Below are 141,223 nucleotides of genomic sequence, written 5' to 3' on the forward strand. Positions count from 1 at the left end.
TGATCAGGCCTGAGGTGAAAAGATTAACCCCCCACCCCACTCTAAACGCATGTGCTCTCAATCTACAAGACCAGCTGGTGCCACCGATGATCAGGCCTGAGGTGAAAAGTTTAACCCCCCCGCCCCAGTCTAAACACATGTGCTCTCAATGTACAAGACCAGCTGGTGCCACTGATGATCAGGCCTGAGGTGAAAAGATTAACCCCACCCCACTCTAAACGCATGTGCTCTCAATCTACAAGACCAGCTGGTGCCACCGATGAGCAGGCCTGAGGGGAAAAGATTAACCCCCCACCCCACTCTAAACGAATGTGCTCTCAATCTACAAGACCAGCTGGTGCCACCGATGAGCAGGCCTGAGGGGAAAAGATTAACCCCCCCACTCCACTCTAAACACATGTGCTCTCAATCTACAAGACCAGCTGGTGCCACCGATGATCAGGCCTGAGGTGAAAAGATTAACCCCCCCACCCCACTCTAAACGCATGTGCTCTCAATCTACAAGACCAGCTGGTGCCACCGATGATCAGGCCTGAGGTGAAAAGATTAACCCCCCCACCCCACTCTAAACGCATGTGCTCTCAATCTACAAGACCAGCTGGTGCCACCGATGATCAGGCCTGAGGTGAAAAGATTAACCCCCCCACCCCACTCTAAACGCATGTGCTCTCAATCTACAAGACCAGCTGGTGCCAGCGATGATCAGGCCTGGGGTTAAAAGATTAACCCGCGCACCCCACTCTAAACACATGTGCTCTCAATCTACAAGACCAGCTGGTGCCACTGATGATCAGGCCTGAGGTGAAAAGATTAACACCCCACCCCACTCTAAACACATGTGCTCTCAATCTACAAGACCAGCTGGTGCCACCGATGATCAGGCCTGAAGTGAAAAGATTAACCCCCCCACCCCACTCTAAACGCATGTGCTCTCAATCTACAAGACCAGCTGGTGCCACCGATGATTAGGCCTGAGGTGAAAAGATTTACCCCCCACCCTACTCTAACGCATGTGCTCTCAATCTACAAGACCAGCTGGTGCCACCGATGATCAGGCCTGAGGTGAAAAGATTAACCCCCACCCCACTCTAAACACATGTGCTCTCAATCTACAAGACCAGCTGGTGCCACCGATGATCAGGCTTGAGGTGAAAAGATTAACCCCCCACCCCACTCTAAACGCATGTGCTCTCAATCTACAAGACCAGCTGGTGCCACCGATGATCAGGCCTGAGGTGAAAAGATTAACCCCCCACGGCACTCTAAACACATGTGCTCTCAGTCTACAAGACCAGCTGGTGTCACTGATGATCAGGCCTGAGGTGAAAAGATTAACCCCCACCCCACTCTAAACGCAAGTGCTCTCAATCTACAAGACCAGCTGATGCCACCGATGATCAGGCCCGAGGTGAAAAGATTAACTCCCCCACCCCACTCTAAACGCATGTGCTCTCAATCTACAAGACCAGCTGGTGCCACTGATGATCAGGCCTGAGGTGAAAAGATTAACCCCCACCCCACTCTAAACGCATGTGCTCTCAATCTACAAGGTCAGCTGGTGCCACTGGTGATCAGGCCTGAGGCGAAAAGATTAACTCCCCACCCCACTCTAAACGCATGTGCTCTCAATCTACAAGGTCAGCTGGTGCCACCGATGATCAGGCCTGAGGTGAAAAGATTAACTCCCCACCCCACTCTAAACGCATGTGCTCTCAATCTACAAGACCAGCTGGTGCCACCGATGATCAGGCCTGAGGTGAAAAGATTAACCCCCACCCCACTCTAAACGCATGTGCTCTCAATCTACAAGACCAGCTGGTGCCACCGATGATCAGGCCCGAGGTGAAAAGATTAACCCCCCCACCCCACTCTAAACGCATGTGCTCTCAATCTACAAGACCAGCTGGTGCCACTGATGATCAGGCCTGAGGTGAAAAGATTAACCCCCACCCCACTCTAAACGCATGTGCTCTCAATCTACAAGGTCAGCTGGTGCCACCGATGATCAGGCCTGAGGTGAAAAGATTAACTCCCCACCCCACTCTAAACGCATGTGCTCTCAATCTACAAGACCAGCTGGTGGCACCGATGATCAGGTCTGAGGTGAAAAGATTAACCCACACCCCACTCTAAACGCATGTGCTCTCAATCTACAAGACCAGCTGGTGCCACCGATGATCAGGCCTGAGGTGAAAAGATTAACCCCCACCACACTCTAAACGCATGTGCTCTCAATCTACAAGACCAGCTGGTGCCACCGATGATCAGGCCTGAGGTGAAAAGATTAACCCCCCCACCCCACTCTAAACGCATGTGCTCTCAATCTACAAGACCAGCTGGTGCCACTGATGATCAGGCCTGAGGTGAAAAGATTAACCCCCCACCCCACTCTAAACACATGCGCTCTCAATCTACAAGACCAGCTGGTGCCACCGATGATCAGGCCTGAGGTGAAAAGATTAATCCCCCACCCCACTCTAAACGCATGTGCTCTCAATCTACAAGACCAGCTGGTGCCACCGATGATCAGGCCTGGGGTTAAAAGATTAACCCCCGCACCCCACTCTAAACGCATGTGCTCTCAATCTACAAGACCAGCTGGTGCCACCGATGATCAGGCCTGAGGTAAAAAGATTAACCCCCCACCCCACTCTAAACGCATGTGCTCTCAATCTACAAGAGCAGCTGGTGCCACTGATGACCTGGCCTGAGGTGAAAAGATTAACCCCTGCACCCCACTCTAAACGCATGTGCTCTCAATCTACAAGACCAGCTGGTGCCACTGATGATCAGGCCTGAGGTGAAAAGATTAACCCCCCACCCCACTCTAAACGCATGTGCTCTCAATCTACAAGACCAGCTGGTGCCACCGATGATCAGGCCTGAGGTGAAAAGGTTAACCCCCCCGCCCCAGTCTAAACACATGTGCTCTCAATGTACAAGACCAGCTGGTGCCACTGATGATCAGGCCTGAGGTGAAAAGATTAACCCCACCCCACTCTAAACGCATGTGCTCTCAATCTACAAGACCAGCTGGTGCCACCGATGAGCAGGCCTGAGGGGAAAAGATTAACCCCCCACCCCACTCTAAACGAATGTGCTCTCAATCTACAAGACCAGCTGGTGCCACCGATGATCAGGCCCGAGGTGAAAAGATTAACCCCCCCACTCCACTCTAAACACATGTGCTCTCAATCTACAAGACCAGCTGGTGCCACCGATGATCAGGCCTGAGGTGAAAAGATTAACCCCCCCACCCCACTCTAAACGCATGTGCTCTCAATCTACAAGACCAGCTGGTGCCACCGATGATCAGGCCTGAGGTGAAAAGATTAACCCCCCACCCCACTCTAAACGCATGTGCTCTCAATCTACAAGACCAGCTGGTGCCACTGATGATCAGGCCTGAGGTGAAAAGATTAACCCCCACCCCACTCTAAACACATGTGCTCTCAATCTAGAAGACCAGCTGGTGCCACCGATGATCAGGCCTGAGGTGAAAAGATTAACCCCCCCACTCCACTCTAAACACATGTGCTCTCAATCTACAAGACCAGCTGGTGCCACCGATGATCAGGCCTGAGGTGAAAAGATTAACCCCCCCACCCCACTCTAAACGCATGTGCTCTCAATCTACAAGACCAGCTGGTGCCACCGATGATCAGGCCTGAGGTGAAAAGATTAACCCCCCCACCCCACTCTAAACGCATGTGCTCTCAATCTAGAAGACCAGCTGGTGCCAGCGATGATCAGGCCTGGGGTTAAAAGATTAACCCGCGCACCCCACTCTAAACACATGTGCTCTCAATCTACAAGACCAGCTGGTGCCACGGATGATCAGGCCTGAGGTGAAAAGATTAACACCCCACCCCACTCTAAACACATGTGCTCTCAATCTACAAGACCAGCTGGTGCCACCGATGATCAGGCCTGAGGTGAAAAGATTAACCCCCCCACCCCACTCTAAACGCATGTGCTCTCAATCTACAAGACCAGCTGGTGCCACCGATGATTAGGCCTGAGGTGAAAAGATTTACCCCCCACCGTACTCTAACGCATGTGCTCTCAATCTACAAGACCAGCTGGTGCCACCGATGATCAGGCCTGAGGTGAAAAGACTAACCCCCACCCCACTCTAAACACATGTGCTCTCAATCTACAAGACCAGCTGGTGCCACCGATGATCAGGCTTGAGGTGAAAAGATTAACCCCCCACCCCACTCTAAACGCATGTGCTCTCAATCTACAAGACCAGCTGGTGCCACCGATGATCAGGCCTGAGGTGAAAAGATTAACCCCCCACCGCAGTCTAAACACATGTGCTCTCAGTCTACAAGACCAGCTGGTGTCACTGATGATCAGGCCTGAGGTGTAAAGATTAACCCCCCCACCCCAGTCTAAACGCATGTGCTCTCAATCTACAAGACCAGCTGGTGCCACCGATGATCAGGCCTGAGGTAAAAAGATTAACCCCCCACCCCACTCTAAACACATGTGCTCTCAATCTACAAGACCAGCTGGTGCCACTGATGATCAGGCCTGAGGGGAAAAGATTAACCCCCCACCCCATTCTAAACACATGTGCTCTCAATCTACAAGATCAGCTGGTGCCACGGATGATCAGGCCTCAGGTGAAAAGATTAACCCCCCACCCCACTCTAAACGCATGTGCTCTCAATCTACAAGGTCAGCTGGTGCCACTGATGATCAGGCCTGAGGTGAAAAGATTAACTCCCCACCCCACTCTAAACGCATGTGCTCTCAATCTACAAGACCAGCTGGTGCCACCGATGATCAGGCCTGAGGTGAAAAGATTAACCCCCACCCCACTCTAAACGCATGTGCTCTCAATCTACAAGACCAGCTGGTGCCACCGATGATCAGGCCTGAGGTGAAAAGATTAACCCCCACCCCACTCTAAACGCATGTGCTCTCAATCTACAAGACCAGCTGGTGCCACTGATGATCAGGCCTGAGGTGAAAAGATTAACCCCCACCCCACTCTAAACGCATGTGCTCTCAATATACAAGACCAGCTGGTGCCACCGATGATCAGGCCCGAGGTGAAAAGATTAACCCCCCCACCCCACTCTAAACGCATGTGCTCTCAATCTACAAGACCAGCTGGTGCCACTGATGATCAGGCCTGAGGTGAAAAGATTAACCCCCACCCCACTCTAAACGCATGTGCTCTCAATCTACAAGGTCAGCTGGTGCCACCGATGATCAGGCCTGAGGTGAAAAGATTAACTCCCCACCCCACTCTAAACGCATGTGCTCTCAATCTACAAGACCAGCTGTTGGCACCGATGATCAGGTCTGAGGTGAAAAGATTAACCCACACCCCACTCTAAACGCATGTGCTCTCAATCTACAAGACCAGCTGGTGCCACCGATGATCAGGCCTGAGGTGAAAAGATTAACCCCCACCACACTCTAAACGCATGTGCTCTCAATCTACAAGACCAGCTGGTGCCACCGATGATCAGGCCTGAGGTGAAAAGATTAACCCCCCCACCCCACTCTAAACGCATGTGCTCTCAATCTACAACACCAGCTGGTGCCACTGATGATCAGGCCTGAGGTGAAAAGATTAACCCCCCACCCCACTCTAAACACATGCGCTCTCAATCTACAAGACCAGCTGGTGCCACTGATGACCTGGCCTGAGGTGAAAAGATTAACCCCTGCACCCCACTCTAAACGCATGTGCTCTCAATCTACAAGACCAGCTGGTGCCACTGATGATCAGGCCTGAGGTGAAAAGATTAACCCCCCACCCCACTCTAAACGCATGTGCTCTCAATCTACAAGACCAGCTGGTGCCACCGATGATCAGGCCTGAGGTGAAAAGGTTAACCCCCCCGCCCCAGTCTAAACACATGTGCTCTCAATGTACAAGACCAGCTGGTGCCACTGATGATCAGGCCTGAGGTGAAAAGATTAACCCCACCCCACTCTAAACGCATGTGCTCTCAATCTACAAGACCAGCTGGTGCCACCGATGAGCAGGCCTGAGGGGAAAAGATTAACCCCCCACCCCACTCTAAACGAATGTGCTCTCAATCTACAAGACCAGCTGGTGCCACCGATGATCAGGCCTGAGGTGAAAAGATTAACCCCCCCACTCCACTCTAAACACATGTGCTCTCAATCTACAAGACCAGCTGGTGCCACCGATGATCAGGCCTGAGGTGAAAAGATTAACCCCCCCACCCCACTCTAAACGCATGTGCTCTCAATCTACAAGACCAGCTGGTGCCACCGATGATCAGGCCTGAGGTGAAAAGATTAACCCCCCCACCCCACTCTAAACGCATGTGCTCTCAATCTACAAGACCAGCTGGTGCCAGCGATGATCAGGCCTGGGGTTAAAAGATTAACCCGCGCACCCCACTCTAAACACATGTGCTCTCAATCTACAAGACCAGCTGGAGCCACTGATGATCAGGCCTGAGGTGAAAAGATTAACACCCCACCCCACTCTAAACACATGTGCTCTCAATCTACAAGACCAGCTGGTGCCACCGATGATCAGGCCTGAGGTGAAAAGATTAACCCCCACCCCACTCTAAACGCATGTGCTCTCAATCTACAAGGTCAGCTGGTGCCACCGATGATCAGGCCTGAGGTGAAAAGATTAACTCCCCACCCCACTCTAAACGCATGTGCTCTCAATCTACAAGACTAGCTGGTGGCACCGATGATCAGGTCTGAGGTGAAAAGATTAACGCACACCCCACTCTAAACGCATGTGCTCTCAATCTACAAGACCAGCTGGTGCCACCGATGATCAGGCCTGAGGTGAAAAGATTAACCCCCACCACACTCTAAACGCATGTGCTCTCAATCTACAAGACCAGCTGGTGCCACCGATGATCAGGCCTGAGGTGAAAAGATTAACCCCCCCACCCCACTCTAAACGCATGTGCTCTCAATCTACAAGACCAGCTGGTGCCACTGATGATCAGGCCTGAGGTGAAAAGATTAACCCCCCACCCCACTCTAAACACATGCGCTCTCAATCTACAAGACCAGCTGGTGCCACCGATGATCAGGCCTGAGGTGAAAAGATTAATCCCCCACCCCACTCTAAACGCATGTGCTCTCAATCTACAAGACCAGCTGGTGCCACCGATGATCAGGCCTGGGGTTAAATGATTAACCCCCGCACCCCACTCTAAACGCATGTGCTCTCAATCTACAAGACCAGCTGGTGCCACCGATGATCAGGCCTGAGGTAAAAAGATTAACCCCCCACCCCACTCTAAACGCATGTGCTCTCAATCTACAAGACCAGCTGGTGCCACTGATGACCTGGCCTGAGGTGAAAAGATTAACCCCTGCACCCCACTCTAAACGCATGTGCTCTCAATCTACAAGACCAGCTGGTGCCACTGATGATCAGGCCTGAGGTGAAAAGATTAACCCCCCACCCCACTCTAAACGCATGTGCTCTCAATCTACAAGACCAGCTGGTGCCACCGATGATCAGGCCTGAGGTGAAAAGTTTAACCCCCCCGCCCCAGTCTAAACACATGTGCTCTCAATGTACAAGACCAGCTGGTGCCACTGATGATCAGGCCTGAGGTGAAAAGATTAACCCCACCCCACTCTAAACGCATGTGCTCTCAATCTACAAGACCAGCTGGTGCCACCGATGAGCAGGCCTGAGGGGAAAAGATTAACCCCCCACCCCACTCTAAACGAATGTGCTCTCAATCTACAAGACCAGCTGGTGCCACCGATGAGCAGGCCTGAGGGGAAAAGATTAACCCCCCCACTCCACTCTAAACACATGTGCTCTCAATCTACAAGACCAGCTGGTGCCACCGATGATCAGGCCTGAGGTGAAAAGATTAACCCCCCCACCCCACTCTAAACGCATGTGCTCTCAATCTACAAGACCAGCTGGTGCCACCGATGATCAGGCCTGAGGTGAAAAGATTAACCCCCCCACCCCACTCTAAACGCATGTGCTCTCAATCTACAAGACCAGCTGGTGCCACCGATGATCAGGCCTGAGGTGAAAAGATTAACCCCCCCACCCCACTCTAAACGCATGTGCTCTCAATCTACAAGACCAGCTGGTGCCAGCGATGATCAGGCCTGGGGTTAAAAGATTAACCCGCGCACCCCACTCTAAACACATGTGCTCTCAATCTACAAGACCAGCTGGTGCCACTGATGATCAGGCCTGAGGTGAAAAGATTAACACCCCACCCCACTCTAAACACATGTGCTCTCAATCTACAAGACCAGCTGGTGCCACCGATGATCAGGCCTGAAGTGAAAAGATTAACCCCCCCACCCCACTCTAAACGCATGTGCTCTCAATCTACAAGACCAGCTGGTGCCACCGATGATTAGGCCTGAGGTGAAAAGATTTACCCCCCACCCTACTCTAACGCATGTGCTCTCAATCTACAAGACCAGCTGGTGCCACCGATGATCAGGCCTGAGGTGAAAAGATTAACCCCCACCCCACTCTAAACACATGTGCTCTCAATCTACAAGACCAGCTGGTGCCACCGATGATCAGGCTTGAGGTGAAAAGATTAACCCCCCACCCCACTCTAAACGCATGTGCTCTCAATCTACAAGACCAGCTGGTGCCACCGATGATCAGGCCTGAGGTGAAAAGATTAACCCCCCACGGCACTCTAAACACATGTGCTCTCAGTCTACAAGACCAGCTGGTGTCACTGATGATCAGGCCTGAGGTGTAAAGATTAACCCCCCCACCCCACTCTAAACGCATGTGCTCTCAATCTACAAGACCAGCTGGTGCCACCGATGATCAGGCCTGAGGTAAAAAGATTAACCCCCCACCCCACTCTAAACACATGTGCTCTCAATCTACAAGACCAGCTGGTGCCACTGATGATCAGGCCTGAGGGGAAAAGATTAACCCCCCACCCCATTCTAAACACATGTGCTCTCAATCTACAAGATCAGCTGGTGCCACGGATGATCAGGCCTCAGGTGAAAAGATTAACCCCCCACCCCACTCTAAACGCATGTGCTCTCAATCTACAAGGTCAGCTGGTGCCACTGATGATGAGGCCTGAGGTGAAAAGATTAACTCCCCACCCCACTCTAAACGCATGTGCTCTCAATCTACAAGACCAGCTGGTGCCACCGATGATCAGGCCTGAGGTGAAAAGATTAACCCCCACCCCACTCTAAACGCATGTGCTCTCAATCTACAAGACCAGCTGGTGCCACCGATGATCAGGCCTGAGGTGAAAAGATTAACCCCCACCCCACTCTAAACGCATGTGCTCTGAATCTACAAGACCAGCTGATGCCACCGATGATCAGGCCCGAGGTGAAAAGATTAACTCCCCCACCCCACTCTAAACGCATGTGCTCTCAATCTACATGGTCAGCTGGTGCCACTGATGATCAGGCCTGAGATGAAAAGATTAACTCCCCACCCCACTCTAAACGCATGTGCTCTCAATCTACAAGACCAGCTGGTGCCACCGATGATCAGGCCTGAGGTGAAAAGATTAACCCCGACCCCACTCTAAACTCATGTGCTCTCAATCTACAAGACCAGCTGGTGCCACCGATGAGCAGGCCTGAGGTAAAAAGATTAACCCCCCACCCCACTCTAAACGCATGTGCTCTCAATCTACAAGACCAGCTGGTGCCACTGATGACCTGGCCTGAGGTGAAAAGATTAACCCCTGCACCCCACTCTAAACGCATGTGCTCTCAATCTAGAAGACCAGCTGGTGCCACTGATGATCAGGCCTGAGGTTAAAAGATTAACCCCCCACCCCACTCTAAATGCATGTGCTCTCAATCTACAAGACCAGCTGGTGCCACCGATGATCAGGCCTGAGGTCAAAAGATTAACCCCCCCGCCCCACTCTAAACACATGTGCTCTCAATGTACAAGACCAGCTGGTGCCACCGATGATCAGGCCTGAGGTGAAAAGATTAACCCCCACCCCACTCTAAACGCATGTGCTCTCAATCTACAAGACCAGCTGGTGCCACCGATGATCAGGCCCGAGGTGAAAAGATTAACCCCCCCACCCCACTCTAAACACATGTGCTCTCAATCTACAAGACCAGCTGGTGCCACTGATGATCAGGCCTGAGGTGAAAAGATTAACCCCCACCCCACTCTAAACGCATGTGCTCTCAATCTACAAGACCAGCTGGTGCCACCGATGATCATGCCTGAGGTGAAAAGATTAACCCCCACCCCACTCTAAACGCATGTGCTCTCAATCTACAAGACCAGCTGGTGCCACCGATGATCAGGCCCGAGGTGAAAAGATTAACCCCCACCCCACTCTAAACGCATGTGCTCTCAATCTACAAGACCAGCTGGTGCCACCGATGATCAGGCCCGAGGTGAAAAGATTAACCCCCCCACCCCACTCTAAACACATGTGCTCTCAATCTACAAGACCAGCTGTTGCCACCGATGATCAGGCCTGAGGTGAAAAGATTAACCCCCCACCTCACTCTGAACGCATGTGCTCTCAATCTACAAGACCAGCTGTTACCACCGATGATCAGGCCTGAGGTGAAAAGATTAACCCCCCACCCCACTCTAAACGCATGTGCTCTCAATCTACAAGACCAGCTGGTGCCACCGATGATCAGGCCTGAGGTGAAAAGATTAAACCCCACCCCACTCTAAACACATGTGCTCCCAATCTACAAGACCAGCTGGTGCCACCGATGATCAGGCCTTAGGTGAAAAGATTAACCCCCCACCTCACTCTAAACGCATGTGCTCTCAATCTAGAAGACCAGCTGGTACCACCGATGATCAGGCCTGAGGTAAAAAGATTAACCCCCCACCCCACTCTAAACACATGTGCTCTCAATGTACAAGACCAGCTGGTGCCACTGATGATCAGGCCTGAGGTGAAAAGATTAACCCCCACCCCACTCTAAACGCATGTGCTCTCAATCTACAAGGTCAGCTGGTGCCACCGATGATCAGGCCTGAAGTAAAAAGATTAACCCCCCACCCCACTCTAAACGCATGTGCTCTCAATCTACAAGACCAGCTGGTGCCACTGATGACCCGGCATGAGGTGAAAAGATTAACCCCCCCGCCCCACTCTAAACACATGTGCTCTCAATGTACAAGACCAGCTGGTGCCACTGATGATCAGGCCTGAGGTGAAAAGATTAACCCCCCACCCCACTCTAAACGCATGTGCTCTCAATCTACAAGACCAGCTGGTGCCACCGATGATCAGGCCTGAGGTGAAAAGATTAACCCCCCACCCCACTCTAAACCCATGTGCTCTCAATCTACAAGACCAGCTGCTGCCACCGATGATCAGGCCTGAGGTGAAAAGATTAACCCCCCACCCCACTCTAAACGCATGTGCTCTCAATCTACAAGACCAGCTGGTGCCACCGATGATTACGCCTGGGGTTAAAAGATTAACCCCCGCACCCCACTCTAGACACATGTGCTCTCAATCTACAAGACCAGGTGGTGCCACCGATGATCAGGCCTGAGGTGAAAAGATTAACCCCCCCACCCCACTCTAAACGCATGTGCTCTCAATCTACAAGACTAGCTGGTGCCACTGATGATCAGGCCTGAGGTGAAAAGATTAATCCCCCCACCCCAGTCTAAACGCATGTGGTCTCAATCTATCACGACCCTTTCACGTGGAACCCTTTAGAGTTGTAAACCCTTAAAAGGGCCAGGAACTCTGTCTTCAGAGAGTTCGGTTCTTGAGACTTGAGTCCGCGGAAGGTCCTGGCCGAATAAAACCAAATCATTCCTTAACCTGGCGTCTGAGGGGTTTTGTCCATGGCTCATCCTGCTACACCATCGAGAAGTGCCAAGAAGGAAAAGGGCCTCTGGCCCGTGGGTGTTGGGCAGAGTCAGAGAAGATGGGCAGGAGAACCAAAGAGGGCCCATGGCACTGACGTTAGCAGGCACAGGGAGGAGGTCTCGCTCCTGGAGCCTAGAATAGGAAGGATGACTGGGGAGCTGGGAGGGATGGAGGGAGGGCATTTGACGTGGACAGGACTTCTGCCTTCAAAGAAGGGCATGTCTTTAGGTTCCCTGATAAATTCAACTTCTCCTGTGCTCAGCCTACAGCAAAAAGAAGGTGGGGCCAGGTACAGTGGCTCCTGCCTGGAATGCCAGCATTTTGGGAGGCCAAGGCGGGAGGATTGTTTGAGCCCAAGAGTCCAAGACCAGCCTGGGCAACGTAGTGAGACCTTGTTGCTACAAAAAAGTTTAAAAATTAGCTGGGCACAGTGGCGTTTGCCTGTGGTCCCAGCTACTCAGGAAGCTGAGGTGGGAGGATCGCTTGAGCCGCTGGAGGTGGAGGTTGTAGTGAGCCAAGATTGTACCACTGCACTGCAGCCTGGGCGAAGAGCAAGACCCTGTCTCCATAAAAAAAAAAAAAAAAAAAAAAAAAAAAAAAAAAGATGGTAGTGATGATTCTAGCACCTTCCTCAGGTTTCTTTAGCTTCCTGGTTCTACCTGCATGGAGCATTTTGTATGGCAGGAAATTTTTTCTTCTTGTAATAAACAGTACACAGGAAATTGTGGAATGAAATGAAGCCCAAGTTATTCTGTTGACAAAAGCAGCATTTTAGTTAATTTTCAGACAAGATTTCTCAGCCCTCTACTGTGAATTTGCCTTTCTGATTGCTGGAGATAATGAAAGAGGTCATAAAACCTTCTTTATGGGTATTATATCATTTGTCTTCAATGTCATGCAATTCTAGAAATCAAAGCTGAAAAGAAACTAAGACAATTTGTAGACAATTTCATAGGTGTAGTAGAGGTGTGTTTAATAACTCAGGGCTGCAATTCTGAAATGATATTTAGATACTTCCCATGAGAGTCCACATTGTGGAAGGTACGGGGCGAGGGGCACTTGCAGAGGTGTGTTTAATAACTCAGGGCTGCAGTTCTGAAGTGAGATTTAGATACTTCCCATAAGAGTCCACACTGTGGAAGGTATGGGGCGAGGGGCACTTGCAGAGGTGTGTTTAATAACTCAGGGCTGCAATTCTGAAGTGAGATTTAGATACTTCCCATAAGAGTCCACATTGTTGAAGGTACGGGGCGAGGGGCACTGGCAGAGGTGTGTTTAATAACTCAGGGCTGCAGTTCTGAAGTGAGATTTAGATACTTCCCATGAGAGTCCACATTGTGGAAGGTACGGGGCGAGGGGCACTGGCAGAGGTGTGTTTAATAACTCAGGGCTGCAATTATGAAGTGAGATTTAGATACTTCCCATGAGAGTCCACATTGTTGAAGGTACGGGGTAAGGGGCACTGGCAGAAGTGTGTTTAATAACTTAGGGCTGCAATTCTGAAGTGAAATTTAGATACTTCCCATAAGAGTCCACATTGTGGAAGGTACGGGGCAAGGGGCACTTGCAGACACTATTCATGGGTTAATTGATGAAAGCTTCATGGAAATCAATATGTCAATCAAGAGCCGTGATACACATTGACCTTTCGATGTAGGAATTTTAGTTTTTAGGATACTAGACTAAGGAAATAGAAATATAAATATTCTTGTACAAAGATATCATGACAGTATTATTATAATGGAAATTATTGAAAATATGTGAATCCAAAATGATGAAGTAGTTAAATAACAAATGATATATAAATGCAATGAAATGTTATATAGTCATTAAAATTACTGTTTTGAAAAATTTTTACCCACTAGAAAAATGTTTATAAAGAAATATTAAGTGAAATGTTGAGAAATATATAGAACTTTACATAAAATATATTAGCCATGCAAATACATGAGTGTATGCTTTCTGTGGATAGACATAAATATTGCTAGAGAAAAAAAATAGAAAAGAATCCATCAAGGCATTAACTACACATTTTTCTGCGTTACCAGTATCTTAGTGTTCTAGGTGTAGGTTATTAAAATTTCCTTCTCTGTACTTTCTAAAATTTAATAATAAGAATGTGCTTTTTAAATAATTTTTTTAACTTGAATATCTCACATGATCACCTGAAGTTCCCATTTTCTCAACTTAATAGAGAGCTTAACCGACCTCTTCTTATTCCTTTTTTTCTATTCTGGCTCACGCAGTGGATGGAAGATGGCATTGAAGGAGCTCTCAAGTCCTCTCCAAGCCTCGCTGTTTGTGACGTGATCATGGCAGTGAAGGGACACGGCTCTGGAGTGCTGGGCTCCATTTGCTCTGCACTCAGCCACCCATCTGGATGGGGTTTGGAATGCTGCCTAGGCTCTGCCTTCTCTCACACAGGAAGGACGTTTGGCCCCAAACCAGGTGCTGAAGGGTTTGGCAGAAGCACCCGATGCCTGAGCTATAGCACAGCACGGTGCCCTGGGCGGCTCCACACTCACCTGGCTCAACACCACCCTCTTCCTTCCTTCCCGCCGGGCTGCCCTCTCGCCTGCATTTCCTGTGGTCTATGGAACTGAAACGACATGAGCGGCATTTCAGGACGTCCCCCTGAAAACCCGCTCCTCTGTTCTTATCCACATGGCTTATTACTACTTTCCAATCTCATCTCCTGCGGTTCTCCACGTGACCACCTTCCAGGCCAGCAGCCTTGTCGCGTGGCATCCCTAGTCCCACCATTCCCGTCCCCCACCTGGAGCACCCTTCCCCCGGCCACACAGTGAAAGGCTGGGCTGTGAGCGCTTCGGTGGAAACCAGGCCTTCACCACTTCTTCTCCCTTCAAGCCACACACAGCTGTTGCAAGTTCCGGATACCAATCATTTTTTAAAAAATAAATTGCTATTTAAGTCAATATCTGAACAATGTATGAAAACAATCAGATTTTAGGCCCACTTATTTTTAAGCCCAGATGACATCACTCATGCTCGACCACTGTCCTCATTCAGAATACTCAGATTGGAACAGTTCAGCTCCTCAGAAAATAAAACACACTCTTCACTGAGTAAGTTTTACCACGAGAGAGTAGATCGTACACCATTGATTATGGAGGCTGTTTTAAAAAAAGGAGTTCAAAGAAAGCTTAAACAGCGGTCAGATCACTGCCACCAGTAGGTGGCCTCCAAGAAGCTCCGTTTTCAGTTCTCATTTAAAGGCAGATATTTCTATATGTTAAAAAATCAACCTGCGCCATATAGTCATGTTATACACCTATCTCCCAATTCTAAAACTGACCCCTTAAGAAAAAAAAAAAAAAAAAAGGAAAAGGAATTGAATCAGCACAAATCACCAGTGAGACAAACCTAAATTAACATCATATGTGGACATTTTCTCTTTGATATTTAAGTTCCAGAAAATGGCTAAGGTTTTAAAATTAAACTCACATTAGTTTTTATACACTGCCTGTCGCAAGCCATGTACCTGGAGATAGTCACAACTAAAATTTGGGGATGGTGAGGGAGAGAGAGAAAATCAAACCGTGCTTCAAAAACCTTCGCTGGGAAGCTGCTCAGGCCTCTCATTTACCCCCGTGCACCTTTCCTGATCCCCGTGGGTCCTGCCCACTGGGTCACTGCTCCTCATAATGCCTCTCCTCCTTTGGTCATTAGGCCTTTCCAAACGAGCGCAGTCAGCACGTTCTCTGTTCATCTTTGCTTCTTGGGCTTTCCCCTGGTAATTGTTTTCCTCAGCCCATAAATATTCTATTTATTATCTCCCTGTTCTTGACCACTTGTTCTGCATTTTCTCCATCTTCCTTGTGATTAGAAACCTCAAACAGAATGTCGGTCTTTGGACTCCCAGGCATTTACTTTGCCTCTAAAATAGGCAGAGCTCCACTCCCGTGGGTCCTAATTTTAATCAAATCGGTCATTTTTTTCCAAGCCTCATCAGCTTCGTGCCTCCACTAATGGACTTTTAGTTTGCATGTCTCTACGTGGATTATTGTTGCTGCTGGACAGAGCTGATCAGGAAGGAAATTTATTGCACAAGAATGGGAAGAAATTATCAAGTTAACTGATGTGTAAGGGAGGTGTACCTGGAAGATACTCTTTAATAGGCAATGCATGTGTGGGGATATTTTTAAGTTTTATCGGTAGAAATGAAACATATTGAACACAAATCGAGCAAATATGACTTGGTCGTTAACATCCCTCTGATTAAACAGGAGTGCTGCTATGAGAAAGGGCTGTGCCATTCTGCAGGCACACGAGAGTCGCTGGGTTTTAGGGTAGTCTCTGTGGAGAATGGTGACTGGACCACGTGGGAGAGGGGCTTGAGGCAGGAAGGTGAGCAGACTCCAGAGTTCAAGAGATGTTTGCATACAGGGCCCTCTTGTTTCCCCTTACAGTGTGGCTGTGGCCAGTATTGAGAACCAAGTGTTCAGGAACTCATGCTGGCCTGCCGGTCTCACCTGGCCTTACGGGAATGCTCTGACACTTGCTGCGTGAACTGGTGACTGCAGAAAGGAAACAGGCTCACATGGCACACGGGAGGGTTGCTCCAGGCCTTTTTGGCTTTCTCGGCAGCAGGATGCTGATCAAGGTACAGCGAAACACATCAGTTCGAATCCACACTGGCAGAACCACCGCAGCCCATGCAAGGCAAGGGCCTGAAAGGGGCAAGAGTGTGGGAGAACCATCCCCACCCTACTCCCCACAGTCCCAGCTTCCTGCTTGACAAATGTATACAGAGGCTGCTATTTCTCTTTGAAACCTCCCATGTAGATTTCATTAAAAAAAAAAACAAAAAAACCTCAAAACTCACAAGATTCCCACTTACTTAAAGATCACTGTCATAACCTGGTTAGCAATCATCACACACAGCAGGGCTGCAAAGGGACCAACATCTGCTCAGAGTGAGGGAGCCTGGCCTAGATCCACTGGTACAGACACTGAGGGAGCCCTGAACTGCTGAGAGAGGAAAAGTGTTTTAGGGTTCACCTGCTGGGAGGCCCCAGGTTTCCATCTACAGTTAAAGAAACACTTGGAGTTTGCAGAGGGGCCGTGGTGCACTCATCTGCACACACACCTCCAGCACTAGACACCCTGGGGCTGTGGCTGCAGGTGGACGCTGAGCTGTCCCTGTCCTCAGGCTTCACACACCAGCCACCACAGGTGACAGGAGGGCTGGACAGGTGGGATCTCTGGAGGTCACATGCAGCCGGTCTGAAAAACGGGAAACTTTGAAGGCAAAGGAGATGAGGGAGGCCAGGAGAGGGGCAGGTGCTTAGGACAAAGGCAGGAGGTGAGACAAAGCATCTAGGCAATGGGGCCACAGGGCCATGGGGACAGAGAAGGTGGCATTCCCCAGGAACAGGCCCCAGGGAAGCCCACCTACGCTGTGATGGGAGGGAGATACAAGGACACAGTAACCATTGTAGATAGAGAGCAGATTATAAACTTAATGCATAAGGTATACGCTATATATCACATGCAGACAATATCTGAAAATATAAACATAGGTGCTGCATCCTATATTTATACAACCATAAATATACATAGACTGTAAGTAGATAAACAACCAGAGGCTGAAAAGCAGAGAAGTTAACATTTTGTGACATATTTATCTATGTAGGGCTGGACCAACCGCCAGTGGGATTTCAACTCCTGGATGTTAGGACAGTTTTTAGGGTACTTTCTTGGTGGAAGGATCCTAGACTCAGACTGAACCAGTTTAAGTATCATTTTAGATCCCAGGTTAGCTTGCTGGAGCTGCCATAACAAAGCACCATAGACTGCATGGCTTAAACAACAGACATTTCTCTCTCACAACCCTGGAGGCTGGAAGTCCCAGATCAAGGTGTGGGCAGGGCTGGTTCCTCCTGAGGCCTCTCTCCTTGGCATGCAGATGCCATCCTCTCCCTGTGTCTTCACACGATCATCCCTCTGTATGTGTCTGTGTCCTCATGTCCTCTTAGGAGGATGCCAGATTGCATCAGGGCCCACCTGGTGACCTCACTTTACACTAATCACCTCCCTAAAGGCCCTGTCTCCAAATCTAGTCCCATCAGGGGTAAGGACTTCAACATAAGAATTTGGGCAGGAGAAAATTCAACCCATAACAGATCCATACCGAGATGTTCAAATCACCTGGGCAAAATTGGGACATTGTTCTCTCTCACAGCAGGACATCATAGGGTTCATTTGTTCAAATGCTGGAACATTCTTCAAACCCTGTCTTAGAATCTCAGAGTAGGGGCCTCAGAGGGCCCCTCAGTGAAACTGCCTCCATGGTGGCTGCACCTGAGCTGCTGCCTTGGGGGTGACACCCCTGGAACTCGCCCCAGAGTCACCCACTTGTCACTAAATGGTGCCATGAGCACAGCCTCCCCAGGCAGAGCTGATTTGATCACGAGCTTTGACTCCTGTGATTGGCCTTGGACATTTTTCTTACCAGTGTGTTATTTTCCTATTCCTATTTGGTATTCTCTAGTGATTCGAGTGCATAGGTAACTAAGTTTCCTGTTTTAATGATATATTTAGGAAATTCTGATATCATTTCAAGTATCTTTAAAAACAATCTACTTAATTGTCAACAACCAAGTGTATGGAAAGTTACGTAAAATCCTGTTTACAGATGAGAGAAGGCGGCTGCTGTGGTGACAGCACACAGTCAGCAAAGAGGTCCAGAGGAAGACGTGCAGCTTCCCGGCGGCCTGGAGAGCTCCCCAGGTATCACCCCATCTCGCTTCCATCTCAAGGCTCTGGGCACCCCCCTCTTGCAGACCTGCTTCTATTTCTTTGGACAGTTTGGGAAAATCACGCTCTTTAACCCTAAACACTTCGGATCACTTCAAAACAAGATACTCAGAAAAGGGAAACTCTAATACGTCAACCAGGGAAAGATAGTAACTGTCTAATCACACAGCATCCCACAGTGAGCAGCCACCGGGCCGGGACAGAGCAGATGGTGCATCCAGGTGCCTAGACTGCCCCACCTTTGAATTCAGAGGAAAAAAGTCCCAGTTCACTGCAGCAGCATTACTCGGGATAAGGCCATGGTCTCATAACCTCTCAGTAGTGGCTGTGGGGTGGGGCTGGCTTTTGGACACCCAGCTCAGTTGTGTTATCACCTTCTCCCATCCTGTGGGAGGGTGTGTGCGCTGATCACTCCTGGTGTGAGCACAGAGAGGGGTCGACGCGGTCGGTGCTGCTGAAGGCCGCCGTGCATTTGTTCTGTCTAACATACATGCATTGGGCACCCAGGGGGCTGGTAATGGTGAGTGACACAGACACACAGAGGCTGTCGGGTGCTGCTGAGGATGGTGACTGAGCGAATCATGGGCGGTGGGAACAGGCAGCAGGAGGTGTTGCAGGAGAGGCGGAGACCTGTGGCTCTGGGAGCCCTTAGGTGGGAGGAAGGATCAGTGTCTCTTCCAGTTAGGTTTGAAGAATGGTGCAGGACTCCCTGGTGAGCCAGGTGCACATGAGCTCAAGCTCCTGGGCCCGTTGTCTGGGATGCATCCCAAGGCACGCACCAGGACCTAACCAGTGTCTTCAGCCTCTGCTAGGAGCTTCCAGTCAGAGTCCCCCTGCACATTCAAACGTGTGACAAGCATTCTCCATGCTTCACCTATGCCCAGGATTTGACTCCAGCCAGTCTTTGCACAGTTGTCCACCTCCCTGTTCACTTTTCTTTAAGTCATGGATAACAAAGGGTGGAGATTTGATGGTGTTGCTGTCTTCCGCCGAGTGTGGGATAGCCCACAGGGCCTCTGAGCACTTCACCATCCATTCTCTAGCCATCTCTGTCTGTCCCAGACCCCTCACCCTTTGATCTGCTGCCAGGCAGGAAGACGTTTAACTGATTTTGCAGATTGGGACCAAACAACTTCAGTGGGTGGAACGGCTGGTGCGTGCGCTTCCTTTCCCTCCCCCAGTGTCAGGGCACTGAGGCTGGAGATGGTGAAGCACTAGAGCTCGTGCAGCAGGTGAGAGGAGGGAAGCTCCTCCCTGGGAGGGACAGGCACCCCTACTCACCTTCACGGAGCCCTTCTTCAGCTCCCAGTATGTTAGCAGGAGTTTCAGGAAAGAAACGACAGAGGCCATCAAATACACAGATGAAATTTTTAAGTGAAAGGAAATACTGTCCAAAACTTTCATTTTAGAAAGGAAAGAAGCATTTCTAAAGAAGCATTTCTTGTCCCGAGAGACAAGAGGGCCACCCATGGTTGCTCAGCGTGGGCTGCCGACGGCTGCCCGGGTCTGGTGCATGTGGCTTCTTGTCTCCTGTGCACTGAGCACAAACTACATGCCAGGCTCTGCCCTGTGCTTCTAAGACATTATTTTTCAATACTCATGGCAAACTGATGATGTAGATATTGATGCCTCCTTTACAGAGTAGAAAACAGAGGCTCACAATGCTGAGAGCTTTGCCCAAGGTGACACGCTAACCTGTGCTTCCCAGGCCTGTGTGTCACCGAGGGTCTTACCACAATGAAGATTTTGATTCAGTCCGTCTGGGTTGGGGCTTGAGATTCTGAATTTCCAAGAAGTTCCAGGTAATGTGAGTACAGGAGGCCCGAGGACTGCCCCGTGAGTAGCACGTCTCTAAACCAGCATCTCTGCTTATCGTCAGAGAGGTGCACAGGCTGATTCTGCAGGCCTCTCCTGGCTGACGCTGGCCTCGGCACCCAAGAGCAGAGGGAACTGGTCCTGGCTGTGGAGATTCAGGGCCTCACCTGGACTGTGATTCTTGAGGCCATGACCATCACAGGGGCCCATGGGCGGGGCCCTCACACACCTTCCAGGTTACCCTTTCTCTGCCCAGCAGGATCTCGCTTCTGTACCGAGGTTTAACCCTGTGGCACTGAATATTCACAGCTTTTCACAAATGCGTGTCACTGGTGAGATTCCTATAATGTGGACCAAAACAAGAGGCATCCTTTTTCCTGAAACTGACACCATCCCATGATAGACAAAAAAGTAAAAACACTGAGCATTCTGACACTGTCTTGTTGCCTTGTTATTTGAAGAGGCAATAAATGAATCAATAAGATATTTAGGACATTTCAGCTGGCAAACTCAAATATTATTCAGCCGTTGTTATCAAAAGCCAGATTGCACTTAGCCCATAAAATACTGAAGAAAAAAACTGCTATGAATAATATTTTATAATTTCTTGGTGAGCGTTTGATATGTACCTACACAGCACAGCAAAGCATGCCTTTGCCTGTGATTCTACCACACCTCACCAACGCGTTTGTTAAAACAGTCTGCACGGGGCTGTAAATGCTGAGGCCAAGGGAAAAAGTAAAAAGGAAAACTATATTACCTGGGGGAAGTGGTTTTACTTGATATGACTGAAACAGATGCTGAACAAAACACATCATCTAGAATCAAGAGTATTGGGATTCATAAGTAAATTCATCACAGAAATGTTTCAGTCTTTCGAGGTATTGCATCCTTGAGTTATTCAATAATTTGTTGTTAAGGCAGGTGGAGGAAAATAAACTTTAGATTCACACAGACCTGGGTTTGGATTCTGTCTCTGATGAATATTTGCTGCGGATGAATATTTCTGGGGAAGTTATGTAGCTAATTTTGAGTTTCTGGATAACAGAGCTTTCCACTAAAGATTGATTTTACAATTATGTACCCAAAATTCTACTCTTCTTTTCTTTTGTTCTTTTTTTTTTTAATACTACGATGGTTTTTAGTACGTTCATAGAGCTGTGAAATCATCACATTTTTGTCATTCCCTAAGGGAAACATGCTCATTAGTACTCATTTCTTTCTTTCTTGCACCCACATCGCAAGCCCAGGCAACCATGAATCTACTTTCTACTTCTACGGATTTGCCTATTCTGGACATTTCATATAAATGGGATTATACAATATGTGGTCATTTCCTTAATCCAGTACAGTTTTTCCCATTTGCCTCCTTTGTACTGTTATTGTCAAGTATATTACATTTCTGTATGTTATGCGTCCAATAATACAATTCCATACTTATTGTTCTATGCAGTTGCTTTTGAAAACAGGAGAAAATATATGCATTTATACTTTTTTAAAAAAGTACATAATTACCTTTACTACTGCCCTTTTTTTTGTGTGTGGATTTGAAAATCATATGAGTTCACTTGTTTTCAGCCTGAAGAATTCCTTTCATATCTCATAAAGCAGTTCAGCTAGCAAGAAATTCTCTCCGTTTTTGCTTATCTTGAAATTTCTTTATTTCACCTTCATGTCTGACAGATGGCCTTGCTGGATATAGGATTGTGGATTAATAGTTTCTTCCTCTGAGCACTTTGAATATGTTATCCCACTGCCTTCTGGCCTCCATCCTTTTACAGACAGATCAAGTATTAATCCTACTGGGTTCCCTTCTTTGTGGCGAGCCATTTTATTCTGTTCCTTTCAAGGTTTCTCCTTGTCTTTTTCTTGAGCATTTTGATTCTGGTGTGTCTAGGTATGTGTGTCCAGGTGCGTGTGTCTAGGTGTGTGTGTCCAGGTGTGTGTGTCCAGGTGTGTGTGTCCAGGTGTGTGTGTCCAGGTGTGTGTGTCTAGGTGTGTGTGTCTAGGTGTGTGTGTCCAGGTGTGTGTGTCCACGTGTGTGTGTCTAGGTGTGTGTGTCCAGGTGTGTGTGTCCAGGAGTGTGTGTCTAGGTGTGTGTGTCTAGGTGTGTGCGTCCAGGTGTGTGTGTCTAGGTGTGTGTGTCCAGGTGTGTGTGTCCAGGTGTGTGTGTCTAGGTGTTTGTGTCCAGGTGTGTGTGTCTAGGTGTGTCTCTTTGTGTAGAGTTTTTTGGGCTTCTTGAATGTGTAGGTTAACATTTTTCAGCAAATTTGGGAGCTTTTCAGCTATTATTTCTTGGACATTTTTTCTGCTTGGAACTTTTTTCTGCTTCTTTCTCTCTCACATCTCCTCTGGTACTCTCATTAAGGGTGTCCCAAGCTTCTATTCATTTTTCTTAATTATTTTTCCCTCTCTGTTTTTCAGGTTGTATAATCTCTATTGACATAACTTCAAGTCTGCTGGTTCTTTCTTCTGACTGCTCCAATTTACTGCTGGGCCCCTGAGTGAACTTTTCATTTCAGTTATTGTTCTTTTCAACTCCACAATTTTTTTTTAAAAATAATTTTTATTTCTTTATTGATATTCCTTATTAGATGGGACATTGTCATCATAATTTCTTTTAATTCTTTTAACATGGTCTCCTTTAGTAACTTGAATATGTTTCTGTGGCTGTTTTGACACTGGCTGTCTTTGTCTGTTAATCCGATGTCTGGAATTTGTCATAGTTTCTGTTGCCTTCTGTTTTCCTGAGCATGGGTCGCACTTTCCTGTTTTCTTGCATTTTTGTGGAAACTGGCATTTTAGGTAATATATCATAGCAAATCTGGATTCTGACCCCGACCCCCAGGGGCTGCTATTTCTGTTTGATTGCTTGCTTATTTGATTAGGGACGTAGCTCTGATATTGCTCCTCAGAGGGCACAGCCTTGGACTAGCACACAGTCTCTCCGACCACCTGTGGTATCTATGTTTTTTTCTGGGCTCTCTGTTAAGCTTCTGCTGGTCTGTCTCTCTTTGGTGTCACACACAGCTGTTAACATCCACTAAATGCAAGTGCTCTATCATTTTTTATGATGCCTGGGGCACAAATTGCTCCATAGACTCATCCAGTGAACATCAGGCCCTTTTGCAGGGGCAGAGTGTTGCCAGCTTTTCAAGTCTGCTCAGACTCCTGGAGCTCTTCTCAACAATCTCTCTTCCTTGTTCCCTCTGTTTAAGTTCTATCTAGTCTACCATTTCACCCACTCTTAATTGTTCATCAACAAAATCTCCACTATTTTTGCCAACTTCCTTGGGCTTGAACTTCCGCATGCTGTTCTCCAAGTAAAGTCTGTCACCTCAGGGACATGCTCTGCTCTTAGGTCTCCTCTGCTCCTGGGGACCGTGATCCTGTTCCACCAGAGCGACACCCTTGCTGCATGAGCCAGTAGCTGGGTGGGCATGGTAGCCTCTTGTCTTCCTAGCTTGCCCCTCCAGACATGGAACCTCCACACTGTGAGTGACTTGGTGTGGGGCAATCCAGGCAGATGTGCTCAGTCTGCCACACCTGGGATGGGGCTCCCACCCTCTGAGGACAAGCACAGGCTGAAGCAGGGGAGCCCTAGTCCTCTCAGTTGCAACTTCCTGGAATGGTGCTTCTGCAGTGCACACTGAGAGGGATGAGAGATGCTGGTGGCCTGCCTTCCTGGGGTGAAACCCTAGACCAGGAGCCGGGAAGACAGACCACAGCATCTTGTTAGCTGGACCTTCCTGGAGCAGAGCTTTCATCACAATGCGCTTTGAGGGTGGGGAGCGGTGGATTGTGGCTCTGATACCACTGATCCTTACCGTTCTTACTGAGATTTGATTATTTATTTGAGTAAATATTTATCCACGTGCTGTATGCCTTTAGGATAATTTCTAGTTTTAAAAAAATGAATGTTCGGCGGTTAAATGGTTATTTCCTTGGATAGAGGGCCTGCCAAGCTCCTCACACCACCATTCCAGAAGCTCTCCTCTGCTGCTTATTTTTGAAAATAAAATTTTATTGGAACATCCAGACATGCTCATTCCTTTATATATTACCTACCCACGTCTTCACCCTTCAACAGCAGAGTTGGTAATGGCAACAGAAACTGCATGGCCCATAAAGCTTAAAACAGTTATCCGGCCCTTTACAGAATTTTTTTCCACTGCTTGTCCTAGATAATAACTTGATACAAATTTGTGCTCATTTGTTAATTCAAAAATGTGTAACTATTTATATGCTGGGATAAACCAAAGAGACACAAAGTTCCATCCCTCAGGAGATTTCAGGTTAGAAGAAAAGATCATTTTTAGTCAAAGAGACCACAAACATAGGCCAGGCTTGGTGGCTCAAGCCTGTAATCCCAGCAGTTTGGGAGGCTGAGGCAGGAGGATCACTTAGAGTTTGAGACCAGCCTGGGCAACATAGTGAGACCCCGTCTCTACGAAAAATTAAGAAAAAAAAATTGACCACAAATATAAATCAGACCACGACTATAATAGATATGGCCTAAGAGATATTCCCTGACTCAGGAAGACGCGGCAGACATGACGAGGAGACTATACTCAAGAAGACTCCCATGAAGAAGTGAAAATGGAAGCTAAATTCTGAAGGATAAGCCAGCATTAGCAAGGCCAAGAAGATCCCTCAGGAGCTGACCCTGTGACAAGGATTGGAGTGCAGGCTGTTTATTTCCAAGAGCGAGGAAGATGGCCAACAAAGGGTACGCTTAAAACCAGTCACCACTGTGGGCAGCTGGAGCCTTCTGCCACTGTCAGACTCTGGGAGCCAATGCAAACAACAAAAGCAAAAACAAACACCCAAAAGAGTGCACCTGAGATGTATTCACCCCAGAGGGCGAGGAGACGGATAGATGTCCGTAACCAAGGTCTCCTGAGGGCTGTGCCCTGACGCATTTATTCCCCGGAACTTTTGCCTGTGGATGGAGCCGGTGGCAGCAGATTGGGTTTTAGCTGCGGGACAAAGACCTTGGACAAGGAACTGGGGGCACTGGCCCCTGGGAGCTGGCTGGGGGGGCACTGCAGTGCCACGTGTAGAGAATATGGGCAAGGCCCCAGCAGTGGACATTATGGAGGTACTCCAGGCAGAGGGAGTATCACCAGCAAAGGCCCCGTGGCAAGGGAAGGCCACAACCAGGGTCCAAGAGAAGTGGGCAACAGCAGAGCCACGTGGAGCCAGGGACTTAATGGACATAGGCCCCTCGTTTCCTGGCACGTGAGACGGTGTCCTTGGTTATCCTGCCCTAGAACATGCTTAAAGGTGTCCTATAGTCACTTAAGAATTCAGCCAATACTGTAGTGCCTGTGAGCATCAGATGTTTCATTATTTAAACTCCAAGTATTCTTGTATGTATTCATTTCATTAGTAAGAAAAATACTGGTCAAAAGGTGAGAGGAATTGCCCGTATCACACAGCTTATAGAGCTGCAACCACCACAAATGAAGCATCAAAAGGAAAGGAAATCGTGAACAAAAGTCCACGATGCCTCCAGCACACGCACAGGGTCTTTAATTCACACCTTCCCCACGGACTGGGCTGAAAGGATAAGCTCCACATTCGCAGCATATCAGTGTATTTTTTCATTAAAGATGATTCAGTACTTGCAAGGGTCATTTCAGCAGCTGCAGGCCAAAGGATGGAGTCTCTTGTCCCTTCCTAAGAGGAGCACGGTCATGTGGATCCCTGCACCCTGCCTCAGTCTGAGGAATGCATTCTTCATTCTGTGCCAGGCTTCCTAATTAAGGAACAGCTCAGATGCCACCTCCTGCACGGCAGAAGGATGGAGTCTCTTGTCCCTTCCTAAGGATAAGAGGAGCACGGTCATGTGGATCCCTGCACCCTGCCTCAGTCTGAGGAATGCATTCTTCATTCTGTGCCAGGCTTTCTAATTAAGGAACAGCTCAGATGCCACCTCCTGCACGGCAGAAGGATGGAAGTCTCTTGTCCCTTCCTAAGAGGAGCACGGTCATGTGGGTCCCTGTACCCCGACTCAGTCTGAGGAATGCATTCTTCATTCTGTGCCAGGCTTCCTAATTAAGGAACAGCTCAGATGCCACCTCCTGCACGGCAGTCACCCTTGACCGTCCCAGGCTGGGTCAGGTGCCCCGGCTCTCTCTATGCTTCCCCAGCACTCTGCATTGGGCTCTTTTTTTACCCTTCATCAGGCTGCGTGGGACATAGCCTGATCCCGGATCCTGGCTGTGAAGTCAGCCGCGTGGCTTTGGCGGCACACCATCGTGGCCGTGGGCTGGCTGAGCGCTCAGCTCCTCAGCACCTTGGAGACACCTTGGCCCTGCTCGTGGTCCTGCTGTGGGGCACTGGTCAGGTGAGGGTGGGGGGTCTGCAGTGATTAAAATACTCCATTACCTGGGTATGCAATCCGTTCAGATATTGGCAGGTGATCCAAGTCAGGCCAAATAAAATTCGCCCTGAGAGTTTATGAACACTGAGAGATAAATTATGAGTCTTTCTCTAGGGATCTTGCTACAAGGAATAAATGGATGCCGCTTTCAGGAAGCCTTATGAAATAGAGAATAGTGAGAACAAAATACAAAGAGAAGCAGAGACAAGAAGACAGAGAAGTGGACGGAAAGATGCAGGGATGGATGAATGGGTGGGTGAACAGGGGGTGGAGGGATGGGGGAGAGAGGAAAGGAGAGATGAAGAGGTGGATGGAGGGATGGGCAGATGGATGGGGAGGGAAGCAAGGGAGAGGGATGGAGGAAAGTAGAGATGAAAGGATGGATGTGCACATGGATCAATGGATAAAGACATGGGTGAGTGGGTAGGTGGGTGGATGGGTGGATGGAGGGAGGGAGGGAGGGTTGGATAGATAGGTGGGTGGATGGATAGGGGGATGAGCAGCAAAGAAACAGTTTCTGACAAAATTATTTAAACTTGTATATCTAGTTATGACTTCAGCTAGAATCTTTCACTAGATTTTTATGATGTGAGCCAATAAATCCCCTTTGGATTCAGCTAGTTTTGCTAGGTTGCTTGCTACCAAAAAATTTAAAATTTGCGTAATATATGTTCCTCTCTCTCTTGAATTCCCTGCTTTGCCCACTCGGCTCGTATCTGGAACCGTCTCCCTCACTGCTGGCTATCTCTAATCCCCTCCTTTTCCTTGGCCCTCATGCTCTTAACCACGCCTTCTTTCCTGTAGGAACTGTGCTTCTATAGGAAACCGTCATTCCACTCGCTTGAGACTATGCTGGGGAACAACAGCAGTTCCAAACTTGCCCACAGCCCAGGAGCGACGTGCACGGAAGCAGGAACATCCTGCACCTTCATCACAAGGACTGACTAATGGTGGTTCCCTTTAGCTACAGATGACTCCATCCTTCCCACTCTCGCCCTTTAGATGACAGTCTTCCCCCTGATCTCCACACCCAGCTCCCTCACTCCCAGCTCCACACTTGCTTCCTGGTTGGTCCTGGTGGGCCCTGGTGGGTCTATGGGACTCAGCAGGCACCTGTGCTGATGGTTTCTGGGTTCCTGGATGTTTGCTGCTGGTGCCGCTTCTCATCTTTCTCATGAACATTTCCAACTGCACCACGATCCCACTGAGACACCTCTCAGGGAACTCATTGTGTGGAGAACTGAATGCTTCTCCTCCTGCATCCCATAATGCAGACAGTGGCTTCTCCACCCTCCCAGGCCCCAGCCCCCCAGCCCAGAAACCCCTCAGTCCTTTGTCTCCTCTCCTAAATCAACAAGCCCTGTTGGCTCTTGCCAGTGAAGTTCCTCTGACTCTTTGGCGTGCCTGTCACTGTCCAGTCCTCGTTAATTCTTGCCGGATTTCCTGTGACCATCTCTTAGCTCCAGGCATCATCTTGCCTCCAGCTTCACCCCCACACAGCAGGGACCTGTCTCCTGCAAGCCTCGCTGTCACCGCATCCTGGATGTACATGAGGGCCTGTGTCTTTCACAGCAAAGTCCAGACCTCCTGATGGTGAGCGCAGCCCTTCGTGATCTGCCCCCGACACTCAGCCGTCTCATTCTCAGCTCCTCACACATGTCTCACCAGAGCCATATGCTTTGCATCTTGGATATTATTTTCAGGAAATTGCCCCAAACCAAGCAGTGGGACCAGGGACAGTCGGTGACTTCTCTGGTCCTGTCTTTCCTTATCGATAAGATGAAAGGCTTAGACAAGGCCACCTCTATGGAGCCTGGCCAATTTGCCCCACTGGGTTTCCTTTTGATATACTTAATGACACTAAAAAACCTATTTAAAGGTACAAATTCTGGGAGAGGGAAAGAAACAGCAAAATGCAAATTCTACCAGTTCACCAAACCCAACTTAAATCTTCTTCAGGAGCACAATGCAGCTGCTGCCCACCCAGGCCTGCCAGGAGCCTACAATGAAGTTAATTATTAGACCTGAGGGCATTTGAGTGGAGTGGGACTCCCAGCACACTGAGGAGGCAAGAAAAACCTGAAGTAAAAAGACAGCTAAGCTAAGACACCTGATAGATGTTAAGTCAGGAACAATCCCCCGGAAAGTAAGTTAGGAATGTAGAAAATTTTTCCAAGTTGCTCACTTGAATCGTTTCCAAAATGGTTTGACTTTTTCCTTAATGAAATTGTTATGATAGGTGGGACATAACTTTGGATTTGAGTTCATAATATCTCTTAAAATCAATTAGAATAATAAAGTCATATATGTTTCTGGCAAGTTAGTGTGCAAATATCTGGCTCTAAAACCTACTGTCAGCTGAGGCCAGGTGCAGTGGCTCATACCTGTAATCCCGGCACTTTGGGAGGCTGAGGCGGATGGATCACCTGAGGTCAGGAGTTGGAGACCAGCCTGGCCAACATGGTGAAACCGTGTCTCTACTAAAAATACAAAAATTAGCCAGGCATGTGGCGTGCACACGTAGTCCCAACTACCCGGGGGGATGAGGCAAGAGGATTGCTCTAAGGTGGAGGTTGCAGTGAGCCGAGATCACGCCACTGCACTACAGCCTGGGCGACAAAGGAAGACTCCATCTAAAACAAACAAAACAAAACAAAACAAAACAGAACAAAGCAAAACAAAACTTAGTGTGAGCTGAAAGAACTCTGGCCATCGAACCTGCCTATGCCCATGACCATCAAACCTGCTTACGCCCATGTCCATGTGGACCCCACCCCAGGGTCAGCCTCTCCGGAGCCCCAGACACTGCAGGACAGAAACAGGAGAGCAGGAAACAGCAGGAAAGGAAAAGGAGGAGTGAGAGAAGAAAAAAATGAGGGAGGAAGGGAGAGAAAAGAATCAGCCCAAGTCTCCATGCCCTGTCCTGGTGCCGTGACGGACCAGCACTTGGGCAAGGTTGGAGAGTGGAGGGTGTGTGCTGAGGGGGGCGGCGCGGGTTTAGCAGGTGAGGGAGCTGACCATTCTCAGCCCTTCCTGAGTCACCCTGGAGACCAGGCCGTTTAAGGACACCTCACAGCTCCTCTCCACCGCGACTTGGCGGGAGGAGCCCTGCCGCAGCTCTGAGTCTTCTCTGCACTCACCAGCCTTTTTTCCCTCATAGCCAAAGTCACGCAGCTTAATGTTGACACAGCTCTTCCGACTTTACAGGATGCTTGTCGTTTTGGAACCACTTTACCTACCCCGAGGGAGAAAAGCAGCTAAAACCAACAACGGAGGCATTTTATTCTTGAAGACACTGAGAAAGGTGGCGAAGGCCTGGCTGTGGAGAGAAGAAACAAGGGGCGCCCTCTCCTCCCTATTCTGTTTCTCTCCACACTGTGGCTCCCACTAAAACACATTTAAAGCCAGTTCTTGAAGGGGTTTCTCCATAACTGATGTGTCAGTTTTGTCTGACAATTCATTTTTCAAATAATCATCCATTTGGGAAGTCCTTTTTTGTAAAATTCACATTCTAAGAGAAATTTTAAAAAACGAAATCCTCTAAAACACGGATATATCTACAAGAAGACAGCACCACAAGACGCTATCAGGTCCCATGACTCAGCCCTAGATAAGCTCTTCGAAATAGGAGGGAGCTCATCTGCCCAACATCTCATCAGTTTCAGTAACGACTCCCAATCCAAGCCTGTCAATTAATGATAAACCGCTGTTTATGTAATGAAACACACAGATTTTTCTGACTTACCGCTTCTACATAGATTCATCGTGTTTATTTATGACTTCTTCAAGAAAGACAGAGATTGAGGTATTGCAGTCACTGCTGCAGAAATAATCAGTATTTAGCATTTGGACGGCACTTTCCTTGACAAACACCTCACTACCCGTCACTTAATTTAAATTTATCACTAAAGTGCCAGCGGCTTTTAGAAGCTAGCCATTGCCCTGCCCCCAAGTCTGTCATCACACTTCACTGTCAGAGAGAAGCCTCTGAAAATGGAAAGATCCCGGTATGGCCCCCTGTAGGATGGAGCTCAGGTGCTCTGGTTTCTAGGCCCCATCACCATTGCTGAAGCAGGGAGTTACAACTTAAAATCTAATTTAGAATTACATTCACTATGAAGAACCGAATTATTTTAATTACTGAGCTGATAGCCTGCTTGTGACCTGCAATGACTGAAGGACATTTTAAAACATAAGACAAAGCAGAAAAGTCATAGGCATGTCCGCGTGTACCCTAGGAAAGAGAAACTCCTCCTCCAATGAATAAATGTAAGTGAATAGAAATAAGGTTGCTTTCTAATTACATCCCACAGACCCAGCCTGCAAGAGAGAGGTCCAAAACCAGTTGCCACTCACCATATAAAGAGCCAACCCAGGGAGGGAGCACATGTGTCCCTGACCTCTGTCCCAGGCTGGAGAACGGACTGTCCCCTCTGGGAAAACCTGACCAGACCAAGAGAAAATGCTGACGGATACAGAGAGCTGAGAGCTGCCAAGGGAGACTGCGCGGCCCGGTCACCCCACAGCAGCCCCATGTGAACAGATGGTCAGGAGTCAACAGGAGGATGAACCATGAAGGACAGAGATCAAAACAGGAAAAGGAAAACAGACCAAAGACAGGTGGAGAGCAGGAAGGAATTCCAGTAACTGTAAATACTGTCTTCAGAGAGAAAAGATACGTCACCACTAAAGAACTGGAAGTCATGAAAAATAAACAGTTAAAAAAAGAGGATCTGGGAACTTAAACTCTGAAACAATTTTTAAATTCCATAATACTTGTACTAGATAAAGTTGGTAAACCTCACAGAAAGTAAATCAACAACAAAAAGAGATCTAAAAGGTGAAAAATAGGAGAAAAAAGTATAAGAAAATTGGAGAAGTGGTCTGGAACGTTCAACACCAGAAATAATGTGTTCAAGGAAGAGACAAGATAAAAGACTGAGAAGAAAAAATTATCAATCAAATAATTCCAGAAAATGTCTTAGTGTTTTACTCCATTTGTACTGCTCCAACAAAATACAGGAGACTGAGTACTTTATAAAAAACAGAAATTTATCTCTCACAGTTCTGGAGGCTGGGAGTCCAAGATAAAGCACCAGTGGGCTCAGTGTCTGGCAAGGGTTGGGACTCTGCTTCCCAGATGGTACCTTGTGGCTGGGCCCTCACGCGGCAGGAGGTGAAAAGGTAAAAAGGCAAACCCAGGCCCTCAGCCCTTCCTTAAGGGCACTGATCCCACTGTGAAGGCTCTGCCCTTGTGACTTAACCACGTCCTACAGGCCCCACCTCTCAATACTATCACCTTGGCCATTAAGTGTGAACATATGAATTTGAAGGTACACTTTCAGACCATAGCATTCAGAATGCAACACAGGTTTCCAAATGAAAAGAGCTAGCACAGAGATAAAAATGAACCTACATCATATTGTCCTGCAATTTCAGAAAGCCAAAAATGAAGAAAAGACCCTGAATGCTTCAAGATAATAAAGAAAAAAGAAGTGTATCGCTTGAGGATGGGGGACGAGATTGCGATTGAGCTTCTCTAGAACAACATAGGAGGCAAGCGGAAAATGAAACAGTGTTTTCAAAATTCAGAGAGAGCTTTAAATCCAAAATATATTCTATAACCAGAGAAACTGTTAGTCAAGTAAAATGTGAAGAGAAATCCTTATTTCCTATACACTCATTCTCCTGGAGGAATTAAACAAACAAACAAAAAAGTGTGATCCAGGAAACAGCACTGCAGTGCAGGTGAGAGGTGAAAAGAGTGTTCAGGATTAAGGTGAAGACGCAGCTCAGATGCTGCACACCTGTACTGCATGCCCATATAATACACCTACACAGCACACCTGCACAATATACCTGCATACCACCCCTATACAGCACACCTGTACAATACACCTTCATGGCACACCTACATAATATACCCCCACAATACACTTTCACAGCACACATGCATAATACACCTGCATAGAACACCAGCACAGTACACCCACACAGCACACCACTCAGCATTCTTAGTTTAAAAATAAGTTTTACTTTAAAGGTAATAGTACACACATAAATTGTTGTTAAAATCGACAGTAACAAAGAGAAGTAACAATACTAATAGCCTGTCACAAACTGATTCTTAATAACCTATATAAACAAACATTAAGCCCGGGCGCCGGGTGGCTCATGCCTGTTATCCCAGCACTTTGGAAAGCCGAGGCAGGCAGATCACTTGAGGCCAGGAGTTCCAGACCAGCCTGACCAACATGGTGAAGCCCAGTCTCTACCAAAAATACAAAAAATTAGCCGGGTATATTGGCACGCACCTGTAATCCCAGCTACTTGGGAGGCTGAGGCAGGAGAATCCTTGAACCCAGGAAGCAGAGGTCGCAGTGAGCCGAGATCATGCCATTGTGACAGGAGAGAAACTCTGTCTCAAAAAAAAAAATTATATGTTTACAACAGGTGCATTCCTCCTCTTGCTTTCTGAGGACGCCCTGCTATGTAGCTGAGTAGTCGCTAATAAACTATCTTAACTTCACTATACTCTGTGACTTGCCAAAAGGTCTTTCCCATGTGAAATCCAAAAACCTGTTCTTGGGGTCTAGGACAAGACCCATTTTATAATGACAAAACTATACAAATTCTAGAGGAAAACATGGAAAGAAAGCTATGTGACCTTGCGTTTGGCCATGAGTTTTAACACGACACTATCAGAGGCATTTGAACCCCTCCTCTATATGAACTCCAGGGTGGTTTATGTTCCACTGGCTAAGAGAAAGTTTTCTTCAAAAATGTGACATGATTTGAGGTCAAACATTAATATCAAGTAAACTCAAAAGATTGAGAAGCTAGCATTAGTTCTGGGAAAACCAGAAGTGTGCCTTTTTTTGGAAATAATCATTGGTAGCACAAACTTAAGAATCTCCAAAGGAAATATAAATGAGTTATTAACTTACAGTTTTCACCAATTAAGATATAAATGAAGTTAATGAAATCCGGAAATACAATTTCACTGTTTTTAATGTTCATTAAAAAAAAAAATCCTTCTCAAATAGCCCCAGTAAGTCACCAATTAAGTCTTTACTACTTAAAAGCAAAATCCACCTATGTCCTGAACACTATCCACTTTACAAGCCTCATTATATGTACTGGAGACAAAATTCAGAAATAAATAAATATACATGTACATGTATACAAATATATTTCAAATTAAAAAATACTTTTAGAGAGTGGTATGTATTACATTTAGAAATTAATAACGAAGTAAATTATGGGATGTCATCCACGCCTGTCCCAAAGGTACCGAATTTATAAATCATCTCAGGTGCGGAGCAGGACAGGTTGAAAATACGAATGACACGAACCCGCGCGGAACAGCTGCCGGCGCGGTGTCCAGGGCAGCACCCCGCCCGGTCCCGGCCCCTCCAGCCCCGGGCCCGACCCCTACTACGCCTCTGCCTCGACGCGAATGCGGAGCCCGAGCGCCCGTCACGCCGTGTGGGGCCGAAGAGGCTGCTACCCAGAGGCGGAGTGCGGGCTCGCGAGGGTCCCCGCCCCACTCTCGCTCCCGCCAGCACCTACGGACTCGCGTCCCCGCCGCGCGCCGACTCGGGAGCAGCACCGCCCCCGGCACAGGAGCCTCACGCGCCTCTTACCTAACAGGAAGTTGGGTGGAAGCAGCGCGGACCCACGGCGCACCGAACGCACTCCAACGGAACCCGACGCAGACACGCGCTTTCAACCGGCTGAGACACCGGCAGGGCCAGAAACGCGCGCAGCGGCGGCCGGAGGTCGGTAAGCTCCCCGCCCCGGCCCAGGGCCCCGCCCCGGCCCCGCCCCTGCCCGAGACCCCGCCCCGGCCCCGCCCCTGCCCGAGACCCCGCCCCTGCCCGAGACCCCGCCCCTGCCCGGCCCCGCCTTTTTCTCTGCCTCCCCTCCCTGCACGTACGGGCCCCGCCCCTCGCGCGACGTGTTTTGTTGACCGGGAAACGGGTTCTCCGGAGCCAAGGTCCGCTCGGGTGAGTGCCCTCCGCTTTTTGTGGCCAAACCCAGCCACGCAGTCCCCTTCCTGCGGCATCCTCCACACCCGGGGCCTGCTGGTCTCCGCGGATGTCACAGGCTCGGCAACCGCCCTCCTGTCGGCGGGGAGTCCCGCGACGCCCGGAAATGCTCCGGAGCCTGTCGCTCAGCTGCCAGATCTGCGTCTGTGTCCGGTTCCGTCACTGAGGTCGCCCCTGTCCGGCCCTTCCTCCCTAGGTCTCTTCACCGTCCGCCCATCCTGTCGCGCGCCGCGTCAGGTCCCCATTCGGCATGTGGCTTGTCTTCCGTCGTCCCCACCCTCGCCCCTCTTGGCCCCTCAGGGCAGCCCTGGGATTCGGCAGACGCCAGTCCTCCCTGAGATGCTTCCCCATCCTTCCCTCCGCCAGGCCCTACGTCTCCGCAAACCCCACGCTTCGGGGTGGCCGCCTCAGACAGGACCCTGAGTCCGAGACTGGGGCAGGGGACCTGCCCGATCCTGTAACAACCCTCGTGCTTCTGCGCAATCGCCTCCCACTAGCGGTGAGTGTTGGGTGTTTACCTTCCCGGTGTCCCACTGAGAAGCGGGCTCTTCCTTGGCGGGGGCTTCTTCATTGCCTCGCTGTGGATGTCGAGGTGGGGCAGGAGAGTGAGGAGAAAACAGAGAGGAGGGAGGTAGAGCCAACGAGCGGGAAAAGGGGAGGGAAGTTTAGATGGGAAGTGGATGGGTCTGAGGAATTTGAACACACACTGACAATGAAGGAGAGTGACCTGAGCAAGTAGTAGTGGGGTAAATGGAAATAGACAAAATGGGAATCAGCAGCGATATGGAGGACAGAATACAATGAGGAGGCCTTGACCGTCAGTAGCAGAGAGGGCAACAGAAGCCTAATTCCCAAATTCCTTAGATGGTTTTCTGATTTCCAAATTAGTTTCCCTTTTAAAATTATTGTGTCAGGTTCAGCTTATGAGGCCTCAATACTTTTCAGTCTTAATTGTATATTGAAAATACTTTTTGTTTACTAAATACTTTTTACATTAATTCAGTGTGCACTTCGTAAGGATATTGATGATTTGAGTTAGTTTAGTATTCAACAGCTTCCTCTATTCCTTTATATGATCTCTGTATTTAATGGCTGTGGCATAAAGTTTCCAACTAAGTATAAGTATCAAGTTTTCTTTGTGCTGTTTTCTGCAAATATTGAAGGATGACCTGGATTGTCCTAGAACTTTGTTCCAACAGATTACATGTGTTCATAATGAATGAATTGCTCAAAGATATTTCCAAAGCTCACCTTTTATGTTTTTCAGTTCCAATAATTACATCTTTTTAAGGTTTATATTTTTTGATGACTTAATGTGATGTTCTGGAGAAGACAAATGCTTTTAATCAATATGATTAAAACCGTGAAAGACAAATCGCTGTTACTTAAGAGTGTGACATATGATCTGAAATCTTTAGGGGGCAGGGATGTTAAGGGAAAACTGCCGGTATCGTATCAAGGTCATGCCATTCCTGTGAAGCTGGTGCTGGTTACTCTCTACTGGCTTCTGTTCACCTTTCCACTGGCCCCAAGACACACACATAGTGACACAAGGCAGTGGACAGGGAAAGAGCAAGACTTTATAAAGTAAGCACAGAACAAAGGTATCTTTCTAATGAGGAGGAGGTGTTGGTTCTGGGAAGGAAGCTTGGGATTTGGGTATTCAGGATCCAGAAGTGAGAGAGCCTGGGAAGTTCAGGAACCAGAGAAAGAAAAAGACTTGCCCATTCTCACCCATGACCCTGTGCTCAGCAGGTACTAGCAGAGACTTCAGGCTCTGTGACTAAAAAGGGTCAGACCAGTTGATATACCCACAGCTGCCATGTAAGGATGTGTGTGGACTTCACTAGGGAAGAACGGTGTTATGAAAGAAGGGGCAGAAAAACTCACCTGTTGGTCTCCATGTAGACGTTTATTGTCCTGAATTCCTGGAGGTTCAGTGAAAAGCAGAAGATTGTCTTTTACACATGTTGAGTTATGCCCCCATATATGTGGTTGTGGTAAAGAAAGAGGGTGTGTTGATGAGAGGTCCTGAAATGCATTTTCCTAATACTCAGCAGGGGCTTCTCAAGAAGGATCTTCCCTAAGAAAGAAGCTCAGAGAACAAAAATGGAGAAGGATTAGATATGGCACTTTCACTGGAAAAAGTCATGTTATTCATTGATTGTTTTGTCATCTCCCTCCTTAAGTGTTGTTTTTAGGATGTGGTAATCTCTGACCCTGCCTAACACATTTCCCAACTCACCCATAGCCTTCCCTTAACGTCCTCCCATCTTCACACTATCACACTGTGACCCAGTGAATTCGAACTTGCGAAGTTCCATTCGGGGGATCATATGGGAAGGGCTTCACACCCAGACATAGATTATAGATGGGAAGTGGGCCACATGGTGTCAGTGAGGCAAGTATGGATCATTTAGGGACAATGCACTGTCAGATCTTTGTTGACCATGATTAGAGAAACTGTGCATATTAGTAGTGAATTAATGTCAGGAATACCTGACAAATCCTGGAAAAGAGGATTGATGAGAGGAAATGTGTTCTGCCCAACTGTATAATGCATTTGAAGCTTAAAGCAATGAATCAGTATTGATCTGGTCACAAAATATTAATGATTTGAATTAAAAAGAAAAGTTTAGAAAATGATAGCTTTGACAAATTAAGGTAGCATTTCATCCACATGATGGAGTGTGTTTTATTCAGTAATTGATTTAAAAATGGAATCAACCTAAGTGTCTAACAGGAGGGAGTTTTATAAATTGTTCACAGAGCATCTGTTCCAAGGAGACCTTGATGTTCATAGATTTGTAAAGAATGCTGCTTACTAGCACACTGACTCCTCTGCAAATGTCTGAGGGTTCCTCCACTTGGGGCAAGTTGGGGGTTTGATCGCAGAGTAAATAAATGGTGCATTTTATAATGTAATATATTCTAGCAAGATGCAGCCCACAAACTGTATAGATACTCTTATGTACCATGTAAAGTTCATCTACTACTTTAACCAGAACTTGATACTGTATGTATGTTTTTTTTTAGATTTGGATAAAATGACAACTCATTGTTATTTCCAGTTCACAAAGTAATTGTGAGGCTGAATAAATTTTATTATTTTATAGACATATATGTAAAATGAATTTTTCTATGAAACTCATTTTTGATGTATATTAGATGCTATTTTATATTCTGTAGTTTAATTATATGTACGCACACACAAACACACACTTCGGTGTCTTATTATGTTTCTGCAGTGAAACCAAAATCCTTCCTTCACGTCCTTTGATTTTGTTTTCCTCAGGAAGGCAGGAGCTATTGTATATGATAAAATATTATGTTTTATTCAGTCCGCTTATGAAATTGTTTAACATTGTTATAAATATTTATATAACTTATTTTAAATTTCCAAATAACATAGGTTACATGAAATTTGACAACTTAATTTTTTTCTTTTCACAACTATTTTGACTGTACACTCACCAAAAATCAAAATTTAGACAAAATTGACTTTTAGACTAATTCTCATTTTTTACATGTAAAAGACCACATGGGACTTTTAAGTCTAGGTTGCCCTGAGTCTACAGTCACAGAGGTTTTATGTCACTATGTCCTCCATTCTAATAATATGATTTTCAGGCTTTATTCATGTCATTTTTATATCCTCATTAAGTTTTAAAATTTATTTACTTGAGTCTACAAATTTATTTCAAATCGTAGTCATAATATTTGGCTGTTGTAAATAGACACTGATTTTGTGTGTTTGCTTTTTTTAAGGACTAATGTTGCTGGACAGGCAGGTATTAGAGACAGGGTGGATCTGCTGGACAGGCAGGTAGTGTAGATGGCGTGGATCTACCGGCCAGGCAGGTAGTGTAGATAGGGTGGATCTGTTCGGTAGGCAGGTAGTGTAGACAGGATGGATCTGCTGGACAGGCAGGCAGTATAGACAGAGTCGATCTGCTGGACAGGCCGGTAGTATAGACAGGGCGGATGTGCTGGCCAGGCAGGTAGTATAGAAAGGGCGGATCTGCTGGCCAGGCAGGTAGTGAAGACAGGGCGGATGTGCGGGCCAGGCAGGTAGTATAGAAAGGGCGGATCTGCTGGACAGGCAGGTAGTGTAGACAGGGTGGATCTGCTGGGCAGGCAGGTAGTGTAGACAGGGTAGATCTGCTGGATAGGCAGGTAGTATAGACAGGGTGAATCTGCTGGACAGGCAGGTAGTGTAGACAGGGTGGATCTGCTGGACAAGCAGGTAGTGTAGACAGGGTGGATCTGCTGGCCAGGCAGGTAGTGTAGATAGCGTGGATCTATTGGCTAGGCAGGTAGTGTAGACAGGGCGGATCTGCTGGACAGGCAGGTAGTATAGACAGTGTGGATATGCTGGAGAGGCAGGTAGCATAGACAGGGCGGATCTGCTGGACAGGCAGGTAGTGTAGACAGGGCGGGTCTGCTGGACAGGGAGGTAGTGGACATAGCATGGAACTACTGGCCAGGCAGGTACTGTAGACAGGGTGGATCTGCTGGGCAGGGAGGTAGCGTAGACAGGGTGGACCTGCTGGATAGGCAGGTAGTATAGACAGGGTGGATCTCCTCGACAGGCAGGTAGTGTAGATAGCATGGAGCTAATGGCCAGGCAGGTAGTGTAGACATGGTGGATCTGCCGGGAAGGCAGGTGGTGTATACAGGGTGGACCTGCTGGAGAAGCAGGTAATGTAGAGAGGGTGGATCTGCTGGGCAGGCAGGTAGTGTAGACAGGGTGGACCTGCTGTACAAGCAAGTAGTGTAGACAGTGCGGATGTGGTGGCCCGGCAGGTAGTGTAGATTGCGTGGATCTACTGGCCAGGCAGGTAGTATAGACAGGGTGGATCTGCTGAGCAGGCAGGTAGTGTAGACAGGGTGGATCTGCTGGACAGGCATTTAGCATAGACACGGTGGATCTGCTAGCCAGTCAGGTAGCATAGACAGGTTGGATCAGCTGGCCAGGGAGGTCGCATAGACAGGTTGGATCTGCTGGACAGGCAGGTAGTATAGACAGGGTGTATCTGCTGGCCAGGCAGGTAGTGTAGATAGCGTGTAGGTAATGGCCAAGCAGGTAGTGTAGACATGGTGGATCTGCTGGGCAGGCAGGTAGTGTAGATAGCGTGGATCTACTGGGCAGGCAGGTAGTGTAGAAAGGGTGGATCTGCTGGGCATGTAGGTAGCGTAGACAGGGTGGATCTGCTGGACAGGCAGGTAGTGTAGACAGGGTGGATCTGCTGACCAGGCAGGTATTATAGACAGGTTAGATCTGCTGGACAGGCAGGTAGTATAGACAGGGCGGATCTGCTGGCCCGGGAGGTAGTATAGACATGGCGGATCTGCTGAGCAGTGTATAGAGGGTGGACATGCTGGACGGGCAGCTAGTGTAGACAGGGTGTACCTGCTGGACATGCAGGTAGTGTATACAGGGTGGTTCTGCTGGCCAGGCAGGTAGTGTAGACAGGGCGGATCTGCTGGTCAGGTAGATAGTGTAGACAGGGCGGATCTGATGGCCAGGCATGTAGTGTAGATAGGAGGGATCTACTGGCCAGGCAGGTAGTGTAGACAGGATGGATCTGCTGGACTGGCAGGTAGTATAGACATGGTGGATATGCTGGAGAGGCAGGTAGTATAGACAGGGCGGATCTGCTGGACAGGCAGATAGTGTAGACAGAGTGGATCTGCTGGACAGGTAAGTAGTATAGAGAGGGCGGGTCTGCTGGACAGGCAGGTAATATAGACAGGGTGGATCTGCTGGCGAGGCAGGTAGTGTAGATAGCGTGGAGCTAATGGCCAGGCAGGTAGTGTAGATATGGTGGATCTGCTGGGCACGCAGGTAGTGGAGATAGCGTGGATCTGCTGGGCAGGCAGGTAGTGTAGACAGGGTGGATCTGCTGGCCAGGCAGGTAATGTAGATAGTGTTGATCTGCTGCCCAGGCAGATAGTGTAGACAGGGTGGATCTACTGGGCAGGGAGGTAGTGTAGACAGGGTGGACCTGCTGGACGGGCAGGTAATATAGACAGGGTGGATCTACTCGACAGGCAGGTAGTATAGACAGGGTGGATCTGCTGCCCAGGCAGGCAGTGTAGATAGCGTGGATCTACTGGCCAGGCAGGTAGTATAGACCGGGTAGAACTGCTGGACAAGCAGGTAGTATAGACAGGGTGCATCTGCTGGGCAGACAGGCAGTGTAGATAGCGTGGATCTACTGGCCAGGCAGGTAGTATAGACAGGGTGGATCTGCTGGGCAGGCAGGTAGTGTAGATAGTGTGGATCTACTGGCCAGGTAGGTAGTGTAGACAGGGCGGATCTGCTGTGCAGGCAGGTAGTGTAGACACGGCGGATATGCTGGCCAGGCAGGTAGTGTAGATAGGGTGGATATACTGGCCAGGCAGGTAGTGTAGACAGGGCGGGTCTGCTGGACAGGCAGGTAGTATACACAGGGTGGATCTGCTGGAGAGGCCGGTAGTATAGACAGGGCGGATCTGCTGGCCAGGCAGGTAGCGTAGACAGGGTGGATCTGCTGGACAGGCAGGTAGTATAGACAGGGTGGATGTGCTGGATAGGCAGGTATTGTAGACAGGGCAGATCTACTCGGAAAGCAGGTAGTGTAGACAGGGTGGATATGCTGGCCAGGCAGGTAGTGTAGATGGGGTAGATCTGCTGGATAGGCAGGTATTGTAGACAGGGCAGATCTACTCGGAAAGCAGGTAGTGTAGACAGGGTGGATATGCTGGCCAGGCAGGTAGTGTAGACGGGGTAGATCTGCTGGAAAAGCAGGTAGTGTAGACAAGGTTGATCTGCTGGACAGGCAGGTAGTGTAGACAGGGTGGATCTGCTGGAAAATCAGGTAGTGTAGATAGGGTGGATCTGCTGGCCATGCAGGTAGTCTAGACAGGGTGGATCTGCTGGACAGAGGGAGGAGTCACACCCCAGGTGGGGCTGAGTGGGACGGCATGAGACTTCATCACGCTACTCAGAATGAAACACGATTTAAAACATGTGTATTGTTTATTTCTGGAATTTTTCATTTAATGTTTTTGGACCATGACTGACTGAGAGTAACTGAAACCTTAGAAGACAAAACAGTGAATAAGAGTGACTTGCCGACCTGAACAGTTTGCTCTTAGAAACTTTGTGTCATTGGTTGTCTGATCTGTGACTTCCTTTAATTCACTTCTCTGAGTTCCTTAAAGGTAGGAATCATGTTTTATTCCTCTCACAGCCATATTTCCTTAAAAACTAGTTGGTGAACCGTGGAAAATCTAGATTGCTCAGGCCGCCTTCTGCCATCAGAAATAATGTTGCCTTTCAGCGGTGGTTTGCTTTTCTGAAATTTTCAGTCATCCCACCCTTTAGAAGGAACAACTTTAGAGAATAAGACTGGCCGGTATGCAACTCCCAGAATTTTCTCAGGAATGTTTCAAAAATCTGTTGTTATTCTGGATACTGGTGAACAGATGCGCGAACGGCTCAGGCTCTGCCACTGGCCTTCTCCATGACTGTGTTTGTAGGGACAAAGCATGGTAGCAAACAACTTCAAAAAACCTCTGTGGCTTGAAAACACAAAGTTTAATCACTTGTCCATGCTTCTCTTCCACTGCCGGCTGGGGGTAGCTCCTGTTTCCTCAGGCCCAGGTGAGATAATTTTCCCATCCTGAGCACTGCCAGGCTCATGGTAGAGGGGAGGGTGCAGGAACATTGTGCGGTTTTTAAAGTTTCTGCCAATAAGGGGCAGAGTCAGTTCCATTCTGTTCCATTGGCTGGGCCTGACCACGGGACAAGTAGCAGAACCTTTCCATCCAGGAGAAACAGAGAGTGTCTGGAGGAAGAATACACACTGTCCCCAACTCCCAGAGTTAATGCTGTGAATTCATCAACAGGATGATACACTTGCCTCACTGGCTTTTTGTTCCAATAGACAGAATCATAGTCTTGTTGTGCTGAGAGCCTTGTAGGTCACGCAGTCCAGGGATGCAAAATTAGAAGACAATGACGAGGTGCAAACCTGAGAGCGGAGGCGAATGGAGTCCGGAGGGCGGGGGCTGCAGGCCGAGCACACACCCCACCGGGGAGCAGCCATCTCCGCTGCAGCCGACGTTGCCCTAGAGAGATGAATGCAGGCCCAATGTTGGCAGCTATTCCAATGTGAAAGAAACTAAAAATCCAGACTTTTATGTAATAATATTCTAATATTTACAACATTAGTCAGCTGGGGGAAAAAGGGTCCACAGAACTTTTGCAGCCTGTGAGCCACCCATTTCTACCCAAATTCAGCCCAAACCTCTAACTGCACAAGCTCACACAAATAGAGAAAGCCAGGAAAAGTATCCAGAACTGCACATGCACTTCACTACTAACAGGGGCCTCCAGCCCTGGTAAGCATGGGAACCACACATGTAAACACTGAGGTGCCCTGCCACGCCATTGAAGTGCATGCTGCTCGTGTGTGACCCATTTTTAACCCCTAAAGGCATAAAACACGAATACTGTGAATTCAGTTAATAAGTTGAATTTACACCAGTCCTTCCTGATACAGCTGAATCAGATCTTTCCCATTATTCACTCCTCAGTATATCACCCCTTCTGTTGAACAAAATTAAGTAAATATTTAAAATTTCTTACCCAGGGGTCAGCAGATTATAATCCAGAGGCCAAGCCCAGCCTGTCTGCTTTTGTGTATAAAGTTCTCATGGAACAGAGCTGTGAGCCTGCCGTGTGTGGTCTACGGCTGCCCCTGGACACAGCTGCGGAGCTGATTCCCGCACAGACCTCGGGGCCCACAGAGGGAGGCGCCTTCCCTCCATCATCCCCACTGAGCACCAGCCGCCACAGCCGCTAAAACCTGCGGAACTCACTCCATGCCCCTTGTTGGCTTTCTTCACATAAAGTGGATAAAACTGGGTGTTTACAGCCTAAAGCAGCCCATGCCAAGGCACTCCTCAGGGACTGAGCCTTAGTCACAGTCCTTGTGACTACAGCACGTCCATAGATGGGAGCCGGCCGAGGGATCCGTGTGCCTCCAGCTTCTCAGAGCTGGAAAGAATCCATACTGGAAAAATGTTCCTTCAGTGCTCCTCCTTCTGGGAAAAAAAGACGGGGAGCTACATCAGCCTTAAGGGTTAATGTTGCTTGAATGTAAGCATAATAAATATTCAGCATGTCTCCTAAGACCTGGAGTATCATCAGGGACCAAGCTTGGAAAACCACAAAGAATGACGCCCAGTTTCTAAGAGTCATTCCATGCTTTACAGTCAGCCCACAACCACCGAGTCCCAGGAAGCCCAGCCGAGACCGCGGCAGGTCCTGACGCAGCATCAGCCTGAGTCTGAGCCCAGAGGAAGCTTCTGCTGCCACAATTGCTGCGTGTGCTCATGGCTTGGGTGCAGGCCCAACCACAGCAGACCAAGGGCAGGCTGAGATTTGGCCTGGACTGGAGGGCTGTCTCAAGGAGGGTGACGTGTCTTTGACTTTTGCATTCTTCCCTTTTCCTTTCTATTCTCTTGGTGACGTGAACACAGACAGAAAGTGAACGTTTTTTGCATAAGTTCCCTGTAGATTCTGGATATTAGGCCTTTGTCAGATGCATAGTTTGCAAATAGTTTCTCTCATTCCGTAGGTTGTCTGTATTCTCTGCCAAACATTTCTCTTGCTGTGCAGAAGCTCTTTCATTTAGTTAAATTCTACTTGCCAATTTTGTTTTGTTGCAATTGTTTTTGGGAACTTAGCCAAAAATTCTTTGCCAAGGCCAACGTCAAGAAGAGTATTTCCTAGGTTATCTTCCAAGATCTTACAGTTTGAGGTCTTACATTGAAATCTTTAATATATTTTGAGTTAATTTTTGTATATGGTGAAAGGTAGGGGTCTGGCTTCAGTCTTCTGTATGTGGCTAGCCAGTTATTCCAACACCATATATTGAATAGGATGGTCTTTTTCCACTGCTGCTTTTGCTGGCCTTGTCAAAGATTGGATGGTTGTAGGTGTGTTGCTTTATTTCTGAGTTTTCTGTTCTGTTCATTGGTCTATGAGTCTGTTTTTGTACCGGAACAGAAGCTGTTTTGGTTACTGGGGCTGTATAGTATAGTTTGAAGTTGAGTAGTGTGATGCCTCTGGCTTTGTTCTTTTTGCTTAGGATTGCTTTGGCTATTTGGGCTCTCTTTTCATTCCATATGAATTTTAGGATAGTTTCTTCTTGTTCTTAAATGCATTTTATAATTAACTTGTTTAGCTCTAAGAAAAAAACTTGATTTTGTATTGGAATAGCATTAAATTTAATATTTTTAAAAAATGTTTCATCTACTTCTAACTTACTGCAAAGAGTTTTATAAAGTTGCCTGTAATGATTTTTTAATGTTTTTCTTCATTTTTATAAAGGAAACATCCTTGTAACCACACCCAGGTCAAGGAATAGAACTTTATCAATCATCCCAGAAGCGCCCACCACATGTCCCATTTCTATTATAACCTACTTCCTCTCCCCAAAAATAACCACTTCCCAAACTCTTATGGTAATCATTTCCCTAATCTTTATAGTTTTATCACCAAGTGTATATCCCTAGACACTATAGTTTAGTGTTGTTTTATTCTTAAAATTTGATATGTTTTTAAAGTCTCTTTTAATCTACACATTTTTCTCTCTATCCCTTTCTTTTCCTTATCTTTTACAATGTTTAAATTTTCTTCTGTTAGCACTTGTAACTTTCTTATTTTTTTTTTTTTCTAATCAGATACCTAGTGGTTTGTTTTGGTTGATTATTTTCTCTTGAGAGCCAGCTTTCGGATTTACTTCTTAGTTCTATTCTTTTTCTACTTAATAATATCTGCTTTTATTTGTAATAATTCACTCCTTTCTTTTGGTTCACTTATTCTTTTTCTGGCTTTTTCAGTTATATGTTTAAATAATTTATTTTTATTATTTAAATTTGTATTGATATAGGTATTTAATGCTATAAAGTTTCCTGTGACAGTCACTTTTTTTCTGAGTCCTATAAATTCTCTCTATATTTTCCCAGCCTTTTATAGCTGTATATCTTATATGCAGTATGGTGTTTGATTTTGCTTTGTGAGCCAATCCAAGACTGTTTTCCATTTAATAGGTGAGCCAAGTCCATTTTTTACATCACAGATAACAGGGAACCACCTTGTTCTATTTTATTTGCTTTTACCCTTTTGGTATTTAAGAGGGCTTTCTTCCTCCCTTTTTTTCCCCACTTTTATCCTAACGCCTTTATAGCAAACACTTAGTTTCTTTGGTTGGCTCCCCATAGTACCTGATACTGCAGTTAGCTGATGGACACCCCAGTCCCAGTTGGCCCCTGCACATCTTCTGCCCGCCCCTACCACTTCTCTGGTGGTTGTTCTTTGTCTGCATTGTCCAAGCTGGTAACCATGGCATGCTGCACTTTTATCACCGTCATGTGCCAGCAGCTCCACAGATAAATACAGACCACCCTGCAGCTCACCTTTGCATCTGCCTCTAGTCATTTTGGTTTCCGGAGCTTATTCTTTAGTGGGTCATCCCTCAGCTCCTGGTCACCGTACTTCCTGTGTTTGTGTGTACTCATAAAAAATATGTGTGACTTTTACCCTTGATAGTCACTATTTAGATGTTAAATCTTTGGCTTATATTTTTTCCCTTAAATATCTTAAATATGTTACTGAACCTATTCTATTCTGGACCTGTAATCCCTACTACAAAGCCACTCACAAGTCCAGTTTTCATCATTTCTGATATTACAGACATGCATTCTTAAGGGGGAGGAATTTATAGAACTGGAAGCCATGTTAATATCCTAGTCATGAGGTGGCTGAGATTTAGTCTGTCCAGGTAAGATGGTGCAGGTAGGGAGTGTGGTGGTCCAAGTGGCACACGCAGGAAGTCACAGAATGTGGGAGGCATTGTTTTGTGTACCCTGTGCACAGAGTGTCTGATGCCCTTTGATAGGTTTGCGGCCTCATCTGGTGGACTTTCTGGCACAGCCCTTCTTCAAGGTTGCTGCACCTGAAGCTCTTTAAGACGGCGTTTCCCTTCTGCCAGATTGTACTCTGTGCACAGTGCAGTTGCTTCTCCCTGCGGAGTGAGATGGGCCCACATTGGCTGTGGCTCCACCTGGCCTTGGTGCTCTTGTCGCCCTCTGCTCTGCTGTTCCCTTCATGTAAGAAGGGTGTGTTAAGAGTCCGTAAGTGTGTCGTGTTACCACACCCAGCTAATTTTTGTATTTTTAGTATAGATGGGGTTTTGCCACGTTGGCCAAGCTGATCTCAAGCTCCTGACCTCAGGTGATCCACCTGCCTTGGCTTTCCAAAGTGCTGGGATTACAGGCATGAGCCACTGTGTCTGGCTGAGATTGCTTTTTTGTAAGTAATCTGTTGTTACTTTGGGTTACTTTTCTGTAAGGGATAGAGCAGAGGGGACTTCCTTATTATACTGGAATCTTCTGTCTTCAGGAGAAGAAAAAAAAACTCGTCTATTTTGGGACCTGTTTTTTAAAGTTTTAGTTTGATTTTGTGGTGCTTAGCATGAGTGACTCCATTTTGGTTTGGTCTGGTCTGCTTGGGATTAGTGCAGGAGCTCAGTCCAAAACAATGGCCCCTCATAATTTTGTTTAATACATGAAATTCAAATTTCAAACTTGTAGACATTTGCTCTCTCTCTTATTATATAAGTACCTACACAATGTCCTCAAATTTGCTTTTTGATCTGTAAAGACTAAGATATTTATCATCTAGTTTTACAGAAAAGTTTGCAGATCTTCTGGTTTAAAAGAGCAGGAGATTTAGTGTCAGGCAGGTTTGGATTGAGCCCAAGGGCTGCCATTTACTGATTGTATGACTTTGAGCAAGGTATTTATCTTGTTCTAAGCCTCAATTTCCTCATCTATAAAATGGGCACACAAATAGTATTTACCTTGGAGAGTTAAATGGGATAATGCATTTAATGTGCTTAACACAGTGCCTATCAGATGCTTAGGGGCTCAACACATTATTTTTGTTATTGTTGTTGTTTTACCCTAAAGTAAATGAGACAAAATAGCAAAGCTAAATGAGGAGGAATTTTTAAGTTACATCAGAAACTGTAATAGATTCTAAAATATTATAATTAAGAAATTTCATACTTATTTAAAAAGGCATTTTCAATTTAACAATTTAACAATTTAACCCTCTTATAAGTTAAAAAAAAAAAAAAAAAAGCCCGGAACGGTGGCTCACGCCTGTAATCCCAGCTCTTTAGGAGGCTGAGGTGGATGGATCAGGAGGTCAGGAGTTCAAGACCAGCCTGGCTAACGTGGTGAAACCTCGTCTCTACTAAAAATACAAAAATTAGCTGGGCGTGGTGGTGCATACCTGTAATCCCAGCTACTCAGGAAGCTGAGGCAGGAGAATCGCTTGAACCCGGAGGCAGAGGTTTCAGTGAGCCAAGATCGTGCCACTGCACTCCAGCCTCGGCAACAGAGCAAGACTCCATCTCAAAAAGAAAAAAGAAATAAAAATAAAAAGTCATGCCCAGCTATTTTGGGAGAACTGAAATTACAACTCTATCTGAGAAAATAAAATGACAGGACTCCACAGAATCCATAGATAAAAATTTAACTGAAGAGGAATATGGAACAGACCAAAGGAAAAATTTTATCAAGCTGTAATCTTTATACTTGTGCCTAAGGCCAGAACTTGAAACTGCTGAAGACAGTGTTTCTCTACAAATGCACACAAGCACCCCATTTTGATGCACAGATAGGTGTTTATTTCTTTTAAGAATAGCAGCTTTATTGAGATAAATTTCACATATGATACAATTCACCAATTTAAAGTGTACAAGTCAATGGTTTTCAGTATAATCAGAGTTGTACTACCATCACCATAATCAATTTTAGAACATTTTCATCACCGCCCAAAAGCCACTGTAGTCTCTCCCCAGCCCTCCACTCCTGGGAACCATTAATGTACTTTCTGTCTCTATAGATTTGCCTATTTTGGATATTTTATATAAATGGAATCATACAACATGTGGTCTTTTGTGAATAGCTTTTTTCACTTACCATAATGTTTTCAAGATTGATTCATTTTGTAGCAGGTATCAGTCCTTTTTCCTGTTTATTGCCAAATAATTTTCCATTGTATGGATAGATCATATTTTGTTTATCCATTTGTCACATTTTGTTTGTCTATCAGTTGATAGATATTTGTGGTGCATTTAATTTTTGGCCAATGTGTAAAACTTATTTTGCTCTCACTGAGGCTACATACTGTTACAACAATGCTATTTGGTCAACTTGACTGAGCTGGCCTCATAGGTTACAGGTTGCTCATTGTTAGAGATGAGACTTTAGACCAGACTGGACAACATAGTGAGACCCTGTCTCTACCAAAAAGAAAAAGAAAAATTAGCCAGATGTAATGGCATATGACTGGAGTCCCAGCTACTTGGGAGGCTGAGACGGGAGGATCACTTGAGCCCAGGAGTTTAGGACTGCAGTGAGCTGTGATCGTGCCAATGCAATCCATGCTGGGCAACAGAGTGAGACCCTGTCTCAAAAAACAGAAAGAGGGATTTTAGTATAACATTCAGCCAGTGCCATATTGGGAACCCACAAGAATGTACTTAAAAAAATATGTCAAAGAAGGTGGTGAGGGCTGTAATAGCTGCTATTCAGGCAGTAATGCAGTGCTGAAGGGACATCAAGCAAATAGTGTGATGCCTGTGGGTGCAATGTTACTCCTTCCCTTAGGTTGCCAAAAAAATCAATACTTCATAGCATTCCTGAAACGAAAAAGCTTATGAACCATTGTGTTTAGGGTGTAAGCTATCTATTTTGGGCTACCCATCACAGCTTCTCTCCTTTGGTAGAATAAAGTGAACTGAACCACCATGCCTAAGGTATTTGCCTTATTTCTTCCTCAGCTGGTTCATGGTTACATTGTCAAAGCTGGCAAAGCATTCAAGACCTGATTTCTCAGACGGAGTGTATGTGTGATAATATACTCATTTGCACAAATATAAATCCTCTGTCTTAACTGTGTTCTGCAAAAGGCGTGATAAATACTTTCAAGTTATATGTACTTATCAGTAGAACTAATGGAATACACACAGTATATTTTATGGGGAATTTCAGAGAAGGAAGGAAAAGTCAACCATCTATTTGGCATCAGGATAGTAGTAAAACATTCTACTTGTGCATCAGATAGATTTTTATGACCTAACCTGGACAAGTAACTTAACTCTTGGTGCCTCATGTTTGAAAGAGGGATAACACTCTACAGGGTCATTCTAAGAATTAAATATTGCCAAAACACATGAAAAGATTCTCAACCTTGTTAGTAATCAAGGAAATGCAAATGAAGATCACAATGAAGTCTTCTTTTGTACTCGATTGGTGAAAAATGCATGCCTGATAATATTGACATACAGACCAATGAGATCTCTTATAATTTGCTGGGAAAATGTATCAATTTGTACAAACATTTTGAAAAATAATTGTGCATTTTCTTGTGAAGTAAAACATTTGAATAATCTAGGACCCAGCAATTCAACTCTTACACAGACACTCAAGAGGAAGTTGCACACACATATGTCAGGAAAAATGTTCATAGCAGCCCTGTTCATAAGAGCAAAACCTGGAACAATTGAGAGGAAATGAATAAATTGCCGTGTAGCCACACAATAGAATACAAGACAGCAGTGATGCTGAAAAATATAGCAAGCCTCAGGAGTTTATATATTATATGGATAATTTTATGAAGCTCAAAAACACCCAAAATTAAACAACATATTCTCTAAGTACATACGTGGGATATGTGATAAAACTAAAAAGAAAACAGGGAATGATCAGCAATCCAGAACCAATTCATGACTGTTGTTACTAATGGGGCAGGCTGTGGATTGGAAGCGGGGGCGGTGCACATAGGTACGTGTAACTTACTGGTAATGCTTTTAGGTTAGGAATGAGGTCAAAGGAGTTCACTATAAATTTATATTAGAAAGAAGGGCTATCTATGGATTAGTGAAGAGAGTGTCATGCACCAGCAAATATGATTAATGAACTTAGGTTATCTGAGGTCCAAATAAATAATGAGAAAAAAGTAAATAAAAGTGATGCATGAATACTAAAAATTTGGAATTACATATATAATATGTAATAATAAAGAAAAAAGTGTCACTGGTTATCCTTCAGGTATAAAAATTACAATTAAAATTGTAATGTTGGAGGAGGAGCCAAGATGGCCGAATAAGAACAGCTCCGGTCTACAGCTCCCAGCGTGAGCGACGCAGAAGACGGTGATTTCTGCATTTCCATCTGAGGTACCGGGTTCATCTCACTAGGGAGTGCCAGACAGTGGGCGCAGGTCAGTGGGTGCGCGCACCGTGCGCGAGCCGAAGCAGGGCGAGGCATTGCCTCACCTGGGAAGCGCAAGGGGTCAGGGAGTTCCCTTTCCGAGTCAAAGAAAGGGGTGACGGACGCACCTGGAAAATCGGGTCACTCCCACCCGAATATTGCGCTTTTCAGACCGGCTTAAAAAACGGCGCACCACGAGACTATATCCCACACCTGGCTCGGAGGGTCCTACGCCCTCGGAATCTCGCTGATTGCTGGCACAGCAGTCTGAGATCAAACTGCAAGGCGGCAGCGAGGCTGGGGGAGGGGCGCCTGCCATTGCCCAGGCTTGATTAGGTAAACAAAGCAGCCGGGAAGCTCGAACTGGGTGGAGCCCACCACAGCTCAAGGAGGCCTGCCTGCCTCTGTAGGCTCCACCTCTGGGGGCAGGGCACAGACACACAAAAAGACAGCAGTAACCTCTGCAGACTTAAATGTCCCTGTCTGACAGCTTTGAAGAGAGCAGTGGTTCTCCCAGCACGCAGCTGGAGATCTGAGAACGGGCAGACTGCCTCCTCAAGTGGGTCCCTGACCCCTGACCCCCGAGCAGCCTAACTGGGAGGCACCCCCCAGCAGGGGCACACTGACACCTCACAGGGCAGGGTATTCCAACAGACCTGCAGCTGAGGGTCCTGTCTGTTAGAAGGAAAACTAACAAACAGAAAGGACATCCACACCAAAAACCCATCTGTACATCACCATCATCAAAGACCAAAAGTAGATAAAACCACAAAGATGGGGAAAAAACAGAACAGAAAAACTGGAAACTCTAAAATGCAGAGCGCCTCTCCTCCTCCAAAGGAACGCAGTTCCTCACCAGCAACGGAACAAAGCTGGATGGAGAATGATTTTGACGAGCTGAGAGAAGAAGGCTTCAGACGATCAAATTACTCTGAGCTACAGGAGGACATTCAAACCAAAGGCAAAGAAGTTGAAAACTTTGAAAAAAATTTAGAAGAATGTATAACTAGAATAACCAATACAGAGAAGTGCTTAAAGGAGCTGATGGAGCTGAAAACCAAGGTTCGAGAACTACGTGAAGAATGCAGAAGCCTCAGGAGCCGATGCGATCAACTGGAAGAAAGGGTATCAGCAATGGAAGATGAAATGAATGAAATGAAGCGAGAAGGGAAGTCTAGAGAAAAAAGAATAAAAAGAAATGAGCAAAGCCTCCAAGAAATATGGGACTATGTGAAAAGACCAAATCTACGTCTGATTGGTGTACCTGAAAGTGATGCGGAGAATTAAACCAAGTTGGAAAACACTCTGCAGGATATTATCCAGGAGAACTTCCCCAATCTAGCAAGGCAGGCCAACGTTCAGATTCAGGAAATACAGAGAACGCCACAAAGATACTCCTCGAGAAGAGCAACTCCAAGACACATAATTGTCAGATTCACCAAAGTTGAAATGAAGGAAAAAATGTTAAGGGCAGCCAGAGAGAAAGGTCGGGTTACCCTCAAAGGGAAGCCCATCAGACTAACAGCGGATCTCTCGGCAGAAACCCTACAAGCCAGAAGAGAGTGGGGGCAAATATTCAACATTCTTAAAGAAAAGAATTTTCAACCCAGAATTTCATATCCAGCCAAACTAAGCTTCATAAGTGAAGGAGAAATAAAATACTTTACAGACAAGCAAATGCTGACCGATTTTGTCACCACCAGGCCTGCCCTAAAAAAGCTCCTGAAGGAAGCGCTAAACATGGAAAGGAACAACCGGTACCAGCCGCTGCAAAATCATGCCAAAATGTAAAGACCATCAAGACTAGGAAGAAACTGCATCAACTAACGAGCAAAATCACCAGCTAACATCATAATGACAGGATCAAATTCACACATAACAATATTAACTTTAAATGTAAATGGACTAAATTCTCCAATTAAAAGACACAGACTGGCAAGTTGGATAAAGAGTCAAGACCCATCAGTGTGCTGTATTCAGGAAACCCATCTCACATGCAGAGACACACATAGGCTCAAAATAAAAGGATGGAGGAAGATCTACCAAGCAAATGGAAAACAAAAAAAGGCAGGGGTTGCAATCCTAGTCTCTGATAAAACAGACTTTAAACCAACAAAGATCAAAAGAGACAAAGAAGGCCATTACATAATGGTAAAGGGATCAATTCAACAAGAGGAGCTAACTATCCTAAATATTTATGCACCCAAAACAGGAGCACCCAGATTCATAAAGCAAGTCCTGAGTGACCTACAAAGAGACTTAGACTCCCACACATTAATAATGGGAGACTTTAACACCCCACTGTCAACATTAGACAGATCAACGAGACAGAAAGTCAACAAGGATACCCAGGAATTGAACTCAGCTCTGCACCAAGCGGACCTAATAGACATCTACAGAACTCTCCACCCCAAATCAACAGAATATACATTTTTTTCAACACCACACCACACCTATTCCAAAACTGACCACATAGTTGGAAGTAAAGCTCTCCTCAGCAAATGTAAAAGAACAGAAATTATAACAAACTATCTCTCAGACCACAGTGCAATCAAACTAGAACTCAGGATTAAGAATCTCACTCAAAGCCGCTCAACTACATGGAAACTGAACAACCTGCTCCTCAATGACTACTGGGTACATAACGAAATGAAGGCTGAAATAAAGATGTTCTTTGAAACCAACGAGAACAAAGACACAACATACCAGAATCTCTGGGACGCATTCAAAGCAGTGTGTAGAGGGAAATTTATAGCACTAAATGCCCACAAGAGAAAGCAGGAAAGATCCAAAATTGACACCCTAACATCACAATTAAAAGAACTAGAAAAGCAAGAGCAAACACATTCAAAAGCTAGCAGAAGGCAAGAAATAACTAAAATCAGAGCAGAACTGAAGGAAATAGAGACACAAAAAACCCTTCAAAAAATCAATGAATCCAGGAGCTGGTTTTTTGAAAGGATCAACAAAATTGATAGACCGCTAGCAAGACTAATAAAGAAAAAAAGAGAGAAGAATCAAATAGATGCAATAAAAAATGATAAAGGGGATATCACCACCGATCCCACAGAAATACAAACTACCATCAAAGAATACTACAAACACCTCTACGCAAATAAACTAGAAAATCTAGAAGAAATGGATAAATTCCTTGACACATACACTCTCCCAAGACTAAACCAGGAAGAAGTTGAATCTCTGAATAGACCAATAACAGGAGCTGAAATTGTGGCAATAATCAATAGTTTACCAACCAAAAAGAGTCCAGGACCAGATGGATTCACAGCCGAATTCTACCAGCGGTACAAGGAGGAACTGGTACCATTCCTTCTGAAACTATTCCAATGAATAGAAAAAGACGGAATCCTCCCTAACTCATTTTATGAGGCCAGCATCATTCTGATACCAAAGCCTGGCAGAGACACAACCAAAAAAGAGAATTTTAGACCAATATCCTTGATAAACATTGATGCAAAAATCCTCAATAAAATACTGGCAAACCGAATCCAGCAGCACATCAAAAAGCTTATCCACCATGATCAAGTGGGCTTCATCCCTGGGATGCAAGGCTGGTTCAACATACGCAAATCAATAAATGTAATCCAACATATAAACAGAGCCAAAGACAAAAACCACATGATTATCTCAATAGATGCAGAAAAAGCCTTTGACAAAATTCAACAACCCTTCATGCTAAAAACTCTCAATAAATTAGGTATTGATGGGACATATTTCAAAATAATAAGAGCTATCTATGACAAACCCACAGCCAATATCATACTGAATGGGCAAAAACTGGAAGCATTCCCTTTGAAAACTGGCACAAGACAGGGATGCCCTCTCTCACCGCTCCTATTCAACATAGTGTTGGAAGTTCTGGCCAGGGCAATCAGGCAGGAGAAGGAAATAAAGGGTATTCAATTAGGAAAAGAGGAAGTCAAATTGTCCCTGTTTGCAGATGACATGATTGTTTATCTAGAAAACCCCATCGTCTCAGCCCAAAATCTCCTTAAGCTGATAAGCAACTTCAGCAAAGTCTCAGGATACAAAATCAATGTTCAAAAATCACAAGCATTCTTATACACCAACAACAGACAAACAGAGAGCCAAATCATGAGTGAACTCCCATTCACAATTGCTTCAAAGAGAATAAAATACCTAGGAATCCAACTTACAAGGGATGTGAAGCACCTCTTCAAGGAGAACTACAAACCACTGCTCAAGGAAATAAAAGAGGATACAAACAAATGGAAGAACATTCCATGCTCATGGGTAGGAAGAATCAATATCGTGAAAATGGCCATACTGCCCAAGGTAATTTACAGATTCAATGCCATCCCCATCAAGCTACCAATGACTTTCTTCACAGAATTGGAAAAAACTACTTTAAAGTTCATATGGAACCAAAAGAGAGCCCACATCGCCAAGTCAATCCTAAGCCAAAAGAACAAAGCTGGAGGCATCACGCTACCTGACTTCAAACTATACTACAAGGCTACAGTAACCAAAACAGCATGGTACGGGTACCAAAACAGAAATATAGATCAATGGAACAGAACAGAGCCCTCAGAAATAACACCGCTTACCTACAACTATCTGATCTTTGACAAACCTGAGAAAAACAAGCAATGGGGAAAGGATTCCCTATTTAATAAATGGTGCTGGGAAAACTGGCTAGCCATATGTAGAAAGCTGAAACTGGATCCCTTCTTTACACCTTATACAAAAATCAATTCAAGATGGATTAAAGATTTAAATGTTAGACCTAAAACCATAAAAACCCTAGAAGAAAACCTAGGCATTATCATTCAGGACATAGGCGTGGGCAAGGACTTCATGTCCAAAACACCAAAAGCAATGGCAACAAAAGCCAAAATTGACAAATGGGATCTAATTAAACTAAAGAGCTTCTGCACAGCAAAAGAAACTACCATCAGAGTGAATAGGCAACCTACAACATGGGAGAAAATTTTCGCAACCTACTCATCTGACAAAGGGCTAATATCCAGAATCTACAGTGAACTCAAACAAATTTACAAGAAAAAAACAAACAACCCCATCAAAAAGTGGGCGAAGGACATGAACAGACACTTCTCAAAAGAAGACATTTATGCAGCCAAAAAACACATGAAAAAATGCTCATCATCACTGGCCATCAGAGAAATGCAAATCAAACCCACTATGAGATATCATCTCACACCAGTTAGAATGGCAATCATTCAAAAGTCAGGAAACAACAGGTGCTGGAGAGGATGTGGAGAAATAGGAACACTTTTACACTGTTGGCAGGACTGTAAACTAGTTCAACCATTGTGGAAGTCAGTGTGGCGATTCCTCAGGGATCTAGAACTAGAAATACCATTTGACCCAGCCATCCCATTACTGGGTATATACCCAAATGACTATAAATCATGCTGCTATAAAGACACATGCACACGTATGTTTATTGCGGCATTATTCACAATAGCAAAGACTTGGAACCAACCCAAATGTCCAACAATGATAGACTGGATTAAGAAAATGTGGCACATATACACCATGGAATACTATGCAGCCATAAAAAATGATGAGTTCATGTCCTTTGTAGGGACATGGATGAAATTGGAAACCATCATTCTCAGTAAACTATCGCAAGAACAAAAAACCAAACACCGCATATTCTCACTCATAGGTGGGAATTGAACAATGAGATCACATGGACACAGGAAGGGGAATATCATACTCTGGGGACTGTGGTGGGGAGGGGGGAGGGGGGAGGGATAGCATTGGGAGATATACCTAATGCTAGATGACGAGTTAGTGGGTGCAGCACACCAGCATGGCACATGTATACATATGTAACTAACCTGCACAATGTGCACATGTACCCTAAAACTTAAAGTATAATTAAAAAAAAAAAAAAGAAACATAGAAACTATGAAGGACTAGCAACACACATAAAGCCATTATCTTGTAAAAAAAAAAAATTGTAATGTTATAACCTTCCATTCTTTCCCCTATGAATTAAAACTTTTTTTTATTTTTAATGAGACTAAAAAATCAAGCTGATAAAATCTATGCCCTGTGGGAACTGGTTAGGTCAGGCTACCCACTCCAGATTTCCAGCAGGCTGGCCTCAGCTCTACCTACAGCCAGTAGCTTATTAAGGCTCTAGGCGCCAGTGACACCTTCAGACAGGTGGTTAGTGCGCCCTAAGGACTCTCCGCAGCGTCGCTCAGGTTCACAGAACACGCCCAGGGGCGTGTCCAGCTGTCGTCGGGGAGAGCCCACCTCCCCGGGGGGTGTGGCTAAGGGACGAGGCACTTCTCGTCCAGAGCCCCGGTAATCCGGGCGGGATCAGCTAGCGTCGCGATGTGATGACGTCAGGCCCCGGGCAGGCCTGGAGTGGCGCGCTGGGCGTGCGCGGCTGCGGTCCGGCGTGTTGGTCCCAGCGGTTCAGCTGAGGTAGGGACGTGCTGTAGGCCGGAATGTTACCGGCTGTTGGATCTGCGGATGAGGAAGAGGATTGTCCTGAATTGGTTCCCATTGAGACGACGCAAAGCGAGGAGGAGGAAAAGTCTGGCCTCGGCGCCAAGATCCCAGTCACAATCATCACCGGGTATTTAGGTAACTAACCATCCCAGTCACAAAATGCCGTGAACTCTGGTGTCGTGGGATTTTGCGGGCTGCCGGTGCCTCTTCTCCTGGGGCATTGGGGCCTCATGATCAAGAGCAAATGTCTTTGAGGTAGGGGCTGGGTCACTTGCTTCTCGTGTGGGTTACCTCTCATCTTGGGAGTTAATGATGCCCGGTCCCCTCTGCGTTAGATTCCCGTTTCTCAAGTGAGATGGAAAGTTAGCCTTTGAAACAAGGCTTTGAAGCTAAGACACGCCCCCCAATTGTCTCTGTGACCTCTTACCAGGTTATCTTACCTTCCTGACGCTCATCTACCTCACCTGAAAATGGAAAAATACCTGTCACCTGGGAAACAGGGCCGGAGCCACCTACCTATTGCCGTGAAAGCAAGTCCCGTCTGTAAAATGCCCGACACGTGGGGCTTTTGTCAGTAGATTCCCCTTCCCCACGAGCCACAGTCCTCCAGCCAGTTGGCAGGAAGTGCTCCCATCTTAAACGCTTTTTTTGGAGGTCTGTTTGTAAACCACTGCGTAGGAAGTAAGAATAAAATCTCTGTCCTCCAAGACTATTTCTCAAACTAAGAACGTTTAGAGTGTACAGGGATACTCGAAACCACAAGTTTGTGAACTTGGTAGTTTCGTGAAGGGCGGTTTATGCACTTACACTAGAAGTTTCTTACTGGAAAAGTTTGAGAAATATATTTTTAAACCTTACAGTTAAATAGAAGGGCTAGAACAAATATATGACTGTATTAGAAGTTTGGAAAAAGTTAAGAAATGTAAATAAAATGATACTGTTTCCGGGAAATAATATTCCTAGTTGTTGCTAGAGACAGGTACAGACTTGGGCCACTTCGTGACCTTTTATGTAAAAATAAGAAATAACTGCTTTTGTTTTTTTAAAAACTTTGTAGACTGTAAGTTTATTCCCGTTTTTTGCTCGGAAGTAATTTTATAAGGGAATTTATTTTTGGCGTTTCCCCACAGTTATTCAGAGGCTGCTCTGCTGAGAAGATGAACAAATTTCTTGTCCAAAACAATGTATTTCAAACGTGCCCCTCGGGCCTTTGCCGTGTTGCTCACTGGTAGGTCAGTAGATCATTGGAGAAAATGATCTGAAGCTCAGGAGTGAGAATTAATACCAGCAACCTTGTTGCTGAATCTAGGGATAGTTTCACTCCTATCCCTGACCATTTTCCCTTTTTGAAACACTGTTCTTTTGGCTTCTATTACATTTTTCTTCTGGTTTTTCCACCTGCTTCTCTGGCTTCTTTTTAAGGCTCCCTGCTCCTTCCCCCTTTGTCCATCTTTAGCTACACACCTGTGTAATTTCTATTTTGATGTCCTACAACTTAAAACTTAACATGTCTGAAACTTCATCTGTTACCATCCCCCCAAATCCTGCTTCTGTGATCCCAACCATTTGGAATACTCTAAAAGCCTCCTGACTAATCTGGAGTCTTGCTGCCCTTTAATTTATTCGTTGCATGTTAGCCTTAATGATCTTTATAAATGTCAATCCGACTGCGTCACACCTTTCAGTGGCGTCCCTATGGGTTAAAATTCAAATTCCTTAACATGAATTACAAGGACCTGTAGGATCTGGATCTTGCCAACCTTTCCAGCCTGCCAAATTGGCCCCGCACAATGAACTAATGTTACTTCAAAGGTGCCAAGTGTTTTAGCCCCTTGGAATAGGTACTTTTTTACTGTGACTCCTCTGGCTAGATGTCCCTCTTAGGTTCTCCATAGCATTTTGTGCATCTCCTATTGAATATGTCACCCTGTGACATAATTGCCTCCTTATTCACTGAATTCCCCTCCATTCCCCCCTTCCCTTAATATTTCTAAGCTCTATGAAGGCAAAGACTATCTTGTTCACTTTTTCACCAAGGCCCAGCATAAATCTGTAACGTATTAGAAACCTTCGAATGAATGAACTATGTCTTAAAGTGTTTTTTTTTTCATAATATGGTTAAAAAGCCCTAGTAAATCTTCTCTTAGAAGATTTCTTACATTCACCCTTTCCTTTCAGTTTTCACATCACTGCCCTGTGAAACACTCATGTTCAGGGCCTCTGTCTCAGGCTTGGACTGGTTTTAAGATCTTCCTCATTGCCCTAAGTCTCTCTCTTCCATTCTATACTTCATATTTTTGTGATGTTGAGCTTCCTAAAGTACTCTAAATATAAGCCTTCATCTCTTAAAAAGCTTTGAAAGGAATATGACCTAAAAGATATTAATACCCTAATACTCCGTAAAATCTTCCTAGTTATAGGAAGATCTAGTTATATACTAGAAAACTTAATGTATTTCAGAAGACATGTATAGCCTACATGTAAAAGTTTTTAGCAGCACTGTAATAGTAAAACACTGGAAACAAACCAAATGTCCAACAAAAAAAAAAGATAAAGAAATGATATAGTCATACAATTGAACTACAATACTATGCAGTTAGGATTTTCTTTTTTTCCTCTATGAATTTTAGTGTGTACGGTTCACAAGACTATTTTTTTTCTACTGGAGATTGACATATTGGGTTTCATATGCCACCTGCTGGATAAAGTTGGTATAGCTTTATGAATTTATCTTACTGAACATTCTGTCCATTGTTGACACTACCTGGCTCTATTCCCCATTTCATAAAAACTTATATAGATTATTTAAAGCATACTATAAGTAGCCATATAGTCAGCCTGAAGTTGCGTCTCGTTAATGTTGAAATAAAAGGTCATTATAAATAAAAGAGTGTGTGTAAATTTTAGGGAAGGTTAGGCTGGGTTGAAGAAACTGTTTCAACTTGTAGGAGTGTTTGTAAATATTTATAAAATTTTATGTCTACATAAAGTATTTTGCAACAGGTTTCAAAGGATGCTTTAATCTTATCCTCTAGGATATTCTCTACTAAAATAATATATGAAAAATAGCATGCAAATTCTCAAAAACGTTAGGATTCTTTATATTTTTTTTGTATCTTTAAAATTATTTTGAATTTTTTTATTTACAAAAAATATGTTTTATAGGTGCTGGGAAGACAACACTTCTGAACTATATTTTGACAGAGCAGCATAGTAAAAGAGTAGCGGTCATTTTAAATGAATTTGGGGAAGGTAAGTAAAGTTCAATAAATGTCATGTTGCAAGATTTTGTGTGACTGTTTATTCCTCTGGTGAATTGATATTCCATATTTAAAAATGAAAATGCAAGGTATTGTATTGATGTGGATAGCTTTAGAAAAATTAGATTAATTTCTGTTAAGATTTATATGGGTTGAGATACTGAAATTAGTTTTAATAAAATTTTATTTTGTATAACTTTGGAGTTCTTATTAACAGAATTAAACTACATTTTTACCTGAAATAAATGACTCCAGAAGTAAAAATCTAGACATATGAAAAAACGTTTATTTTTTATTTTATTTTATTTTTTTGAGATGGAGTCTCTCTCTGTCGCCAGGCTGGAGTGCAGTGGTGCAATCTCAGCTCACTGCCACCTCTGTCTCCTGGGTTAAAGTGATTCTCCTGCCTCAGCCTCCCGAGTAGCTGGGACTACAGGCGTGCGCCACCATGCCCAGATAATTTTTGTATTTTTAGTAGAGACAGGGTTTCACCATGTTGGCCAGGATTGTCTTGATTGAGCTCCTGGCCTTGTGATCCACCCGCCTCGGCCTCCCAAAGTTGCTGGGATTACAGGCATGAGGCACCATGCCTGGCCAAAAAATGTTTTTTTTAGGAATTAGAAAGGCACTTTTGTATGGACTCTATTGCAACTCATGAAAAATATTTGAAAATGCTTCTGTTATTAGTTAACTTTGTTTAATGTTTATTATCTGCAATGCAGTTAAAACTCAGTATTTTAAAAATGAGGTAAACATATGGTCTTTATCCTCATGTATTTTAAGTTATCTGTGAAAATAAGTGTGCTTAACTTCTCAACTGAAATATTAAACTGTAGTCAAAAAAATAGCTCTAGACACAATACTTCTGTTATCTTTATAGGAGTTTTTCTTCATAAGTATGAATTGTAATCAAAGCTCACTTCTAGCCAAAAAACAATATCTATTAAACGATTTCTTTTAAAATGTACTATTTTTTTTCAGTTGTAAAAAGTAAAAGAGCTAGGTTTTATGAACAGGATGGGAAGCCAGTTATATTCGATTTCTGGTTTTAATAAACTAAAGAGAAAAGTGCTTTTTAGGCAAAAATCCTGAGATTTCTAATAACAGACTGTTTTTTTCATCATCTTATTAAATAACCTATTGCACACTGATTACATTTATTCTTACTATTTTCTTTATTTTTTCCCGGATCATTTTTGCAATTTTATTTTTCACAGCATTCTCAATACTTTTCTTCATGTTTCATTAATGTTCTGTATATAGTCTGAATTCTGTAGCAACCTCTTTAGAAGCTCTTTATTAATACCTAGCTGAAATATAAAAAATATGTAAGTGTAAAACTACTCGATTTTATGGGAGCTCATTTGCTTAGTGGACTTTTAGAACTTCACCATTTGGTATATTTCTTTATTAGAGGAAAAGTAAAACATTTAAAATAATTCTTATAGATAACAAGCATTTCAAATATAGTTTATTCTTTCTTAAGTAAGTATTGCTAGGAAAATATGTGAATTTGACTAAAAGTTTAGGTTTTTTTTTTTTTTTTTTTTTTGAGATGGAGTCTCACTGTGTTGCCCTGGCTGGAGTGCAGTGGCACAGTCTCGGGTCACTGCAACCTCCGCCTCCCGGGTTCACACCATTCTCCTGCCGCAGCCGCCTGAGTAGCTGGGACTACAGGCGCCCGCTACCTCACCTGGCTAATTTTTTGTAATTTTAGTAGAGATGAGGTTTCATTGTGTTAGCGAGGATGGTCTCGATCTCCTGACCTCGTGATCCGCCCGCCTTGGCCTCCCTATAAGTTTAATTTTTAAATGAGCACATGGTACACTGGCCAAAAACCTTCCTCAAGATGAACTAGGGTTTTTACTCATTGGGAATATTCAGCAGTTTGTCTAACAGAAACAATTTAGAAGAAGAATGAAAAGAAAAAGATAGATAAGGCGGTCTCTTAAGAGGTTGAAGGGCATACAAAATCCAGTATATAAAACATACTAGTCTATTTAGAAAGTTTACCCTGGACAAGAAAAAAATGCCTTCAAGATAGCTACTTTATTAAGAAATGGGGGTGGCCAAGTAAGAGGCCTAAGGAGGAAGTAGGTATGTTTATTAGTTTAGGATGTGTCTTTTTCAGGGCTTAAGTCATCTTAAATAAAAGGTAAAATAATGTAGTGTACTGTAATTTAGATATCGAGGCTGCATGAATAAAATGAAAGAATATAAGTTATAAAATGCAGTTTCTGCTTTAAGATCTCCATTATTGAGTTATCCTCATCTTTGTTTTTTGTTGGCTAATGGACATAAGCTGAAGAGTGCTGTTTGTTAATTATTCTAGGAAGTGCGCTGGAGAAATCCTTAGCTGTCAGCCAAGGTGGAGAGCTCTATGAAGAGTGGCTGGAACTTAGAAACGGTTGCCTCTGCTGTTCAGTGAAGTGAGGAATGTGTTTACTGTGTACATGGTTTACTAGAAATGTTTATTGATTATATTTCCAGCTTTAATTTTCTTGAGTAATTTAACTGAATTTACACAGTTTGCTTCATTGTATTTTTAAACAAATAGAAAATAAACTTATTAGGAAGCATTTTCTTAAAGTGTTTCTTGCTGTCTTTTCTATCTGCTCTAATGTTTTGGTCCTTTTATTGAGTTTTTATTGCTTTTGATGTCAGGGCTTATTTAATCTCTAGTGCATGAAAGTCTCATATGTAAAAAATGATTATTCTGAATTTAATCTGTCATTGGTCATATTTCTAAGTGTTCAACCTTATAAAAAAAATAAATGACTATCAAAAAAGAGAAAAACCTTACATTATGTTCTACTAGTTAAGTTTTCAAGGACAGTGTTCACTAGTCTACCATATACCCTAGAAGAGTTACCCAACACATAGTAGCACTCAAATATTTGTTGAATGAATTATAAAAATGACTACTTGTACTGTTAATTTTGTGTATTCTAGTGAATTAAATCTCTTCGGCATCATTTACTCCCTTAGGTATTTGACTTTGTGTCAAATGTTTTGGCAAGGATAAAATTATAACAGACTTTCTTGAACAACCAAAATGTAATCTATTAAGGATTTTCCTTCACTTTTGATAAAATAAGAAAAAAGGAAATTAAAACCTTGCATCCTAATGTAAAATAGAATTATATGGTGTTTAATATCAGTGTCCCTTTAGCTATTATATTAAACTACTATAGTTAATAAATTTTATCATTATTTTGTATGTTGGTTTTTAAAAATTTCATAAAGCTATAAAAAGATACTTGGTCAGATAAAGTTTCCTCTGCTTTTAATTTTAATAAAGTATTATTATGTATATGATTTCTTTTTCCCTATTATATATATGCATCTATTGTTTTCTCACTGGTAAATATGGGACGGACATTTTGTTAGAAGGTTAGAAGTGAGTTAAATTTTCACATTCCTAAGGATACTTTTGTCTTGGGTTGTTGAATACATTTTAAAGTGTTTATAATAATCACTTCAAAATATTTAGGTAGTTAACTGTAAATTATGTTTTGGTATTCTCCAGGGACAATGGCCTTAGAGCTATTGAGAATTTGATGCAAAAGAAGGGGAAATTTGATTACATACTGTTAGAGACCACTGGATTAGCAGATCCTGGTAAGAAGTGAGATTATTAATAACCAGAATATAGTTCTGTGATATATTGTAAATAGATGTATTAGTGGAATATCTAAAATGAGTATTAAAGCTTTTGTTAGTATTAAACCAAAAACTTTTTTTGGTTTAAAAGAGGAAAAGTACTCGGTTCTCATTTTCTTTGGCAGTTGAATGAATGATCAGAGTATTTCTTGGTACTTTTAAGCTGTTAATAGAATTTGAAGTTTTATTGATTGACTTAGGATTATTTGTAAGAACAGAAGTTGTTAAAAATAAGGACATGTAGGAAGAGCAGAGACGTTCTACCTCTAAGTACAGTTGTCCCTTGGCATCCATGGGGTATTAGTTGCAGAATCTCTGAGGATACCAAAATCTATTAATGTTCAAGTCCCTTACATAAAATGGTGTAGTATTTGCCTATAACCTATGCACATCCTCCCATATACTTTAAATCATCTGTAGATTACTTATAATACCTAATACAATGTAAGTGCTGTGTAAGTAGTTATTATACTGCATTGATAAGGTAATCATGACAAGAAACTCTAAACTCTACTATGGAAAGCTACACAGAGTCAACCTGTTTCTAACAATGGGTTTCTGTTACCTTCTTACCAAGCTCTAATTCTTGATAAAGTCTGCTTATTTTCCCCAAATAACTTTTAGATAAAATCTTTATTTTCAGTTTGCATAAAAGTTAGTGCTTATTCTGTGAATCTGACCCATACCATTATTTTCTTTTTGATCTGGGTCTCTGGCATTGGGGCGATTTGTAAGACTATGTTAAAGTATTTGGGGGTAATTTACTAAACAGGTCATAGTTGTCCAAAAGAAATATTGAAGTATCCTGAGAGTTCAAATGTGATCAGTGGTTATTGTAATTAAAACAATTACATAATAACATCATCCCCATGTTTTCAAAGTAGTATTGAATTAGGCTATTTTGGTCCTTATAGTAGGCATGGGTTTTCATACCTTTCTGATAAATCTGACTGATGATAGGACTTGGACTAATATGTTGGCATTAAATATTATTTGAATCTGGTAAGAAAGAAAAATATATTGTATGCTTTTATTAGAAATAGCAAGTATCAGTTTATTTCATCATAGCCAGTTTTGCCATTTTATAGACAAAAACTTGATACTTTTGAGAGTTTAATTAAACACGATTCAGCTTTTCAGAGGAAGAAAGAAAAACTAAAGATCACAGAGAAAGCTTTTATACAAATTGTAGTTATAAAAAAGTTAATGTTTCTTGCTTCTAACTTTCTTTACAATAAAGATTTTATTGTTTGGGTAAAGATGGAACATTCATTGTAAAAAAATTTAAATACCTAAAAAATACAAAGAAGAAAGTTGAAAAGTAATCATCTCACTATTGTGATATACAAGTAGGGGCTGGGCATGGTGGCTCATGCCTGTAATCCCAGCACTTTGGGAGGCTGAGGCAGGTGGATCCCTTGAGGCCAGGAGTTCAAGACCAGCCTAGCCAACATGGTGAAATCCAGTCTGTACTGAAAATTCAAAAACTAGCCAGGCGTTGTGGCGCACCCCATAATCCCAGCTACTCAGGAGGCTAAGGCATGAGAATCGCTTGAAAGCTGGGAGGCGGAGGTTGCGGTGAGCCGAGATCACGCCACTGCACTCCAGCCCAGGCAACAGAGCAAGACTGTATACACACACACACACACACGCACATGCACACACACACACACACTTTCATACACACACACACAAGTAGGTAAATTTTATTCCAGGGATCTCTCTATGCCAGTGCTACTTGGTAGTATGTTGAATGGCAGCCTCAGCCTCAGCTGGGAGCTTGTTAGAAATGCAAATTCTTGACCAACCCAGATCTACTGAATCGGAATCTCTAAGGGAGGGGGTCAAGCAAGCTGTTTTTAATAAGCCCTTCAGGTGATTCTTATACTGTACAGCCATACCGCAGGGATGTTGTGGGCTTAGTTCCATATCACTGCAGCAAACTGAATATCACAATAGAGTGAGTCACACACATTTTTTTGTTTCCCATTGCACATAAAAGTTATGCGTTTTGGCCGGGTATGATGTCACAGGCCTGTAGTCCCAGCTACTTGGGAGGATCACTTGAGCTCAGGAGTTTGAGGCTGCAGTGAGTCATGATTGCACCACTGCACTCCAGCCTGGATGACAGCATGAGACCCCATTTCTTAAAAAAAAAAAAAAAAAAAAAAAAGCTGTGTTTATACTATACTGTAGTCTATAAAATGTGTAATAGAATTGTCTAAAAAACATACATACCTTAATTAAAAATATTTATTGCTAAAAAATGCTAACGATCATCTCAGCTTTCAGCAAGTCATAATCTTTTTGCTGGTAGAGGGTCTTGCCACAATGTTGATGGGTGCTGACCAATCAGGGTAGCAGTTACTGAAGGTTGGGGTGGCTATCGCAATTTCATAAGATGATAATGAAGTTTGCTGCATTAGTTGACTCTCCCTTTCATAGAAGATGTCTCTATAGCACATGATGCTATTTGATAGCATTTTACCCACAGTATGACTTCTTTCAAAATTGGAGTCAGTCCTCTCAAACCCTGCTTTATCAATGAAGCTTCTGTCATATTTTAAATCCTTTGTTGTCATTTCGACAGTGTTCATAGCATCTTCACCAGGAGTAGATTCCATCTCAAGAAACCACGTTCTTTTCCCGTCCATAAGAAACAACTTCTCATTAGTTAAAGTTTTCTTATGAGATTGCAGGAATTGAGTCACATCTTCAGACTCCCCTTCTAATTCTAGTTCTCTTACTGTTTCCACCACATCTGCAGTTATTTCCTCCATTGAAGTCTGGAATCCCTCAAAGTCATCTGTGAGGGCTGGAATCATCTTTCAAACTCATTCATGTTGATACTTTGATCTCCCATGAATCACAAATGTTCTTAATGGCATCTAGAATGATGAATCCTTTCCAGAAGGTTTTCAATTTACTTTGCCCAGATCCATCAGAGGAATCACTGTCTATGGTAGCTATAGCCTTATGAAATATATTTCTTAAACAAGACTTAAAAGTCAAAGTTACTCCTTGATCAGTGGGCTGCAGAATGGATGTTGTGTTAGCAGGCATGAAAACAACATTAATCTCCTTGTACATCTCCATCACAGCTCTTGGGTGATCAGGTGCGTTGTCAATGAGCAATAGTATTTTGAAGAAATCTTTTCTAAGCAGTAGATCTCAATCGTGGGCTTAAAATAAACCATGCTGTAAACAGATGTGCTGTCATCTAGGCTTTATTATTTATAGAAAACAGGCAGAGGAGATTTAGCATAATTCTTAATGGCCCTAGAATTTTCAGGATGGTAAATGATTATTGGCTTCAACTTGAAGTCACCAGCTGCTTTAGCCTCTAACAAGAGAGTCAGCCTGTCGTTTGAATCTTTGAAGCCAGGCATTGACTTCTCTATAGATATGAAAGTCCTAAATGGCATCTTCTTCCAAAAGGAGGCCATTTCATCTCCATTAAAAATCTGTTGCTGGCTGGGCTCGGTGGCTCATGCCTGTAATCTCAGCACTTTGGGAGGCCGAGGTGGGCAGATCACGAGTTCAGGAGTTCAAGACCAGCCTGGCCAACATAGTGAAACCCCATCTTGACTAAAAATACCAAAAATTAGCCTGGCTTGGTGGTGGGAGCCTGTAATCCCAGTTACTTGGGAGGCTGAGGCAGGAGAATGGCTTGAACCCGGGAGGCGGAGGTGGCAGTGAGCTGAGATTGCACATTTCACTCCAGCCTGGGTGACAGAGCGAGACTCCATCTCAAAATAAATAAATAAATAAATAAATAAATAATAAGTCTGTTGCTTAGTGTAGCTACTTTCATGAATGATGTTAGCTACATCTTCTAGGTAGTTTACTACAGCTTCTATATCAGCATTTGCTGCTTTCCCTTGCACTTTTATGTTATGGAGATGGCTTCTTTCTTTAAATCTTGTGAACCAACCTCTGCTACCTTCCAACTTTTCTTCTCTAGCTTCCTCACCTCTCTCAGCCTTCATAGAACTGAAGAGAGTTAGGGTTGCTCTGAATTAGGCTTTGGCTTAAGGGAACATTGTGGCTTGTTTGATCATCTATCCAGACCACTTCATATCAGCAATAAGGCTGTTTTATTATCATTTGTGTGTTTACTGGAGTAGCACTTTTAATTTCCTTCAAGAACTTTTCCTTTGCATTCACAACTTAGCTAACTGGCTCAAGAGACCTAGCTTTTGGCGTATCTTGGCTTTCAACATAACTTCCTCACTAAGCATAATCATTTCTAGCTCTTGATTTAAAGTGAGAAACAGGTGACTGTTCCTTTCACTTGAACACTTAGAGGCCATTGTAGGATATTAATTGGCCTAGTTTCATGTTGATCATATTCTTTATGTTGTCATGGTTCTGTCATAATTCTTTTAGTTCTATGTTTTAATAGTTTTGGTGCTCATTACCAGTACTGTTGCTTCTCCATTCCCGAGTTAGTCTATCTCCTGATTGAATTTCATTGTCAGGCAGTCTTTTCAAGTTACAGGTACTGCATGCATTCTTTGGGTTCTTATACACTTCATTGATTCAAAATATTTGTCTTTTGTTTTTATATTACTTGAAGGATTACTTGGCTAGGTATAAAATTTATCAGTCACACTTTTTTCCCCCTCAACTTTGTAAATGTTGTTCCATAATCTCCTAGTGTTTGATTGGCTGGATTTCTTTGTGCAATGTTTTCTCCTTTTATTAGGAAGAATTTGTGAGTATTATAGTCTCTGAGTTTCAATGCTTGCTGTTTTCTTTAATGCTTGAGAATGTCTGTCTATTGCTTTCGTTCCTGAAAAATAACTTGTTTGGGAACACTTTCATTAGAACTTTGTGGTCACTGTTTTATTATTTTGGGACATCTAGTGTTACTGTAGAAAAGTCTGATTTTTCTCCCTCCCTCCTTGAAGGCACTTTTTTTTTTTTTAATCTAAAATGCCTGAGAGTTTTCTTCTTTATTTTTGAAATTCAGTAATATAAACAAGGTATATCTAAGTGTCACTTATAATCATTTTTCCCTAAATTATAATATGCCCTTAGTTCTTCTAAGAACATTTTCCTTATTACCATGAATACTTTTTTTTGGTCAAATTATTATATCCTCTACTTCATGACACCAGTTTTTTTAATACTGAATTTTCTTTTGTTCTTCGTATGTATTCTAATTGCTTTGATTTTGTCTTTTCAGATGCTGTGATCATCTGAAGGCTTTCTTTTTGTCAATAATTCTGTTTTCTCCAGTGTCTGTCCTGTTTTTGATATTTTAAATGAATTAATTGGTTAAATCATTGTGTTATATAGGCTCTAAGTTTCTTTAGCACTACAAACTGCATTTTCATCTTATTCTGCTTCTTCTTGCTTTTGAGCTTGTTTATTATAAGGTTGTATTGTTTTCAAGTTCTTCATTATGATGAAGTTGTTGAGAATTTTCTTTAGTTTTTATTGGGTTGTGTATCCTTCCAGAATGGGTTCTTTGCCACTTGTGTGCCCTATTCATTTCTTCATTTTGTGTTCTTTCTTGCTTTTTATTCCCTGTATGTGTGTGTTTCTTTTTGTCAGGCTGTAATACATATGCATACATGTTTCTTCTTGATATGGGAGAACTTCTATGTGGTGCTGATGGGAAATATTTTTAATACTCCACTCTCCTTACCCAAGTTTGTTTTTCTCCTGAGCCCTAGTTTGAAAGCTGTATATTGTTGGAGTGGAGGGAAAGAGAAGGGAAAAGTGGTGATTCAGAGAGCCAAAGGGGGCAATGTGGCTTTTAGGCTCTGCTCTCTTGAAGTACCAAGTATCTCACTCTTGGGTCTGCCCAACTGCTTATGAATAAAATTACTTTGCCTTGTATAGGGACATCATTCGACCTCAGACCTCTCATTTCTCTTTGTTCTGAGCCCTAGAATGTGACCTGACCTTCTCCTTCCCAAAGCATGGAGATGGTTAAAACTCACTCTTGAAATTTTTTTGTTGACTTTTCCCTGTGTTGCTTATTCATTCCTCGGCTCTACTTTTTGCCATTTTGGAGTGTATTTCTGGTAAGTGTTTAGGATTTTGTAAACTATTTCCCTACAACCTCTTATTGGAGGTAGGGGTAGAGTTGGGAATGACCATCAATCACCTATAACTTTGTTTCTTATTTTGACTATCAGTCTTCAAAATTTATGGCAGGCCCTTTTATATTTGGTTGCTGCTAATAAAATGTTGGCCTTTTTGTTTTATTTTTTATTTTTATTTTTTGTTTTATTAGATTTTGAAGAAGGGAGATTCTAAAATGTAGTTCAGGTTTTCTCAGTGTCAGCACAAATAACATTTTGGGTTGGATCATTATTTGTTGTGAGGGGGTTGCCCTGTGCAGAGTAGGATATTTAACAACATCCCTGGCTTCTACCCACTAGATGCCAGTAGCATTCCCCTAGTTAAGACAACCAAAAACATCTTCAGACATTGCCAAATATTCCCTGGGGAGAAAAGCACCCTGGTTTGAGAGCCACTGATCAATTTTGTTCATTCATCTTTACTCCTCCTAAATACCTACATCCAAATTTTAAATAGATCTTTCTCATGTAGTCTGGCAAGTATTATATCAAAGATAAATACCCGTTTTAGAATAAAGCATTAATATACTCTTGCATTTCAACTTAAGAGGCAAATATTAACAGTAGGATTTGTAAACTATTTATTGGAATAAAAATCAATGAATTTTTAAAAATTACAAAATGATTTATGTATGTTAGATATTTTACTGAGTGAAAAAATTCATGCTTTTTTAAATGACTTATTGTTTGGAGTAGTGATACAGTAGGTTTAATTTTCCCCCTCATTAATTAAAATCATGTTTTAGCCAAGAAAGTGAACAAAATTCTTATTGGCAATTCAGTTGTTTCCCGTTTTGGAGACTGACACTCTCCAGTTCTAAGTTAAATAATCGTCATGGTAAAGTAATTTCCTTGTAAAGAACGGACACTGATTCAGCCCCTGTTACTCACAAATCCTATTTGAGTCAAATTGGAAAACTATTAAGTTTTTGGGAAAAAAGTCAATAGGTATCAGGAAACCATTAGATCTTGTGGCCCTTGCTATATCTTGCATGAGTAATCACTGTAAACAGCTGACAGGTATTTCATTGTTGACACCGAGTGATGCTTGGGGGACCACATCTTGTCAGAGTAGGTGGACAGCTTTAGACGTTGGAATGAGTTTGATTATCCTTGTTTTTCTCCTACACTCATTCTTTTAGACAGCCCTGTCACTAACTGGGCCTGTGATGCTTTCAAAAATCAAATACTTTCCTTGCTGTCGGTTTTCTTTTTCTTGCGTTGTGGCATACTAATCAGGGTATGTGGTTTGGTACTGAACCAATTTCTGTCAAAAGCAAGTTTTAATTTATTATTTAGGAAAAATTTTTCCTAAGACCCAGGTTTTATACAGTACTAAATAAATAGTGTGAGAAATAATTAGTAATGCCATAGAGTATATAATTTTACTTCTAGTTCTACACAGATTGCAAGTAAATTATTTTTGGGCAAGTGATTTTGGAATTATCTATGTTTTGTTTTCCTTTTCCTTTAGAGTGATAATTCACTATTTATGATTGAATGATTATCATATTAAAGAGGTGAGAAAATAAAAATAAGTCTGATGTGCACAAAGCCATACTGCTCAAATTGTTTGATAATATCTGTTAATTAAATTATTATGGCATCGGTAGAAGAATGATGTTTTGTTTATATGTGGTTAGAATTGGTCTTTTTTAAAGGAAATAACGAGAGATGGAAATGGAATGGGTATAAATAATAAAAGGTTCTGTCACTATAATTCCCTTTTGCTATAAATAGTTAAAGGTTCTATCACTATAATTTCCATAAGAAGATATATGTGTTTACCTGTTAGTTTTATCAGGGCAAATTAAAACATGGATAGAATCATGTTTCTCAGTGTGAAGAAATATTTTTATTTGATGAATATTATATATTTTCAGGTGCAGTGGCTTCTATGTTTTGGGTTGATGCTGAATTAGGGAGTGATATTTACCTTGATGGTAAGTTAAAAAACAGTTTTCTTTTATCTTTCTTGTTTTTTTTTTTTTTTCTGAGACAGAGTCTCACTTTGTTGCCCAGACTGGAGTGCATGGAGTGCAGTGGCATGATCTCAGCTCACTGCAACTTTTACCTCCTGGGTTCAAGTGATTCTCCTGCCTCAGCCTCCCGAGTAGCTGGGACTACAGGCGTGCACCATCGTACCTGGCTAATTGTTGGATTTTTAGTAGAGACGGGGTTTCGCCATGTTGGCCTGACTGGTCTTGAACCCCTGACTTCAGGTGATCCGCCAGCCTCGGCCTCCCAAAGTGCTGGGATTACAGGCATGAGCCACCACACCCTGCCTCTTTTGTTTTTAAGTAAAATCTTTATGGTTAAGCTTATTGTTGTTCATTCATATTATAACTTTAATTCCTTGCATTGTTGTTCTTTTCACACTTTAGTTTAATGATGAAATCTTTGTTCATATAGATTAAAAAACCCCAGACAGTGGTGGAACTCGATGTCACTCAACTTCGAATTTAGTGCTTCCACTAAGGTTTTCTTAAAAAAAAAAAAATGCTTTGTAGGTTTTCTGTATCCTCTGTTGTTTGATTTATGCCCTTAATATAATGTTAGAGCCTTTTATTTTAATCCGCCAGGCAATATGAGGATCATATTTTTGATTTTATTTTCTCTTGAAGATAAGAATTAAACACTCCTCCCTTACTTTATTTACCTGAACACTTTTGGGCAATGACATGCCTTCATTTAAAATATATTAGAAACTTTCTTAGTTAAGCGACTATGTTTTCTCCCTTTCTCTTTCCCTTTTTCACCTTTTTAAAAACCAGTCGAAATTTTCTTACTTTTTCAAAAGTAATAATCATTAAGAAATTTAAGAATTATTAAGCTGGGCCCCATCATTGAGCTCTAATATATGTGGCGGGTAACTGGTTGAATTCCTTAGGCATAATTAAACTCATTCTTTTGTTATCAGCATATATTCAGAGATTGCAAAATGAATTGGTAGTTTGGAAACTTAGGCATATGTTATGTAAAACATTTATGAGTTGGATTTGGATTTGGTGAGAGATGTTAGGAATGATACCTTAAGATGTCTCATTCTTTAGGCAATAATTTAAATCTTAAGAAAAGTCTTGATTTTGATTATGTGAAAATAAACTAGAAATAACCTGTCTTATGTACTTATCACATTTGACTATGTTATGAAATTTGACTTATATTTTGGATTGTAAGCTTTTTCAGTGCCAAGGAAATCTTATTTTCTTATTTATTTAATTTAAAATTTTTATTTGTTTTATATCTTCTCTAGTGCCTTAAAGTAGTGCTAGCCACTCAGGAAACACATTGACTTATTACTGGAATTTAATTAAATGGCAGCACTGGCAAGAGAAAAAAACAGTACATTGTTTTATTGAGTAGTATTTGTGAACTGAAATAGGTTAGTTTTAATTTTCATTCTGAAGTATGGTTGCATAAATATTAATAAACATTCTTTTTAAAAAGTGATTAAAATTTTTTTCCTTTGTAGGTATCATAACTATTGTGGATTCAAAATATGGATTAAAAGTAAGTTGAAAGATTGCTATGAGTGGCTCATTATTGAGAGCTGGGAATATGGGGATTGATTGTTTAATTTTCTTTATGTTTGTAGCTGAAATTTTCTTTAACAAAAACCTTTCTCAAAAAGATATCCTGAACAATAGATGAAATTTGTGTTTTAATTATTAGTTTGTGTTAAATATTTCTTTTCTATTACTCTGAGTTTGAGTTGGTGATAAAATTTGGAATTATAATTTGTAATAAGCATATGGGGTTAGGATAGAGTTTGGTATGTATAACTCTTCACAAGGATTCAACCCCAATATTGGTAAGTTTTTCTGTTCCATAGAAGAAGCTGAGCTTGATAAAGCATCTGAGATCTTATTTTTCTTGTTAAATTACTATTAAACACACACTGGAAATGAGTTTTTTAAAAATATTGAAGACCTAGGTGATGGGTTAATAGGTGCAGGAAACCACCATGGCACCCGTTTACCTATGTAACAAACCTGCACATCCCGAGCATGTACCCTGGAACTTAAAATTTAAAAAGTACATATCGAAGAAAATCAGGATATACACATAGGATTAGTAAGAAGACTCTCTCCATTAAAAGGCATCTTGCATCGCTTCTTGGTCTTTTGGCTAAGATCAAGTGTAAAAGACATCCTGCTATGAATGTTTTTGTTAACTTCTAAGGTCCTAGAATGCATTTAAATGAGGTTTAATTTATAAAATGCATTTAGTAAGATCTTTAAAAGTATGTTGTTACATACAGTAAAATGATGTTTCTCAACTTCCCAAGTGAAATACCACTAAAGGCAGAAGAGAATGAAATCATCCCACCCACTGACCCGTTCCCAATCTGAGCATATGGATAGGGCCCAAAGCAGTAAGTTCTTAGAAGTTTAAATTCAGTGTTTAAAAATTAGTGTCTGTTTTGTATCCAACCTCATATCTGAACGTGTTAATTTTTTTTTTTTTTTTTGAGACAGAGTCTCACTCTGTTGCCCAGGCTGGAGTGCAGTGGCACCATCTTGGCTCACTGCAACCTCCACCTCCCAGGTTCAAGCGATTCCCTTGTCTCAGCCTCCTGAGTATCTGGGATTACAGGTGCACACCACCATGCCCAGCTAATTTTGTATTTTTAGTAGAGACCGGATTTTACCATGTTGACCAGCCTGGTCATGAACTCCTGACCTCAAGTGATCCACCTGCCTCGGCCTCCCAAAGTGATGGGATTACAGGCATGAGCCACCACGCCCGGCCTGAACTTGTTAATGTTTAAGTTTGCTTTTTTTCCCCAAATTTTTGCTGAAATTATGCTCTAAGGGGATATGTCAGGTTTGTCAAATAGCTACCAATACCTCTTCACTGGGTCTTCTCTCCCTCGTTGATAGAGTGCCCTAATTTGAAAAGTTTGGAAGAAAACTCCTTTTTTAGAGTTTAAAATCTCAATTTATGAATTTATGAATATAATTTAAGAATCAAAGAATGATCCCAAATACAGTATTACAGTTTCACGCAGAAAAATTCCATTGACTGTTGGAAATCATATTTCTTGCAAAATGCTTATGGAGGTAGCAAAAAAGCCCCAAATTATTCATTTTGAATGTTTATTATAGGCATGTTTGAATCTACCTCTTCCATAAATTTATTACAAAATTTGATATACCTATGTGACAGATAACTGCTAAGACATTTTTTTTTATTTTGATAGACTGAAAATGCCATGCTAAAAGTCAAACTGTTTATGTATTTTATGATTATAGGAATAATTTTATATGTATAGTTGGGTATGGAGAAGAGTTAAATAGAATCTATTATCAGCATGATAGAGGCCAAAAAAACAAAGCAACATTCTGAATAATGCAAACACAGTAAACGTTTAACCTCCTGCTACCTTGATAAAACCTCTTAAATTATTAAATCAATATACCTACACAAAACTGACACACTGTCAGGATAATGGAAACTTTAGATTTTCTAAGTCGGATGCCAGATAAATAACTTTGCCTTGATATAAAGAATTTTCCAACTTGTCCAATTCCTCTGGTTGCAAAGCTTGACCTCAGTAGCTGCTTGTGATTCAGAGAATTCTGAAGCAGTACAAGTAATGACACTTGGATAATGGGCAGCAATTTAAGAATGTCATGCTTCACAGAGCCAGCCCATCACAAGTAAAGCTGAGAAATGGTACCCTGTGGCCAGCCAGCCAAATTGAAACTGAAGTGGTAATTGATATCATGGGGTATCATGCTAATAGGATTGTCACCCATTGGTCTGAAATATTCATTTTTTAATCATAGGCAAAGAATTGGACAACTTAAAATGACAGCTCTCTATTCTCAGGACTTGGCACCCAGGCTACTGACATTGTTCTTTTCAGTTCCACAAATGTGACAGCATTTAATGCAATAGAAGCAATGAATGAAGTTACCCAGAGAAGGTCAAGTGAGAGGTTTCTTCTTGGTTCCTCTGTTATATTGCACAATCTGTTGAAACAATTCAGTCAGAAAACAGTTAGCTTGGAAAAGACCAGAACAATAAATAGACTGACATTATGCAATAATTTTTTAAAAACTAAAATAGTGTTACATCTGTGACCAATCCATTTGAAAGAAATAGTTCCTGCTGCTGCTTTTTAAAAATGACACCAGACATCTTTGACACTAGATTTATTTCCACTCTGGTCAACAGCAGTGTTCTTTCATAGCCAGTGGGTTTTAAGATAGTTTTTTCTTTTCTTTCTTTCTCTTTTTTCGGTCCAGCTTCTTTCTTTATTTCTGCAAAAAAGGACATCCTATAGCCCTTCATGAAGTTAGGTCTACAGTGGTGTTATTTCAGAGAGTTCCTTTGTTTCTCTCCCTAACCCCCCCAGCTTTATTGAGGTATAATTGACAAGTAAAAATTATATATATTTAAGGTATACAATGTGTGAAATATAAAACAATCGAGCTAGTTAACCTATCCATCACCTCACATTGCTATTTTTTTGAGAGGGGGTGGTAAGAACAATTAAGATCTATGTTTTAGCAGATTCAAGTATACAATAGAATTAACTACAGTCATCATGCTGTAATTAACTCTCCATGACTTATGCATCTTGTATAACAAAGTTTGTATTCTTTGACCAACATCTCACACCACTCCCCTTTAATTTCCTTTGTTTCTTGTGGTAAGTTAAATTGGGGTTTTGATCCTTAGCCTTTTGAATATGTTGGATTAATTAGTATCAAAATTATTTTTGTCTTTTTTGATATATAAGCAAAAGCCATAGTTGTTAAGCAGAGATAAGGAATACTTTGGACATCTATGTAGTATAAAATATTTAAAAAATATTTTGCAAAAATTTTTTCTTCACTTACACAGGTGGAATAGAATGCCAAAATTTCCATTTTGCTTTATTTTATAAATGAAAGTCATCTGACTTAATGACCAAATGGTATATAATGTGTTATTGGAGAATGTTCTTTTGAATAGAAGATATTGATTTTATACTTTTTGCAGAGTTTGACTTGGGAAGGTAGGAAGTCACATGAGGGAAATGCAGGGCTGATGTCTAAAGAAAATAAATGTTAATATACACTTATTTTTTTAAATGTTTGTATAGCTTTCCTATGGGCATAGAAGAGGACATTTATCTCTTCTGCTATAATTGTATATGATTACATATAATTTTAATACAGCTGTAAATATTGGCAGGCTCTCATTTGGGGTGATTTTCATTTATTTTTATATTTGATACTTTCTGACTGCCTGGAAGTAGTAAAACGTTAGTCTACCACTGTTAGCTTTGAGTGAAGAATTCTAATATTTTGGAGAGGTAAATGCATTTAAAACATTGCACATTACCTTGTGAAACTAACATTGTATTAGTTACATTTAGGCATGGAAATGCAAAAACAAATCTGTAATTCTTCTGTCATATCATTTTTATGCCTCACAAACTCATAGCCAAATAACCCCAATTTCATATGTTAAAAAAGCTTTCATAAGGTCAATAATATAATATCTTGAAAAATATTTCAGTTTAAAAAGAATTTTCAGTACTATAGGATCATTCAGAGGCAGATGCCTTGCCAAAAATATATCATTGTTAAGTAGATTTACTGCTTAATGGGAAGAGATTTGTTGCTGCATGTTAGATGGCATTTTTCATGTAACATCTTTTATGTATCCCCACAACAGGAGGTGTTAATTACAATTCATTCAACAAATATGTCTTGAGCCTTTGTGCCAGGCACCATTCCAAGGTCTGTTAGCAGCCTCATTCTCTAGAGGCAGAGTATATAACAATAGGACTTGTTGTAGCCTCAGGCCAAGATGAATTATGAAAAAAATATTAAACTTGATCTTTTGGCATGGAATGATTTTTGATACAATACTTGTCAAGTTCTGTGACTTCCATAATTGCAGAGTGGATCTGCAGTTGAATTGAACAAGATTTTGCCTGAAATAGAAGTATCATTGCCATGATTTTATTTCAGTTTTGTTTTCCTCAAAATAGAATTTGCTGAACTTTTAGAAGGAAAAAATGTTTCTTCTATAGACCTAATCAAGCTTGTTAAATAAAATTATTACCTGCTTGCTCTGAGGTTCCAAACTATTCAGATACCCCTAATGATCATCTCCCCGTGAATTATGAAACTGGTTTGGCTCTGATATATGGTTATTGACATTTGTGTAGCATTGTACACAGACTGATTTTATGTGGCATAAAAGATTTCACAAAGACTTTAAAATTATGTTCATTTTACTTGATGGGTGTGTGTTCAATTAAAAAAAAAGTCCCTGTGATTGTATATAAAATATAGTATCCTGTGATGATGAGGGTGTTAGATTTAGTTTCTTCCTTTATAAATGAAAATAGCCATCTCCCATAATTATTATGAAAGCTAAATGAGAAAAATGTATATAATTTATAAAGTTAGATTCAAGGATTTAATTCATTTGTAAAGTTGGCTTCAAATATAGAGTATTACTATAATCTAGTTGCCTCTAAACCTCAGTAGCCAGCTTTTTATTGTGACAGGGAACCTCTATTGAGGTTTGAGGTAATGAGGGTAAAAGTGTAATTTCCCAGAGAAGAAGCTTGTGATGTTGATGATGTTAGGGATGTAAACAGGATTATGAGGGGGGGAAAAAAAAACAGACAACAAAACTTGCCTCCAGAGAGATGAAAACTACCACTTGGGCTCTAAGTCAGTGTCAAAATATTTTTTGGAGTTAGCCTGACTCTGGAGAGGTTAGTAAAATAAACAGTTGCACTGAGAGGCCAGATTAGCAAGTATAGGTTTCTAAATGATAAACTGCTTTTAGGCTAGAATCAGGGCTGAATCAGCCTTCCCACCACTTATTTGTTTCTAGGGTGTTTGAAAGGCCTAGTACTGAGTTCACGTGGTGCATGATTGTGGGCTGGGGTGTAGGGAAGTATTTTAGATTCTAATATGGGGGTTTGGTGTGAAGGGAAGTATATTAGGTTCTAAGAAAGTATATTTCAGTGGTTATCCTTTTTTAAAAATAAGTAATAATGAATATTTAGAACCAGAACAGTTTTGTGAGAAGGAAAATACCTAAAATCTGAACTGTAATCTTCTATGTTTTTATGACATTATGTGAATCAAAGGGGTTTTCCTTTTAAGTAAAAGAAAAGGTCAGGAGTATGAAATCCTAAGCCCTCTTCCTCCCCGTATAAAACCCCACATGTTCACTTGTAGAAAAAAATTGCAAATGGGGAAGAAAAATGCTTTCAGCTAGAAAAGTTAGTTTTGGATTTGTGTATTCAGTAACAGAACATGTTGAAGTTTTTATTAGATGCAAGAAAATGTCTCTAAAGTAAAATCCTTTGTGTTGACATTAGATTTTTTATTGTATTATAGTAACTTTATTCAAACTTTTTTTTGTTTAGCATTTAACAGAAGAGAAACCTGATGGCCTTATCAATGAAGCTACTAGGTATTCATATTTAAAGTATATATTGATTGCTGGCTAATTGTAAAGAGAAAAATCACTAAGATGAAAACCAAAAACAAACTAAGAAATTTTAAAACATAGTCAAGGAAGATTTATTTTCTTTTTTTCCCTTAGTTGAATTATTGCTATCTATTTATAATGATCTCATAACTGAACTTTTACTTAAAGTCATTTTTGTGGTAGCATAAAGTGAATGCTGAACACAGGAGTTCTGTAATTTTGAGGAACTCGGGAAATATTAACATTTAAAAATATTTTCTTGTCATACAATTTCTTTGGGATTGAAGATTTTATATATATATATATGTATAATAATAATAATAATTATTATTTTTTGAGACAGAATCTCACTCTGTCACCCAGGCTGAAGTGCAGGCTCACTGCAACCTCCGCCTCCCAGGTTCAAGCGATTCTCCTGCCTCAGCCTCCCAAGTAGCTGGGATTACAGGCACCCGCCACCATGCCCAGCTAATTTTTGCATTTTTTAAAAAATTTATTTTATTTTATTTTATTTTTTTTTAGTAGAGATGGGGTTTCACCATGTTGGCCAGGCTGATCTCGAGCTCCTGACCTCAGGTGATCCACCCGCCTCGGCCTCCCAAAGTGCTGGGATTACAGGCATGAATCCACTGCGCCTGGCTGAACTTAAGTATTTTTATAACTTTTTACCTTATGAAAATATGGTTATTATAGAAAATATAAATAAGCCAAATAGAAAATAGCCAAATTGGATTTGTGATGTACATACTGTTGAAACCTGCTCTTTCAGTGAACTAAAGTTAATTTAGTTTTGAGAATTTAGTTGTATTCTTTGAGATAAAGCATAAGACCCTGAATAATTGAGGAAAATTGAAAGAATTTCCAGTTTTACTATCCTGTTAATAGAAAATAGAGCTTCTGATTATTATCATCTACTTTGTTATCTAGCATTCAGTCAACTGGATTCTTTACAGAGATAATATACAGTATATTTATAGTGATAAAGAAGACACATGGGCAATATCCTGATATATCTTCTGAAGTATAGCTTATTTGTTTTAAGAAATGGAGTCTTGCTATGTTGCCCAGGTTGGACTTGAACTCCTGGGCTTAAGGGATCCTCCCTCCTCAGCCTCCTAAGTAGCCAGGACTACAGGTGTGCTCTACCATGCCCAGCTCTGAAGTATAGTTTTAAAAAACCTGTTTAATACAGTTTTTAGTATTAAGTGAAGTTATTCTATTTCTTTGAAAATTTTGGTAAATATTACAGTATTTTAGTAGGTAAACTCTTCTTCTTTTTACCATATTGGATATCTGAATTTTATGCTTTTCTTCACAAGAAAATTATGAGTTTAAAATCATCCTTTTGATTGTAAACTTTTTGAGACTTATCTTTGTAGCACAAGAGTAGCAAGTAACAGAACTTAGTAAATACTTTGCGAATGGGTAATGTGAAATCTGAACTTGCATAGTAATGAATACAATTCATTCACATTGAAAAATTAGCGGATTAGGAGTAAACTGAATCACTCCTATAGAGCACTATATAATTCTTAACTGATATATTGATCTACGTGAGGTGTTTTTATTTATTTTTAATTTGTTAACATTTCTCTTTTGATGTATTAATCTGCATGCGTGTATATTATTTAAAATTTCTTAACATTTCTTTTTGTTTGCTATTTTAGGCAAGTTGCTTTGGCAGATATCATTCTCATTAATAAAACAGACTTGGTGCCAGAAGAAGATGTAAAGAAATTAAGAACGACAATTAGGTACAAAATGATAAGTGTGTTAAGTGCCTACAGATCCATATTGTATACACAGAATATTTTTTACTCTGATTGTTGCCCTGTAGAAACTTAAGGTATAAGGTTGACCTGCTTCAAGAACGTTAGGGAATCACATATATTGTTGACGGCTAATTGTTATATAAATGGTAATACATAAAATTAGTCCCCAGTGCTTGCAGAATATAGTTCACAGTTAATAGACTGATATTCAGGGTCTTCTCACTCCATCTTTCTTTTCCTGTCTTCTCTTTGACTCTTTCCTAATGTCAGTCTTCCCTAACTTTACCCAGGATGGTTAATTCACTTTCCCATGGATGCATCCTGTCAGTTCCTGTCTTTACTCATAATGTATTCTCACTCTGCCAATCCCTGAGTTCTTTTGTTCTGTTTTTTTTTTAATTTATTCTATAGAGCCTATTCTGTCTCTCCCCACTTCCTATGTGAAGTCTTCCCTGACTCAAGTGGTCTCAGTTTTCCCTGAACTCTTGTTGACTTCATCTTCCTTAACTGTCAACCATGCCTTGTCTTCCAGCTTGCTTTAATATCTTCTTTGTCCATAGCCAAGGCTGATCAGCATAGGACAATCAGGACAATATGAATGATGCTCAAATATGTGCTAACAGTCATTTTGCTGACTGTTCTGGAGACTCCCATTCCTTTTGAAAACAAAGATGGACTTTTCAAATGAGGTTATAGTTCAGGGGCTTTGTTTTGAATTATATTGTAAGACCTGAACTAATAAAAGCCCTATACAGAGAGACATTCGGTAGCTATTATTATTGGTTATCTTTAATGTGTACAATGCTTTGAGCGTGATGGCTCAAAATTACTATTCTTAGTATTTATAAGTTCTACTGACATTAGATTTTGAATCTGTCATCTCAGTTCATATAGTATATATTATAAATTGAATCAATAAAGGTAAGGCTCATTAGGAGATTATTTGCCATGATTAATGATTGTGGAAGAAAGAAATTCATATTTTTTCCACATATTTCATCTTATTTTAATAGTAATGTCCTTAAACTTTACTATAAAAAAATATAATGTCTCCACGTGGAGGGTAGGTCTTGTTGCGTAGTGTTAAAGATCACAGACCTTGGAATCTGCTTGGGTTCTAATCCTTGGCCTGTTTCTCATTGTCTTCTTAGGGAGCTTATTTACCCTTTTAAAGCCTCCTCTGTAAAAGGCATAATGCCTATCATAAGTTTGCTTTGAGTATTACATGAGACAATGTTGGTAAACTTTGCACAGTGCTGACACATAGTAAGTGCTCTGTTAGCTATATTATGTAATTTTTTTTCTTAGCTTACATAGTAAGTTCAAGGTATAGTAAAAAAGGGAAGAAAGAAAAAGATGGCTGATTTTGAAAAGGAGAAAGTGATGAATGAAGATTGCTTTTACATTTTTTGACACTGGTCTTCTAATCTTGTTTCTCTTCATAAATCTTGTGCACCATTGTGATTGCTAAGAAGAACACAATCTATTTAGCAAACGTTTTTGGCATAAAAGGAATGATAATTATTACTTGACTTTTATATCCTTATAGAGACCTAAGCTAAATCTCTGACACTGACAATATTGACTATTAGCCAGCTTGTTAACTGTACTAGAAATGAATTTGGAAGAAGCAATTTGATAAATTACACACCCTTTTGGCTTTTACCCTCCCTTTATATCAGACTTGTGACTGACTCAGAATGATATTTGGGGAGGTGAAAAAAGGTAAACATGTTTGAGAGGAATTAGCCATCAGACTAGAGTGTATTCAAAAAAGAAGATATAAGAATTTTGTAAAATAGTGGAGAGACTTGCCTCAGGATCATTATATGTGGGAAGCCTTACCCATGAGAACAAACTTGAACAAGTAGCAAGAATCTTGGGTAAGTAACCCTAAAGACAATTGAATTCATGATAGAGAATTGATGATTGATGATAGGCAATGGAAAAGATAAATAGATGAGGTGTACAGTGTGTTGAAAAGAATTTAACAGGTACTTTTTGGTGCCATACAAAGCCATATTCTATAGTATCAAAAGAGGGAGAACAGGCATAACGGGTAGAGAGCCTAATTAGGGAACTGACGAGGTTATTCTATAAAGGAACCTGGGATGTGTGACTTAGAATTACTGTGAATACTAAGGACAGGCTGGGGGCAAAGCAACTTACAACTAGGTTTTTATTTTTAGTGTGTATATAGCCATTTCTACCATGTATGCCTGAGGAAAAAAGTGACCACCGTAAAAATTTTGAGTATCTACTCATTTTTAAGAACACTAGGATAACTGACTATTTATGAATGATTTTTTCTAAAGTGAAGCATCTTTTTATTAACCACAAAGTAGCCCTTAATCGGACAGTTGTGCGAATTTTTGCATATATGCTTTATTGATGTGTGAGTGGAATATATGTGATTTATTGTTTGAAGGAAAATCATAATTATTTTTTAAAGCAAGTTTTGTTTTTCTGTTTTTAATTATTTTCTGGTTCCAGATGTATTTGGGTATGCTTATTTCCTGTTTTAGAAACAATATACTTTGTATACTTTTTTAAAAAGTTAATTTTTACTTTTAAACTTTGTCTTCCTCATTTATTATTTATTTCAGATCCATAAATGGACTAGGACAAATCTTAGAAACACAAAGATCAAGGTACTTTAAAAAAGCTATTCCTATTAATAACAAATCATTTTAGTTATTAATAATAAACATTAAGTAATTGACAAATATGCTTGATTCTGATATAAGAAAGATCTAAGTGCATTTAAAAAGAATTGGATCCAAAATGTTGTTTGGAATGCTCTTAATAAGTTAGTTTGGCATATTTGGCTAGTACATTTGCCTGTCTTCAAAACTAAGATTACAAAGCCATGATAACACTGTGTAAGTGTTTGCTTAATGAGGAAGAAAAGACTTACAAACACTCGAGAGGGTAACTCAGTACAGAAATCTGAAGTATATTGAGGAATCTTAATTTGAAGTGTTTAAATGGCTTTTTAATATTTAAAAAGCCTTCTTAGTGTTTTATAGTTGCCAAAAAATACATGGAGTCTTTACCTTGAAGTTCCTGACAAATTCTTTTATTAAATTTTGACTTTCATTTTCTCTAGGTTCTGTTCCTAAAACATCTGTGAAGTGTATTTCTGTAGATTAAATTCTGTTTTCCATTGAATGTTATCTTAATTTCAGAAAATTTCTGTGCAGGGTTATTTTATTAAGCTCATTTTATTTTATTTTTTTTTGGTGAGAAAGGCTCAGCAGCTGATAGACTCAGCAACAGGCAGCCAGGAGCTCTGAGGCTCACAGCTGGCAGTCTAGTTCCACTCAGTCTCTACTTGAGAAATTCTTTCTTTGGAAGTACAGCAGAGGCCTTAGGTGAGTGGCTTGTCTGCTATGGCAGAGATTAGAGGTGCTGCCAGACTGCCATAAGTATTAGGCAGTAACAGCAGCAGCTGCTTATATGCATGTGAACAGCTGGGGAATTAATTTGGTATGCATTCTCAGGAGCCACTCATCTGCTGGCAGAGGTAGCAGAAGAATGCCCTTAGTGTAAGTCCTCTACAACCATACACCAAATGTGCTCCCTGCATTTCAAATTCCATTGTAGAAAGTCTCTGATAATCTCACTTATACCACGAGCCATTCCTCAGTATCTGTCCTCTTCCTGTTAGTGTTCTACAATTCCTTTCTCCTTAATTTTTCTCCGCTTTACAAAATGTCACACAGACAAGTGCATAATACTTAAACAAGCTTTTAAAAATAATGCTCATAAATAGCTTTGGTTCTGTCATAATATTCGTATTTATAAACATTTTAAGTCAATTCTCTTCTTTTGTTTTCATTTCAGAAATATCCATGTCCTGAATAAAAGTTGTGTCTTGATTAGTTTATTATGTAACAATTTAGTGTGTTTGACATTTCTAACTTTTATTTCTAACATTTGCTTTATTATAGAACAATAAACATGCAGTGATTGATTTTTCTTACTTCAAGTGGATGAGTGAGCAAGTGACTAAAATCTTCTGTGAGTTCTTCCGTGTATGGTGCTTGCCAATGCATCTGAGAATCTAGGGACTAGTGACTAAAATCTTCTGTGAATCCTTCCGTGTATGGTGCTTGCCAATGCATCTGAGAATCTAGGGACTAGTGACTAAAATCTTCTGTGAGTTCTTCCGTGTATGGTGCTTGCCAATGCATCTGAGAATCTAGGGACTAGTGACTAAAATCTTCTGTGAGTTCTTCAGTGTATGGTGCTTGCCAATGCATCTGAGAATCTAGGGACTAGTGACTAAAATCTTCTGTGAGTTCTTCCGTGTATGGTGCTTGCCAATGCATCTGAGAATCTAGGGACTTTCTGAAAGAGTACTTCCTTGCCATGAGGACTGAAGTTGGATTAGAATCCTTTTCAATGAAGATCAGATGTCCTGAGTAGAATTCTTACTATTGGGTCCTGAATCTTACATTAAATATTCTCTCAAATTCCTTGAGGCATAGCAACTTGAGCTTACCAGTTTAGAAACTGGAGATTTGGGCTGGGCGCGGTGGCTCACGCCTGTAATCCCAGCACTTTGGGAGGCCAAGGTGGGCGGATCACGAGGTCAGGAGATGGAGACCATCCTGGCTAACACTGTGAAACCCCGTCTCTACTAAAAATACAAAAAATCAGCTGAGCCTGTTGGTGGGCGCCTGTAGTCCCAGCTACTCAGGAGGCTGAGGCAGGAGAATGGCGTGAACCCGGGAGGCGGAGCTTGCAGTGAGCTGAGATTGCACCACGGCACTCCAGCCTGGGTGACAGAGTGAGACTCTGTCTCAAAAAAAAAAAAAAACAAACAAAAAAACCAGAGATTTGGTTAACAAAATAGTCAAAGTCACTCTTATAGAAGTTTTGTTTTATTTTTTGTTTTTTAAAATTTTTTTACCATTTTGTAGCCGACAAGTACTGACAATAAACTGCTATAAGCATGTGTAGAAAAAGGCTCACCTTGAGTAGTTAAGAGTAAGGAAAAGGAATAGTGTGTAGCATCGTCTTAGTGGTAAGACTTAAGTTGATTTAGTAGCAAATGGAAGTACTAGTGAACCACATAGATTTCAGAAGTAGGAGTAAAAGGTTAGAAGATGTGTCATTTTAATCTTCTCTAGACTTTTTCTTAATTTTTAGAAATGTAAGTGGACTGAACAGAGGAAAACCAAAACACAGCTGGTCAATAATAAGTTAAATTAATTTGACAAACTGCCTGCTATGCATTTCATAGCATTTTAAGGACTATATAAGCAATGGATAAGGCAAAAACTCTGCCTTTAAGGAGATCAGTCATTGGGGGGAAACAGAAGCAAATAAACAAAAAGGCAACATAATAGATATTAATATTAATACAAGAATTTTAAAAGCACAGAGTTCTATAATAATAGGAAAATAGAGGGAATGATTGCTCAACTTTTCTTGAAAAAGAGTCAGGAAAATATTGACCGAGAAGGCAGTCATTGACCTGAGTCTTAAAGAATGAATAAGGCTTTTACAGATGGAGTAGGGTAGGGATAACTTTCCAGGTATAAGGAAGATTTTGTATTCCAGGGACCTTTGAATATTTTAGAATGGCTAGAAAACTTGGTATTATGTAGCACAGAAAAAGTGGTATGACTGAAGAGATAGAGAACTTACCACAAAGGGTCTTGAATGCCATGATACATAGTTTGGATTTTCTTCTGTAGGGAGCAAGGAGTTAGTGAAGGATTTTAAAAGCAACATGACTCTTGGGAGGTAGATTCAATGTGAGGCTAATCTCCGAGGTATAGGAAATACAGGAAGGAGGAGCAACAGGTCGGGTAGTGGTGGAAGCAGGTTTGGAAAATGTGATTAGTTTTGTAAACGTTTTTGAGTTTGAAGTGCCACTGGGGAAGGCTTTTGGAAATTTATTTCCAGAGTTCAAGACTGAGCTATCATTGCAGTTTGCCTAGCTATTTACTGAGCTATCTACTGTCAATTTGGATAGTATCTACAGTTTGCATTGTAGATACTGGATACTTGGATTGGCTGGTGCACCCTGTTTGTGAGACTCACTGGAGTTTGAAGAGATGACCACTGGAAAATATCCCTAAGCAATAGCTGCAATTCTACCCCCACCTTGGAGAGCCAAAACCCTCTTCGTTTTCACTCTCCTGTCTTTGGTCTTAGGCTACTTAAAGCAGCCTTTAGACCTAGGGAAAAATTGAAAGCCTCTCTTTTAAGAAAAACATTAGGTACTTCTGGAATAGAGAGTTCAAGAAATGAGGAGAAAAACGAACTTTTGAAGCTTTTTCTTTCCCTTTTTTGTTTACTTCATTCTCTTACTCAGTTTTAAAATGCTGGTAATGGTCTTTTTTTTCCTTTTTTTTTTTCTTGGCGATTTTAATGCTTTGGAAAAGATCTCATGGTTTTATCTCCAAAGGAGGAAATTAATTTGATGCCATGGAAATTAGTTTTCTAGTCGTATGCCTTGAATGAGTGAAGAATTTCTTTTTCATGGTGGTACTAAATTTGGGGAAAGCTATAGAAACTTTCATCTGGAAGCTTACACTTTTCCTCTTTTTTGAAAATTTGGTGAGAGACTTGGATATTTTATTATTTTCTCTAAAAGAGTGTAATTTGTTGTACAGGTCTAATATTGATCCTTTTTTGGAAGTATGGAAAGAATCTGAGTATAAAGCAGAATTACCTCTGGATGACATGTATTCTCAAGGACACTGTCACAGTGAAACAGTTTATTTAGAAGCTTGTGTTTCCAAACTGTTGAATTTGATATTCACAAAATTGGCATGTGTAAACTTTATTAAACTTTAAGCTATTTCCTAAGATGAAGATGACAAACTTGGAGGGAAACTTCATTCATTTGGTTTATTTTTATTTTTATATTTATTTATTTTTATCTTTTTGAGACAGAATCTCACTCTGGTTTGAGACAGAATCTCACTCTGTCCCCCAAGTTGGAGTGCGGTGGTGCGATCTCGGCTCACTGAAACCTCTGCCTCCTGGGTTCAAGCGATTCTCCTGCTTCACCCTCCAAGTAGCTGGGATTACAGGTGTGCACCACCACACCCAGCTAATTTTTGTATTTTTAGTAGAGACGGTTTCGCCACATTGGTCAGGTTGGTGTCAAACTCCTGGCCTCAAAGTGATCCGCCCACCTTGGCCTCCCAAAGTGGAGCCCCCATGCCCCTTGTTTGTGACCTGTCAATATAAATATGCTCAGTAGTGGGGGGAGGGGTGGGGGGTGAAAAAGGAAATATGTTTAATATTAGACTTTGGCCTTTTAGTGTAAACTGATATTCAAAAATTTCTTCATAGAACATTTGCTTCTTTGCTTGATCATTTTTCTAATTCTGTACATCTAAAATGCCCAGAATTTGAGTTGCTGTTATAGTCTACTAACATAGAACTTTGGAGTAATAAGATGGGAATTTGTCTCTCTTTTGCCAAGACAAGCATTCGTAATCTAACACAGTATTGTTGTCACGAGTGCGAGTATGTGATAGACTGTTGAGAATAAAGAAAGCAGGCACAGTTGGTCAGTCCTAAGATAAAGGAGATGTTTTTTCTTATATGTTTGTGCATTAAAGAAAAAAAATCTTGAATCTGACCAATGATTTTTTTTTCCTTGTAAGAAAATTTAAGAAATGTTTGGCAAGCTTCTGGAATCTAAATTTGAAATTATACATTTGTCATTTTCTTTAAATATTTCTTCACCTTAGCTTTGATTATGAGAAATCACTGTCCTCTGCTGTTCTTTTTTTTTTTTTTTCCTTTTGAGGCGGAGTCTCACTCTGTGCCAGGCTGGAGTGCAGTGGTGCAATCTCGGCTCACTGCAACCTCCACTTCCTGGGTTCAAATGATTCTCCTGCTGCAGCCTCCCGAGTAGCTGGGACTACAGGTGCGTGCCACCACACCCAGCTAATTTTTGTATTTTTGGTAGAGACAGGGTTTCACCACGTTGTCCATGGCCAGGATGGTCTTGATCTTGACCTTGTGATCCGCCCGCCTCGGCCTCCCAAAGTACTGGGATTGCAGGCATGAGCCACCGCGCCAGGCCTGTCCTCTGTGGTTTTCTGGGCTTATGTTAAAATTATAACTCAATCACCAGTCTTTATAAATTTGCTTTTTTATATTTAAACCAAACCTAATGCTAATTGTGATATGTTATTTATTCTCACCTGATTTGAATCATTGGATTCAATTAAATGAGTTTAATTATCATTAAATAATTATAAGAGAAATAATGTCTATTCGGATGGTGGGAATTTTCTTTCTACATGCAGCCCCATTCTGAATGAATGAAATCAAATCACGTGAAGATCAGGGTCCTAGAGTAACTTAATATTTTGTACATTGGTTATTTGACTCCTCATTTTTATATTACATGTTATATCAAGGGAGGGGGTATAAAAGAAATACAAAAATTGCAGAGGTATCTGGAATGTACCTATTTGTTAATTCTATTTGTCGTTTCTTTTGTTTCATCTTTTGAGTAATAAGCTGCTTGGAAAAGTTTCTGTTCTTTAGCTGATTTTTTAGCTATAAAAATGTATTTGAAAAGCTCATAAATTTCAGGATTGAAAAGATAATTGAAAGTTTAAAAAAAACCTAATTCATTGAAGTAATAACCAAATAATTTTCAATCTTGATTCAACTGTGATTCAAATGTTACACCATTTGCCCACTTCTATGAATTTTATGTGTAAAATTTTTTAAGAGTCAGAGTTTTTTTTTCTTGATTAATTGGATGTATTTCACAGAATTTCCAACTGCTCACGTTAGTTTTCTTCCTTTTAGAGTTGATCTCTCTAATGTATTAGATCTTCATGCCTTTGATAGTCTCTCTGGAATAAGGTATGTTTTGTATAATTTGGTTACTTTTATTGTTATGTACCTTTTTTCCCCATAGTTAACAGGAATGATTCGCACAATTGCATCCATGATTTAAGCTTCCTGCCATTCCTTTGGCATACAAGACCATTCTTAATGAGGTATATTCTTGGAAGTTTTACTAATTGGTTGTTTGGAAATCATATTGCATTTTCCTGTAGAAATTATAGTGTAAATGATAGTTAACTTTAGAGGCTAATCGTTAACACTTCTACACCAAACACTATGTCTAATACTCTTTCTATGAGAAAATGCATGAAATACATAGAAAATTTTAGCTTAGCATTTTCACACAAATAACTCTCTTCACTTTATTTTTTTATTTTTTATTTTTTCTTGAGTTTTTAAAAAATTTATTTATTTATTATTATTATACTTTAAGTTTTAGGGTACATGTGCACATTGTGCAGGTTAGTTACATATGTATACGTGTGCCATGCTGGTGCGCTGCACCCACTAACTCGTCATCTAGCATTAGTTATATCTCCCAATGCTATCCCTCCCCCCCCACCCAACCCACAACAGTCCCCAGAGTGTGATGTTCCCCTTCCTGTGTCCATGTTTTCTCATTGTTCAATTCCCACCTATGAGTGAGAATATGCAGTGTTTGGTTTTTTGTTCTTGCAATAGTTTACTGAGAATGATGATCTCCAATTTCATCCATGTCCCTACAAAGGACATGAACTCATCCTTTTTTATGGCTACATAGTATTCCATGGTGTATATGTGCCACATTTTCTTAATCCAGTCTATCATTGTTGGACATTTGGGTTGGTTCCAAGTCTTTGCTATTGTGAATAATGCCGCAATAAACATACGTGTGCATGTGTCTTTATAGCAGCATGATTTATAGTCCTTTAGGGTATATACCCAGTAATAGGATGGCTGGGTCAAATGGTATTTCTAGTTCTAGATCCCTGAGGAATCGCCACACTGATTTCCACAATGGTTGAACTAGTTTACAGTCCTGCCAACAGTGTAAAAGTGTTCCTATTTCTCCACATCCTCTCCAGCACCTGTTGTTTCCTGACTTTTTAATGATTGCCATTCTAACTGGTGTGAGATAGTATCTCACTGTGGTTTTGATTTGCATTTCTCTGATGGCCAGTGATGGTGAGCATTTTTTCATGTGTTTTTTGGCTGCATAAATGTCTTCTTTTGAGAAGTGTCTGTTCATGTCCTTCGCCCACTTTTTGATGGGGTTGTTTGTTTTTTTCTTGTAAATTTGTTTGAGTTCATTGTAGATTCTGGATATTAGCCCTTTGTCAGATGAGTAGGTTGCGAAAATTGTCTCCCATTTTGTAGGTTGCCTGTTCACTCTGATGGTAGTTTCTTTTGCTGTGCAGAAGCGGTTTAGTTTAATTAGATCCCATCTGTCAATTTTGGCTTTTGTTGCCATTGCTTTTGGTGTTTTAGACATGAAGTCCTTGCCCATGCCTATGTCCTGAATGGTGATGCCTAGGTTTTCTTCTAGGGTTTTTATGGTTTTAGGTCGAACGTTTAAGTCTTTAATCCATCTTGAATTGATTTTTGTATAAGGTGTAAGGAAGGGATCCAGTTTCAGCTTTCTACATATGGCTAGCCAGTTTTCCCAGCACCATTTGTTAAATAGGGAATACTTTCCCCACTGCTTGTTTTTCTCAGGTTTGTCAAAGATCAGATAGTTGTAGATATGTGGCGTTATTTCTGAGGGCTCTGTTCTGTTCCATTGATCTATATCTCTGTTTTGGTACCAGTACCATGCTGTTTTGGTTACTGTAGCCTTGTAGTATAGTTTGAAGTCAGCTAGTGTGATGCCTCCAGCTTTGTTCTTTTGGCTTAGGATTGACTTGGCGATGTGGGCTCTTTTTTGGTTCCATATGAACTTTAAAGTAGTTTTTTCCAATTCTGTGAAGAAAGTCATTGGTAGCTTGATGGGGATGGCATTGAATCTGTAAATTACCTTGGGTAGTATGGCCATTTTCAGGATATTGATTCTTCCTACCCATGAGCATGGAATGTTCTTCCATTTGTTTGTATCCTCTTTTATTTCCTTGAGCAGTGGTTTGTAGTTCTCCTTGAAGAGGTCCTTCACATCCCTTGTAAGTTGGATTCCTAGGTATTTTATTCTCTTTGAAGCAGTTGTGAATGGGAGTTCACTCATGATTTGGCTCTCTGTTTGTCTGTTGTTGGTGTATAAGAATGCTTGTGATTTTTGTACATTGATTTTGTATCCTGAGACTTTGCTGAAGTTGCTTATCAGCTTAAGGAGATTTTGGGCTGAGACGATGGGTTTTCTAGATATACAATCATATTGTCTGCAAACAGGGACAATTTGACTTCCTCTTTTCCTAATTGAATACCCTTTATTTCCTTCTCCTGCCTAATTGCCCTGGCCAGAACTTCCAACACTATGTTGAATAGGAGTGGTGAGAGAGGGCATCCCTGTCTTGTGCCCATTTTCAAAGGGAATGCTTCCAGTTTTTGCCCATTCAGTATGATATTGGCTGTGGGTTTGTCATAGATAGCTCTTATTATTTTGAAATACGTCCCATCAATACCTAATTTATTGAGAGTTTTTAGCATGATGGGTTGTTGAATTTTGTCAAAGGCCTTTTCTGCATCTATTGAGATAATCATGTGGTTTTTGTCTTTGGTTCTGTTTATATGCTGGATTACATGTATTGATTTGCATATATTGAACCAGCCTTGCATCCCAGGGATGAAGCCCACTTGATCATGGTGGATAAGCTTTTTGATGTGCTGCTGGATTCGGTTTGCCAGTATTTTATTGAGGATTTTTGCATCAATGTTCATCAAGGACATTGGTCTAAAATTCTCTTTTTTGGTTGTGTCTCTGCCCGGCTTTGGTATCAGGATGATGCTGGCCTCATAAAATGAGTTAGGGAGGATTCCCTCTTTTTCTATTGATTGGAATAGTTTCAGAAGGAATGGTACCAGTTCCTCCTTGTACCTCTGGTAGAATTCGGCTGTGAATCTATCTGGTCCTGGACTCTTTTTGGTTGGTAAGCTATTGATTATTGCCACAATTTCAGATCTTGTTATTGGTCTATTCAGAGATTCAACTTCTTCCTGGTTTAGTCTTTGGAGGGTGTATGTGTCAAGGAATTTATCCATTTCTTCTAGATTTTCTAGTTTATTTGCATAGAGGTGTTTTTAGTATTCTCTGATGGTAGTTTGTATTTCTGTGGGATCGGTGGTGATATCCCCTTTATCATTTTTTATTGCGTCTATTTGATTCTTCTCTCTTTTTTTCTTTATTAGTCTTGCTAGCAGTCTATCAATTTTGTTGATCCTTTCAAAAAACCAGCTCCTGGATTCATTAATTTTTTGAAGGGTTTTTTGTGTCTCTATTTCCTTCAGTTCTGCTCTGATTTTAGTTATTTCTTGCCTTCTGCTAGCTTTTGAATGTGTTTGCTCTTGCTTTTCTAGTTCTTTTAATTGTGATGTTAGGGTGTCAATTTTGGACCTTTCCTGCTTTCTCTTGTGGGCATTTAGTGCTATAAATTTCCCTCTACACACTGCTTTGAATGCGTCCCAGAGATTCTGGTATGTTGTGTCTTTGTTCTTGTTGGTTTCAAAGAACATCTTTATTTCTGCCTTCATTTCGTTATGTACCCAGTAGTCATTCAGGAGCAGGTTGTTCAGTTTCCATGTAGTTGAGCGGCTTTGAGTGAGATTCTTAATCCTGAGTTCTAGTTTGATTGTACTGTGGTCTGAGAGATAGTTTGTTATAATTTCTGTTCTTTTACATTTGCTGAGGAGAGCTTTACTTCCAAGTATGTGGTCAATTTTGGAATAGGTGTGGTGTGGTGCTGAAAAGAATGTATATTCTGTTGATTTGGGGTGGAGAGTTCTGTAGATGTCTAATAGGTCTGCTTGGTGCAGAGCTGAGTTGAATTCCTGGTTATCCTTGTTGACTTTCTGTCTCATTGATCTGTCTAATGTTGACAGTGGGGTGTTAAAGTCTCCCATTATTATTGTGTGGGAGTCTAAGTCTCTTTGTAGGTCACTAAGGACTTGCTTTATGAATCTGGGTGCTCCTGTATTGGGTGCATATATATTTAGGATAGTTAGCTCTTCTTGTTGAATTGATCCCTTTACCATTATGTAATGGCCTTCTTTGTCTCCTTTGATCTTTGTTGGTTGAAAGTCTGTTTTATCAGAGACTAGGATTGCAACCCCTGCCTTTTTTTTGTTTTCCATTTGCCTGGTAGATTTTCCTCCATCCCTTTATTTTGAGCCTATGTGTGTCTCTGCACGTGAGATGGGTTTCCTGAATACAGCACACTGATGGGTCTTGACTCTTTATCCAATTTGCCAGTCTGTGTCTTTTAATTGGAGCATTTAGTCCATTTATATTTAAAGTTAATATCGTTATGTGTGAATTTGATCCTGTCATTATGATGTTAGCTGGTTATTTTGCTCGTTAGTTGAGGCAGTTTCTTCCTAGTCTCGATGGTCTTTACATTTTGGCATGATTTTGCAGCGGCTGGTACCGGTTGTTCCTTTCCATGTTTAGCACTTCCTTCAGGAGCTCTTTTAGGGCAGGCCTGGTGGTGACAAAATCTCTCAGCATTTGCTTGTCTGTAAAGTATTTTATTTCTCCTTCACTTATGAAGCTTAGTTTGGCTGGATATGAAATTCTGGGTTGAAAATTCTTCTCTTTAAGAATGTTGAATATTGGCCCCCACTCTCTTCTGGCTTGTAGAGTTTCTGCCGAGAGATCCACTGTTAGTCTGATGGGCTTCCCTTTGAGGGTAACCCGACCTTTCTCTCTGGCTGCCCTTAACATTTTTTCCTTCATTTCAACTTTGGTGAATCTGACAATTATGTGTCTTGGAGTTGCTCTTCTCGAGGAGTATCTTTGTGGCATTCTCTGTATTTCCTGAATCTGAATGTTGGCCTACCTTTCTAGATTGGGGAAGTTCTCCTGGATAATATCCTGCAGAGTGTTTTCCAACTTGGTTCCATTCTCCCCGTCACTTTCAGGTACACCAATCAGACGTAGATTTGGTCTTTTCACATAGTCCCATATTTCTTGGAGGCTTTGTTTGTTTCTTTTTATTCTTTTTTTCTCTAAACTTCCCTTCTTGCTTCATTTCATTCATTTCATCTTCCATCGCTGATACCCTTTCTTCCAGTTGATCGCATCGGCTCCTGAGGCTTCTGCATTCTTCACGTAGTTCTCGAGCCTTTGTTTTCAGCTCCATCAGCTCTTTTAAGCACTTCTCTGTATTGGTTATTCTAGTTATACATTCTTCTAAATTTTTTTCGAAGTTTTCAACTTCTTTGCCTTTGGTTTGAATGTCCTCCCGTAGCTCGGAGTAATTTGATCGTCTGAAGCCTTCTTCTCTCAGCTCATCAAAGTCATTCTCCATCCAGCTTTGTTCCGTTGCTGGTGAGGAGCTGCGTTCCTTTGGAGGAGGAGAGGCGCTCTACTTTTTAGTTTCCAGTTTTTCTGCTCTGTTTTTTCCCCATCTTTGTGGTTTTTATCTACTTTTGGTCTTTGATGATGGTGATGTACAGATGGGTTTTTGGTGTGGATGTCCTTTCTGTTTGTTAGTTTTCCTTCTAACAGGACCTTCAGCTGCAGGTCTGTTTGAGTACCCGGCCGTGTGAGGTGTCAGCCTGCCTCTGCTAGGGGGTGCCTCCCAGTTAGGCTGCTCGGGGGTCAGGGGTCAGGGACCCACTTGAGGAGGCAGTCTGCCCGTTCTCAGATCTCCAGCTGCGTGCTGGGAGAACCACTGCTCTCTTCAAAGCTGTCAGACACGGACACTTAAGTCTGCAGAGGTTACTACTGTCTTTTTGTGTGTCTGTGCCCTGCCCCCAGAGGTGGAGCCTATAAAGGCAGGCACGCTTCCTTGAGCTGTGGTGGGCTCCACCCAGTTGGAGCTTCCTGGCTGCTTTGTTTACCTAAGCAAGCCTGGGCAATGGCGGACGCCCGTCCCCCAGCCTCGCTGCCGCCTTGCAGTTTGATCTCAGACTGCTGTGCTAGCAATCAGCGAGACTCCGTGGGCGTGGGACCCTCCGAGCCAGGTGTGGGACACAATCTCCTGGTGCGCCGTTTTTTAAGCCCGTCGGAAAAGCACAGTATTCGGGTGGGAGTGACCCGATCTTCCAGGTGCCCTCTGTCACCCCTTTCTTTGACTAGGAAAGGGAACTTCCTGACCCCCTGCACTTCCCAAGGGAGGCAATGCCTCGCCCTGCTTCAGCTCGTGGATGGTGCACGCACCCACTGACCTGCGCCCACTGTCTGGCACTCCCTAGTGAGATGAACCCGGTACCTCAGATGGAAATGGAGAAATCGCCTGTCTTCTGTGTCTCGCACGCTGGGAGCTGTAGACTGGAGCTGTTCCTATTTAGCCATCTTGGCTCCTCTCTCCTCTCTTCACTTTAATAATGGATTAGTTTTCTGCCTTCTCCTGTGGGGAATCTTTTTGGTAAGGGAGGGAAGAAAATTTAGTTATTCTTGTGCATCAGTATCTTTTTCTTTTTTTATTGTAGTAAGAACATCTAACACGAGATCTACCCTCTTAACAATTTTTTAAGTGTACAATACGGTATTGCTAACTATAGGCATGAGGATGTGCAGCAGATCTCTGGAACGTTTCACTCTTTATAACTGAAGCTTTATACACCTTGAATAGCAGCTTCCCATTTCCCTGTCTTCATAGCCCCTGGCATCCACCATTCTACACTCTTTCTGTGGGGTTGACTATTTTAATTACCTGACACAAGTGGAATCATGCATTATTTGTCTTTCTGTGACTAGTTTATTTCACGTAGCATAAAGTCATCAAGGTTCATCCATGTTTTTGCATATGGCAAGGTTTCCTTTTTAAGTCTGAATAATATTCCATTTTCTACATATACCACATTTGCTTTATCCCTTTTTCTGTTAGTGGACATTTAACTTGTTCTCACAGCTTGGCTATTGCAAATAATGCTGCAATGAATATTTCATAAGTCTCGTATATGTCCATAGAAGATCATGAAAATGGACATGTCTCTGGGTATTTTGAATTGGTGGGGCAGTTTTGCTTAAGGGTAGGCATAGTGAGTGGCTCTATACTTGAGAGTTCTAATTCCCATTCCTATATATATTTCTTTTCTTTTTATTTATTTATTTTGTTGAGATGGGGTTCTCTGTCACTCAGGCTGGAGTGCAGTGGCACAAACATGGCTTACTGCAGCCTCAACCTCCTGGGCTCAAGTGATCCTCCCATCTCAGCCTCCCAAGAAGCCGGGACCACAGGCATGTGTCACCATGCCTGACTAATTTTTTTTTAAATTTTCTGTAAGCGTGGGGTCTTGCTATGTTGCCTAGGCTGGTCTCAAACTCCTCGGCTCAAGTGATCCTCATGCCTCAGCCTCCCAAAGTGCTGGGATTACATGTGTAGGCCACCACACCCAGCCTGATATATATATATTTCTAATTTTGCCTTAGCCATGCCCTTAAAAACTAATTCTATTTCAACTAGGGTGCCGCTCCCCCTGCGAGGGGGGGCCCAAGAGCCAGGGGGGGAAGAGCAGCTGGTTCTAAGTCCACGTCTCACGACGGGTGCATCCCCCCACTGCGATGGGGTTCCTAAGAGCCAGGGGGGGAAAAAGGGCTGACTCTCAGTCCCTGCCCCGCGGGGGGTGCTTCACCCCCTGCGATGGGGATCCTAAGAGCCAGCTGGGGAAGAGGGGCTGGCTCTCAGTCCCCACCTCGCTGGGCGTGACTCTCCTTCCTGTGATGAGTGTCCTAAGAGCCAGGAGGGGAAGAGGAGCTGGCTCTCAGTCAACACCTCGCGGGGGGTGCCTCCCCCACTTGCGATGGGGGTCCTAAGAGCCAGTGGGGGAAGAGGGGCTGGCTCTCAGTCCCCGCCTCGCGGGGAGTGCCTCCCCACCTCGCGATACGGATCCTAAGAGCCAGGGGGGGAACAGGGGCTGGCTCAGTCCCCGCCTCGCGGGGGGTGGCTCGCTCCGCTGAGATGGGCATCCTAAGAGCCAGGGGAGGAAGAGGGGGAGAGGATGATAATAATTTCAGCATCGCAGGCTGTGTTCACCCAGCCTGTTAAACTGTTATTAGTATCCTGAAAGGGAGAGGATGATATTACTCCCCATAACAGACAGATATGACTCCCCATCGTAGAGCACGAGGTGTACACCCGCCCTGTGATTTTCTTCCTCATATTCAGAGACCGAGAGGTTGATGTCACTCCCAATATCGGAGGAAGTATACAGCCCCGTGTGAGATGTTCCTTAATGATATTCCACGGCGGAGGGGGTGATATGACTACATACATGGCAGAAAGTGGAAACCCCCCAGGGATATTATTCCCACGATCCTGGAGGGAAGAAGATGATGTTACTTTCAATATGACAGAAGGTGGATGAAGTGGTGGACTGCCCCTCCACACCTGTGAGTATTTCTAGTTGGGTGGGACGAGAGACTGAGAAAAGAAATAAGACACAGAGAGAAAGTGTAAAGATACAACAGTGGGTCCAGGGGACCGGCGCTCAGCACACCAAGGACCTGCACCGGCACCAGCCTCTGAGTTCCCTCAGTTGTTATTGATTATGATTTTCATGATTTTAGCAGAAAGGAATGTAGTAGGAGAGCAGGGTGATGATAAGGAGAGAGTCAGCAGAAGACATGTGAGCAAAAGAATCTATGTCATAATTAGGTTCAAGGGAAGGTACTATGACTGGACGTGCACGTAAGCCAGATTTGTTTCTCTGCACCCAAACATCTCAGTGGAGTAAAGAAGAACAAGGCAGTGTTACTGCAAACATGTCTCGCCTCCCGCCACAGGGCAGCTTTTCTCCTATCTCAGAGTTGAACGAATGTACAATCGGGTTTTACACCGAGACATTCAGTTCCCAGGGGCAAGCAGGAGACAGTGGCCTTCCTCCATCTCAGCTGCAAGAGGCTTTCCTCTTTTACTAATCCACCTCAGCACAGACGCATTACGGGTGTCGGGCTGGGGGACAGTCAGGTCTTTCTCATCCCATGAGGCTATATTTCAGACTATCAGATGGGGAGAGAGCTTGGACAATACCCTGCTTTCAAGGGCAGAGGTCCCTGCGGCTTTCCACAGTGCATTGTGTCCCCGGTTCATTGAGACTAGAGAATGGCGATGACTTTTACCAAGTATACTGCTGGTAAACATTTCGTTAACAAGGCACGTCCTGCACAGCCCTGCATCCCTTGAACTTTGATTTTATACAACACATGTTTTTGTGAGCTCCAGGTTGGGTCAAAGTGGCTGGGGCCAAGCGGCTAGGGCAAAGCTACAAATTAACAACATCTCAGCAAAGCAATTGTTTAAAGGACAGGTCTTTTTCAAAATGGAGTCTCTTAGGTCTTTCCTTTCTACATGGACACAGTGACAGTCTGATCTCTCTTTCTTTTCCCTACAGGTGGACACGCCCCCACTGATATTCCTTCTAATTGCAACGTGGGAGAGGAGGATATGACACGCGATATCGCAGGGAGTAGAAACACCCCTGTGATACTGTTCTTCATATTCAGGGAGGAAGAGGATGATATTACTCCCAATACAGACGGGTGTACACCCTCTGTACACCGAGGGTGTACACCCGTCTGTGAAAGAGTTCGTAATCTCCAGAGGGGGAGATGATATTAGTCACAATATGGTAAAGAGGCTGTGAGTCCACGGAGGATCCTCAGAGCCAGCGGGGGAAGAGGGGCTGGCTCTCAGTCCCCGCCTCGCGGGGGTGCCTCCCCCCACTGCGATGGGGGTCCTAAGAGCCAGTGGGGGAAGAGGGGCTGGCTCTGAGACCCCGCCTCGCGGGGGGTGCCTCCCCCCCTGCGATGGGGTTCCTAAGAGCCAGTGGGGGAAGAGGGGCTGGCTCTGAGACCCCGCCTCGCGGGGGGTGCCTCCCCCCCCTGCGAAGGGGTTCCTAAGAGCCAGTGGGGGAAGAGGGGCTGGCTCTGAGACCCCGCCTCGTGGGGGGTGCCTCCCCCCCCTGCGAAGGGGTTCCTAAGAGCCAGTGGGGGAAGAGGGGCTGGCTCTGAGACCCCGCCTCGCTGGGGGTGCCTCCCCCCCCTTCGATGGGGGTCCTAAGAGCCAGTGGGGGAAGAGGGGCTGGCTCTGAGACCCCGCCTCGCGGGGGGTGCCTCCCCCCCTGCGATGGGGGTCCTAAGGGCCAGTGGGGGAAGAGGGGCTGGCTCTGAGACCCCGCCTCGCGGGGGGTGCCTCCCCCCCCTGCGATGGGGTTCCTAAGGGCCAGTGGGGGAAGAGGGGCTGGCTCTCTGTACCCGCCTCGCGGGGGGTGCCTCCCCCCCCTGTGATGGGGGTCCTTAGAGCCAGGAGCAGAAGAGGGGCTGGCTCTCTGTACCCGCCTCGCGGGGGGTGCCTCCCCCCCCTGTGATGGGGGTCCTTAGAGCCAGGAGCAGAAGAGGGGCTGGCTCTCTGTACCCGCCTCGCGGGGGGTGCCTCCCCCCCCGCGATGGGGGTCCTAAGAGCCAGAAGGCTTAGAGGGGCTGGCTCTCAGTCCCCGCCTCGTGGGGGGTGCCTCCTCTCCCTGCGACGGGGGTCCTAAAGGCCAGTGGGGGAAGAGGGGCTGGCTCTGAGACCACGCCTCGCTGGGGTGCCTCCCCCCACTGCGATGGGGGTCCTAAGGGCCAGTGGGGGAAGAGGGGCTGGCTCTGAGACCCCGCCTCGCTGGGGGTGCCTCCTCCCCCTGCGACGGGGGTCCTAAGAGCCAGTGGGGGAAGAGGGCCTGGCTCTCAGTCCCCGCCTCGCGGGGAGTGCCTCCCCTTCCTGCGATGGGGGTCCTAAGAGCCAGGAGGGGAAGAGGGGCTGGCTTTCAGTCACCACAGCTTGGGGGGCCTTTATGTTCTGGTTTTACCCAAGAGTCAGCTGATTTGCTTCTTGTACTAGCAGGGCAGTTGCTGCCAAGGCCCTCAAACAGGGGGGCCATCCTTTAGAAACCCTGTCTAGCTGTTTAGAGAGGTAGGCCACCGGCCTCAGCCAGGGCCCCACAGTTTGGGTTTAAAGTCCAGCTGCCATCTTTTCTCTGACGCATACAGTGGAAAAGGCTTTGTGAGATCCGCTAGCCCCTGGGCTGGGGCTTTCAGAAGTTTTTCCTTTAAGTCATGAAAGACTTGCTGTTGTTGGAATCCCCATTCCAAATGTTGCCGGTCCCCGCCCCCTTTGTGACGTCATACAAAGGCGTGGCTAATACTGCAAAGTTGGGCTCCGCAGTCTACAAAACCCCACAGCTCCTAGGAATTCTCTCACCAGCCTTCTGCCCTTAGGCTCCGGAAGATTGCAAATGACCTGCTTTCTTTCGGATCCCGGGCTGCTTTCGGACACCTGTCGAATAGTAAATCCCAAGTAAGCTACCTGCGGTCGTCGGCAGATCTGAGTTTTCTTCTTGGACACCTAATACCCACAGCCCTCCAGGTCAGTCCTAAGGATCTTAGAATCCTCGATGGGGGTCATAAGCCAGTGGGGGAAGAGGGACTGGCTCTCAGTCCCCGCCTCGCGGGGTGTGCCTCCCCCGTGTGATGGGGATCCTCAGAGTTGGGCGAGGAAGAAGGGCTGGCTCTCAGTCACCGCCTCGCGGGGGGTGCCTCCCCTCCCTGCGATGGGGGTCCTAAGAGCCAGGGGGAAAGAGCGGCTGGCTCTCAGTCCCGCCTCGCGGGGGTTGCCTCCCCCGCTGCGATGGGGGTCCTAAGAGAAATGGAGGGAAGAGGGGCTGGCTCTCAGTCCCCGCCACGAGGGGGTGCCTCCCCCCCTGCGATGGGGGTCCCAAGAGCCAGGGGGGGAAGAGCGGCTGGCTCTAAGTCCGCGCCTCGCCAGGGGTGCATCCCCCCACTGCGATGGGGTTCCTAAGAGCCAGGGGGGGGAAGAAGGGCTGACTCTCAGTCCCCGCCTCGCGGGGCGTGCCTTGCTACCCTGCGATGGGGGTCCTAAGAGCCAGGCAGGGAAGAGGGGTTGTCTCCCAGTCCCCGCCGCGCGGGGGGTGCCTCCCCCCCACAGCGATGGGGGTCCTAAGAGCCATGGGGGGAAGAGGGGCTGGCTCTCAGTCCCCGCCGCGCCGGGGGTGCCTCCCCCCCTCGCGATACGGATCCTAAGAGCCAGGGGGGGGAACAGGGGCTGGCTCAGTCCCCGCCTCGCGGGGGGTGGCTCGCTCCGCTGAGATGGGCATCCTAAGAGCCAGGGGAGGAAGAGGGGGAGAGGATGATAATAATTTCAGCATCGCAGGCTGTGTTCACCCAGCCTGTTAAACTGTTATTAGTATCCTGAAAGGGAGAGGATGATATTATTCCCCATAACAGACAGATATGACTCCCCATCGTAGAGCACGAGGTGTACACCCGCCCTGTGATTTTCTTCCTCATATTCAGAGACCGAGAGGTTGATGTCACTCCCAATATCGGAGGAAGTATACAGCCCCGTGTGAGATGTTCCTTAATGATATTCCACGGCGGAGGGGGTGATATGACTACATACATGGCAGAAAGTGGAAACCCCCCAGGGATATTATTCCCACGATCCTGGAGGGAAGAAGATGATGTTACTTTCAATATGACAGAAGGTGGATGAAGTGGTGGACTGCCCCTCCACACCTGTGAGTATTTCTAGTTGGGTGGGACGAGAGACTGAGAAAAGAAATAAGACACAGAGAGAAAGTGTAAAGATACAACAGTGGGTCCAGGGGACCGGCGCTCAGCACACCAAGGACCTGCACCGGCACCAGCCTCTGAGTTCCCTCAGTTGTTATTGATTATGATTTTCATGATTTTAGCAGAAAGGAATGTAGTAGGAGAGCAGGGTGATGATAAGGAGAGAGTCAGCAGAAGACATGTGAGCAAAAGAATCTATGTCATAATTAGGTTCAAGGGAAGGTACTATGACTGGACGTGCACGTAAGCCAGATTTGTTTCTCTGCACCCAAACATCTCAGTGGAGTAAAGAAGAACAAGGCAGTGTTACTGCAAACATGTCTCGCCTCCCGCCACAGGGCAGCTTTTCTCGTATCTCAGAGTTGAACGAATGTACAATCGGGTTTTACACCGAGACATTCAGTTCCCAGGGGCAAGCAGGAGACAGTGGCCTTCCTCCATCTCAGCTGCAAGAGGCTTTCCTCTTTTACTAATCCACCTCAGCACAGACGCATTACGGGTGTCGGGCTGGGGGACAGTCAGGTCTTTCTCATCCCATGAGGCTATATTTCAGACTATCAGATGGGGAGAGAGCTTGGACAATACCCTGCTTTCAAGGGCAGAGGTCCCTGCGGCTTTCCACAGTGCATTGTGTCCCCGGTTCATTGAGACTAGAGAATGGCGATGACTTTTACCAAGTATACTGCTGGTAAACATTTCGTTAACAAGGCACGTCCTGCACAGCCCTGCATCCCTTGAACTTTGATTTTATACAACACATGTTTTTGTGAGCTCCAGGTTGGGTCAAAGTGGCTGGGGCCAAGCGGCTAGGGCAAAGCTACAAATTAACAACATCTCAGCAAAGCAATTGTTTAAAGGACAGGTCTTTTTCAAAATGGAGTCTCTTAGGTCTTTCCTTTCTACATGGACACAGTGACAGTCTGATCTCTCTTTCTTTTCCCTACAGGTGGACACGCCCCCACTGATATTCCTTCTAATTGCAACGTGGGAGAGGAGGATATGACACGCGATATCGCAGGGAGTAGAAACACCCCTGTGATACTGTTCTTCATATTCAGGGAGGAAGAGGATGATATTACTCCCAATACAGACGGGTGTACACCCTCTGTACACCGAGGGTGTACACCCGTCTGTGAAAGAGTTCGTAATCTCCAGAGGGGGAGATGATATTAGTCACAATATGGTAAAGAGGCTGTGAGTCCACGGAGGATCCTCAGAGCCAGCGGGGGAAGAGGGGCTGGCTCTCAGTCCCCGCCTCGCGGGGGTGCCTCCCCCCACTGCGATGGGGGTCCTAAGAGCCAGTGGGGGAAGAGGGGCTGGCTCTGAGACCCCGCCTCGCGGGGGGTGCCTCCCCCCCTGCGATGGGGTTCCTAAGAGCCAGTGGGGGAAGAGGGGCTGGCTCTGAGACCCCGCCTCGCGGGGGGTGCCTCCCCCCCCTGCGAAGGGGTTCCTAAGAGCCAGTGGGGGAAGAGGGGCTGGCTCTGAGACCCCGCCTCGTGGGGGGTGCCTCCCCCCCCTGCGAAGGGGTTCCTAAGAGCCAGTGGGGGAAGAGGGGCTGGCTCTGAGACCCCGCCTCGCTGGGGGTGCCTCCCCCCCCTTCGATGGGGGTCCTAAGAGCCAGTGGGGGAAGAGGGGCTGGCTCTGAGACCCCGCCTCGCGGGGGGTGCCTCCCCCCCTGCGATGGGGGTCCTAAGGGCCAGTGGGGGAAGAGGGGCTGGCTCTGAGACCCCGCCTCGCGGGGGGTGCCTCCCCCCCCTGCGATGGGGTTCCTAAGGGCCAGTGGGGGAAGAGGGGCTGGCTCTCTGTACCCGCCTCGCGGGGGGTGCCTCCCCCCCCTGTGATGGGGGTCCTTAGAGCCAGGAGCAGAAGAGGGGCTGGCTCTCTGTACCCGCCTCGCGGGGGGTGCCTCCCCCCCCTGTGATGGGGGTCCTTAGAGCCAGGAGCAGAAGAGGGGCTGGCTCTCTGTACCCGCCTCGCGGGGGGTGCCTCCCCCCCCGCGATGGGGGTCCTAAGAGCCAGAAGGCTTAGAGGGGCTGGCTCTCAGTCCCCGCCTCGTGGGGGGTGCCTCCTCTCCCTGCGACGGGGGTCCTAAAGGCCAGTGGGGGAAGAGGGGCTGGCTCTGAGACCACGCCTCGCTGGGGTGCCTCCCCCCACTGCGATGGGGGTCCTAAGGGCCAGTGGGGGAAGAGGGGCTGGCTCTGAGACCCCGCCTCGCTGGGGGTGCCTCCTCCCCCTGCGACGGGGGTCCTAAGAGCCAGTGGGGGAAGAGGGCCTGGCTCTCAGTCCCCGCCTCGCGGGGAGTGCCTCCCCTTCCTGCGATGGGGGTCCTAAGAGCCAGGAGGGGAAGAGGGGCTGGCTTTCAGTCACCACAGCTTGGGGGGCCTTTATGTTCTGGTTTTACCCAAGAGTCAGCTGATTTGCTTCTTGTACTAGCAGGGCAGTTGCTGCCAAGGCCCTCAAACAGGGGGGCCATCCTTTAGAAACCCTGTCTAGCTGTTTAGAGAGGTAGGCCACCGGCCTCAGCCAGGGCCCCACAGTTTGGGTTTAAAGTCCAGCTGCCATCTTTTCTCTGACGCATACAGTGGAAAAGGCTTTGTGAGATCCGCTAGCCCCTGGGCTGGGGCTTTCAGAAGTTTTTCCTTTAAGTCATGAAAGACTTGCTGTTGTTGGAATCCCCATTCCAAATGTTGCCGGTCCCCGCCCCCTTTGTGACGTCATACAAAGGCGTGGCTAATACTGCAAAGTTGGGCTCCGCAGTCTACAAAACCCCACAGCTCCTAGGAATTCTCTCACCAGCCTTCTGCCCTTAGGCTCCGGAAGATTGCAAATGACCTGCTTTCTTTCGGATCCCGGGCTGCTTTCGGACACCTGTCGAATAGTAAATCCCAAGTAAGCTACCTGCGGTCGTCGGCAGATCTGAGTTTTCTTCTTGGACACCTAATACCCACAGCCCTCCAGGTCAGTCCTAAGGATCTTAGAATCCTCGATGGGGGTCATAAGCCAGTGGGGGAAGAGGGACTGGCTCTCAGTCCCCGCCTCGCGGGGTGTGCCTCCCCCGTGTGATGGGGATCCTCAGAGTTGGGCGAGGAAGAAGGGCTGGCTCTCAGTCACCGCCTCGCGGGGGGTGCCTCCCCTCCCTGCGATGGGGGTCCTAAGAGCCAGGGGGAAAGAGCGGCTGGCTCTCAGTCCCGCCTCGCGGGGGTTGCCTCCCCCGCTGCGATGGGGGTCCTAAGAGAAATGGAGGGAAGAGGGGCTGGCTCTCAGTCCCCGCCACGAGGGGGTGCCTCCCCCCCTGCGATGGGGGTCCCAAGAGCCAGGGGGGGAAGAGCGGCTGGCTCTAAGTCCGCGCCTCGCCAGGGCTGCATCCCCCCACTGCGATGGGGTTCCTAAGAGCCAGGGGGGGGAAGAAGGGCTGACTCTCAGTCCCCGCCTCGCGGGGCGTGCCTTGCTACCCTGCGATGGGGGTCCTAAGAGCCAGGCAGGGAAGAGGGGTTGTCTCCCAGTCCCCGCCGCGCGGGGGGTGCCTCCCCCCCACAGCGATGGGTGTCCTAAGAGCCATGGGGGGAAGAGGGGCTGGCTCTCAGTCCCCGCCGCGCCGGGGGTGCCTCCCCCCCTCGCGATACGGATCCTAAGAGCCAGGGGGGGAACAGGGGCTGGCTCAGTCCCCGCCTCGCGGGGGGTGGCTCGCTCCGCTGAGATGGGCATCCTAAGAGCCAGGGGAGGAAGAGGGGGAGAGGATGATAATAATTTCAGCATCGCAGGCTGTGTTCACCCAGCCTGTTAAACTGTTATTAGTATCCTGAAAGGGAGAGGATGATATTACTCCCCATAACAGACAGATATGACTCCCCATCGTAGAGCACGAGGTGTACACCCGCCCTGTGATTTTCTTCCTCATATTCAGAGACCGAGAGGTTGATGTCACTCCCAATATCGGAGGAAGTATACAGCCCCGTGTGAGATGTTCCTTAATGATATTCCACGGCGGAGGGGGTGATATGACTACATACATGGCAGAAAGTGGAAACCCCCCAGGGATATTATTCCCACGATCCTGGAGGGAAGAAGATGATGTTACTTTCAATATGACAGAAGGTGGATGAAGTGGTGGACTGCCCCTCCACACCTGTGAGTATTTCTAGTTGGGTGGGACGAGAGACTGAGAAAAGAAATAAGACACAGAGAGAAAGTGTAAAGATACAACAGTGGGTCCAGGGGACCGGCGCTCAGCACACCAAGGACCTGCACCGGCACCAGCCTCTGAGTTCCCTCAGTTGTTATTGATTATGATTTTCATGATTTTAGCAGAAAGGAATGTAGTAGGAGAGCAGGGTGATGATAAGGAGAGAGTCAGCAGAAGACATGTGAGCAAAAGAATCTATGTCATAATTAGGTTCAAGGGAAGGTACTATGACTGGACGTGCACGTAAGCCAGATTTGTTTCTCTGCACCCAAACATCTCAGTGGAGTAAAGAAGAACAAGGCAGTGTTACTGCAAACATGTCTCGCCTCCCGCCACAGGGCAGCTTTTCTCCTATCTCAGAGTTGAACGAATGTACAATCGGGTTTTACACCGAGACATTCAGTTCCCAGGGGCAAGCAGGAGACAGTGGCCTTCCTCCATCTCAGCTGCAAGAGGCTTTCCTCTTTTACTAATCCACCTCAGCACAGACGCATTACGGGTGTCGGGCTGGGGGACAGTCAGGTCTTTCTCATCCCATGAGGCTATATTTCAGACTATCAGATGGGGAGAGAGCTTGGACAATACCCTGCTTTCAAGGGCAGAGGTCCCTGCGGCTTTCCACAGTGCATTGTGTCCCCGGTTCATTGAGACTAGAGAATGGCGATGACTTTTACCAAGTATACTGCTGGTAAACATTTCGTTAACAAGGCACGTCCTGCACAGCCCTGCATCCCTTGAACTTTGATTTTATACAACACATGTTTTTGTGAGCTCCAGGTTGGGTCAAAGTGGCTGGGGCCAAGCGGCTAGGGCAAAGCTACAAATTAACAACATCTCAGCAAAGCAATTGTTTAAAGGACAGGTCTTTTTCAAAATGGAGTCTCTTAGGTCTTTCCTTTCTACATGGACACAGTGACAGTCTGATCTCTCTTTCTTTTCCCTACAGGTGGACACGCCCCCACTGATATTCCTTCTAATTGCAACGTGGGAGAGGAGGATATGACACGCGATATCGCAGGGAGTAGAAACACCCCTGTGATACTGTTCTTCATATTCAGGGAGGAAGAGGATGATATTACTCCCAATACAGACGGGTGTACACCTTCTGTACACCGAGGGTGTACACCCGTCTGTGAAAGAGTTCGTAATCTCCAGAGGGGGAGATGATATTAGTCACAATATGGTAAAGAGGCTGTGAGTCCACGGAGGATCCTCAGAGCCAGCGGGGGAAGAGGGGCTGGCTCTCAGTCCCCGCCTCGCGGGGGTGCCTCCCCCAACTGCGATGGGGGTCCTAAGAGCCAGTGGGGGAAGAGGGGCTGGCTCTGAGACCCCGCCTCGCGGGGGGTGCCTCCCCCCCCGCGATGGGGTTCCTAAGAGCCAGTGGGGGAAGAGGGGCTGGCTCTGAGACCCCGCCTCGCGGGGGGTGCCTCCCCCCCCTGCGAAGGGGTTCCTAAGAGCCAGTGGGGGAAGAGGGGCTGGCTCTGAGACCCCGCCTCGCTGGGGGTGCCTCCCCCCCCTTCGATGGGGGTCCTAAGAGCCAGTGGGGGAAGAGGGGCTGGCTCTGAGACCCCGCCTCGCGGGGGGTGCCTCCCCCCCTGCGATGGGGGTCCTAAGGGCCAGTGGGGGAAGAGGGGCTGGCTCTGAGACCCCGCCTCGCGGGGGGTGCCTCCCCCCCCTGCGATGGGGTTCCTAAGGGCCAGTGGGGGAAGAGGGGCTGGCTCTCTGTACCCGCCTCGCGGGGGGTGCCTCCCCCCCCTGTGATGGGGGTCCTTAGAGCCAGGAGCAGAAGAGGGGCTGGCTCTCTGTACCCGCCTCGCGGGGGGTGCCTCCCCCCCCGCGATGGGGGTCCTAAGAGCCAGAAGGCTTAGAGGGGCTGGCTCTCAGTCCCCGCCTCGTGGGGGGTGCCTCCTCTCCCTGCGACGGGGGTCCTAAAGGCCAGTGGGGGAAGAGGGGCTGGCTCTGAGACCACGCCTCGCTGGGGTGCCTCCCCCCACTGCGATGGGGGTCCTAAGGGCCAGTGGGGGAAGAGGGGCTGGCTCTGAGACCCCGCCTCGCTGGGGGTGCCTCCTCCCCCTGCGACGGGGGTCCTAAGAGCCAGTGGGGGAAGAGGGGCTGGCTCTCAGTCCCCGCCTCGCGGGGAGTGCCTCCCCTTCCTGCGATGGGGGTCCTAAGAGCCAGGAGGGGAAGAGGGGCTGGCTTTCAGTCACCACAGCTTGGGGGGCCTTTATGTTCTGGTTTTACCCAAGAGTCAGCTGATTTGCTTCTTGTACTAGCAGGGCAGTTGCTGCCAAGGCCCTCAAACAGGGGGGCCATCCTTTAGAAACCCTGTCTAGCTGTTTAGAGAGGTAGGCCACCGGCCTCAGCCAGGGCCCCACAGTTTGGATTTAAAGTCCAGCTGCCATCTTTTCTCTGACGCATACAGTGGAAAAGGCTTTGTGAGATCCGCTAGCCCCTGGGCTGGGGCTTTCAGAAGTTTTTCCTTTAAGTCATGAAAGACTTGCTGTTGTTGGAATCCCCATTCCAAATGTTGCCGGTCCCCGCCCCCTTTGTGACGTCATACAAAGGCGTGGCTAATACTGCAAAGTTGGGCTCCGCAGTCTACAAAACCCCACAGCTCCTAGGAATTCTCTCACCAGCCTTCTGCCCTTAGGCTCCGGAAGATTGCAAATGACCTGCTTTCTTTCGGATCCCGGGCTGCTTTCGGACACCTGTCGAATAGTAAATCCCAAGTAAGCTACCTGCGGTCGTCGGCAGATCTGAGTTTTCTTCTTGGACACCTAATACCCACAGCCCTCCAGGTCAGTCCTAAGGATCTTAGAATCCTCGATGGGGGTCATAAGCCAGTGGGGGAAGAGGGACTGGCTCTCAGTCCCCGCCTCGCGGGGTGTGCCTCCCCCGTGTGATGGGGATCCTCAGAGTTGGGCGAGGAAGAAGGGCTGGCTCTCAGTCACCGCCTCGCGGGGGGTGCCTCCCCTCCCTGCGATGGGGGTCCTAAGAGCCAGGGGGAAAGAGCGGCTGGCTCTCAGTCCCGCCTCGCGGGGGTTGCCTCCCCCGCTGCGATGGGGGTCCTAAGAGAAATGGAGGGAAGAGGGGCTGGCTCTCAGTCCCCGCCACGAGGGGGTGCCTCCCCCCCTGCGATGGGGGTCCCAAGAGCCAGGGGGGGAAGAGCGGCTGGCTCTAAGTCCGCGCCTCGCCAGGGCTGCATCCCCCCACTGCGATGGGGTTCCTAAGAGCCAGGGGGGGGAAGAAGGGCTGACTCTCAGTCCCCGCCTCGCGGGGCGTGCCTTGCTACCCTGCGATGGGGGTCCTAAGAGCCAGGCAGGGAAGAGGGGTTGTCTCCCAGTCCCCGCCGCGCGGGGGGTGCCTCCCCCCCACAGCGATGGGGGTCCTAAGAGCCATGGGGGCTGGCTCTCAGTCCCCGCCGCGCCGGGGGTGCCTCCCCACCTCGCGATACGGATCCTAAGAGCCAGGGGGGGAACAGGGGCTGGCTCAGTCCCCGCCTCGCGGGGGGTGGCTCGCTCCGCTGAGATGGGCATCCTAAGAGCCAGGGGAGGAAGAGGGGGAGAGGATGATAATAATTTCAGCATCGCAGGCTGTGTTCACCCAGCCTGTTAAACTGTTATTAGTATCCTGAAAGGGAGAGGATGATATTACTCCCCATAACAGACAGATATGACTCCCCATCGTAGAGCACGAGGTGTACACCCGCCCTGTGATTTTCTTCCTCATATTCAGAGACCGAGAGGTTGATGTCACTCCCAATATCGGAGGAAGTATACAGCCCCGTGTGAGATGTTCCTTAATGATATTCCACGGCGGAGGGGGTGATATGACTACATACATGGCAGAAAGTGGAAACCCCCCAGGGATATTATTCCCACGATCCTGGAGGGAAGAAGATGATGTTACTTTCAATATGACAGAAGGTGGATGAAGTGGTGGACTGCCCCTCCACACCTGTGAGTATTTCTAGTTGGGTGGGACGAGAGACTGAGAAAAGAAATAAGACACAGAGACAAAGTGTAAAGATACAACAGTGGGTCCAGGGGACCGGCGCTCAGCACACCAAGGACCTGCACCGGCACCAGCCTCTGAGTTCCCTCAGTTGTTATTGATTATGATTTTCATGATTTTAGCAGAAAGGAATGTAGTAGGAGAGCAGGGTGATGATAAGGAGAGAGTCAGCAGAAGACATGTGAGCAAAAGAATCTATGTCATAATTAGGTTCAAGGGAAGGTACTATGACTGGACGTGCACGTAAGCCAGATTTGTTTCTCTGCACCCAAACATCTCAGTGGAGTAAAGAAGAACAAGGCAGTGTTACTGCAAACATGTCTCGCCTCCCGCCACAGGGCAGCTTTTCTCCTATCTCAGAGTTGAACGAATGTACAATCGGGTTTTACACCGAGACATTCAGTTCCCAGGGGCAAGCAGGAGACAGTGGCCTTCCTCCATCTCAGCTGCAAGAGGCTTTCCTCTTTTACTAATCCACCTCAGCACAGACCCATTACGGGTGTCGGGCTGGGGGACAGTCAGGTCTTTCTCATCCCATGAGGCTATATTTCAGACTATCAGATGGGGAGAGAGCTTGGACCATACCCTGCTTTCAAGGGCAGAGGTCCCTGCGGCTTTCCACAGTGCATTGTGTCCCCGGTTTATTGAGACTAGAGAATGGCGATGACTTTTACCAAGTATACTGCTGGTAAACATTTCGTTAACAAGGCACGTCCTGCACAGCCCTGCATCCCTTGAACTTTGATTTTATACAACACATGTTTTTGTGAGCTCCAGGTTGGGTCAAAGTGGCTGGGGCCAAGCGGCTAGGGCAAAGCTACAAATTAACAACATCTCAGCAAAGCAATTGTTTAAAGGACAGGTCTTTTTCAAAATGGAGTCTCTTAGGTCTTTCCTTTCTACATGGACACAGTGACAGTCTGATCTCTCTTTCTTTTCCCTACAGGTGGACACGCCCCCACTGATATTCCTTCTAATTGCAACGTGGGAGAGGAGGATATGACACGCGATATCGCAGGGAGTAGAAACACCCCTGTGATACTGTTCTTCATATTCAGGGAGGAAGAGGATGATATTACTCCCAATACAGACGGGTGTACACCCTCTGTACACCGAGGGTGTACACCCGTCTGTGAAAGAGTTCGTAATCTCCAGAGGGGGAGATGATATTAGTCACAATATGGTAAAGAGGCTGTGAGTCCACGGAGGATCCTCAGAGCCAGCGGGGGAAGAGGGGCTGGCTCTCAGTCCCCGCCTCGCGGGGGTGCCTCCCCCCACTGCGATGGGGGTCCTAAGAGCCAGTGGGGGAAGAGGGGCTGGCTCTGAGACCCCGCCTCGCGGGGGGTGCCTCCCCCCCCTGCGATGGGGTTCCTAAGAGCCAGTGGGGGAAGAGGGGCTGGCTCTGAGACCCCGCCTCGCGGGGGGTGCCTCCCCCCCCTGCGATGGGGTTCCTAAGAGCCAGTGGGGGAAGAGGGGCTGGCTCTGAGACCCCTCCTCGCTGGGGGTGCCTCCCCCCGCTTCGATGGGGGTCCTAAGAGCCAGTGGGGGAAGAGGGGCTGGCTCTGAGACCCCGCCTCGCTGGGGGTGCCTCCCCCCCCTGCGATGGGGGTCCTAAGTTCCAGTGGGGGAAGAGGGGCTGGCTCTCTGTACCCGCCTCGCGGGGGGTGCCTCCCCCCCCTATGATGGGGGTCCTTAGAGCCAGGAGCAGAAGAGGGGCTGGCTCTCTGTACCCGCCTCGCGGGGGGTGCCTCCCCCCCCGCGATGGGGGTCCTAAGAGCCAGAAGGTTTAGAGGGGCTGGCTCTCAGTCCCCGCCTCGTGGGGGGTGCCTCCTCTCCCTGCGACGGGGGTCCTAAAGGCCAGTGGGGGAAGAGGGGCTGGCTCTGAGACCCCGCCTCGCTGGGGCTGCCTCCCCCCCCTGCGATGGGGTTCCTAAGGGCCAGTGGGGGAAGAGGGGCTGGCTCTGAGACCCCGCCTCACTTGGGTTCCTCCCCCCACTGCGATGGGGGTCCTAAGAGCCAGTGGGGAAGAGGGGCTGGCTCTGAGACCACGCCTCGCGAGGTGCCTCCCCACCTTGCGATCGGGGTCCCAAGAGCCATGCGGGAATAGGGGCTGGCTCTCTTTGTGGATGATTCTTTTTCCATTCTCATGCAGTTTTCTTTTTTCTTTCTTTTTTTTTTTGAGACTGAGTCTTGCTCTGTTGCCCATGCTTTGCTGGATCTCGGGTGACTGCAACCACTGCCTCCCAGGTTCAAGAGATCCTCCTGCCTCATCCTCCTGTGTAGCTGGGACTAGAGGTGTGTGTCACCACACCCAGCTAATTTTTGTATTTTTAGTAGAGATGGGGTTTCACCATGTTTGCCAGGATGGTCTCTGTCTCTTGACCTCGTTATCCACCCACCTCACCCTCCCAAAGTGCTGGGATTGCAGGTACGAGCCACTGGGTCCACCCTCTCAGGTGATTTTCATACCTGCATGCTCTGATCACTACTCTGTTAAACAGTCAAGGAGGGTAAGTATTATCTTCAGATTTCCAGAGCTCTGTCTCTGTACAGCCCTCTCCTCCTCAATATTCTGCCCTATGAATTCTAGCCACATTGGCCTTCCCAGACTCATAGTTCTGTCCTCTCAACTCAGGAAGTTCTCTGAGCTCCATCTGCATTCTTTCTTCCTGTGCTGTGGCCTGGAAAGTTTTCTAAGGTGTTTGGGAAGTCAGTTGTGGGGCTAGCCTCATTCGTTTCTCATTTCTTGAGGATCACTGCCTTTTGATGCTTGATTCCAGTGATTGATTCCCTTTGTTGCTTGAGGGCCATAGTTTCATATATTTTGTCCAGTATTTTTGTTGTTTTAGGTCAGAAAGTAATTTTGGTCTCTGTTACTCCATCTTGGCCAGAAGTGTAAGACCTAAGCATTTACACATCCAAATACTGCACACATAATTTTAGTTTAAGCTACTTTTTAAAAAATCTCCTTCATTTTCCATTTAGCATTGTATTTAGGGTATTACATTGGTTTTTTTGAAATTCTGTTATTGGCAGTTTCTATTGCCTATCAATCCCATTTGAAGATAGTGCATAGGGTATTCTAAAATAGCTGTTAAGCAAAGAGAAAATTGGGCCTGATGGGGTGAGAATCACAGCTCTAATACCTAGAGTGACCTTATAATGTATTGTCCAAAGGAGTTATTTTTGACAGTGAAAGAAGGTGTTGTTAGTAATTATATCAGGACTATGGCCTAAACCAGGACTATCCCAGGCAGCCTGGGACATATTTGTACCCCATCTTTATTTAATGCCTTTATACAATTCTTTACTTAATTCTACCAGCCTTTATTGAGCCTGCTTTCTTTGTCTAGCTGAGTGCCACGTGCTGACATCACTAAGTTCAATACAGCAAACTCTGAAAGATGGACAGAGAGACAGGAGATGGTCCTTTATAATGCAGTGTGATCTGTGCTGCAATAGAGGTGAGCACAAGGGCCTTACGAAGGCTCAATGAAGAGCATGCTTGACTACAGGGGAGGGTACTTAGGTTAGAAAAGATGAATCAAAGTATGTTCATAGGGAGCATGGGAGGAGAGGTGGTGGGAAAGGTGTTCCAGACAGTGTGTGTCAAGGCCAAGAGCCAGGGGAACACAGGTGGGGCTTCTTTTTTTTTCTTCTAAGATGGAAGAGTGTTCTGATCGGCTGGAAAACAACGCACATGGGAAGCTGTACAGAAATGAGTGGGGAAAGGTAATACTTAACAGCAATAGCAGTTAATATTTAGTGCCCACTTACGACATGCTGGACACAGTTCCGGGTACTCTGAACATATTCACTCATTTAATCTTTACAACAACCCTATGAGGTAGGTACTATTATTATCCCCATTTTCAGGTGAGGAATCTGAGGCACAGAGAGAGTAAGTATGTTGTCCAGGGCCACGCACCAAGTATGTGGTAGGTCCTGGAGTTGAATGCAGAGCCCCTCCACTCTAAACTCCTGAAAGCCAGATGCTACGAGGCGTTGTTATTCCAAGTGGAGGAATGCTAAGGACAGCATCCTGCAGGTGGCCAGGAAACCCTGAAGCATTCAAAGCAGGGGAATGGCTTAAAACAAGGTGGTATAAGAAAGTGCTCCCAGAGCAGCATGAAAGTCTGGTGTAGTGGAGGTCTCTGCTAGCCACAAGAGGTGGTAAGAGGCTGAGCTGAAGCAGCTGCAGCAGGGATGCAGAGGATACATTCCCCAAACCCTTATGGGCAGAATCCTTTGGCTTCAGTGACCACGGCCAAGGGTGCAGAGGAGAAGCCCAAGAAGATGCCAGGTGTCTGGCTTATGCCCCTGTGTGAACGTGAAGCCTCTCATTGACATGCAGGTTACAGGAGGAAAAGCAGGTTTATTTGGGAAGGAGGCTTCTAGACCATGACTTCCATTTTAGCCATGTAGTTTTTGAAGTGCTTGTACAAGTTCTAGGTGGAAATGTCCAGGAGCCAGTGGGGAACTCAAAGTAGATCTCAGGAGAGAGGCTTAGGCCAGAGGGCTTGGGGAATCATCAGCATGGGGGTGGGAGGAGAGCTGGTATTTGGATGAGATTGCAGTGGAGCATGAACAGAGTGGGAAAAGGTGGTGATGAACCCAGGGACTCCAGTATGCGGTAGCTGGCTGTGAGATTAGGAAGCAATGAAGGAGGCCGAGAAGGATGTGGGGGAGAAGCATCAATAAGGAATAAATGAGTTGCACGTGCTCCAGAGAGGCCAAATAAAGACTGGATTTGGCTCTCGCAGGTCATACACGAAAGAATCTTGGAACCAAAAGGAAGACGGTGGTGGTTTAAAGGGTATATTCAGTTTCTAGGTCTGCTGTCACAAAATACCAGAAACTGGGTGTCTTGTTAAAACAACAGAAATTTTTTCTCTCACAGTTTTGGAAGCTAGAAGTTCAAAATGAGGTGTTGGCAGCACCATGCTCTCTCTGAAGATGCTAGGAAGAATCTGCTCCATGCCTTTCCATTCGCTTCTGGGGTTTCCTGCAAGCCCTGACATTCCTTGGCTTGTAGATGCATCACCCCAGTTTCCGCCCCCATCATCACATGGCCTCCTCTCTGTGTGTGCCTCTGCGTTCCCTCTGTTCTTCTTCTAAGGACACCGACACCAGTCATAGTGGATTAAGGGTCCACTCCTAACTAATTACATCTGCAACAACCCTATTTCCAAATAAAGTCACATTCTAAGATTCCTAGGGAGAACATGAATTTTTGGGGGTGTGTGGATACTGTTCAACCTGGGCCATGGAGTAAATAAATGGCAAGGAAGATTACAGATGACTTTAAGCTAAAGAGGGAGATAGGGTTAAACGTAGGACTTTTTTTTTTTTTCCAGGACGGGAGAGGTTTAAACATGTTACTACATTGAATAAATGAAATAACCATGAACATGGAGTGGCTAAAGATTCTGAACTAAGTGCAAGTAATTGATAGCGCAAGCTCCCAAGGGGCTGGGGCCTGGAGCGCAGATAGATGGATCCACTGTGGGCAGAACTGGGGCGTGGGAGGGGTGTGCCGATGCAGATGTGTTTGAGTGTGGGGGGCCAGAAGCTGATTGGGGTGAAGCGTGACAGTGCAGCTCCAAGCCCGCTGGAGGTGTTCACCAAGCAACTCAAGAGCAGATGGCAGAACGAGCAGCTGAAATAACAGCTTGTGAAATCAACCCTACTTTGTGGGGAGAGGATTGGTTAAGGATTCTAGCCATGAGAACCAAGAAGAGGAGGATAATCTGTTCATGCCTATTACGGGGCTTTGGGGGAGCAGTTTCAGCCTCAACCTGGAGAATGTTTTAGAAGGCCAGAGAAAGGAACCCTGCAAATCACGTGAGCTGGCCCCTCACTTTGAGATGAAGTGTCCATACAGCAGTAACGCCACCCTCTGTAGTGGTTCTAGAGTGTGGCAATCTGGAGGGGTCATTATGGAAAAGGGCTGAAGCATAAGAATGTAGGCCCAATACTGAGATAGAGGATTCTCTGAGATGACTTAGGCAGGGTGATGGTGGTGGAGGTGGGTGTAAGAAGCCCTCTGCTGCCTCAGCCCGAGCATGGAATTCAATTGGTCAAGAGCAGAGCCAATCACCATTTAGGCCCCCTTGTTAGCCTTAATTTATTCCTCAGGTATGGAGAATACTCCTCAAGATGCATTCAGAGTGTAAGCTACCTCTTCCTCAGCAGAGGACTGCCCTGCAGGTTTGCAGTTCTGTCATTTGGAAACTCCCTGATGTGTCCCTTGGCTCTTCCCATTCTTTTGCTTCAACACATTTCAAGACCAGGCACCTTAACTGCAGAAACAGCATGAAAAACAAGTAGGTTTCAGGAAAAATTATCCCAAGTGGAGTCTCTACTGTGCTCTGTTTATCAGATGTAAAGCTTAAAACAGTGTAAGAGTTTTTACAGAGTGTATTCATATCACACCAGCTTTGGGTCCATAGACAGGGGCTTTTTCTAGATCAAACCGTTCAATTGTCCTGTTGATCCTGGCCTAAAATCTGAGTGGATAAAAAATATTTTAGGAGAGATGAGATTCTAACCCTCAATGGCAAAAAGCAGGGCTGAGCCCTAAGCCCACGTTTTTACACATATTTTACAATTGAATGTGTTGCACTACCGCTAGAACACTAGTTCTCAACCAGGGGCGATTTTGCTTTCCAGGGGACATTGGCAATGTCTGGAGACATTTTTTTTTCCATTTTCAAAAATTGTGGCAAAGCACAAACATAAAATTAGCCATTTGAACCATTTTCATGTGTATGGTTCAGTGGCACTAAGCACCTTCACACTGATGTGCAACCATCACCATCATCCATCCATAGAACTCTTTTCATTTTGCAAAACTGCAACTCTGTACCCATTAAACACTAACTCGCCATTTCCCTCTTCTCCCAGCCCCTGACAACCATCATTTGACTTTCTGTCTCCATGATTTTGACTACTCTAGGTACCTCAAATAAGTAGAATCATACTGTTGAGGGATTTTTGATGGTCACAACTTGGGATGGGGTGCTGCTGGTGTCTAGTGGGTAAAGGCTAGGGAGGCCACTTAACATCCTGCAATGCACAGGATGGTCCCCACAAGAAAGCAATAACTAACCCCAAACGTCAATCCTACCAAAATTGAGAAACTCTGAGCTAGAAAAATCCCATGAGTAATCTTACACCATGGAGTATCAGTCAATAGAGACTAGTTATGTTGCAATAAGAAACCACCTCCAAATTTCTGTGGTTTAAAACAACTTATATTTTTGCTCTAACATGGAGCATCCTTAATCAGCAATCCAGGCTGGTGGGAGTTCCATCCTGACCTGGGCTTCTACGATGACTGAAGCAGAACAAGGATCAGTGATAAATTGTGCACTGGCTTTTAAAGCTCCCATTGGAAGTGTCCAGGTCATTTTCGGTCACACTTTCTTGGCCAGATCAAATCACAGGTCCACATCTCACTTCAAAGGGAGGAAGGAAGTGCATTTTTACTCTGAGGAAATACAACCACCACACCTAGCAATTAAAAATAAACCTCATAGTGTTATCACCTGCTTGAAGTGCTGATATCAGAGCAAGCCTACCAGTAGGAGTGGTGCAGGCTGCAGGTTTTTGGTTTTGTCTTGTTTTGTTTTGTTTTGTTTTTGGAGACTGCACTCCAGCCTTAGTCTGTCATGCAGGCTGGAGTACAGTGGTGTCATCACAGCTTATTGCAGCCTTGACCTCCCCACACAAGCGATCCTCCCACTTCAGCCTCCTGAATAGTTGAGACTACAGGCCTGTGCCACCACGCCCGGTGAATTTTTTGTATTTTTTTGTAGAGATGGGGTTTCACTATGTCGCCTAGACTGGTCTTGAACTCCTGGATGCAAGTGATCCACTTGCCTCGGCCTCCCAAAGTGCTGGGATTACAGGCGTGAGCCGCCATGCCTGGCCTAGAAGCTCATTCTTATTGGCCAGAAGCTAGAGAGTGATCTAAAGGCTCCAAGCCAGGCCAGACTGGTTTCAAGCCTTAGGGCTAGTGTATTAATGAATGAGGTTTGAGCTTCTATGGCATGGGAACTGAGGGGCACCACAACACTCAGCTTACTCAAGGGACCAATTCTAGCAGCCTTCGAAGGAGTCTGAAAAAGGTAGACTTGAATTAGTTTCCGGATGAAAAATATTTGTCCCAATTGAAGCAAGTACTACTAGTGACTGCCTCTGCTATGGAAGCAGGGGTTACCTGCTTACCTGTGAGCAATAGGATTTCTTGGGGTTGATTTTGCAGGAACATGTACCTCCATGTGGCCAAACAAGCAGGCTTGCTTAGATTTGCACCACAGGATATTAAAGTGGAAAGGAATCTTAAACATCTAATTGAGGGATGGCAAATTGGGTTCATTGTAAGGGTCACCTCTGACCCTTTGGTTGTGGCTGCTAGGAGCACTGGGTGGGAAGAATTCTGTAGTTTTTTCCAGAGAGAGACAGCCACGCTTCATTAGAGAGTCTAGTGGGCATGGAAGGGAGGAGGTGAGTTGTTGTGCCTGTAACAGGATTTTGCCATCCCTAGTTCTAATCTAACACTTTGAGAGCTGAGGCTCAGCTCCACGAGTGATTTATAGAGGTCCTTCCTTTATTGCTTTTATGTCACCACATCTAGAATTAGGTCTTCTGCTTCCAAGAAAGTCAGCTGCCTCATTACCATGTAGCATAGTTAGATTCCCCATTTCACCTAGAAAATAAATATTTATTGAGGGCTGGCCAAGAGCGGTGGCTCACGCCTGTAATCCCCGCATTTTGGGAGGCCAAGGTGGATGGATCATTTGAGGTCAGGAGTTCGAGACCAGCCTGGCCAACATGGTGAAACCCTGTTTCTACTAAAAATACAAAAATTAGCCAGAAATCCCTTGAACCCAGGAGACGGAGGTTGCAGCGAGCCAAGATCGCACCACTGCACTCCAGCCTGGGCGGAAGAAAGAGATTCCGTCTCAAAAAATAAATAAATAAATAAATAAATTCACAAAAATATTTATTGAGGGCCCACTTGGTTTTTAGCACTGAAATAGGAGCCGAACATAGAGCAGTGAATGAATAGGCCAAGTCCCTGCTCTTCTTGGCCTTACATTTTGGGGGAGGAGACAGATTAGTAATTATTAGGAGAATTATTAGTAATTATTAGGAGAAAGCAGGAAATTTCTGCTTTCATGGGTGGGATACCAGAAGGTAAATCATTATGCAAGGATATTTTGGGACAAGTTTCTATAGCATAGATGTATTTTAGGATGACTGGGGCTGTGTGTTGTGAGCACGGGATCTCTGAGGCAGTCAAAGGGCACCAGGAACCTCATCTCTTAAGACATGCATGCACCGTAGGCTGCCGTTTGTGTCCCTCACTCTGGCCAAGCTCCCTTCTTCATCATGGCCTTTGCACTTGCTGTTCTCTGTCTGGGGAAGAATGCTCTTTCCCTAGAGATCCAAATGGCTCACTCCTTCAGTGTCTTCAAATCTCTGTCAAATATCACCTAAACAGAGAGGCTTTCCCTGGCCTCTAGAGGACAAAGTAGCACATTTTCTCACCCACGTACCCTGCTCATCCTTCTTTATAGCACCTCTCACCACCTGCTGTATTATTTGTTTATCGTCCAGCTTTCTCTCTAAAATGGAAGATCTATGAGAACAAGAACCTGTCTGCTCATTGAGGTGTTACTCTAGAAAAATGTCTGGCCCATAGCAGGTGCTTAATCAACAATTTTTGAAGGAAAAGTGGAGGAAAAAAGATAGGAGAAAGCAAACTCATGAAGAAGAGTGCTTGGGTGGGGTGGGAGGAGAAGAGGGCAATGGATCCAGGCCCTACAGGGATTCACTGTTCAAGCAGAAAGTCCAGGGAAAGCCACATGGCCTCCTTCAATCGGATGAGCTGGAGCTGCTGACATCCCCTGCAACCTGGGAGCCAATGCATGCAATGCTCCAGCTGGGTCTAAGGACAGAAGGAGGCTAATGAACAGCCACCTTCTGAGCAACAGGGTCACTTCAGTCCTCCCTGTTTACTTCCAAGCTGCTGGGAGTCTTATGCACATTTCCTCTTCTCACTTGCCTCTTCACATCCCTAGCTGCCGCAGGAATTTATGGCTTAATTAAAGTGGGAAGCAGGGTTTATACATGTTTATATAAAGTTATATTTTCCTCCACCTCTTTGTTGGAAGAAAACTCAAATGTTAAAATTCTTAGGAGCCCAGGAGTTCGAGACTAGCCTGGGAAACATTGCAACCCCATCTCTACAAAGAATAAAAAAATTAGCTGGGAGTGGTGGTCCCAGCTACTTGGGAGGCTGAGGCAGGAGAATCATTTGAGCCCAGGAGGTTGAGGCTGCAGTGAGCCATGTTAGTGCCATTGCACTCCAGCCTGGGTGAGAGAGTGAGATCTTGTTTAAAAATAAAGAAAGAAAGAAACACCTAGAAAGGACACTAGAGATAAATCTAGTTCATGCTCCTTGTTTTCTATGGGAGGACACTGAGGTCCAGGGTCACAAAACTCACAAATGGCCAGCCTATGGAAACCCTGTAAGAGGCAGAGTGTGAGGAAAAGGCAGGCACTTGTGATAACCCCACTGGTGGGCAGGAGCTAAGCCTCCATAGGTGGGGAAGGGAATTAACCGCAGGACACAGGCTGCAGTCTGGGGGCTTGAGATGCTCAGGGGACACCAGTTAGAACTAAGGCAGGAGGCCAAGGCAGAAGCTGTGCTCCTCTGCCTGGATGTATGAGGGCAGCAGAGGAAGAAGAGTTGGCAAAGCAGCCCAGAAACACATGAAGAGGAGGAGTGAATGTAAGTAGAGCATGCCAGAGATGGCAGATCAAGGCAGGGAGTTAAATTGAAGGAGGAGGCGGCCGCGGCCAAGGGTGCACAGTGATTCAAAGTTACAGTTGGTTATGGGCTGAGGAAACAGCTTTCTGTTTCACTGCTGTGAGAGGCAACCAGGTTGCAAGGAAAGGAGGGGAAGAGGGAGGCGTTAACATGGAGGAGTGAATGTAGACAGAACCTTCCAGATGTTGGCTGAAGATAGAAAGGAGAGGGAGGAGGGGTTCTGGAGGGAGAAAGAAGTTAAAGAGTATTTTTTTATATGGGGAGATATGGGAGTTTTGGGTTTTATTTTTGGCTTGTGAGAATGAGCTAATCTTGTATAAAGGGATTAAAGATTTTTTAAAAAATTTATCTCTGAGCCTTAGGTCTTTCAACTTTAAAACGAAGATAAAAAATCTATGTCTTTGGCTTATGAGGATTAAAATGTGAAAACACATTACTCCAGTGCCTGGCACATTATAAACACATAATACATGGTAGCTATTTTAAACATTTTATTATAAACTTATGTAGTGCTCATCTGGAGGCCTAGGAAAGTGTTATTGAAAGTATTTTAAATGTTAGTATCTTATATTTATCATTTATAGGGTATAGTAGGTTAAGAAATACTTCACGTATTTTGAAAGATTGGGCTGGAAACATACCCGAAGAAGCATTCTTTTTATCTCTCATGTACATGTGGACATTATACATTTTAATTAAGTGTTATTATATGAGCCAAATTCCCTCCTCATGGGTGTTAGTAGGAGTTGACCTCGAAGGAGGGAGGATTTGGTTGTGGATTTATGACTCACATCTGCGAAAGGAGTAAGGGCAAATAAGAACAGGAAACTCTCTGATAAGCAATTTTACTATGTTTTCATTTTTATCTGAAACTCTGTAATCCAAGACTGGGGTAACTTTTCATATTTTTTAAAAATACTTTTTAATAGGCTGGAGTGATCTTGTGTAAGCAAGGATAAATCATAGACGTTAGAGAGACGTTTGTCTCTGTGCTGTTTGGTGCAAATTCCATGAAAAAGAGCCAAGGCAGGGGGTGGGGGTGGTTGTCAGGAAACCAAGGGATGAGATGTTTTTCTTTTTCAAAGATGACACCTGTGATGCCAACTAGTGAGCATGGGCGAACAGAGCGGAAAGGAATTCGTTACAGTCCTAAAGAGGGATAAATGCATCTGGTGTCAGATTAACTCCAGCCAACAGCCTCACTCAGTCCTAAATACTGACTCAAAAGCATGTTGATTTCAGTGTGAGAAACAGATGTGTAAAGGTGACTTCTCATGAGGTAAAATATAAAGCAACATGCCTAGGTCTTAAAATCATGATGTTGAGTGCAACTGTAAGAAAAAAATGGGCTTACTGATATAATGTTATTATGTAATTTAAAGCCACATTTGCATATCAAACAACCTTGCCTATTTCTACAGAGATAGTTGTTTTTTCTTTCTTTTTTTTCTTGTGACAGGGTCTCACTCTGTTGCCCAGCCTGGAGTGCAGTGGCGCCATCTCAGCTTACTGCAGTCTTGACCTCCCAGGCCCAAGTGATCCTCCCGCCTCAGCCTCCCGAGTAGCTAGGATTACAGGCACAGGCCACCATACCTGGCTAAATTTTTTTGTTTTTTATTTTTAGTAAAGATGAAATCTTACTATGTTGCCCAGGCTGATCTCAAACTCCTGGGCTGAAGTGATAGACCCACCTCCATCTCCCAAAGTGCTGAGATGACAGCCACCGCGCCTCCGGCCAAGATAGAAAGTTTAAGGACACATATCAAACATACTAGAGAGGTTGCTGATGGGATAGGGAGGATGAGTGTGAGCATCACAGACGAGGGAAAAAGCAAAATGAGACAGCGGCTTTGCCCAGATGGACAATGAAAATGTGCTATGAGTTAAAGAGCATGATTTTTAAAAGGAGAGAAATCTTTTAGTCATCGGTCTTCTCTTTGTTCTGGCTTAATGAATCTGCTGCAAAGGCAAATAGCTTTCAGGCACACTTGCTGTCCTAGTGGTAACATTGGCTTCAAGGACTCCTCGAGTGGTTTGGGATGGCTTCCTGAGGGTGACAAAGAGGAGCTGTGTTTTCAGCCAAATATCAGAACCAGGGCCACTGCCTGCCGCCAAACCCCAGCGGGCACCCCTACTTTGTGTTTATCTGTGATGGCTATGCTTGCCCACCTGGGTGGGAACCCCAAGAATGACTCCAGACTTTTCCAGGGACTGCATGCCAGGGTATTTTTACAATATATGTGTAGACTTTGTTCGGGTGGAAAAGTTATTTTATGAAGACGAAACAAGCAATTGGGGTACCTACCTTATGGCATTTTTTACATTGAGAGTGTTAAAAATACCCCTCCCCTAACCAAAACCCTGACAAATAGAGCCAGGGAAGGCCATGCAAAAAAGGATTCTTGGGCTTGTATGCCTGATAACAAAAACTTATCACAGAAGACTGCAAAAAACACAATCTTGCACAAAGCCCATTGCAACTTTGCACACAACAATGCTTCTGAAGGATATTTGCCCAACAACTGCCTGTCCAACCTGGGCCTGGCATCACCTTTGTTATTGATCTTTGTAGCCAAGGATAATCATTTCGAAATGATCATATAATCTTCCTCATTTTTTCTTTTGTCTTCCTTTACCTCCGTGAATATGCATATAGTTTACTCTGGCTTGCCTATTTCTATTGCAAGGCTCTGTTTCCAAACGAATATCTTTTTCTTGTGGAGAGCCTCTCTCTGTTTGTTATTTAGGTTGATAAGAGAAATGTGAACATTTGAGAGATCAGGTAAAAGGCCTTAGTCTACAGTAAAACTTTTTTGCACCCTTAGATGCTTACTTCCACTACAACTTGCAGGTGGGCCTTGAAAAGTTCTTGGAATAAGTTTGAGCTTTGATCTTGTCCGGTTCATTTAGCATAGATTCTCAAAATGTGGTCCCTGGACCCACAGCATCAGCATCGCCTGGAGATTGTTAGAAATGCAAATCATCGGGCCTCATTCCAGACCCTCAGCTGGAAACTCTAGGGGCATGGCCAGACCCTCTGTAGCTGAACAAGCCATCCAGGTGGTTTTGATGCAGCTAAAGTTCTGGAAAAACTAATGTAGCCCCATTTGGAAAACTTGGCTGTACAGGCCTCCCTAGCTGGTAAGCTGCTAGCATTTTTTGTTTGTTTGTTTGTTTGTTTTGATACAGGGTCTTGCTCTGTTGACCAGACTGTGACCTCCTGGGTTCAAGCGAGGACTCAGCCTCCTGAGTAGCCGGGACTACAGGTATGTGCCACCACCATGCCCAACTACTTTTTGTATTTTTTTTTGTAGGGATGGGGTTTTAGCCCAGGCTAGTCTCAAACTCCTGGACTCAAGCAATCTGCCCACTTTGGCCCACGAAGTGCTGGGATTATAGGCATGAGCCACTGTGCCCGGCCCTGCCAGCTTTGTATAAGCTGAGGAGTTTTTAAAAATACCTAGACTCAGGGCAAACCCCAGACACTTAAATCAGATTCTCTGGGAGGTGAAGCCCAGGCACTGGTATTTTTAAAGTCTCTACAGATGGTTCTAATGTGCTGCTAAGTTAGAGAACTGCTGATCTAGACCAGGCCTTTTCAAACTTAATGTGCACGTGAATTGCCTGGACCTTGTTAAAATGCAGATTCAGTCTGCATAGGCCTGGGGTGGAGCCTGAGCTTCTGCATTTTTAACAAGTCTCTAGAGGATGCTGCTGCATCTGGGCTGCTAACTACACTTGGAGATAGGAGGTTCTGGAGAGCAGAGGAAAGAGCATGAACCATAACCTAGGGGCTGGTAGTCCTGACTTCTGAGCCAAGGTTTGCCTTTATGTGGCTGGCAACTTGCTTGGACTCCTACCTCAATTCTTTGGGCCCAAGGTTTGTCCTGCCTCAGAAGGATGTCAAGAAAATTGAGTGAGTAATGCAGAATTGTTTCTTAAAGTGTGTGCAGATGCTCCATGAATTTAGAGAGTATGTGGATGCACATTACTAAATTTTAATAGTTGTAAACATGTTGTTATGAGTACTTAGAACAAGTAATAATGGCTTTTGATGTATAGTAGTAAGAAAGCTTCCTTTTAAAAGGCATGTATTTAAGTTTCAAAAGTGGGGCTATTTAAAAATATATGAAATAAATAATAGTAGAGGTAATTGACAGAGCAAAATTATGAAGGCAGGATGAGAATGACTCAAGTTTGGGAAATGCTGAGAAAGCAGATGCCCAAGGGCTATGAAAACTTAAAAAAATAGGTAGCACTTGATTTTGATTGGCTGAATGAGATGATGTGTTTGATCATTTATGGGGTTGGCATTTGGCAACATGCACTGGGTGGCTGGGATCACTGTTTATTAAAAAATATTTGAGTCTCTACTTTGCACTAGATACTCTTTTAGTCTCTTGGAAAAGGGATTGGGGGGGCAGGCAGGATAAAAACAAATCATTTATGCCCACAAGAAAATTGCAGGAAGATAAAAGTCATGAAATAAACTCTGTGCTTCTAATTTAATATTTTTTATAGATTATGAGGAAAAAGTTTTGCTCACTATCAGCTAGGAAAGCTGTCTTAGCACAACCATTCATTCTTGCACAAATCAAAATCAAGATGAGCCAGAAGTCTCCATTCTGACAGCTTCTAATGGAGAAGCTACATTTACTGGACATGGGGAAAGTTGCTGGGCTCTAAGGACTGTGCTCATTTCTTGAACTAGATAAATGGTCTTGGTGTAGCATAATACCAAAACTTCTTGTCGCAGCCCGTAAGGACAGAACTCAATCAGCCTGAAAAGGAAGTCAGTGACTCCGACTCAACACAGGAATGTTCTGTGATTCCTAAAGAAGGATGTAGAAGTGTGGCTCAATTCAACCACAGTCTGTGGCCCTGTGCCTCTGCCTTGACATGAGTGGGATTTCCCAGCTGGTCATTTTCTTCTTATCTAAGACATTGGGAACAAATTACTTGACCTCCTCTGGGCTTCAGTACTCCCACTCATCAAATTAGAGGACTGGGCAGTCGCTAGGCTCTCTTTAGGCATCATATTTTAGTTTCTGTGATTTTAAATTTGAGAAGGGGTGTCTAAGGGAGAATACATAGGGGAGGGGGAAAGGCTTATTAAAAGTGTAGTTAGACACTGCATTTTTAAGAATTGCATTTTGTAATAATACCTTTACCTAATCAGGACTGACAATCTTACCTGATGATAGCACCTGGAGGAATGGCTGCATTCAAAAATAAAAATGAAATAAAACAAGAACTTATTTGAACTTAGCAATAATGCTGATTCCTCTTTTTGATTTGAGGAGGTTATAGCTGTTGTAAATGCTTGAATTGGGTCTGCCCAGGCAAAACGGAGTCAAGAGTCCATGTCTGATGAATTTTAACAATGTAGACAATAAAAAGGGTTGCTTAAACTGCCCCTCTTTTACCAAAACACATTTACAAATGAAAGAACAACACTTCCATTTTTTAAAAACATTTTTTGAGATGAAGTCTTGCGTTGTCACCCAGAGTGGAGTGCAGTGGTGCGATCTTGGCTCACTGCAAACTTTGCCTCCCGGGTTCAAGTGATTCTCCTGCCTCATCCTCCCGAGTAGCTGGGACTACAGGCGCCAACCACCATTCCTAGCTAATTTTTGTATTTTTAGTAGAGACAGGGTTTCACCATGTTGGCCAGGCTGGTCTCGAACTCCTGACCCCAGGTGATCCGCCGACGTCGGCCTCCGAAAGTGCTGGGATTACAGGCGTGAGCCAACACGCGTGGCCAAAAAATTTCCATTTTTAATTGCAGGGTCTGGGGAATTAAAATGCATCCATAATTTCTTGCATCTCTCCGCTCGGGCTTGCATGAATGCAGAGGTATGGGGAGGACTTCTTGAGGCAAGCATCCCCCTCTTGTCGCCTGCCATCTGGAGAGAGAGGGCTGTGATTTATCTCACTTTAATCAGGAAGGACCCGATGGGTGGATGGAGAGGTCGGATGGCTTTGTTGCTCCATGTGGGAAAGAAACGGACAGAGTGAATTTGTGTATGATCCCTAAGGAGAAAGCGTCTTTGTGCTCTATTTCTTTTTGACCTGGAGCCCCTGAAAGCAAGCTAGTTACAAGTTGAAATAGGCCGTTTCTAAAGTGTGATTTTGTTTGTGTATGAGCCTAGATTACAAAGGGGAAAAAAACCCGCTTAATTTACATACAGCAGATGTAGTGCAGGATCCCCTGGGCTGTCTTTTCAGGTATCAGGAAACTTTGATGAAAGTCGCTTGTCTCATCTAGGAGTCATTTCATATTGTTTAGCAGAGCCTGGTATTAACATTTCCTTCCAACTGTTTACTGGAATCTGTGTGTTCCCTTCAAGTGATGCATACTAGGTGCACAGGCTTCCTGCCACGGTCATCCTAATCTTTCCATGCAGACAGGAGCAGAGGGGAGAGCGCTGAGCCAGGCCCCAGCTTGCTTTTCTTTCCTGACTCAGCCCGGCTCCGCTGCACTTCTCAGCTCTTGCTGTAGGTGGTGCTGTTTGACCATTTTCCTCACGTGACCCTCCACTTGGTAATATAAATTCATTCGGAGGATGACCTGATATCAAAAAAAATTCCTTTTGATTAGTAGAATCAACTTGTTTCTTCACACGATACTCTTCCCACTGAGACACATGGAGACAATTCTGACTCCAGGTTTGCAACCTTGAGATTTCTCTCAGATGCAATAAAAAAAACAAAAAAGCATTTTGAGTGGCACAGTGATGCCTAGTGCATGATCATGTTTGTCTGCTCAAACATAAAAGGGAAACTGGTGGGTTTGAGGATGCCCAGCAGCACGACAGCTGCCAATGTAAATGAGCGGTGTAGAGAGAGAGGGGGCGGGAGGGGACTACAAACTTCAGAATATGAGCTGATCGTTTATAAGTTTTAAAAAAAAAATAAACAAGTCAAAAGGGAGCCCAGGATGGTGCAGGAAAAAGGAGAACGGAAGATTTTCCTTGCAGCTAATCAGGAGAGTTCATAAGGGCTGATTACATGTGTGGAAGCCTTAAGTTCTTTTTTTTAAAAAATGTGAAAGTTTGCATGTATGTATGTATGTATGTATGTATGTATAGCTTCGTGTATTACCATTATTATTGCAATCAGCAAATGGATTTACTTCCTTTATCTCATGGGCTCCTTCCCACTCACTTCTGGCAGCACATTTTCCTTTCTCCTTCATCCCAGAACACCAAAGAACAGATGCGCTTCCTAACCCTGGCTCCAGGGGACTTTATACAATGTAAACAGTGCACCTCTAACGTGGTTCACCGCTTAGAGAACGTGTGTCCCATTTTAAAACTGTGACTCCTGTATATTTTGCAGTGCTTATTTTAATAAGAGACATTGGACTTGTGACTTATTTTTCATGGAGGAGTGAGCTTAATGGTTGAAAGTAATCGATAAACTTGTTTTTCCTCTGATGCCATCAGCCAAGATCCTATGGCAATAGTAAGAGGATGACACTGGGCTGGCACCCCCTCCATAACATATTTGGACCATTTTTTCCCCCCAGAATGCACATGCAATAGCTTTGGTTTGGTAAGAGAGAGATGGTGTACTTGGTTTCCTTCTGTCACACTTTTGGTGAAATGAATTAGACTTTTAAATCAGGAAATTCAGCGAGATGAGTTAGATTTTTACACAAGAGCAGTGGAGGACTTCCAGCTGGTTGGGGGAATGATAGGGAAATATCTTGCTAAATCAGGGTCTGGTGGAATGCTGCTCCCCTGGCAGGCTCCTCTTCACAGGGAGCAATCTCTGGGTTGCTTATAGAACAGAGCGAGCAGGAGTCATAGCATGGTCTTGCTCGTGGGAAGACCCGGTGTTCAGATGTTTGTCATTAGGAACTGGGTGTGGGCTTTTTCAAGCTAAACTGAAGCAGCAGTTCTATTAGGAAGAGCCTCCCAGATCAGCATCTTCTGTTTCTGGATACTCTCCCTTTGAAAAGCCAGATTTCAGCAAAAAGCTTTGCTAATGGTGAAATTGCACAACTGAAACCCTATGGGAGCAATGGGAAAGATGGAGAAAGAGGTGGTTATATCATGTACTTCAACAGTTTATTTAGAGGCTGTTGATGTTAGAATAACAAGCCAAGACAAACAAAAATACTCATTTTGGATGAAAATATTGTCTTTTCATGTTATTATAGATAGCTGAGTCCTAAGACTTATACAGAAACACATTTTCCTAATGAGTGGCTGATTTTTCTGGTTGTGCAAGTAATATCCAAATTATTGTACAAATTTTTGGCTCAGGAGCAAACATTGTATTGCATATTGAGCTAATCACTTGCCCTTTCTAAGGTAAGCCCTTACCTCTGCTTTCCCTTCATCTTGTCATTTCTGTTTGTTGGGTACAGGTTTCCTGTTGGTTCTTTCTGTTAGCTCTGATGTAACATGAATGAAGTTCTTAACATCCTTTCAGACATAAACACAACTTAGCTCATTGTTTCTGAGTTCCTATAGAGGTTTTCTTGCCCCTGAGACTTTCGTGTCAGACAGCTGGATGTTGCTGTGTTCAAGGCTCTATATGTTGATTTTGTATCCTACAACTTTACTGATTTCACCTATCAGTTCAGTTCTAACAGTTTTCAAATTTTATGTATTTGTTTTTTTTTTTTTAAATATTGTATGTTTCATTTTAGAGTCAGGAGGGTAGATGTACAGGTTTCTTACACAGGTATATTGCATGGTGCTGAGGTTTGGGCTTCTAATGATCCCACCACCCAAGCAGTGAGCATAGTATTCGATAGGTAGTTTTTCAACCCTTGCTCCCACCATCCTTCCCTCCCACCTTTGGAGTCCCCTAGTGTCTATTGTTCCCTTCTTTGTGTTGAGTTCTAACCTTTTTTTAGTGAAGTTTGTGGGGTTTTCTATATATAACAAGATCATGCTGTCAGTAGAGACAATTTCACTTCTTCCTTTCCTATTAGGATGCCTTTTATTTCTTTCTATTGCCTAATTACCCTGAGAAGTGGTGTCTGTGGGCATCCTTGTCTTGTTCCTGATGGTAGAGGAAAAGTTTCAACTTTTCACCATTGATTATGGTGTTAGCTATGGGTTTGTCATATATGGCCTTTATTTTGTTGGGATACAGTCCCTCAATACGTGATCTGTTGGGTTTTTTTTTTTTTAACCATGAAAGGGTTTCGAATTTTGTCAAAAGCTTTTTCTATATCTATTGAGATGGCCATATAGTTTCTATCCTTTATTTTTCTAATATGGTATATTATATGTATTGATTTGCTTATGTTGAACCATGACATGATCATGGTGAATGGTTCTTTCAATGTGCTATTGAATTTGGTTTGCTAGGATTTTGTTGAGGATTTTTGCATCTATGTAGATCAAGGATATTGGCCTGTCATTTTCCTTTCTTGTAGTGTTCTTGTCTGGCTTTGGAATCAGGGTAATGCTGGCCCTGTAAGATGAGTTTGGAAGTATTCCCTCCACTTCAGCTTTTTGGAAGAGTTTGAGAAGGACTGGTATTAGTTCTTCTTAAAATATTTGGTAGAATTAATCTGGGAAGCCATCTGGTTTTGGGTTTTTCATTGATAGGAGACATTTTCTTACTGATTCAACCTCCTTGCTTGCTATTAGTCTGTTCAGATTTTTTAATTTCTTCATGAGTCAATCTTGGTAGGTTTTATGTGTCTGGGAATTTATCCATTTCTTCTAGATGATCCAGTTAGTTAGTGTGTAATTATACCTAGCAGTTTCTTAGGATCCTTTGTATTTCTGTGATATTGGCTATGATGTTTCATCTTTCATTTCTGATTTTATGCTCTATTGAAAACATGAGGCATAGCAGGTAGGGGGCACTGGTCAGGACTTGGGGTATAAACTGGCAGATGTTAAGGTGGGTGATTCTGGTTAACTCAGAAACTCCGAAGTCCCGTGTGGAAGAATTAACTGCCTGTACTCACCTAGTAATGTATATCCTTGGTCAAAAAAAGATCCAGCTGAGAATGTTGGATGAAGGGACCAAATCAATATTCATCATTATATTGAAAACAAGTCAGATTGGCTGTGGTCTTTTGACAGCAGGTCAGTGGCTAAGTCTATTTGAACAAAGTTAGGGCAGGTTCAAGGGAGAATCCTGAGATCGGTATTCTTTGTTCCATACAAACTTGCCTTTCAGTTTCTTCTCCCCATGCCTCCAGGATGTCCCTGCACAGCCCATAGGGCCCCCTCCTTCAGTACCTTGCCTTACGAAGGGGAGAAAATGAGTTTTCCAATGTTAGCATGTATTTAGCCTTCCAAAATTTTCTATTTCTATTTTAGGGGAGCTCTAGGAAAACAGCAGATTACTCTAAATCCCCAGGTAAAAATCTGAAATGGTGGAATTTCATATGACCAGGAGACATATTTTGGGGCAAGTGGGCTTTTCACAATCACTTGGACATGAAGGCATCTGCTTCTTCTATGCCTAAAATATTCCTTCAATTTAGTAGTTTAATTCCTCTTCCTCTTTTTCAAATTTCAAGACAATACATGTAGTGACTGAACAATTTGGATCCAAGTTTCGCTATTTAACTGCCAGTGTGACCTTGGGCGAGTCACTTAATCTTTTCAAGGCTCAATTTCATCATGTAAAGTAGAAGTACAAACAATCCCTGACTTATAATATTTTGACTTATGATTTTTCAACTTTAAGATAGTTTGAAAGCAATACACATTCAGCAGAAGCTGTACTTTGAGTACCCATACAACCATTCTGTTTTCCACTTTCAGTACAGTATTCATTATATTACATGAGATATTCAAAGCCCACTTTATTATAAAATGGGCTTTCTGTTAGATGATTTTGCCTAACTGTAGGTTAATGTGAGTGTTTAAGGTAGGCCGAGCTAAGCTATGATGTTTAGTAGGTTAAGTGTATTAAATGCATTTTCAGCTTACAATATTTTCATAAGTTTATTGGAATATAACCCCATTGTAAATTGAGGGGTATTTGTAATAATGATATCTCTTCAAGGAGACTTTGTGAGCCTCTCATAGGAAAATGCATACACAGATGCATATAAATATATAATCTTTCTTTTCCATACATATGATATTCTTTAAGGATATTCAAAAATCTGGAAACAGTTGCCTCCAGGGAGATAAATGGTAGTGGGTTGGGAAACTTTTAACTGTATACGCTTTTGTACCTTTTGCATTTTGAATCAGATGAATGTATAATCTACATAAAATATTAAGATTAAAACATCACCGAATAACTTATCAGGAGTTTGGTGAACATAAGGGAAGGACACCTATGGTGGCTGTATTTTATTCAGTGTTGGTCACTGTTGGGCACTTCATAGAGCTTATTTCATTTCATCCTCACAAGCGCCATAGGAGGAAGGGGCCCCAGAGGGATTCATGGTTAGAATAGCAGAGTAGGAGCATTTGGCAGCTATATTCTGTGTAGGTGATAACTTTAAAGATATTTTTGTTATAAAATGTTTCAAATATACAAAAAATATAGAGAAGCAGTTTTCTATAGTTATTAAATATTCTTAATGGGTAGTCACAGAAATTATCATCCAAAGTGGGATATTCTTGTGAGAAAAAGGAGGTTCTATTTATAATTATGGTGGGATAACAAACTTAAGATGAACAGCTCTAGACAAACTGGGTTGTATGGTTCCTGGAAAACAAGGATTACTGTAAATGTGAGTCCCGCCTTGTGCTTCTCTCTGTCCCACCAAGAAAATATGATCTTGATACAGATGTTCATTGTGTCAAGGCAACCATGGCAACCATGATCTAGATACACTGTTTAAGTTTTATGCTGATCCTACCTATATATGTCTCAGGAACTTTCCAGAGTTTCCTTTGAGTGCTTCTAAATTTTGCATAAATGGTATGTTGTCCCTTGTCTCTTTTTAAAACCAGTAAGCCATTTTCCCTTATTTTCCTGGAAAATTAAAGGAACAAAGACCAGGAAATAACAATGTATTAGCTAAGGTTCTGTTGATTGAAAGCAACAGAACCTAATTCTGGCTAGCTTAAACCATGCTAGGATTTAATGAAGAATACTGCAGAATCTTAGATATCTTATGACTGGGAAAGAGGAGGTTCAGGCAGTTCCTGGGATGTCAGCAACAGGTAGCTGCCAATTAACTGCCCCCACACCACCCACTGCTGCTGTCATCAATATAGCACACCACAATGGCTCCCAGCCTCTGTACGTCTGGGTTCCGGTGTTCAAATTCTAGAGACAGCAAGAGAAATCCCATTGAGTCAGGGATCCTTCCCTGGGTCACACTCCCTGCCTACGGTCAGAAATGCAGGATTATGTAGTAAAGACACAGCTAAAGAGGACCCACTTCACTGTTTTGGGACCATTTGCAGGGGAGGCAAAATTATGAGCTACGCACTTAAAAAGGTGATAACCATAAGTTTGCAGGAAAAAAAATATTGGAGAAGAGAAGGATAACACTATGCTACAGTTTCTTCTGAAAATGGACGAAGGGAACAGCATTTCCATTTGGAAATTCTCTCCTGGCATTTCAATATTTATGGATTCTGAATTCTGAGAAAAATCAGTTGAGAAATTAGGAAAATGGGAAGGAACATTCTAATTTTCCTGTGAAAATTACAGCTTAAGAGTCAGTATAGAGAACTTACTGGCTTGAAGAAATGCACTGACTTCAAGTCAAGCAAGATGAGGAAGCACTGACATGTGGAGATGAAAGTTAAGGTGAACAGGACAGGAGCAGTAAAGGAGCCTCAGTCAGACTTTCTTGTATCTGTTGCTGTGTTATAAGTGTGTGTTCATGGCCTTGTCCACTGCTAACAGTGAACCATTTCTGCAAATAAATATTAATGTGTTCATAGGCATAGTATATGTTTTACAAATCCTATGGGAGGTTTTCTAAGAAATGCCAAGTTTTAGAAACAAAATATGCCCTTAAATCGGCAATTTTGACAGTTGCTTCTTTCTAGTGCTATTCATCTTGCCAGGAGATCAGAATGTTACGTTATTTAAATGGTATTGGAGGGGATGATTGATGCCTTGTTTAACAATGTCATGTAAACAATGATTAAAGCATTAAGTATTTGTGGTGTTACCTTTCAATCTTTAAAGGACTTTTCTTTAGCATTTATTTTGTGATAGTATTCATTTCTTTTTAATGTTTTCTCTATTAATGCTATTGGATTTTATAATCTTGTTACAATATGTTGGCTCATAATAATAATAAATCATCATTTGTTATCATATCTTTTTAAAACAGAAGACTACTAAAACTTTTCATGTAATCCTGTTACAGAAAAAAACGACTATTTGCTTGTTATTATAGTCACTTATTATTTTTCAAAAACTTGTAAGTGAAGTGTTATGAAAATCATATGAATTTGGGAATTCCCAAGCATTCTCAGAAATTCTATTTCCTTGTTCCCAAATCCCAATGATTAATATCTGCCAGGAGTCGGAAAACAGTGAAAGGAAGTAACATCCTATGTTGGATACCTGGTAGGGTTAGTGAAGAAACGTTATTGCTGAGCTCTGTGTTACGCTCACGAATGATGCCATTGAGGAAGTCACACTTGTTGAAAGGAACGCAGATACACAAAGAGTTTTGCTGCTGTCTGTTGGATAAGAACCCCCTGGTCGATTTCAGCTCCTACTGCAAGATACAAAAATCAATCCAATGATAAATGAAAAGTGACCAGTGTGCTGGGAAATAACTTATTTTTTGGCTTCAGAGGAAATTTTAGAAACAGTGCCAAGTGAAACGTAAAAACAAACTACGAAGACGTTCATGAATTTCCCTCTGAAGCTGACAGCCGTATTTTAGCAGATGGAACTCCTACTATTAGCCCAACTCTTGGGTTGAAACAGTGTGTCCAGGAAACCCTATGTTAAAACGCAATGTGTTGGGGATATTGTTCCTCTATTTGCTTGAGTTAATTTTCAAATTAGTGTACTCTTGCTTAGCTGTGCTCTGAGGGAATGAACAAAAGATTGGTAAACTCTGATGGAGAACACTGGTCAGGCAGGGCACATAGAATCCCTGGGGATGGTGGTTCCTGACAAATGGGGGAGGAGGACCTGAGCCAGGCTTGGGCTGGGCTGGAGGAACATGAAGATGGGATCTACTCACAACCCCCAAAACTGAGGGGTCCTGATAACACATTATTTCACCCTCAGCCATGCAAATTCATTATTTTTATGGATAAAATAGCTTTAAAAAACTAATTTACATTGAAATGTTAAAATATTTATGTAGAGATTAGAAATATTTATATAGAGATTATTGGGAATCCCCTCCTAAAGCCCAAACATAAAAACTACCAAAAAAAAAAAAAAAATTCCGTGTAGGCTAAGATTGCAAATGACTGATGGAATGTAATTTAAATTAAACATGGAAAATATATTTCCTCTTTAATAAAGATCTAAATTCTATTCTTTTTAGGAGCCTTCAGAAATGAAATTCAACTATTAAAAAAAGTATAGAGAAGCCTTTAGAAAAGAAACTTTTCTTTTGCTGTATTATATAATAAAGAACTTTGATGAGAATAGTTCTAAAGTGTTTAATAATCGATTACACTGATGTTTCTAGGTATTGTGGGGAACACCTAGAAATTAAATCTTCATCTTTGGCAGATCAGAGGCCTATTATTTTTAGGTAAAACAATTAAAATCTGCTTTTAATAAATCACAAATTTTGCAAGTTAGCCATTAATAGTAAGTGCTTTTCAAAGTTGGGCCCAATACATGAAAAAGCCAGAAAAACATACCTGCATTAGTTTTGCCCATCACCTTCTTATGCTGGCCTCAGGAGATTTATTAACAGCATTCAATATTTTAGGTAGGCTGGATGTGGTGGCTCATGCATGTAATCCCAGCACTTTGGGAGACTGAGGTGGGAGGATGGCTTGAGGCCAGGAGTTCAAGACCAGCCTGGTCAACCTAGTGAGCCCCTCGGTCTCTCTGAAAAGAAAAAAAAATTTAGGTATCCTGTGGCTACCTCCAAAAACAAACTCCAGAGGAACTGAATTTTTTTTTTTATTTCATGTGTTGGGATAATGGCTTCTTTTGCAGTTACTTATGAAGAATTTAAGGGTCAGTAAAAATATTTTTTCATCCTTAATAACATGAATTCTCTAATTTGTATGTGATATAATGCTAGATATTGTGCCAAAACGGTTACATAGACATAATCCATGCCCATTTTCAAAGATAATACTAATATAGAGAATAAGAATCATTATTATTGTAGTAATTATTATTTTAGTAATAGTAGTAATAATCAAAACAATTACATCAAACACTTATTAAACCCTTATTATGTGACAGGTACTGTGTAAGCAATTTCCACATATTAGCTCCTTAAATGTGATCACTAACCCCATGAGGTAGGTAGCATTATGTCCATTTTATAGATGCAGAAACTGAGCTTTGAAGAGGGAAAGCAACTTGCCCAAGGCCATGCAGGCAGTCATTGATAAGGGTGGGGAGCGAGAAGTTGAAGTCTGAGATGTAAGTTCACAGAGACGAGTACGCAAACATGTACAAGATACTCATATGACATGTGGGGTTGCTTGAAATATGTAATTGACTTTCCCCAGCACAAGAAAGTGTTTGGACAGATTTCAAAGGGATCTAACACTTCCTTAGAGGACTGCCCTACGACATTTTTCCGTGTGCTTTTCTGCCTCTTGTCCTATACTTTTGGCATTTCTTCTGCTCTTAGAGGCAGTGAGTCAACAGCATATTTTTAGCACCTCCTGTGTGCATAGAAGTGGCCCCTGACTCAATGGGAGTGTATAACTACCATGGGCCAAATCAGTGTGCTTTCCTGTCAGCCAGGGGATTATAGAAGAACACGCTCCCCTGATTCCAACAGAACTTGCTGCCACTCTGATGTCTTCATTGTAAGGCCTCTAAATGAATGTTCAAGAAATTCATGTTAAAGGCATGTGTCATATGTGTAACTTGTAAACATTTGTGTACTTGTCTCCGTGTCCTTACACCTCAGGCTTCAACTCTTGTTTTTACCTTTATCAATGACTACCTGTGTGCTGTGTGGCTTTGGACCAATTGCTCACCCCCTCTAAAGCTCAGTTTCTGCATCTGTAAAATGGATATAATGCCATATATACATAGATATAGATAGACATACACAAATATATATACACACATATATATGTGTGTATATACATATATATATAATATACAAACTGAAATATATAGTTATATAAATATTTCAGTTTAAGTTTCAAAAATCACTGGAGGGTATTTTTATAATACCCTTCGGCAATTTTACCTGCTGCCTTTGCACATTCTGGTGAATTTCTAAATGGAAGTCTGATAGAGATTAATCTTTTAATGCATCATAAATAAAAAAGAAAATCACAGAATGATGTAGCTGGAGAGGACCCTGGGGATCTAAAGTGTTTCATGAAAGATTAATGTCCTTGATCTGTTTGTAAGTGTTTTGGAAAAATCTTCCATGGTCAAATAAAACTTGGCAATGTTGGATTAAAGTTAAATAGGTTTTTTTTTCCTGCAGAACTTCATAGTCTTTAATATGCTAATGTGTTTTGTGAATCTACAAGGAATGAAGTGTTTCAATACTTATTTTACCCAGATTCTCATTTTGGGACAGGCTGGTCAAGCTGAGTCAGCTAGTATATTCTCTAGATGGAGATGATGGCTGATGCCTTTTTGAGAGCAAGAGAGTCCCCAGGGGAAGCAAGGGTATATCAGTTGCTCCTATTTCATGCCAAGGATCCTCAGTCTTTAGAGGCTCAGAGAAGGCTGAAAGGCTACTCTAGGCTATCAGGGCTATCATTCATTGTGACCCATGCTACAGAGAAGCTTTGAGCTCAGTGCAAAGGAGTGACCAGCCCTTGAGAATCAGGGAAATTTATTTATTCCTGACCTAGTCCACTGAGGACATACAAGGAATGGGGCAGGGGAGTGTCACCAGCTATGGTTACAAGCTAGTCTGATTCTCTTTCATTAAGAAAACTGGTCCTTGTGAGTTTAGATTGGGAAGCACCAGGTTAAAAAACTTTTAGGCCAGGAGTGGTGGCCACTGTACTCCAGCCTGGGTGACAGAGTGAGAATCTGTCTTAAAAAAAAAAAAAAAGTTAAGTGATGTCTTCTGTTGAGGACCTCTCAGAACTTTTAATATGAATGTGTGCATTGTGAAGAATGGGAGTAGAGTGTACAGGAGTTTTAAAGCTACTTGGTCATGAAACTCTTGCTTTGTGCAGGATTCAAGGGGCACTAACATTCTGAGGAAAATATTTTGGGAAACATTGATCTAATCCAAACTTCTCATTTTACCAGCAAACATCTGTGGGGCCCTCTAAGTTTCCTTTCTCCATCATTGTGACAAATTCATTGGAATTAATTCAATTAAACCTGGGGTCAGCTTTGAAGAGATTTATTTATCAGGTAAATCTGTTTTGTACGTTTTGAGGGAGTTCTGAGTTTCCATAGTCAAAAACCACAGATCAATTTAACCAACCTTTATGGAATATCACCTATGGCCCAAAGACCCTTTAGCTACAGTGATGGTCTACAAAAATATAAACTGTAATTCTTGCAATACAGGAGATTAGTAATAATGGTAAATATAATGATGATGACACCATGAATAGCTAATATTTATTGAATGCCTTTCTATTAGTCAGGCACTTTACTAAGTATTTTAATCCTCCCAACAATTTATGAGGTAGGGATTATAATAATTCCCATCTTATAGTGAGGACACTGAGGTTAGGAAATTATCCTAGCCTAAATGTTAAGTATAAGCATGAATAGAAAGGTGTTATCAGCCTATAAGACATTCCTTTATGAGTGATACAAAGTCCTATATAAATTCAGAGAAAAGAAAAGTGGTTTTAGAAATCCTTGATCAGTGAGTGTGAAGCACGTGGTGGCCCGGTTACTGTTTGGTTGCCCATCTGTCCTCCCTCTGGGGATCAGCACCCCCTTACTTTGGAAGAATTGTTTTCCTTTTCACTGTAAGGTTCTTTCTGGCTATGTGGTAGGGCACATTGCCTCAAACTAGCCCTGTTCCAGTCTTTGAGAACCTTGAAATTGGAACCAAGGGAAGAGGATTGCCTCTTGAATGGTAATTCTCTAAAATCTAGTCTGAGGTGCTGGTGCCTAATCCCTGGGTCTGTGGAAGGAGCTGGGCTGTGAGAGGGGAGAATGATGTTGATGTCAAGAGAGAGGCAGGTGCTAGGAGCAGAGAGATGGAGGCCTGGAGGGTTTCTGGGCTTCTCTGAGGCTTAGGGTTTGGATCATTGTCTTCGTTACTGGAACAAAGGATTTACCATACCTGCTCTTCTGGGAATGAAACTGTCCTGCTTTGCAATATGAAGCGTCATTAGAAAGAGATCTTAAAAACCCCACACCATAGACAGGTGCACAGATCCCTAGAAGTGTTAAAGTTCTGTCTGTTGGATGCTAAGCCAAGACTCTTAAGTATGTTCTAAAGAGAAACTGGTGTGTGTAGGCTGTGCACTCCCAGGGAGATAAAAAGTTAGGAACTTTATGGGTTGGGCTTGGTGGCTCCCACTTGTAATCCCAGCACTGTGGGAGGCTAAAGTGGGCAGATTGATTGAGCTGAGGAGTTCGAGACCAGCCTAGGCAACATGGTGAAACCCCATGTCTACAAAAACTACAAAAATTAGCTGGGCGTGGTGGCATGTACCTGTAGGCGGGAGGATTGC

General features: G+C 43.9%; 2 protein-coding genes and 1 long non-coding RNA gene across 27 annotated transcripts; all 3 read left to right on the forward strand.

The window, feature by feature from the left end:
- Positions 1 to 34,175: 34,175 nt before the first annotated feature.
- Positions 34,176 to 45,223, forward strand: LOC134731155 (uncharacterized). The gene is made up of 3 exons (XM_063607937.1): positions 34,176 to 34,599; positions 35,232 to 35,364; positions 43,508 to 45,223. The coding sequence occupies exons 1-3, from the start codon at positions 34,274 to 34,276 to the stop codon at positions 43,718 to 43,720; spliced, it is 672 nt and encodes a 223-aa protein (XP_063464007.1). The 5' UTR covers positions 34,176 to 34,273; the 3' UTR covers positions 43,721 to 45,223.
- A 12,029-nt stretch (positions 45,224 to 57,252) lies between these two features.
- LOC129392990 (zinc-regulated GTPase metalloprotein activator 1A-like) lies at positions 57,253 to 108,968 on the forward strand. 23 transcript variants are annotated; one of them, XM_063607925.1, is made up of 15 exons: positions 57,260 to 57,815; positions 60,846 to 60,932; positions 63,273 to 63,369; positions 64,470 to 64,561; positions 72,585 to 72,644; positions 74,177 to 74,214; positions 80,099 to 80,145; positions 81,831 to 81,917; positions 84,542 to 84,586; positions 90,738 to 90,794; positions 102,106 to 102,253; positions 103,201 to 103,424; positions 104,426 to 106,437; positions 107,384 to 107,607; positions 108,609 to 108,968. In XM_063607925.1, the coding sequence occupies exons 1-12, from the start codon at positions 57,677 to 57,679 to the stop codon at positions 103,213 to 103,215; spliced, it is 912 nt and encodes a 303-aa protein (XP_063463995.1). In that variant the 5' UTR covers positions 57,260 to 57,676; the 3' UTR covers positions 103,216 to 103,424; positions 104,426 to 106,437; positions 107,384 to 107,607; positions 108,609 to 108,968. The 23 variants fall into 23 exon arrangements, with proteins under 23 accessions (XP_054949506.1, XP_054949508.1, XP_054949511.1 ...); XM_055093537.2 differs by lacking the exons at positions 102,106 to 102,253; positions 103,201 to 103,424; positions 104,426 to 106,437; positions 107,384 to 107,607; positions 108,609 to 108,968 and adding exons at positions 58,811 to 58,908; positions 99,017 to 99,240; positions 100,242 to 100,628 and having other exon boundaries at positions 57,677 to 57,815; XM_055093532.2 differs by lacking the exons at positions 102,106 to 102,253; positions 103,201 to 103,424; positions 104,426 to 106,437; positions 107,384 to 107,607; positions 108,609 to 108,968 and adding exons at positions 99,017 to 99,240; positions 100,242 to 100,608 and having other exon boundaries at positions 57,258 to 57,815.
- Positions 108,969 to 109,288: 320 nt separating this feature from the next.
- LOC129393685 (uncharacterized) lies at positions 109,289 to 117,086 on the forward strand. Of its 3 annotated transcripts, none has more exons than XR_010113288.1 (6): positions 109,298 to 110,460; positions 111,398 to 111,621; positions 112,623 to 113,971; positions 115,030 to 115,140; positions 115,340 to 115,408; positions 116,577 to 116,887. It is a non-coding gene; the product is annotated as an uncharacterized LOC129393685 (long non-coding RNA). The 3 variants fall into 3 exon arrangements; XR_010113289.1 differs by having other exon boundaries at positions 109,829 to 110,460; positions 112,623 to 114,104; positions 116,577 to 117,086; XR_010113290.1 differs by lacking the exon at positions 111,398 to 111,621 and having other exon boundaries at positions 109,289 to 110,460; positions 113,859 to 113,971.
- The last annotated feature ends 24,137 nt before the right edge of the window (positions 117,087 to 141,223 follow it).

The sequence above is a fragment of the Pan paniscus genome, chromosome 8, assembly GCF_029289425.2.
Source record: "Pan paniscus chromosome 8, NHGRI_mPanPan1-v2.0_pri, whole genome shotgun sequence".
NCBI lineage: Eukaryota > Metazoa > Chordata > Mammalia > Primates > Hominidae > Pan > Pan paniscus.

Bases quoted from the DNA above. Each gene is read 5' to 3' on its own strand.
- LOC129392990 (XM_055093531.2), top strand. From the start codon at position 57,677: ATGTTACCGGCTGTTGGATCTGCGGATGAGGAAGAGGATTGTCCTGAA. The intron at 63,370-64,469 runs GTGAGGAATGTG...GGTATTCTCCAG, and splicing joins TGCCTCTGCTGTTCAGTGAA to GGACAATGGCCTTAGAGCTA. The intron at 80,146-81,830 runs GTATTCATATTT...TTGCTATTTTAG, and splicing joins CTTATCAATGAAGCTACTAG to GCAAGTTGCTTTGGCAGATA.
- LOC134731155 (XM_063607937.1), top strand. From the start codon at position 34,274: ATGCGGAGCCCGAGCGCCCGTCACGCCGTGTGGGGCCGAAGAGGCTGC. The intron at 34,600-35,231 runs GTAAGCTCCCCG...TCCCTCCGCCAG, and splicing joins GCAGCGGCGGCCGGAGGTCG to GCCCTACGTCTCCGCAAACC. The intron at 35,365-43,507 runs GTGAGTGTTGGG...TTTCTTACCCAG, and splicing joins GCAATCGCCTCCCACTAGCG to GGGTCAGCAGATTATAATCC.